Below are 144,179 nucleotides of genomic sequence, written 5' to 3' on the forward strand. Positions count from 1 at the left end.
AATGCCTTACACTACTGCGTTACAGCAAAAAGTAATATGTTACTGTAATGTATTACTTTTGTAATGCGTTACTCCCAACACTGTTTATAAATCATTATGGTAAATAAAGTAATAAATAAATATGCACGCAACTCGTTTAATTGCACGTTATTAAGCATTTTACTCCCATAGAAAATCATTAAAAGAACGTTTAAAGTGATCAAGAAAATCTTTTCGTTTTGGTTGAAGATAATATTTTAACAGTGCAAAAGTGGTCCACATTTCATTGATCCTACACTGAAAAAAATGATGTGTTGGCTTTACTTAATTTTTTCATGTAAACAGGTTCCACCGGTTGCACATAACTTTGTTTTGTTAAACAAACATAATTTGTTCATGTAACTTCAACATCATGGAAGTCATTTTAAGCCATCCAATCAAACTCTGAGCTGAGTGTTAAAGTTAATGAGACAATTAAGTGAATAACTGAGTGATGATTGAGCATTATTGAAGACACCTGATGTTAACAAGCAGAATCACTGAAGGAGAAAACCGGAATTTAAGGTCACCATTATGGAGATGAGTATTTGTTTTAGTTGGGCTCTTGACCCCCACATTATTTACTTTTGATTTTGTCTGAGCTGTAACAGCCAGATCATCAACTAGAAAATGTGATCTGTGGATGTTGGTTGTGTTTTCACATAATCATTATATCACAATGATTTGACCTGAATCATTGAACTCATACAGATGCAAATTTCTGAATTAAGTTTATCTTATGGATTATAGCAGTATATATAGATATAGAGAGAGATCACCTCTGAGCTAGGGCTGGGCAATATATTGCACAATATTGTTATGCGCATCTAATCAGTAAAGTTGGTTCCTTGATTAGTAGTAAATCACCTTCACCTGCTTTCAGATGGATGATATGATGCAGATAGGAGTGTTAAATTAACACTCTAGAGTGTTAAAGTTAATGAGATAATTAAGTGATTAATTTAGTGATGATTGAGCATTATTGAAGACACCTGATGATCACAAGCAGAATCGGTGAAGGACAAAATCACAAATTGTAAGCCACCGTTATGGAGATCAGTGTTTGCTTTAGTTGGGCTCTTGACACTTATATCAAAAATTTTATATTTTTTATTTGCTGTTACATCTGAGTTAAACCTGTCAGATGAGCTAAGATAAAAAAATTGTAAAAAGATGTTGGTTATATAATGACTTTCATCATGTAAAATTTATGTCTGTGATTTATTCTCTTTGTTAATGTATAACTGAGAGTCTGGATAATCATCCAGAATGTTAAATATATAATATAATGCATTTCTCAGAAGTTTTTTTTTTTTTTTTAAATCTTTCTTTAAGGCACACACAGACTTCAAGATTCAGTCAATGCTTCTCAACAACGGTGACGAGCAGAATATTCAAGTAGGAAAAGTAAATTACATAGACAATTCAGGTCATAATTTATTCATACCGCAATGCATGATGGGAGACATTACTGAGTTGTGATTGGTGGCAACATGTCACCATGGTTGAGATAGACAGGCTGATTATTGATCTCTGTGTTTCTGAATAAAGATGACAGTGATTTGATCAGAATATGTTTTATTAAATATGTTAGGTTATAAGAAAAATACAGATATGCAGCAGAACCACAAAACCATAGTTAAAAGTTAAACAAATCATCTGAATAAGTTTAATTTTTCAGATCATTGCATGATTATGTCAAAACATAACCAACACTATCAGATCACAGTTGCCTTTGTTCATTTGACTGTTATAAGTCAATATCAACAGGCAAACAAAATTTAAAGTGAAAGTATAAGTGTCAAGAGCCCAACTAAAGCAAACACTGATCTCCATAACGGTGGCTTACAATTTGTGATTTTGTCCTTCAGCGATTCTGCTTGTGATCATCAGGTGTCTTCAATAATCCTCAATCATCACTAAATTAATCACTTAATTATCTCATTAACTTTAACACTCTTGAGTGTAAATTTAACACTCCTATTTGCATCATATCGTCCATCTGAAAGCAGGTGAAGGTGATTTTCTACTTATCAAGGAACCGGCTTTACTGATTAGATGTGCATAACAATATTGTGCAATATCGCCCAGCCCTAGTTCAGAGGTGACCTTTCTCTCTCTCTCTCTCTCTCTCTCTCTCTCTCTCTCTCTCTCTCTCACACACTTAATTCAGAAACTTGCATCTGTATGAGTTCAACGATTCAGGTCAAATCATTGTGATATAATGATTATGTGAAAACACAACCAACATCCACAGATCACATTTTCTAGTTGATTATCTGGCTGTTACAGCTAAGACAAAATCAAAAGTAAATAATGTGGGGGTCAAGAGCCCAACTAAAACAAATACTCATCTCCATAATGGTGACCTTAAATTCCGGTTTTCTCCTTCAGTGATTCTGCTTGTTAACATCAGGTGTCTTCAATAATGCTCAATCATCACTCAGTTATTCACTTAATTGTCTCATTAACTTTAACACTCAGCTCAGAGTTTGATTGGATGGCTTAAAATGACTTCCATGATGTTGAAGTTACATGAACAAATTATGTTTGTTTAACAAAAAAAAGTTATGTGCAACCGGTGGAACCTGTTTACATGAAAAAATTAAGTAAAACCAACACATCATTTTTTTCAGTGTAATTGTGTCCGTGTTACGAACCCTGTTGTTAAGAATGCTCGTTTTGTAAGGGTTCAATAACATAAAAGGAGACGCAAGGCAAAAAGCAGTTTAAGACATTTATTTATACTAATAAATGACTGCACAATCTCACGTCTCTCATGTTCTCACTCTTCCCACAGAAAACTCACATTTTCTCTACACTAGACATACCAAACACTAACAAAATAAAACAGAATAGTGGCACAATACAAAGAACACAGGCTTGAGTTGAAGCTGATCGGATGTTTAGATGGTCATGACGCGCACGGAGTTTCACCGCTGCGTGTCTCACACTCCTGCACACACCGCTTATATGCTCAGCACGAGCCATCAGAGCAACGAACCACAGGTGCGCAAGGGAGGAGCCTACACTTAAGAAGAGACATTAATTAGATTACAAGACAAACATACACACACAAATACATAGGCAACACCCATAAGGCTGAGGCCGTAACACTTCTCCCCCTAAAGGAAGAATCAGATTTTTTTTTTCCCTCTTCTTTCCCTCCTTAGAAGGGGAAAACAAAACTGATTCTGCATAGAACCAGAGCTTAACTCAATCCACGAGACAACGCATCTGCTACCACGTTATCAGATCCTTTTTTATAACGGATCTCTAAATGATACGGCTGGACCATTAAAGCCCAACGCATCAATCGTTGATTATGGTTGTACATTTTACCCAGAAAAACCAGCGGATTGTGATCCGTATAAACAACGATCGGAGAAGAACTAGACCCCACATAAACATTAAAATGTTGTAAGGCTAACAACATAGCTAAAGTTTCTTTTTCAATCGTTGAATAATTCAACTGATGACTGTTAAACTTAGCTGAAAAGTACGATACGGGGTGGCCTATTTCATCAGCACCCTCCTGCAGCAAGACAGCTCCCACTCCAACCGCACTAGCGTCGACCTCAAGCTGGAATGGACGAGTCACATCTGGAGCAGACAGCACAGGTGCACTACAAAGAAGAGATTTAGCAGAAAGAAATGCCTGCTGGCACTCATTAGTCCAGTCAAAACAAACTTTTGGACTACACAACTTCGTTAACGGAGCAACCACACTCGAGAAATTTTTGCAAAAACACCGGTAGTACCCAACCATCCCCAGGAATCTACGTAGTTCTCTCCTCGTAGTAGGCACTGGGTAACTGAGGACAGCAGTCACTTTTCCGTCCAATGACCGTACCTTACCGTTTCCCACCTGCTTCCCTAAATAAGTGACAGAAGCCTTAGCAAATTCACATTTTTTTAGGTTTAACGTTAAGGAAGCAGCCTTTAACCGACGAAACACGTCATGCAAGGTCAACATGTGTTCAGCCCATGTAGTCGAATAAATAACTACATCGTCTAAATAGATGTTACAGTTAGGAACGTCACCTAAGACTGTGGACATTAAACGTTGAAACGTTGCTGGTGCGTTTCTCAGACCGAATGCCATGCGTTTATACTGCAGAAAAGAATCGGGGGTTACGAAGGCGGAGATCTTAGAAGCGCGCTCGGTTAACGGCACCTGCCAATAACCTTTCAAAAGGTCTAACTTAGTAATATATTTCGCACCCCCAAGACAATCAATGCAATCTTCCATCCGCGGTAACGGAAAAGCATCAGCCACAGTGATGGAATTTACCTTTCTAAAATCAGTGCAGAAACGTAAAGACCCATCAGCCTTCGGTACCAGAACACACGGTGAGCTCCATGGACTATTACTCGGGACAGCGAAACCATTCTGCAATAAATACTTAACCTCACTTTTCATGGCTTCTCTCAGACTCATTGGGCAACGATAAGCGTGTTGCTTGATCGGTAATGCGCTACCGACCTCAATGTCATGCTGAATGACATTAGTACCCGGAGGAACGTCATTGAACAAACACAGGAAACTGTCTATCAACTTCATTACGTCCTCTCGCTGTTCAGGCGATAGATAGGATAGTTGCTCAGGAAGCAAAGATAAAATCTTAGAGTTTTCAAAACATCCTCCTCCTAAAGCTTCCATGGATACATTCAACCCATCGTCCGCAGTATCGGCAGGCAAAGCATAAGCCAACAATGAAACGCGCTCAGTATTTCCTTTAGTCACCGATTCACTAACCAAATTCGCAGGGTTCTCTTTTGGTTCGACACAAAAATATGGTTTCAACATGTTTATGTGACATAAACGAGTTTTTCGCCTCCGTTCTGGCGTGTGTAAGATATAATCAGTTTCATTCCACTTACTTTTTATCACGTAAGGACCAGAGAAACGCGCAGAGAGAGAAGATCCAGGAATAGGAAGCAACACCAAAACTTTCTCGCCTGGCAAAAAATTACGCATAACTGCTTTCCTATCAAAATGTTTTTTCATTTTCGTTTGTGACAGAGAAAGTGCTTCCTTCGCCACAGCACAAGCATTGTGCAAACGTTCGCGAGTACGTGATACAAAATCAAGGACGTTGGTCTTCACAGACGAACTGTTACCGAGAAATTCTTCCTTTAACATTTTCAAAGGACCACGGACATTATGTCCAAACACAAGCTCTGACGGGCTAAACCAAAGCGAGTCCTGCCGCGCCTCACGTACCGCGAATAACACCAAAGGAACTCCATCATCCCACTCATTCCCAGTCTCTGTACAGTACTTTCTCAGTGCAGATTTTAATGTTTGGTGCCACCTCTCTAAAGCACCTTGCGACTCGGGATGATAGGCGCTTGATACTACGTGAGAAACGCCAAGAGCCTTTAACGAGGCACGGAAGATACGAGACACAAAATTCGAACCGTGATCAGTTTGGACAGTTTTCGGCAAACCGAATGTTGTAAAGAATTTAGTTAAGGCTTTAGTTACTGTCTTAGCCGTTATGTTGCGTAACGGAATGGCTTCTGGGAACCGTGTAGCCGCGCACATGATTGTCAACAAATATTGACAACCAGACTTAGCCCGAGGAAGTGGACCCACACAGTCAACTAGAACGCGCTCGAATGGTTCTCCAACGGCAGGAATAGGACACAGAGGAGCAGGTGGTACAATCTGATTAGGTTTTCCACTAACCTGACAAATGTAACACGTCTTACAGTGTGTCACAACATCAGACTTTAATCCTGGCCAGAAAAAATGCTGGAGCACCCGGTTATAGGTCTTAGTTATCCCTAGGTGTCCAGACCAAGGATGGTCATGAGCCAGACTTAAAACATGTGATCGAAATTTTGAAGGTACCACAATTTGATGCACCACATTCCAATCGTCTCGCTGCTCAGAATTTAAAGATCTACTCCATTTACGCATGAGCACATCATCGTTCCAGTAGAACTGGTGATTACGCAGCGACTTTTTGTCATTTTCAACACTCGCACGACATTTTTCTAATGATAAATCATTTCGCTGAGCTTCGATCAGAATTTCACGCGAGATGGGCAAATCAGAGATCAAACTAAGATCAAAGCCATCAGATGCCTTTAAAGTCGTTTTAGTCGAGTCAGGAGAGTCGGGAAGAACATCAGTTTTCAAAATCTGTGAAAAGACAGAATCACAAAGAGTATTACTTTCGTGAATGTCCTGTTTCGCCTGTGCTCGCGTTACAACAGCACTAAACACATTCGGTAAATTTTTACCAAGTGCATCAGCCTGCGAATCATTGCATGGGACATCAACAACTTGTACTACCGGCATTACCTTACCTCCAGCTATGTCATTTCCCATGATAAAATCCACACCTTTCACCGGTAAAGAAGGACGAACTGCAACCTCAAAGCACCCAGATGCCAAATCAGAAGAAACATATACTCGATGGAGAGGAACAGGCACAAAACCCATTTCAATACCCTGCACAATCGCACTGGTATTACATGCCGAATCAGCACAAAAACCCAGAATATCTGATAATATAAAGGACTGAGATCCTCCTGTGTCACGGAGAATTCTTACAGGTTTTCGGCTTTCGACCTTCTCATTTAACGAAACAAATCCATCGAATACGAAAGGCTGAAAACAGCTGTCAGGTGTCACAAGAGAACTGACGGATGATGGGGACACAGTTTTCACTAGTACTGAACCTCGAGGCTGGAAAGATGAAGAATCTTGTCGCTCTTGTTTGCGTTTTAAAGTACGACACTCAGCTATAACATGTCCCGTCTTGTGACAATAACTGCACTCTCGATTAAACTTCGGACTGGTTGGAACCCATTTATTTCGTGAGTCGGAAAGATTTTCATTTTCCTTTAATGAGGAACCCCCACAGTCAGACGGACGCTTTGAAAACACAGTTTTATGCATTAATGCGTACTCGTCAGCTAACACGGCAGCCTGTTGTACAGTGCTGACTTTCTGTTCATTTAAATACAACGCAGTACGTTCGGGAACACAGTTCTTAAATTCTTCAATCAGCAAAAGTTCTCGCAAAGAATTATAGTCAGTTACCCTGCACGCCTTGATCCACCGATCAAATAAAATGCCCTTTTCGCGAGCGAACTCGACATACGTTTGAGACATGCCTTTGTTCGTAGTGCGAAATCGTTGTCGATAGTGCTCAGGAACTAATTCATACGCTCGTAATATTGCAGTTTTCACGGCATCGTACTGTACGCTTTCATCTACCGAGAGAGATGCACACACCTCTTGTGCCTTACCTGAGAGTTTACATTGTAACATTAGTGCCCAAACCTCGTTTGGCCATCTTAAGGCAACAGCAATTCGTTCAAAAGCTTGAAAATATGCCTCAACTTCCCTCTCACGGAAGGGTGGAACAATAGATATATTTTTAGCCACATCAAAATGTGTCGAAAACGGCGCTACAGACTCAGATCCCACATCAGACGGCACAGAATTAACACCCGAAGTGGATGGACCAGCAGATGTCTCAGAATTAACCTCCAACCGAGATGTTTTGACGATAGATTTTTTAGGTACCGCTGAAGCAGCCTGCAACTCCAACTCCCGCAATCGCACCTTCATATCAGCGTCAATTCGGTACATTTCAATCTGATGCTTCAAATCATCTTGTCTCGCCTGAGCTTTATCCTGAGTTTCTAACTGTAACCGTGCTAAACGTAGCTTTAAACGGGAATCTGTACGCAAACCTGATGATTCTGCGGACAGCGACAAAGGTTCAAATTTAGGTAGTGAAAAAGACGGACGTACCTCCGCACCAACCCCGATCACTGGAGTAACTGGAACACCACTCGTTACACGTAAGGGCGGACTTCCTGCAGCTGGTATCGCCAACTCCGCTGCTGCAGTAGGAACAGCCTCAATAGAAGAAAATACCCCTTTATTAATCAGACTAGTCACTAAACAAGCTTTCAACTCTTCCTTACGAAGTGGCTGATGCTTTTCCTTACGAAGTGTTCTAGAGATAGAAATCTCATAATGTTGAGCAATAAGAAACAAATCATTTTTTCGACATGTCTCTAAAGCTTCAACACTAGGTTGATCTAAAAATTGACTGAGCTCAAACGTTGCCATCTTTATAATAAAAAAAAAACGAAAAGAAAAACACGCAAAAGCAATCAGGATAATCCAACACCCTCTGGACCTACCTACCTAACCATTAATCTAAATAATACCCTACCTAGTCTTCAGAGGGTACCGATTAAGAGATCGCTCTCTCCCCCGGAATACCTCCAAAAACAACAAACTAAAATAATAAAGCAAAACAATCAACAGTAAACCGTCGTCAGAACTGGCGCTAAGCACAGCCCTGCTGGCTTACTCTAACTAACCAGAGGATATTGGTCACCTGAATTAAATTAGATCAATCAAATTGCCACTACTCAAACACATATCCCGGACGAGCCCCCAATTATGTTACGAACCCTGTTGTTAAGAATGCTCGTTTTGTAAGGGTTCAATAACATAAAAGGAGACGCAAGGCAAAAAGCAGTTTAAGACATTTATTTAAATACTAATAAATGACTGCACAATCTCACGTCTCTCATGTTCTCACTCTTCCCACAGAAAACTCACATTTTCTCTACACTAGACATACCAAACACTAACAAAAATGAAACAGAACAGTGGCACAATACAAAGAACACAGGCTTGAGTTGAAGCTGATCGGATGTTTAGATGGTCATGACGCGCACGGAGTTTCACCGCTGCGTGTCTCACACTCCTGCACACACCGCTTATATGCTCAGCACGAGCCATCAGAGCAACGAACCACAGGTGCGCAAGGGAGGAGCCTACACTTAAGAAGAGACATTAATTAGATTACAAGACAAACATACACACACAAATACATAGGCAACACCCATAAGGCTGAGGCCGTAACATAAAAAATAAAATATATACACATTTGGTTGGTAATTTCCCTTGCTAATTTAGTTTAATGCAATTATTTTAAAACAACTGTTGCTATCCATTATGCAACGTGCTAGACTTGTATGTCTAACAAAAACAAAATAATTCCTTACTGCCCAATAGGCCGCGGCAAACTACTTCGGCAGTCACAGATGTCCAAAAGTCTTTCAAATTGACCTGACCGTCATATTCAGGTGGTGGAGGAGGAATCTCACTCACTGTAATAAAAATTCTCAATGAAACAAAGAACATGTTTATAGAATATTTTTTATATTATTAATAGCTCTTATGTTGATATGACTTACCAGGCATATTAAATGCCGCCTTTTTGTGAAGATCCATCACAACAACCGCGGGATGGTAGCCGCACTTAACACAGGAGTATGCATAGTCATGGTCTGTTAGTGCTTCGAAATGCATATATGCATGAAGGATTTTTTCTTTACGTGGAAATTTCTGTTGTGTTGTGGTCTCCAAAACCTCAACAGCTCTGCTAATGGCATGATGAGTCTGTTTTGACAAGATTAGTTATTAGCATATAGATAATTTAAAAGAACACCATATAATTGGCCTTATGCACAGCTGCACTACTTCCTGAACTTCAGCCAGCTCCTTGTTTCCTGTCTGCCATTATTGGTCAAATTGATTAATCCAGGTGTGCCTGCTGGCTTAAGTTCAGGAAGTAGTGCAGCTGTGCATAAAGCCAATTAAAACCTTTAATAATAGCAAACCTGGAGTGAATGGCGCAGGACAACACACATGTGTAATGACATCAGCAAATGGTCATCAAAATTGTGAAGACCATCAGTCCACTCTTGATAGCGGTATTTTAGACCACAGTTGCTGCACATGCGGTAGTAGGTAGAAAATCCTGTAAAAAAAAAAAATAATAATAATTAAATAATTTAAAAATATTCATTGAGACAGCTTAACACAGTGATGTTACACTAAATAGGTATTTTACTCATACTTACCCTCAACAATGCCAGTGTACGTTATACACTTTCCTTTGGAAGTAATCAACACTGGCTCACTTAGGACCACATTGCCTGTACATTCTGAGCAAACAGTCTCCTTTGGCACAAGGTGTTTGGGAATGTCTTTGATTGTCATTGAGCCTGTGATGTACTTCTGGGGGAGTTCGGCTGGCAGTGTTTTGTTTTTCATCAAGTAATACACCATTTGTTTGAGACCTTCACCACTGGGGGGATATTCCAATCTGGTACTTTCCTGAAAGGCATGTTCTTGCACTAGGCCCTGAGCAGGTCTGGCAATGGGTGATGATGTAAACAACTGCCTTTGTACCTGGAAGAGATGCCACCTAGCTATGTTTTTGTGCAAACAAGATCTTCTTGGCTTTGCACAGGGACAATGCCACGTGTTGCGAGTGCTGTCATAGGAAGCAATGACTCTACCAAGTCTACTGTAGTACGAGACTTTGTTTTCATACACAGAAATGTATTTTTTTGTAAATGGACCTCCAATAGTCACCTCAACAGACAGTGGAACACCAGCTGCACTTGCTGCTGCCTTGGCGACCATGCATGATGTTTTTGTCGGTTCCCCAAACACATTTGCAGATATCATGTCTAACAGGACATCTTCCTCAAGGACAACAGGTGTCCTGTTAGGCCATGGACAGAACTGCAACGACTTCATATGCATACACTCAAAGTGCTGAAAGCCACTTCGTTTGGCTAATTCTGCATTGGTACTGCATTCGTCGGTTTCACATTTTACAACTGGATGTTGACATGAGGTTTTTTTCTGGACATGGATTACAGAACATGGTCTGTAAAATGACTTTTCAACTGCATATATACCATTAACTGGGTCTATGCACTGTGAAGGTAGGTGACGATTTTCTGTAACATCACAGATCTTTTTAGTGTGTTTTCTTTTAACATGAACATCAAGATTTTTCTTGTTGATGGTCACTCCACAGTGAACGCACTGCACTTTTTTCTGGATACGAACATTTTTGAGAACAGCCAGGGATTTTACAGGCAAGGAGACACCTTCAGCCACAGATGGTTCTTTAAAGGAAACTTCTTCATTTGAAATAATCAGTTCACTTGGAATAATTGGTTCACTGCTGGCAACTGGTTCAATGAATGCAGCTGTCTCAACAGTTTCTGTGGGTGGAACTTGTCTTTTTGAACATACTTGTAGATGTTTTATAATCTGGACTTTCCTTATGACTGTTTTTGAACAGTAGCAACAGTGAAAATGTGCCTGTACTCTGCACTGCAAGTTGCACTTGACAATAAGGAATTCTGAAAAATAAATAAATAAATAAATAAAAAATATATATGAATTTTAATGTAAATAAAGGGATAACACTTAATGTCCTGAGTCATAATGGCATAAGTCGTGGTAATACGGGTATGGTATAACTGATTAAATAAACAATTCATGTATTATTGGGGTTATGACTATTTTACTTATGAGATAGACTGATGTAAGAAGCATGCTAAAAAAGGTCAACAATATGTTATTTAGTTGTTCAAGCATTACAACACTATAAGACTTAAATAAAGCAAATTTAATCTAATAAGCAAACGATAACGTCAGTACAGTAATTTCAACATTAAGAACATGTATAATAATGAAAAACGTTTAAATTATTTCGAATAAAAAATAAAATCAATGCCAACTTGCCTTGATGTTGTACTGCCAACGATAAGTGGTTGGAGACATGATTCTTTACCACGTGAAGTTCTGTGGTGGGTTTGAAAACTTTTGGTCCGCAGAACGGGCAATGATAATTACAGCAACAGCTCTGGCATCTCTGAATGACAACCTGCTCATGTCGCAACACTGTTCTGTGCATCTATGAAGAACGTTAAATGCATTTCAAAGGTTATTTCTTGCGAAGTTAGCGATGCATATCCTGGCTAGTGAGTAACGTTAGCTAGACTGACAACACATGTTAGCTTACCCTAGCTATAAACAGTACCAGCAGTATTATCCTAAACTAACTAACGTTACTTTAACGTTACTTTAGATAGGTAGACCACATCTACACGTGTGTGATAACGTTCAAGTTAACGCTAAAAACGACCTAAACTTACCATTTATGGATGGCAGTTTGGCGGACTAGTTAAACATGTCTCGGCGTTATCAAAAAGTATGAACACTATCAAAAATTTACTTAAATACACACACTAAATTATTAATCTATCGCGATTATAGTAGTAATCAAAATGTAGACTTACACTGATGAGAGCAAACAATGGACCACTTTCATCAAAATGCTGGTACTGGTTGTGGTCAGGCGCGTGGGGGCGAAGAATATATAGTGGGAGGAGTTGGATTTCTGGATCCGACTCCTCCCCGTGGATTTCATGTTCTGCAGTGAGGACCATCTCCAATTATTGGCACCCCTGTTTAAGATGTGGTTGAGGACTTTTAAAAATTCTCCCTTTTTTTTAAACAACATAGAACCCAAATGCAAAAAAAGAGAAAAATCCAACCTTTTATTCAAGTACATTACTTTGGTGGTAAATGTTTTTTTTTAAAAATTTAGAAAAATAAAAACTTCAAATCCTGTGTCCCACAATTATTGGCACCCCTAACAATTCCGCTGAAAAATGTAATTGATTTTTAAAAAATATATATATTTTCTGTAGTTGCTAATGTTGGTCAGGATATCTAGGAACTTTTAATTAGTAATTCATGACTTCCTATTTCCCTGGGGTATAAATATGACATGACACAGAGGCCTAATTCTCTTACCCATTTGTCAACATGGCAAAGACAAGAGAACACACCATTCAAGTAAGGCAGATGTGTGATGACCTTTATAAGTCAGGCAATGGCTACAAGAAAATAGCCACTCACCTTATATTGCCCATATCTAAAGTTAGAGGAATCATTAAGAAGTTTAAAACAACAGGAACAGTGACAAACAAGGCTGAAAGAGGTCCCAAGTTTATCTTGCCACAACGCACAGTGAGGAGGATGCTAAGAAAAGTAAAAAAAAGTCCTAAGCTCACTGTCACAGAATTGCATCAAATAGTGGCATCTTGGGGTCACAAAATCTCCAAAACAACCATCAGACGCTCTCTACATGCCAACAAGATGTTTGGGAGGCATGCTAGGAAAAAGCCTTTTCTCACTAACACTGACAAACGTAAACGTCTGGAGTTTGCCAAGCGGCACTGGGACTTCATCTGGGATCGTGTGCTTTGGTCGGATGAGACTAAGATTGAGCTTTTTGGCAACAAACACTCTAAGTGGATCTGGTGTAAAACAAAAGATGTGTATGCCGAAAAGTACCTCATGCCCACCGTGAAGTATGGTGGAGGATCTGTGATGCTGTGGGCCTGTTTCTCTTCCAAAGGCCCTGGGAACCTTGTTAGGGTGCATGGCATTATGAACGCTTTGAACTACCAGGACATTTTAAATAAAAACCTGATGGCCTCTGCCAGAAAGCTGAAGATGGGTCGTCATTGGGTCTTTCAGCAGGATAATGATCCAAAACGTGTGGCAAAATCTACACAAAAATGGTTCAGTCACAAACTCAAGGTCCTCCCATGGCCATCTCAGTCCCCAGACCTCAATCCAATCGAAAACCTGTGGGGTGAGCTAAAGAGGAGAGTGCACAAGAGAGGGCCCAGGATACTGGATGATCTAGAAAGATTTTGCAAAGAAGAATGGTCAAAGATCCCTCTCTCTGTGTTCTTCAATCTTGTGAAATGTTATAGGAGGAGATTAAGTGCTGTCTTGTTGGCAAAAGGGGGTTGTACAAAGTATTAACATCAGGGGTGCCAATAATTGTGGGACACATGATTTGAAGTTTTTATTTTTTAAAAAAAAAAATTTACCACCAAAGTAATGTACTTAAATAAAAGGTTGGATTTTTCTCTTTTTTTGCATTTGGATTCTATGTTGTTTAAAAAAAAGGGAGAATTTTTAAAAGTCCTCGACCACATCTTAAACAGGGGTGCCAATAATTGTGGAGGGCACTGTATATATGAAGAGTTCAGATGCAAAAGCCTCTAAATGCCATTTGAAATTTTCTTCTTTAATGATGATTTTTATCAAACTTGTATATTTAAGTTCAGTAATTTCACTTAAATAACAATTAATAGGTAATTATCATTGCCATTTAAGTGAAATCACTGAACTTAAATATACAAGCTTGATAAAAATGATCATTTTAGAAGAAAATTTCAAATGGCACTTAGAGGCTTTTGCATCTGAACTCTTCATATATATATCCTTAAAATATTATAACATTGTTATTGTAATAAAACACATTGTATTTATATATTAGGCTTATGCTATGTATTATATTATATAGTTGTTATTTTTAACCTTTAATAATAATACCAGCTGACAGGGCTCTGTATGTTTACAGAATCAGGCCTAGGTGAGATATTATTTTCTTAAGAAAAATTAACATGTATCTACTGTGCCTAATATTTATCCAAAGTAATCGATATTGAATCAACATCAAAATCAAATCACAAGAATTGAATTGAAATCTTGAAATATGTGTCAGCAATAATAAGAAAACAATAACGTTAGACCAGTTACAGTTACAGTTACAGTACCATGTAACAGTTGTCACTAAACTTAATAAAATTCTGTTAAGTTACCAAATGTTTTGACAATCACAATTGTGATGCAAGATTTTATTAGCAGTTTATAAAAACAGAATAAATGCTTTATTCTTGATTTATAAGCATATCTATAATGTGTTTAATAATTGTATTTCATACTTTATTAATTAATTTATAATTTCTAAATTATTACATTATTTAAACCAGATATTTAGGAGTTGTCAGTGGTTCATAAAATCAGTTAGAATGTGTAAGGACATGATTAATAATCTATTTAACGGTACATTTCACATTATTTGGACATATAGGCCTAGTTACAGTTACTCAGTGTGTTAATAAATGCTTTAATAAACTATTTAAATTCTTATTATTTGTGTTAATGAATGCTTTATTAACATACAAGATTTAAAGGCTCAGTTATCTTCTAAACAGTAAAAGGAAACAAACACAACACAAGTGATACAGAACATAGACGTGTATTACTCTGTGTTGTGTTTGTTTCCTTTTCAATCCTAGTCCTTGGGACCCACTGTCTGCACATTTTATATGTCTCCTTTATCTGATACACCCAGTTCAGTTTATATGGCTTTTTCCTAACGAGCTGATGATCTGAGTCAGGTGTGTTAAATAAGGGAGAGTACAAACTGCACAGCTGCAAGACCCCAGGATCAGGATTGAGAACCTAAACTTTAGAAGATAACTGAGCCTTAAGATCTCTTTTATAAAAGCTTTACGAGGCATAAAAATTCCTCACTTTAGATGAGCTCACAAAAATAGTTAACTGACCACTACTAAATGCTTTATAACTACCCAAATTAACCATTTGAATTACAGTAGGAATTCATGTGAATAAAGCATTTATTAACACATATGTCCAAATAATAATATGTATAAATGTACCTTTTTAATAGTTTATTAATCATTTACTTGATTAATAAACTATCTAACTGATTTTATGAACCACTGGCAACTCTTAAATACTTGGTTTGTAAATAATGTACTAATTTAGAAATGATAAATTGATCATTAAAGTCGTCATGAAATCAAATTTTACCATTCATATTTTTATATGCAATATTTCTTTTCTGTAGTATATCTCTTCCGGTCAAAATCTATTACTAGAGAGCATGGCTATTGTGACTGACGCTATCTCCACAACTTGACTGTAAACTCGCATTTAAATCTGCCTTCATTTTGTTTGCAACGCCCAACCTCTAACGATCCAATCAATTCCCAAAGGATAAAATCAAGCCCCGCCCCTACATTTTTTTCTAATCTCAGAAGCCGTTTAACTCGGATATACGTCACAATAAGGAAAAAAGGATAATCTCAACTTCCGTTTCATGGCGACTTTAATAAAGTATGAAAATACAATTATTAAACATAATAGATGCTTATAAATAAAGAAAAAAGAATTTAGCTTATAGCTGCGTTTATAAACTTCTTATTAATGTCTTTTAGTGCTTTATGAATTATGAATTAGCCTACCTATTTAGTAATGCTTAGGCTAACTGATGATTCATATCATGCAGTTATTATAAAGTGTTACCTAAATGTTTTTATTTAAATGTGTTTACACTAACATCGGTTATTTCATAACAAACATACAATGAACTATTGTATTAGTACTACTATTAATCAATTTTGTTAAATGCTCTACAACTGTTTATTGTTTTTTCATTATACTTAATTAATTTTCTGATGCTAACAAAAATAACCTTATTGTCAAGTGTTATGAAACTGTATCATTATTGCCTTTTTTTACTCACAAATCATTTAATAGATTTAATATTTCTGCCCTGTTAGGTCCATGTTACAAAACTGAAATTTCTCTATTTGGGTAAACTAAATAGCTATATGATGTGGATATATTTTTAAAATATCTGAAAAGTTCTGCATAGAAAGTATAACGCTTAGAATCCTGAGCTATTCTAACTAACATATGTACATGTGTTCTAATCTAAGCTGCTAACATTGGGGAAGAAATTTTACCAACTCTCTCACGAGATGATATCCGGGATCTCTTTCCTGGTCCTGAGCACTTCCTGCGGCGCAAAGCCATTTGGCTTATGACTCATAAGGAAGAACAGGTAATTTTACTTAATGTGTTTTGGATATTTAACCTGTTAGTGGAAATTACATTTTCAGTACTTTAGCCACACCATATGTCAGTTGGTGTGGTTAAAGATCAACACTTACACATACAAATGAGATGTTCTGAAAATAAAATTACTTTTTCTGATTTGATTAATGTACAGTATACATTTGTATTTTAGGGGCACACGATTCCTGTTGAAGGCCAAGGTTCATCAGCAGATGATGAAAATAATGAAAGTTCAAACCGAGATGACCCCAGAACTTCAAAGTTTTTGAAGTTACCCAGCCCAGAATACGTTCTCTTCACTGACAGTGAACTACAACATGTGAGACGCGCATACTTTGAGCAGCAGCGTCTTGGAAAAGAGAGTGAAGTCACCTTATCAAAGGAGCTCTTCTGCCGGCTCATCCGAAATACCATGACAAATATGATCTCAATTGCAAGAGCATCTTCAGATGACTGCAAATACCCCACTAAACATGAAGTTCTTGCCATGGCAAAGCGGTTAGTGGAATACTACCCTATGATAAAAGATAAGTCAACTGGATCTAGTCACGAGTGGGTAAGTGACTTTATTTACTTTAATACTTATAGTTAAAGCATGTTGTTTTGCTTACATTGTTTCAAAACTGTTCATTAATGATTTTGTTCTGTTGTACAGGACACTGTTGCCAAAAAGCTCTTGAAGCGACTTTCAAATATCCGAAGTCCTGTGAAGGCCAAACACCCTCCTTCCAAGAGAGCCCGTCTGGACGAAGAACCTTCTGCTGCAGTGGCAAGTGACTATGATGCTGATTCCAGTGCATCAACACTTCATCTATCACCACCTTCAAAATCAAGCACCCCACCGCAAGACAATGACAGCATCGATGAAGCATGTATGTACATCAAAATTTACCATAAAAAATATTGAATTTTTGCAATAAATAATACCATAATCTTTGGTAATATATGTAAGCCTAATTCTGCCTTATTTATTTTTATGTGGCATACATTCTTGAATAGCTTGTTTTCACATGACGTCACGCCACTGCGTTGCCATGGTGCGAAATGCAGATGGAGGCCAGGAAGTGATTTTCTATATTTAGGAAGCACTATAACAAACTGAAAATGCCTATGTTTTGCGTCGTTTATGGTTGCTCAAATCGATCAAACCACGAGGAGTTTTTATCGTGTGCCAAAAGTTGTTGTTCATAAGGGAGGAAAATACAAGAAATTGACAGAAAAACACATGGAAAAATGCCTTGCAAACCTACGTCTGCGGTGGGGAGGAGCCGAATGGGAAAATGTCCGTGTGTGTGTGCAGTGATCACTTCGTCAAATGTGAGTTAATACATTATTTATGTGGCTTATAATTACATTATTCAGGTGTTTAAATACACTTATGTGGCTGTTTGTGTAACGTACCAGTTTCAGAACTTTGTAAAGTCAAAGTATGTCTGTAAGACGAGTTAGTTGCTGATATCTACAGCCTCGATGGCAGGCAAATCTCTCAATTCAGTTGAAAATCGGTCCTCTTCATAACGTAAGGATCACGTCCAACATTTTCGATTTTCGACAACGTCACGATTTTCTGTTTATATATTTCTCTTGTAATAGCGTCTAAAGTAGTACAGTACGGATTTTCCTCCATCTCGTCCATTGCGCTCTTCACTCCTTGCCCTCCGTCTGACTTTCGCGCGTCAACACAATCACGTGACTGCAAACCACCTATTGTGATTTTGTGCATCTCGTTCAATGATATATTCTAATTATGTTGTATGGCTGAATTATAGCCGATGGTCAAGACACCAGCCTCGACAGCCGGAAAACACAGGCACGACATTACAGGACTCTACGAGAAATGTACAAATCAAAGAAGCCAAACAAAGCTGCTGTAACTCATCTATTAGACCTGGAGTTCCAGTCCAGAAGAAATTTCATCGACTCAAATACTTTGAAGGAGCAAGACAGGCCTACACAAATATTACAGGCATACCCATGCTTCAAAGAACTGGACCATGTGAGTACACTGAAGCATAATTTAGACTGATGTAAAACATATCATCTACCTAACTGCAGACATAGAGGTTGATGATTTTTATAACTTTTAATAATTATTTATCTCAGACAATGGATGAACTGCGGAGAATCATTGAGCCAAACAATTGCCAATATATTTCTGAGGTGAAAGGCAGGTGGGAGACCTTCTACTCCAAGGTTCAGTTTTATGGTGTCATGAAGAAAATCATGAAGCCTCCAAGGACATTAAATGGAGGTAAAGCTGTATTTTATTGATTGATTTTTTTATAGATAATACCCACACACCTAATTTCAGTAACACTTTATAATAAATAGAGTGATAAAGTCCTTGCAAATCATTTGCAAACTATTAGCTAGTTAACTGCTCATTGTATTTGTATTTTATTGTTTACATCTATTTGTAAACATTTTAAGGAACACTGAATATGAATGCATTTAATGTCTAAAGGTTGGTTTAAAGCACTTACTTAATTACATTTTCCATTCTCAATCTAAAGAAAACAATTTTCTCCTAATGGGCGGCAGTGGTTCAGGTGGTTGTCTACAAACCGGAAGGTTGGTGGTTCAATCCCTGGTTCCACCTGACCAAGTGTCGAGGTGTCATTAGCAAGACACCTAACCCCAGCTGCTCCCGACGAGCTGGATGAGTCTTGCATGGCTGACATCGTCGATGGGTGAATGTGAGGCAAAATGTAAAGCGCTTTGGTGGCCATGGGTCTGTTGAAAGCGCAGTTCATTTACCTAATAACCAATCAATTTTTTTTACTACGAGCTAATTAAACAGTAATAATTGTGTTAATAACAGTGACAATGAACTCACTATTTGTATTTAGCATATTAAAATATTAAAGGATTAGTTCACCCAAAAATGAAAATTCTGTCAGTATTTACTCACCCTCATGTTGTTCCAAACCTCTATGTGTTTATTTGTTAGAGGTTTGGAACAACATGAGGGTGAGTAAATACTGACAAAATTTTCATTTTTGGGTGAACTAACCCTTTAACAATGTATATACTACAATATATGAACTATTAATTAACTATAAACTAATAGTTTGCTAATGATTTTCAAGTACGTTATTACTGTATACTTATTATAAAGTGTTAAATTTCTTAGTGCATATTAATATAGATCTCTTCTCTTCTGTGTTTTTTTTTTTACTAGTTGAACATGCCATTGCTGTTTTTACTGCCCTGCCATTGCTCTTCCCATCTGGCTCTGCAGTACCCAAGAAAGTGGTCCAAATCAGTGAGGCTCTTTTCCACATTCTTACGGTGAGTTTTCTTCAGTAATAATAATTTATTATATTATATTATATTATATTATATTATATTATATTATATTATATTATATTATATTATATTATTACCATTGGGTCCATTGACAGCTATTTAATTAACACTTTGAAGGGCCAGAAAGGCAGGAAAGACATTGTTAAAATAGTCCAAGTGACTACAGTGGTTCAATCTTAATTTTATGAAGCGAAGAGAATATTTTCTGTGCGCCAAAAATACAAATTAATGACTTTATTCAACAATTTCTTCTCTTCTGTATCAGTCTCTGACGCGCAACCACGAGAGCACCACGACGTATGCGTGTGGAAAGCCGGGTCCTCTGTTATACAGCGAGATACATGCGTATCATCATCTGAAATATCCAAACTTTCAAGATGTGGCATGACAATATCACAATCGGTGCAGCACACACACTCCTGTTCAGTAGGCATTAGAGGCCTGCATTTCAGCCCGAGCCCGACGGGCCCCGACTTATTTACACTCCTCGGGCCGGGCTTCGGGCCAATTTTAACGTCATAGTTCACACGCGGGCCGGGCCTCGGGCCTGTTTTAGGCTTATCTTTTTTATAGCCTATTTTAGATATTACTTAAAATAAAATATGAGAAGATGACTATTGAAAAGCAAACATAGAAAGAAGTTTTATAACCTATCATACTGACATATATGACTGACAGTCTGCTCACGGCACGCACACGCGCACACAGGTTTCCCGGCAACGCGATCCGCGCGACCGGCTCGTTCTCTGTTTAGTGTCCCGCCAGCAGAAGAAGTAGTGAGCGTGACTTTAGCGCAGCTGGAAAAAGTACGACTGGATTAAAACTTTCCACGGTGGATGGTGCTTTTTCTGCACGATGCTCTGTAAGAGACTGTTTAGGAGGTTGTCTTGTTGTTTTTTGATTGGACTTTAGTTTCATGAGTCTATTGGAAACTTTTGGAAATACGAATGGCCATGTTCTGTAGTGAAGACTTGATTTTTGAGGTAAGATAACCTGTATGTTTGTTTTTAATGTAATTTATTTGATTTGTTTAGATTGCATTCTCTGTATTGTATTGTATTGTAAATTGTATTGTACGAGCGCTGTTGCGAGCAGCAGAGCAGTTTGCCTCACCTTTTCAAAAATGACAATAAACGTTTAACAAACGTTTAAACTAACATTAACTGTCTGTGTGAATATGTTTAAGTTGTTTTATATCTATGGATTTTATTGTAGCCAAGTGTTGATTTGAGAGGCTATAAATGGATCAAACATGTTTAACTCGCTGTCGGGTGCTTGGTCATCATAAAAAAATAAATAAAAAGAAACATTTGTCTTAATTAACTTTATAAAGAAATGAAAATAATCTAAACGGTAACTACTTTGCCAATGAGGACAAAACATATCTGTTTAAATGACTGCTGCAACTGGGCAGGCTGTGTAAGGTTTTTTTTTTTTTTTTAAATAACGGGCTTGGGTCGGACTCGGGCTGATCATTCTGATGAGCTGTCGGACACGGGCCGGGCTAGGGCCTGGACGTCTCGGGCCAGGGCCGGGCTAGGGCCTAGATTTGAGGCCCGTGCAGGGCTCTAGTAGGCATCACTTGGCACTGATGATCTACACCACCAGCTCTTCATTGCTCTCTGTCTCTCAGAAGCTTGTGGCTGTGTTTTTGTTGCAGCCTCTTCTATCTCTTTTAGTTCGTTCTCTGTATATTCTGGTTTTAAAAAAATGCAATTCATCCTATGTTTCGTAATCTGCAGACATAGTTTTGAACTGTTTTATGTTTTGTGTGTTTTTTCTTCTGCTTGTAAACATAGCAGTCATTGATTGATTGGCTTTCCGTCATTGATTGGCTTTCCACACGCGTACGTCGTGGTGCTCTCGTGGTTGCGTGTCAGAGACTGATACAGAAGAGAAGAAATTGTTGAATAAAGTCATTATTTTGTATTTTTGGTGCACAGAAAATATTCTCTTCACTTCATAAATTTAAGATTACTTAACCAAACACTGTTATGCAAATGGTCTGCCACAACACATCAAAGTGTTCTGTTTTCAGTTAAAACGGCGTTGTGTAAGTGCAAATGAATCAATAAAAACTAACTTTAGCTGGACAATAACTTTATTCTAGAGCTGCTGTGAATCCAACACAATCAATGTTACTGTAATCTTCTGTTATCACTGTAAAGCTGCTTTAAAACAATCTATTGTTAAAAGCGCTATATAAATGAGGGTGACTTGACTTGACTACATATTTTGCTGTTTTGCTGTGTTTGTAGTCTAAATTCTGTATTTATATATTTGTTTTTCTAGCCCTCAGAGGACCCTGATACCTTCATCCACCGCCGTGTGCTTTCTAGTCCTGTTTTGCTGGTTGGTGAGGAGAACTGCATGGTGGTTGTAGGTACAACCCCAGTTGTAACCTTTGAGAAAGATTTGCTGCACGAGGGGCTTCTCTACCTCCTGGCATATTACTATGCGTTCCACCTAACCTATCCCAGGTGTATTGCCACACTTTTGTCTGTGTTGCAAACAGAAGTTCTGGTAGATGTCCTCCATGAGCAGGATGCAACCCCCTCTTATAAAAAGGCCATTCAAGAATGGAAAATGTTTGCTGAATAAATACTGTTGCAAACCTGTATGGCTGAGGCAGTGATGGAGTGTTTTTTGTTTTTTATTTTTTGGTTTGTTCTTCATTATATTTGCACTTGATTTGTGTTAGTATGAGATTTCCCTGCTTTTTCAGTAGTGTTTCTTGAATCAATTGTATTAATGCAATACATTAATTGAGTAATTGCTGTTTAAAGCTGTTTGAGGTTATATGTATGCAGCTTACAGACTGAGGCATAGCCTTTTTATGCAGAACATTTGCTGTTGATGTGCCATGTTATGACACTGATACTTCATATGTCAGTTGAATAGCCTAGGAATCAGTTCATCCTGCTTTATGTGCTCCATTTGTTAAAGAAGATGTTCTTTAATAAATGTTCAGCAAATCTAAATGTTGTTTGATTATTTATTTAAATGTATACTATATTTCTTTATTGGGTTGTTTCAAATAATTTTCATCTATTTTTAGGTCTCGCATCTTAAAGAAAATCTAAATAAGGTTTCATTTTCTAGTTTTAAATCAATACACTAAAAATGACTTTATATCCTGTGCTTAAAAAAGTGAAAACTGCATAGTTTTAAGCATGTTTGTCTAGTTTTAAGACCAATGGTTTATTAGTGATTAGATTTAAGATAAAATATTCTAGTTTTAATTAAATTTTCACTAAATTTATTTATTATTTAATTCTGATAATAAGTAAAAACTGCAGTTTTAAGCATTTTTTGTCTACTTTTAAGACCAACAATTTTTTTTGTGACTAGATTTAAGATTAAATGTTCTAGTTTTAATGCAATTTTCACTAAATTTATTAATTATTCAGTTTTTATAATAAGTAAAACCTGCATAGTTTTAAGCATTTTTGTCTAATTTTAAGACCAACAGATTTTTTTTTTTGCGACTACATTTAAGATTAATGTTCTAGTTTTAATGCAATTTTCACTAAATTTATTTATTATTCAATTTTTATAATAAGTAAAAACTACATAGTTTTAAGCAGTTTTGCCTAGATTTAAGATTTAATTGCATTTATCAGTGACTAGATATTTATGCTATTTTCAAGAATTCTTATCAAGTCAGTTTTGCTTACCCCATTGGCAGATTTTTTTGCTTGAATTGAGTTAACTTTAACTAGATTCAAGTGAATCTTGATTATTTCAAGAAAGGCATTTTTTGCAGTGCATAAAGCCCATTGGCACTATTTGTTCTGTCATGTTTCCTGTCTGTGTTCCCGTCTTTTTCCATGTTTAGCAGTTCCCGTTATGTCTATTAGTCTTCCTAGGTGTCTCTGATTAGCCACTCCCCTCATTATCTTGTTTAGCTTGTTTGCCTTTGTATTTAAGCCATGCGTCTAGCTCAGTCTTTGTGTGTTCTGGATGTTGTTCTGTTGCATGTTGTCGGTTTTGTTCTGGAGTCTTAGCCTTTGTCATAGTTCAAGTTTATTCTTAGTATTTGTCATTGTTCAAGTTTATTTAATAAAAACTGCTGCATTTGGATCCTGCTTCCTGCACTGCATTATAACAGATACAGTGGTTAGCTTTGCTGACATCTAAGCAGATGTTGCAGGTCCCACCTATTAAGGTACACTTTAGTTTAATTTATGATGCTAAGTAACTTGAACATGGAACATAACTTGAACAGTGGCATGTTGCTTGGGTACCTGGGCCTTGAGTAGTGTGCCCAAGAAGGAGCACTAGCACTCAGTTACTCACACCCCGTGATGCAGGACAACTTCTAAATTTTTAATCAAATACCTTTTCACAGTTTTATATGAAGTTAGCTGTAGTTTAAACCTTGCAGAAAAATTATGCTGGTTGCTGGATGGTCTAAGTTAGAGTGGGCTGAAAGAGAAAATGCTGCGTTCCAGCATGTAACATACGACCAAGTAGCGATTGGTTAAAGCAGAAAACAAATATCCCAATGGATAGGTTCGTGGGGCCTCATTTATAAAACTCTGTGCGTAGGATCCTTAATAAAAGTGTACAGTATGTGTGACCGAAAGGCAAAAATGGCATTCGCAAATTTTTTTTTAGACTTATAAAACCGTTCGCACACCAGAACCTGCGCAAAATTCACTTTATAAATCCCAGTCACCGGAAGATTGTGCGCACATGCTGCTCCCCGAAATAGCCATAAATGAGCTTACAACCCCTAGTTTTACTATGCATATCCTACAAACCAGTTTCAAAACATGCCAGCCAAGATGTATTTTCTGTAGGGAAGACATCATATCAGATAACACAATCTAACTACCGCTCCAATCCTACCTTTCTCTGCTTGTCCGTATTATCCCACGGTATGGGTGCACATCCCGATTGTTGTGGGGGCAATCTTTTGTTCTCACTGTACAACATAAGAGAAATGATAAATAATAATCCAAATGCAAATGTAGCCTTGGAAAATACTTAATACTTGAAAACTTGCTTATCTACAGTATGAACACTATGCATTCAATCCATATGGAAATTAATTAAAACAATAATATCAGGAATACCCGCACAACAATTAAATTAATACTTTGTGTTGATAATGTAAAAGATGACAGAATATCAGATGTCAGATTTCAGACCTCTCTTCCTCTGATTTCGCCTTTTCCCTATATAAACAAATAGACTTGGTTCAGTACAGCACAGATATTTGAAGCTTAAGCATATTCTTTCAAAGATAAAGAACATAAATAAAGCTGAAGAGCTTAAGACCTTGTCCAGTAGGAGGTTGATCAGCCACAGCAACAGTCCCAGCCTCTTGGTCCACAGAAATTGCGGCTACTGAATCTAAAATGAGTGAAGAGATAGCATTGACTATCATCATAATATACATACAATTAGGTCATAACAGAGACCTGAAAAAAAAGAGATTAAAGCGATACTACAGAGTACATCATCCCACCATAGCCTTGTTGTTTGAACTTCCCAAGTGCTGTTGGTAGGAAGAAGAACAAGAGAATTTGGTATAGCATAGACTACATAGCAAACCATCTGAGACCATGAGCTCTATGTTGTACCAAATTCTCTCGTTCTTGTTCCCACTGACAGCAGCATACAGTGAGCTCAAATAAAAGGACTATGGTTGGAAGAACTCAGGACAATGTAAAACCTTGTACTGTAGGAGGAGAGCTTAGCAACAATTCTGGACCATCCTCAGTCCCAGCCCCCTGGTCCAAAGTCATGATCTGAGGATGAGAATGAGTGAAAAGAAGATGTTGTCTCTCTAACGTGTATACACAGATTACATAATACACAGTACAATTAGGGTCTATATTCACAAAGAATCTTAGGGGTGAAAGCATCTCAACATTTTAGGAGAACAAAAAAAATTGGGCTAATCCCTAATGAGGAAATTTTACCATCATTTAGGAATTATTTTGTGCTAAAATGAAATTCTTTGAATTTAGTGAAAGAACATAAATAAAGCTGAAGAGCTTAAGACCTTGTCCAGTAGGAGGTTGATCAGCCACAGCAACAGTCCCAGCCCCCTGGTCCACAGAAATTGTGGCTACTGAATCTAAAATGAGTGAAGAGATAGCATTGTCTATCATCATAATATACAATTAAGTAATAACAGAGACCTGAAAAAAAGAGCTTAAAGCGATATTACAGAGTACATCATCCCACCATAGCCTTCTTGTTTGAGTTTCCCAAGTGCTGGCAATGCGGTTTCACTTTTATGTGTTTGTGTAGTGCTGTCATGCAAGCTGTGTCTGAAGGACTGCAAGTGTCCTGGGACAGGTGAGGGTGTGTGTGGGAAACACACTGCTGAAACTTGGCCCTGATTTGTCCTCATGGATGAGGTGTTGGGACAGAGCCACTTCTCGAAGTTCAATTAAATGTGGTATTTTATGACTTTTTAAATGAGAAAACTAAGTTGTTTACAGTTTATTTAATGAGATGATGGACATTATTTTTGCTCCATTTCTGTGCATTGCTCATTTTTAACAATTAACTTGATGTGCTGGGATATAAAATAAAAATAAATAGGTCTGGACATTGATTATTTAATGATAAGTGCAATTTGCAAAAAACAAAAAAAAAGATACATAGATACATACGGGTTTCACAACTTATGTATCATCTGAAATGAAAAAAAAAATCAATTCATTTTTTTAAAACAGCTTTAATTCATTTCATAAGACACCATATATGATGATACATTTGTATTAAATCATAAAACATAGAACCAAGAAAAATATAATATAATAAAAAACACACTTTAGGGGGAAAAAATGTTGGTGCCTAAATTAAAAGCTTACTCTGTGAAGTTTAATTGTGAACAAACAGATTAGTTAACTACATTAGTTAACATTAACTAAAAATGACAATACTTCTTCAGCATTTGTTAATCTTTGTTAATGTTAATTTCAACATTTACTAATACATTATTAAAATTGTTAACATTAGTTAATGCACTGTGAACTAACATGAACAAAACAATGAACAGCTGGATTTGTATTAACTAACATTAACAAAGATTAACAAAAACAGTAACAAATGTATTGCTCATGGTTAGTTCATGTTAGTAAATACATTAATGTTTAATAAATGAACCTTATTGTAAAGTATTACCCAAAAGGTTTGATTATAATAAATACAAACCTCAGGATGTCAGTCATTTACAATATCCAGCATCTTAGATAATAGTCCAGAAACAGGGAATATAGCAGATGCACTTTTGAAATGTCTATTTAAGAGGTTTTAAACCGGATATAGAGATATATGTTGTATAATATCCCGCTCCAGTGCAGTAGGTGTCAGTGTGACACTGTTCAGCTGTTACAAACCCTCCTGGAAAACACACGAACAACAGCAAAACGAAAGGAACACCTGTCCACATCTAAACCTGTCGCTCACTGGATTTGATTTCATCTATGATTCAGAAAACATGTCTATAGATGTCGATTTAGCACAATACCTACCAAATCTAATAACACTCGCGGACATTTATGTGTTTAATCCACAATCCATCGAGACCAGCAAGAGATTCTGAGAACGACGCGCGCGAACTGACAACAAGCGTTACTGAGTTTAAAATACTGATAAATTCTCTTCTTAGTGGACAAGACTGCAAGTAAGTTTATTAGATTCCCCATTACAGTCATTTTTTTTTATTAATAAGAACTTCATATTAAGCGAGATTTAAATGTGAAGTTACAGAAGGCTGTTCTTCTGCTACTCCGAACAGAAGAAGAATCTGACAGAAATTACAATCTTTTGAAGTAAAAACACAAAAACTTTTATTAAGAAAGGGCTATTGAAAACAAAAATGTTTTTGAAAGTTTTCTCCCATTTCCTCTTCCGTGTTAGGCTGTTTTTTTTTATGTGAAATCGAAAGTATTTTTGAAGCAGACATTTACAGTAGACAGACAGATGAAGCCTAACGTCAATCAACAACAACCTGCTGTTATTAAACTCAATATTTCAGTTCATATAGCAATTATGATTAGTAGTATTACAGTATGTATATTATAATTTAGGTTACTTTTATTTAATCAGTTATTTTAGGATAATTTGAAAGTAATGAAATCAATGATTTTTGTGAACTTGAATATGTTTGTAAAATGATATTATAATAGAAAATATGTCAAATTGAGTTCAGTTTTCCAGCACAGTGTACATTTCTGTTCCAATGAATTCATATTTAGAGTCAGTTAAACTCATTAAACAATCAGAAATGATTAAGACCATTCGGTTATTTTACATGGAAATATATTTGTTTGTAACTCACTTTATTTGATACATTGTTTTTGCTGTTGCTGTTGTTGATGATAACTCTTTATTCTTCAATAAGATGTTGTTGATGTGTGTAAATGTTGTGATTTGCAGGTGATGCTGAAGGATTGAGTGTTTTCTGATCAGTTTTCAGGGTCAGTTTAGCTGCAGTATGTCAGAGGAAAGAGGAAAGGACTCTCTCTCTCAGATGAGTCTCTCAGAGAAACACAGGTGAGACTGCGTCTGTTTTCACACTCTCACTTTAAACTCCACTGGACTTTGTGTTTCTCTGTCAATAACACAACTTTAAGCATTGCTCTGTATTTACAAATGCTTTGAACAACTTCAATTTTAACTTCTTAAATTAAAAGTGACATTATTTAGAAAGCCCGGTTTGCTCTATAGAAAATATCACAGTTAATAATTTGTTAATAACCTTCTGACGCTGAATTAATCCAAATAAATGAATTTAGTATTTAGATCATAAAATTATTGACAGACATTAGAAAACAACTATACACTTACAGGTCCTTCTAAAAAAATTAGCATATTGTTATAAAGTTCATTATTTTCCATAATGTAATGATAAAAATTAAACTCTCATATATTTTAGATTCATTGCACACCAACTGAAATATTTCAGGTGAATGAAAACCCAAAATTCCTGTCTCAAAAAATTAGCATATTTCATCTGACCATTAAAAAGAAGTGTTTTTAATACAAAAAAGTCAACCTTCAAATAATTATGTTCAGTTATGCACTCAATACTTGGTCGGGAATCATTTTGCAGAAATGACTGCTTCAATGCGGTGTGGCATGGAGACAATCAGCCTGTGGCACTGCTGAGGTGTTATGGAGGCCCAGGATGCTTCGATAGCGGATTTCTGTAAAGACTACAAGCACTAGTTCCCACCCTTTCAAACCCGCCCATAGGGGGTTGGGCCTAATGCCCTAACATACCTATCACAGATCAGTGCCAGTGCGTTTGATTTCACCAAAATATGGACGACAATACTGAATACGTAGACTGATGCATTATGGATAGGGTTGGGTACCGAAACGCGGTGCCAATAGGGAACCGGTTCCGACGTAAACGGTAATAACCAGGCCGAATAAGAATGAATTATAGGGTTGCATTATAGGGTTGTATTATTTGTCCACAGTGGTGTGTGTGATTGAACTTGACTGTGTAAGGGGATTTATGAAACTCACTCCAGTAACACAGTTACACAGGCAGACACAAGGAGGCATAAATTCACTATGGAAAATAAATCATGCAACTAAATATGTCCATCCATCCAACCATAGTTATAAATGAACAAATGCACAGATATACTGCATTTAATTACTATTTGCAACATTAAACCTTTTCCAATGTTCTTTGTGTCATCAGTGTAAGATCAGGTTCACATGTGTCCAGCTCTGTGTCTCTGAAGAGTGATTGGTCTAAAGGAGGAGATTTACCAAACTTCAGTGAGAAAACACCATCATCTAATAAAAGGTATTTTGTGTTACTCATTGTGTGTCACGTGTTGACTGTTTAAAAGTTATATCAGTGAATACCAATCATGAAACATTTTTAGATCAAATATTTTATCAGGGTATTCACAGCTAATGCTCATTTCTCTTTCTGTAAAATATCAGTTAGTATTTTATTTTACTAATGTGATTACAGGCTTCGATATGAGACATTAGACTCAGATCTTCAGACTCACAGGAACCACGAGAATTTCAAAGACAATCTTCTTGGGATCTTCCAGGTAGGAAAACACATTTTTTTTATAAATGTTTAATATTTATAACAAACAAATATGTTATTGACCAAAGAAATTTAATTAATCTTTTTTTTTTTTTTTCCTTTTAAACACATTTTGGCACAACTTGGTTAGCATGTTATTCTTTTAACTGGATTTTTTATATATATGGATCATAATTATTGAATAAATTGTTGATACCAAATGTAGATGAACAATTTGGCTTAAATTGGGTATTCTGCCTTTTCTTTTACTTTTGTTTGTAGGATCTTGAGAGGAAAATATTCACATTTCTGAAGAATGAACTGGAGAAGTTAAAGAAAATATTACAACAAGAGAACACACAACACTTTGTGAAGGACTTTAATGAGAACAGATCCAGTATCAAATCAGCAGCTCTCGATCTCACACTACATTACCTGAGAGAGATGAAGCAAGATGAAGCTGCTGATGCTCTAGAAGGCAAGAGACTCGTCATCATCTGTCTGATTGTCTCTTATAAATGTACAGTAGGAGTGAAAATGAAGACTCAAACTATATATTTTCTGTTCATGTGTTTAGATGAGCTGTTCTTCATTCATCAGCTGAAATGTGGCCTAAAGAAGAAGTATCAATGTGTGTTTGAAGGAATGTCGAAGCAAGGTGACTCCACACTCCTGAATAACATCTACACAGATCTCTACATCACTCAGGGTGGCAGTGAACAGGTCAATACTGAACATGAGGTCAGACAGATTGAAGTTGCTTCCAGACGTCATGAAGCACAAGAGATACAGGTTGAATGCACACATTTGTTTGAAGCGCCTGAACAAGACGAGGAGATCCGAACTGTACTGACAAAAGGAGTCGCTGGCATCGGGAAATCAGTCTCTGTGCAAAAGTTTGTTCTGGACTGGGCTGAAGGAAAAGAAAATCAAGATATCAGCTTCATATTTCCTCTTCCATTCAGAGAGATGAACTTAAAGGAGAAAGAAAAACTAAGTTTGATGGACCTTATAACTCAGTTTTTCCCAGAGACAAAAGGACTGAACCTTACAAGAAGGAATCAGTTCAAAGTGCTGTTCATCCTTGATGGACTGGACGAATGTCGCCTTCCTCTGAAGTTTGATTGTAATGAGACGTGGCGTGATGTATCGTCACCAGCCTCTCTGGATGTTCTCCTAACGAACCTCATGAAGGGAAATCTGCTTCCTTCTGCTCTCGTCTGGATCACCAGCAGACCAGCAGCTGCCAGTAAGATTCCTCCTGACTGTATCGACCGGCTGACAGAGATACGAGGATTCAGCGACGCACAAAAGCAAGAGTACTTCAAAAAAAGATTCAAGGATGATATTCAAGCCAACACAATCATAGATCATGTTAAACAATCAAAGAGTCTCTTTATCATGTGCCACATCCCAGTCTTCTGCTGGATTTCAGCCACTGTTCTCCAGAACATTCTGGAGGAGAAGAGAAATAATGATGTGAGAAACACTCAGGCTGATGAGATCTCTAAAACACTGCAGGAATCAAACACTGAAGACACTCCCAAGACTCTGACACAAATGTACACACACTTTCTCCGCTTTCAGATCCAGCAGAGCCGCCGGAAATATGATGGAGAATACACACCAGATGTTTCCTGGGATAAAGACGCCATCCTTTCACTGGGGAAACTGGCATTTCATCATCTGAAAAGAAACAACCTGATCTTCTATGACACAGACCTGGAAGCCTGTGGTCTTGACGTCTATAAGGCATCAGTGTACTCAGGCATGTGTACCCAGATCTTTAAGGAGGAAACAGGGATCGTTCTTGGTACCATGTACTGCTTTGTTCACTTGAGCATTCAAGAGTTTATTGCAGCCCTTTATGCACATCTGTTTCTAGACATCAACAAGACAAGTGTGTTTGATCATGAGTCTACAGAACAGGAAAACAGAAATGAAACCATGATTGATTTTCTCAAGACTGCAGTGGACAAGGCGCTGGAGAGTGACAATGGACACCTGGACCTTTTCCTTCGCTTCGTCCTCGGTCTGTCACTCCAGTCCAATCGACGACTCTTACGAGGTCTGTTGACACAGCGAGACGGCACTGACCAGAGCAACGAGGGGATAGTTCAGTACATCAAGCAGAAATTAGAAGCTAATCTTCCTGCAGAGAGATCCATCAATCTGTTCTACTGTCTGAATGAACTGAACGACCAAACTCTGGTGAACGAGATTCAGACTCACCTTAGCAAAGGAAGTCTCTCATCTGGTGACCTTTCACCTGCCCAGTGGTCTGCTTTAGTCTTTGTGTTGTTGACATCAGAGGAAGAGCTGGAGGAGTTTGAGCTTCAGAAATTCAAGAAATCAGACGAGTGTCTCATTAGATTATCGGCAGTCATTAAAGCCTCCAGAAGAGCTCTGTAAGTCTTTTATATATTTTGTCATGTTTTACTCTCATCTGAAAAATGCATTTATCTCAGTAGTTATTCCCCATCATAAACATGAAGCTAAACCTGCGTGTGTGTGTGTGTGTGTGTGTGTGTGTGTGTGTGGAGACAGTTTATCACAATTTAAGACAAACTATTAAATATCTTGTAAAAATGTTGCATGATTGATTGTATCATATGATACACCAGACTTGTATGACTTATTATATAGAATTATATTATCACATACTCATACTTGAGGTAGAAAAAAATCCGTATTTTATTCATATACCCAAACTGGGGGGAAATAATGTAATTTGGTACAGAATAGATGTTATTTATATTTCCAAAACGTAATATGAAAATTTGAAAGGTTATAGATAAAACGTTGAGATTTTTATAAAACATGCTACTAAAATAAAATACTGACATCCATCTCAACTGACATCCAACCGTAGCCAAACTTTTTAAAAAAAATGTTATGCCTAATATGTATATATATATATATATATATGAATCTTTTTTTGGAATTCTATTAATCTATTTTCAATCGGTAAAGCTTGAATTGCGATACAAATGTGAATCAATTTTTGTGCACACCCCTAATATTAAATATTAACTCTTTCCCCGCCAGCGTTTTAAAAAAAAGTTGCCAGCCACCGCCAGGGTTTTGACGATTTTCGCTTAATTTGAATGCCCCGCTGAATATTTTCTTCCATGAATATATGAAGATGATATATATAAAAATAAAGATCTGAGCCTCTGCTTTTAGGCAAAAAAGACGTTTTTTATTTTATCTTCATCTGTTCTTTTGTTATTGCCTCTTGAACAGAGGTAGGTTTTGTCAAAAACACAACATTTTGGACAAAAAACTGAGAAAAAGGTATTTTTATCAAACAAGTGCATTTAACTCTTTCCCCGCCAAACACGGAATTTTCCGTGTTTAATGAAAAAACGCATCTGCGCCAAACACGGAATTTTCCGGGTATCCGTGTTTTAGGTGGTATACGGTAAGGAAGACCCGCGCGCATGTCCTGAATGATTGCGCAACTCTTTGTTTAGAGAAACAGATTGCAATCGTCTCAAACAGTGGAGTAGTGAGAATGTATCAGACAGACAATGCAGAGGTATATGGCTGAAGTACTGGAGGTTAATGGACTCGGAGTCCGATCACTCTTTATTTGATAATTCTGAATCTGATCGGGACGAAGTAGTCAGTGAGAGAGATGCACATGTTCATGCTAGCCATGGACGTGCCGCAGATAGATCGTATAATATTATGACACTATAATATGTATGTGTGTGTGCAGGCATTTATGTGTGGCTGTCTAAATATGAAGGTGTAATTGTCAAATTATTTCTCTCTTTGTGCACATTTACCACATTGTAATATGTATTTGTGTGTGTGTGTGTGTGTGTGTGTGTGTGTGTGTGTGTGTTTGTTTTTGTGGTTTACGAGGACATTTGACCTGAATACGCACCGGCACTATGGGGACATTTGGGTTTACGAGGACAGAGGCCATGTCCTCATAATTCCGACAGTGTAAACGCCATCTACGATGTCCCAGATGCTCCCTCTCAAAGTTTGGCGCCATGTCTTTATATACCACAAAACCCTGAAATTTTACCATACACAGTGTATCCCTGATTTCGCGAGTGTCGCCCCTGTAGCCAGGTCCCGGTATTACACCCGCGTCATCAAAAATTTGCATGTTTTACACAAGTGTATGCTTCGAGGCCTGTGATTGGACAGATCGGTACCGGTAGGCGGGAAATTGCGAAAACACAATGGCGCCGGTGGGCGGAGCTTCATTCAGCGTCAGCATAGTCTTTATAACAAGCAACTTAATGCAAAATAATTATTATTTAAGTATTTTTGCCTGTAATTTATTAATTGTGGATTAATTGTATGATAAATAAATAAATAAAACCCTGTTTATATTATGATAAGTTAGACGTAACTTAATCAGGTCACGGTCGTCACGGTCACTTCCTGTTTGAACGAGAGACAAACTCTGGACCTGAAAGGACCGAAAGGACATATCTGGACCCGATGAAAGCAACTGTTATGTGTTAGGTAAGTTATAATGTTGTTTAATTGCTTCTCTAATAGCACCTGGGTCTGTTTGGCTTGTTTGTGATGTCCTGTAGGCTCTTTGCTGCTCGTTTTACAGTTAGAAAGCAGCTAGCGCGTGATGCTAACGGAGCTAGCGGACTTTTAAGTTAGTGATTCTGTTTACAGACTGACATGAGGGAATCAGCGATGCTTGTGTCATTTTAAACTCGTTTTAGATTGAACTTTAATTGTAACTGCTACCTTTAATGATCACATAAAATAGTCTAGCCTTCATAATAACGCGTTGTCATGACTACAGTCTGTGTTTTTTACCCAGTACAGTATATTAACAGTTATGCTTACATTAAGAAACATGTGCTCTTATCACTCCTGACTATAATTCAATATACTCTGAATATTAATATAACTGTCAGTCTGATTAAGTCTTATTAATACTGTCACTATTGCCTGTAATTTATCAATTGTGAATGCAATTTATTAAATGAATAGTTATGTTCAATTAACATATTCCTTAAATATCATATAATAAAGTATGAAAATAACTTGAATGCCGTTTACCATAATTTATCGATTTATTTAAAACAAACTTGTTGAATAATATGTCAATAGGTCAGGATTACTCCAGGGCAGATTCAGCCATCATTATAAAGCTGAATTCAGTGTTTCCATGCTTAAGTGACACTGTTTAATAAAGCTGTGTCAGGTACATGATATGTTATTTACAGTTACTTGTTTTATTATTAAAGGTTAAAAATGACCCAATGTAATAGACAGGCACGATATTGCAAAAAACTGATATTGCAATATTTGTTGTTGTTTTTTTCTACAATACATAATGCAACATATAAAAAGCAATTTCTACAAATGACTTAAATAGCTCTATTTGGCAATAATGAATCATTCTAGAATGATTGGCGTGATTTTGTTGGGGTTTGTATCTGTATAGAAAAAAATAAGCATAGATAAAAAAAATGTAACAAGGATGTGAAATAATCAGTGGCTCATATTTTCCAGGTAAGTCTAGCAACATTTAGGTACTGAAATTGAGTAAATAACTGTAAAATAACACTGCATCATCTTTAGGTTATGCATGTATAGCCTGACTTCACATATGCCTAATACTGCAGTGTCACTAGACTCACTACCACAGATAGGTATGAATGATAAAGCAATATATTGTGCAGCCCTACAGATTAATGTTCAGGGCTTTAGTGCATCACATTACATGCGTGTTCATTACAGTATGTCAGGTTGTGTGTAGCTTTACACCTGGTTTATGAGGACACAGTTTTATGAGGACATCATAAGAACATGTTCCTGATGTTTGACTTGACTGGAGAATCTGTGTGTGTTGTGTAAGTTTGACAGAATCCTGGTCTATGAGGACACAGTTTTACCAGGACACAAATATGGAATATTAGGATCGATACTGATATACTGACCCATAATTCACAGCTCATTTTGTCAAAAGGTCAGGATTACTCCAGGGCAGATTCAGCCATCATTATAAAGCTGAATTCAGTGTTTCCATGCTGAAGTGACACTGTTTAATAAAGCTGTGTCAGCTACATGATATGTTATTTACAGTGTTGATTTTACTTGTTTTATTATTAAAGGTTAAAAATGACCCTATGTAATAGATCGGCACGATATTGCAAAAAACTGATATTGCAATATTTGTTTTTTCTACAATATACGTATAATGCAATATAAAAAGCAATTTCTACAAATTACTTAAATAGCTCTATTTGGAGATAATTAATCATTCTAGAATGATTGGCGTGATTTTGTTGGGGTTTGTATCTGTATAGAAAATAATAAATGGAAAGCATAGATAAAAAAATTTAACAAAGATGTGAAATAATCAGTGGCTCATATTTTCCAGGTGAGTCTAACAACATTTAGGTACTGAAATTGAGTAAATAACTGTAAAATAACACTGCATCATCTTTAGGTTATGCATGTATAGCCTGACTTCACATAGGCCTAATACTGCAGTGTCACTAGACTCACTACCACAGATAGGTATGAATGATAAAGCAATATATTGTGCAGCCCTACAGATTAATGTTCAGGGCTTTAGTGCATCACATTACATGCGTGTTCATTACAGTATGTCAGGTTGTGTGTAGCTTTACACCTGGTTTATGAGGACACCGTTTTATGAGGACATCATAAGAACATGTTCCTGATGTTTGACTTGACTGGAGAATCTGTGTGTGTTGTGTAAGTTTGACAGAATCCTGGTCTATGAGGACACAGTTTTACCAGGACACACATATGGAATAGTAGGATTGATACTGATATACTGACCCATAATTCACAGCTCATTTTGGCGAATACCAATATCAAAAACTATTTGTGCTTGTTAGATTAAATGTAATCATTGAAGAAGTTAAAAAATAGTAACCTCTGTTGAAATTGGCTTTCAATAAGTAATAATAAAATTTGTACTTGTTTGTCTTTATATATATATATATATATATATATATATATTATTTGCTCTTCTTTCTTTTTTTCAGATGATAACTGATAAGACCATGTTAATGTAATAATTGAGTTATTCCTTAAAGAATAGAACAGATTTCAGTTCCTCAGAAACAGATTGTTATCAGTCACTGAATTATGATTGTGTGTATAAGAAGTGAGTCATGATCACGTACTGTATTTCTAGCACAGGCGCAATGTCTCGTATTATATCACTCTCATACATAAACATACTTAAACTCAGGGTGCCATCCAAATGTTTCTAGTTACCAGTGTCCTGGTAAAACTACTGTCCTCATAGACCAGACTTCTGTCAAACTTACACAACACACTGAGATTCTCCAGACAAGTCAAACATCAGGAACATCTCATCTCATCTTATGATGTCCTCATAAAAAAATGGTGTAAGACACGTGACATTCTTTAATGAAAACACTTGTAATGTGATGCATAAAATCCATTAAAATTACCTTGGCTAACATTTAAATATTGAAATGTTTTGTAATCTTGTATATTATCTCAAATCAATATTTCATGTGGAAATAAGTATTGATAGGTAGCTGTGTATCGGGACCCTGATTATTAATAACTGGCTGACTACATTGTCCTTATATATTATTTATGATTTTTTTAAACTCTTAGGTGAAGTGTTCTGTATGTAACGCTTTATTTCATATTTTCAGATGAGCCATAAGACTCAGTTGTCCTCAGGCAGTGATGATTATGTGCTCTGACTCTGGGACTGCACGAGGTAAGTGAGAGTTGTGCTGGAAGATCTGTGCTGTGAGATCTAGTGTTCACATATTTACACCAGTGTTTCATGTCTACTTTTATGTTTTGTAGACTCCCAGTGAGGTTGATCGCTCCACTCTCGAAATCAACACTCGAAATCAAGTCGGAGATGAACAGAAGGTATTGTTTTTTGTTTTTTTTATTTTTGGAAATCAAATTAGGGATACACAGATATGAACATTTGGGCCGAGTTCAATAACTGATCATTCTTTATATTTGAAAGCCGAGATCTGATATATTGGCAAATTGTATATACTTTGAAAGGCCTAATTACAAAAACGAAACGATCATCATTAAAAGCCAATCTCCCAAACACTTCAACATGAAACAAACAAATACAGTACAGTAGCCTAGTTTGAACCAGTGAGGAATTAATTAACTTTAAAATTTATTTTACATTCATATTTCCATTCACTTTTTTGAAAAAAAATGTTAGTGTCTTGTTAGTATTAGTTAACATTAACTAACAATGAACAATAGTTCTACAGGATTTATTAATCTTTCTTAAAGAGCCATTAAACCCCAAACCAAATTTTCTGAGATTTTAACAGAGGTATGTGTGTTGAACACCATTGAAGACAATGTTAGCATCTGTTAGATTTAATAGTAGGGTTAAAATGGTTAAATTTAAGGGGTATTTTTCCACTTTTTTCGTCTTCCAGTTTTAAAATCTTCATCGTGGCAGTGCGGTGTTAGTGCGTTGATGACGGAGAAACATCTCCGAGTGTTGTTCTTTGCTCGGGTTTTAACAAAAAGGAAACGTTCAAATCGCTTAAAACCATAGACTGTAAAAGAAATGGCTGAACGACTGCGCAGGCTCAAACTGAGCTTGACGACGGAGATGAGACTTGAGTAACCTAGTAGCGGTGCAAAGAGAAATCTGAATCATTCCCTTCCGAATCTTGCAGAGCCGGAGAGCGCGAGTAAGAGCTGTCCATGAGCTCGCAGCAGGAGCAACTCTACAGCTCTCTATGGGCTTCTCCCTTGACTTTATGCCTCCACGTCCCCCCGAATGCTGAGCTTCTCCTCCACTCTATATGGTAATTGCTCTAGTGTGCGACAGAGTCTCGTGACGCAATCGTTAGCCTATTTTTACAAAAACATCTTCTAAATCGGCCGTAACGTAAGATACAAAGTAATGGGGCCTTTTATACATTGTCATGTTTCTTTAGTAGGGTTTGGTATCGTTTGGGTTTTATCCGATACCAGTACCTACTAGGTATTTTTTAAACGGTTCCGGTGCCTAAATGGTTCTTGAAACGGTACTCAAGAAAAGGAAACCGCACACACTTTGTCAAAAAAATAATATCCCTTTATTTACAGGGCCAAACTGGACACAATATTAACTTACAATATAAACAAGTAACATATGTTAATAATAAATAAACCAAATATAAAATAAAAAATCATATTTACATAATATCAAATAAAACAATATTATATCAAACAATATAATTATACTGGAGATTAATAGAGATTACTACCAGGGTAATATAATATCGACATGGCTACAGGTTCCCATGTTTTGTCTGCTTTAACTAGTCATGTAAGTTATCTGGTCATTTACTAGTTAAGCTCTTATCCAGTTTTATATTTCGTTCCCACTGCATATGAACATATGAAAGAGAACGTCTCTGTGTAAACCATGTTCTCTGAATAGGGAACGAGATGCTCCGTTTGCTGCCAAACTCCTCGCGCTGCTGACAAGCTTCTATAGATATCTGAGGAGCAGAGCATGCGCGCACTAATATAATATGACGACGTGAGCGTCAAGGCGGTGCGAATGGTGATTCTATATGGGCTTAAGTTCAGACAATCGTTCTGACGCGTAATTTTACATGTGAAATGCAGCCAAACCTTGCAGCGTTTTGTCTTCGGCATCTTCAATAATATCCTCGCTATCGGCAGACGTTCCGGGAGTCTCCCGCATATTGATAACGGCTCCTGGATAATCGCAAATTAGTTCAAATCTCCCGGAATCTAGAGCGAGCGAGCAAAAGCGCGTGCGAGACAGATCAGACAGTGCTTCAATAAACCGTATAGTACGCGCACGTTGGAGAGGGAGAGGGAGACAGCGAGAGACTGCGTGTGTGCGCCTCATGCCATAGACTTTGGTTACTACCCAACCCTTTTCTTTAGAAATAAATAATGGACAAATGGAGTCTTTGGACATCTTCGATGTAAAGTTATTCGCTGTCACCAAAATGATTGGGAGTCAATGGAAGCCAACGTTTCTGATAAGTTCCGCGATTTTGACGGATTAGAAATAGGCTTGAATGAGGTCTATGCCAGACTTACTTGCAGAGTAAATCTAAATTTGCCGGAAGTTGTCTGGGTTTGCCAAGTCCACTCCGCACACACAATAAGGGAATGATTTTACTCAAACCATATTGTTGATAAATGATACAAGAACAAAAAAAAGTACTAGTTATGAATAATAACGCATCAGTGTTTTTTAAACATGTAGAACTTTTTAATATTAAACATTTGAATATTACAGTAAACATCTTTAATATTTCTGTTTCAAATAGCGTTGTGTTTGAGCTGTGCTAAAGCTTAAGAGCTGAAGGAACACCCATAAACTGAAGCTTTATTAGATGGTTTTAGCTCAACGGAACACAGCCTATATATGATTGATTAGATATACAAAATCATGCAGACATTAACTTGAGAAAAGTTACATAGTGAAACTCCTGTTGTGGATGAAACAGCAGCTAAACCCAAAGAATTCACAAAGTTTTTAATGCAGTAGTTTGCTCATTATAATGTTATGTATATGACAGTCCCAATCATAGTTATTATTGTTCTGCTTTGCTGTTTGAGCGCATGTGCTAAAGGAGATGATCACCGCTAGGCCTACAGTGAAGCGCTTTACTGCAGCGATCATTTACTCAGCCAAATGATTTCTATATGAGATAAAGTATATATATATATATATATATACATATACATATAACAAAATAAAAGAGATCACAGATTTGTGATTCAAACTGTTCACAACCATCATGGGGAACAGCGCACATCTGAAGCTGAAGGACATAATCCATTATTCATCAGTGTTAATCAACCTAATTTTCCTATCGAATTGACAACGATAACATTAAAAATTTATTTTCCAATACTGATATGGAGCCCTATATATCATACATCTCTGAGTGGTTATGACCATATATCTATAGGGTTTTAACTATATACATGATCACAACTTGCGTATGTCACCCTGTTTTAAAACTGAAGTCCCTATTCATCTCATTAATTTGATCACTATTAATACTAAGTGGTTTGAAATGTACCATCATGCCTGAATTTGTTTTGGCATGATCAGCCTTCTTTTGCTCAAGTATATCATTGATAATGTGAAATTGTTTTAATCTTATGTTTTATGACCGTGATCAGTCAGTGTTGATGGAGTCAAGTATCTGTGCTGCTTCATTTGGAGAATCTCTGAGTCCTTTGTCTTTAGTAGAATGTTATTTTTTTCTTTCTTTACCTTGCTTTCAGATGAGCCCTGAGAAGGACCATATCAGATCATCATTGGAGGGTCAAGAGTCAAGACTGTGTTGACATGGTAATAAAAAGAGCATTGCATCATTTTAGAAATTGCTAGTCTAGTAAGATCTTTATCACATCATATTTTTTTTTTTACACCTGAGGCCTGTACCATGATGCTGATCATCAACTTTCTCTGTCAACTCAGGCTTTGATCCTGAGTTTAAGTGTGACATCAGTAGCCAACAGCCAATCACATGCTGAGAAAGAGAAACTCATTCAAAACTGAAATTCATTTCTCGCAAGAGAAGCAGCACAATTCACTTATTAAATAGAAATATTAAAATATTAAGAATTTAAACAAATTTACACAACAAGAAGAAAATATCTGTCTATGAAAGAGGACAACTAAAAGAAAAAGGCTTGTCACTGTATATCAGTGCAAGTAAAAGTTGTGAAGTTTTATAGCTTCATATTTTTATAGCTATAGCATTTTATAGCTTTATCTATTGATTCTAAAGTATATTTATGTTACCTTTTATATATTTATTTATTCATTTAAAATCTGCATTGTAGTTGATGAACTAAAATTGTACATGTGTGATAGATTAAGGGAATAATAATTTCTAAATCATACAAATTTATTATTCTAAATAAACATTACTAAAAATTACTAAAAGACTTTCATGGTGCCTTAAACCCAGGGTTGGCGCAAAGTAAACTGAAACATAGCTGGCTAGCCACCTAAACCAGCTTCATGGTAAAGGCCCCGGGTCATTTCATTGTCAAAACAATTCCATTTACACCTGGCCACATAAATGTGTTCACAAAACGGATATAAATCCGAATCTTCAAATCCCACGCTATATCAGATTTAAAGGTGTTCACGTCATTGAAAGCAACCACTATGAGCCACATTTTATGTATCGTCAGCTAATTTTAAGATCAATAGAGAGAGAGTAACATCTGCACTGGTAAAATCATCAAGATGACTCTGTTGATCATCTGTGACTTTAGTTTTCAATTGGTATTTTGCGCATCAGAATGCTGAAGAGATACTCAGCTACTCATCTGTAGTGATGCGTGTTGCAGAAGCACTGTCATATCTCACTATAACATGTCATTATAGCCTCTTAACTGTTTATTATTTGGCATTTTTTCGGAGTCAAATTTATACAGTGTTACCATTTATTACCTTTACTCTAGTGACCCACCACAGTTTGATCCAAATGAACCAAAAATATTTGTCTGTGTTTATTTTATATTATATCATATTTCTTTTAAATATTATTTATTTTTGGCAAAGCATCTCTCAAACAAACTAAAATCAAAAGTACAACATGGTTTATAGCGCCCTTATCAAATGGCAAAAGTCGATAATTAAGCAAGTGCTGAAGAGCACACTTTACTCGCTCGATCAGCTCATGATCTGCCTTTTTCCACGCCCCGTTTCTCAGGGAATGAATGCAGTGAACTCCATCTCTGAGTTTAACATGCATTTGGCACGCAACCAGCACCAGTTACATTATTTTCACATTCGCATTATATCCACATTTTTTGTGGTAATAAGATTTTGTAATAAGATGCGTTTATAAACCTGTTTTCACTGAAACTGCAGGTTTCTGCCAGTATAACAGCTTAAGTGACGAAATTAAGAAAGTATTATAACCTCCTATTGTAAAATAATATACGCATTATAAAATATTAATTTTTCATTGACAGTTTTAGAATATTACGGTCTTAGCGATAATTCGAATAATAGGCATCTTAGTGAAGTATTATAGTTTTTATTAATATTATTATTATTAAACGGCGTAATTTTTCATGTTTCGTAAATGACATCTGAATACAGGTTAAACTGAAGATGTTCTTGTTTTAAATGTCTCTTTTTCTCTCAGATGAGATCAGTGTGACGGATTCTGCTGCCAGTGATCCTGATGGAAGCGGTTCTGGAGGAGATGTTGCTGCTGGAGCTGCAGCGTCTCTAGTTATGTTGGTATGTGTCAACTAATGCTGGGTACACACCAAAATAATTTTTACATCTTATAAGATTTTCAAAATGTGATAGACCACAAACATGAGGCCAAAAATCCTAGATTTAACCATTTTGCTCCTATAGTTTTGCTCCACACACGAACAGGTTTTTAACCAGAGTCTCGACTGTGAGCACAAAATCTCGCAAGAGTTCAGAATACAGAATACAGAATAGTTTTTGGAAAGGTTTTACATAACACGTTGTATAAACATTCGTGCTGTTGCCACAAATCTAGCTGATCCTCCATCTCTGCTGTCCACAACAATTTCACTTTGTGCTGCGCCATGACTGCGTTTGTTATGGGTGTCAAAATGAATCGTTTCTACGATGCATTGTGATGCGGACGAGGACGATTTGGTATCGGTTCAGTAATAGACCATAACCGGTTATAATGCACTGACGCTTTTTTCTGACGTCATTTATCACGTATGTGCTTTGTTGCGTACACTGGCAGAGGGAGGCGAGTCCCCCCGAGTGCGAGTCAATAAAACTACTTTAAAAGCCTACATCTGGCCACATTTGGCTTTTATGAACAACCCGGTAAGACCTGGAGAAGACACGCGCTGTGTGCGCTCATGTCACGCACACAGATTATGCAGGATGTAATACCACTAACTTGATAAACCAAGTTAGCCGTGTGCACCCGAGCTGTTATTGCGTGCAGATTCACTGCTTTAGAGTAAGATGAGCTCCAATGTCACCCGAATCCACAGCCAAACACACATCATCCACACGCCCTAATAATGCTCTCTGACTTAAGTATCCGCACCCAATGGTCAAATTAAAATTATACTGTGTTGCGTATATAACTGGCTTAATTGTTTTAAGCCAGTTGTATACACTGAAAACAATTATAAACGCAACACTTTTGTTTTTGCCCCCATTTTTCATGAGCTGAACTCAAAGATCTGAGACTTTTTCTATGTACACAAAAGGCCATTTCTCTCAAATATTGTTCATAAATATGTGTTAGTGAGCACTTCTTCTTTGCCGAGATAATCCATCCACCTCACAGGTGTGTTTTAGGCTGGCCACAATAAAAGGCCGCTCTATAATGTGCAGTTTTATCACACAGCACAATGCCTCAGATGTCGAAGTTTTGAGGGAGCGTGCGATTGGCATGCCGACTGCAGGAATGTCCACCAGAGCTGTTGCCCATGAATTGAATGTTAATTTCTCTACCATTAGCCGTTTCCAAAGGTGTTTCAGAGAATTTTCCAGCACATCCAGCCGGCCTCACAACCGCACACCACGTGTAACCACATCAGCCCAGGACCTCCACATCCAGCCTCTTCTCCTACAAGACTGAGACCAGCCAACCGGACTGCTGCTGCAACAACCAGTGTGCATAGCTGTCAGAAAGTGTCTCAGGGAAGCTCATCCGCATGCTCGTCCTCCTCATCAGGGTCTCGGCTGGACTACAGTTCATCCTTGTAACCGACTTGAGTGGGCTAATTCTCACATTCGATGCCGTCTGGCACTTTAGAGAGCTGTTCTCTCCACGGATGAATCCCGGTTTTCACTGTACAGGACAGATGGCAGACACCGTGTATGCCGTCGTGTGGATGAGCGGTTTGCTGATGTCAACGTTGTGGATCGAGTGGCCCATGGTGGCGGGAGGGTTATGGAATGGGCAGGCGTATGTTATGGACAATGAACACAGGTGCATTTTATTGATGGCATTTTGAATGCACAGAGAGACCGTGACGAGATCCTGAGGCCCATTGTTGTGTCATGTTGCAGCATATATAGTTGCATATATAGTATGCAACAATATCATGTTGCATACTCACCGGATATGTGACCCATTGAGCATGTTTGGGATGCTCTGGATCGGCGTTTAAGACGGTGTGTTCCAGGTTCTGCCAATATCCAGCAAGTGGACCAACACTGGACCAACATTACACACTCCACAATCAACAACCTGATCAACTCTATGCGAAAGAGATGTGTTGCACTGCGTGAGGCAAATGGTGCTCACACCAGAGACTGACTGAGGGTTTTTTGACCCCCCAATACAGTAGAACTGCACATTTTAATGTGGCCAGCCTGAGGCACACCTGTGCAATAATCACATAGTCTAATCAGCATCTTGATACGCCACACCTGTGAGGTGGATGGATTATCTCGGCAAAGGAGAAGTGCTCACTAACACTGATTTAAACGATATGTGAACAATATTTGAGAGAAATGGCCTTTTGTGTACATAGAAAAAGTCTTAAATCTTTGAGTTCAGCTCATGAAAAATGGGGGCAAAAACAAATGTGTTGCGTTTATAATTGTTCAGTGTGTGTGTGTGTATATATATATAATGCTATAGTGTTTCAGTAGGTAATATCAGATTACATGTCTTAACATTTCTTTTGTCATTAATTGTAATAATCAGTCAATAATCAGTTATCAATAATCAGATATTTGCACTATAGTGTGCACCTTTTCTAGAAGAACATTAATGGAGTCAGTGTTGCACCAACATTGTAATTCTGGCCGATACCAATACGTTGATGATGTTCATGTTGGTCTAAAACTTTAAAAGCATCTGTTTAACACAACATTTCATCTGAATATCATTTGAAATGTATTTTTTAGATATCAGATGTAAAACCAGTTTTAAGCTCTAGATACAGGTTTGAGTTACATCTGAGTTTCTGATCAGTATATAACTGATTTCTTCCAGGTGTTCAGAAGATGCCCATCGAGAAAACCACTGACGTGCCTCAAGGTACCCGAGGTTTAAATCAGAATATGACCATCTAGTAAGCTTTATCTATGAGAGCTCATGTACTTACAAAGCATGTTGTATTCTGTACAGAGAATGACAGTGAGGAAGAAATTGAAAACCTTGTGGAAAGGACAAAAAGTGTGCTGGTCAAATGCTGAAGTTACAGCTGCAATTAAACATGTTAAGGCACATATAACCAAAGGAAAACTGGCCACACTGACTGAATGGCAGAAGTGTAAGACCACTGAAGACCCTTTCTGTGGAGTTTCAATCTCTACCTCACTCTCATTCTCAGCGCAGGAGAATACATGCTTTAGTAAGCTCTAAACACACGGGAGCTCATGTACTTACAATGATAGTTATATTGACACTAGACTCTTCTAGAGCTGATGTACAACCCAAGCAAACTTTGTTAAATAATTTTCCTGTAAATCTGCTTTGAAACTTGACTTGACAATTCTGTTTATATTTTCTGGAAATAACAGAGGTAAACCGTCCGTTGTAATTTGGTTTGTTTTGCAGATGTATATATCGCGATATGCATATCGCGACGGCTTGCAATAGCTGGGGTCATGAACAAAAGAAAATCACTCACTGCTGTTTGCTGAATAACTGTATATATGTAAATAATACAGTGAAAACTAAGCAGTGTTTTATTTTCACATTTGATTATTCAGTTTCTGTTGTTAAATAATCCTAATGTAGGATAATCTGAACCCTGTGCTTTAGCATAAGAAGTATTATTTTAATATCAGTGTACAGTAAAACACTGATGTTCACTTTCAGAAGCTGATGTTTTCTTGTCACAAAAAGAATGTGAAACATTTATGTAAGGTTAAATAATAGATAATTTAAGTTTGTTTTACACACTTTAAACATTACTGTATCGAATATCGCATTATTTAATGAGTTAACGCATATCGCTTTTTTTCTTCAATACTGTGCAGCACTAAGCAGCATCTATTGCATGTTGAGTGAGTTAATTTTATACATTTCAAAGCCTGTTTAATGACATCTTTAAAATGTGTCTGCTTCAAAGGGCTGTTTTGTCAATCTTTCCAAAGTTTTGAGTGGTTCTCTATGCCATTTCAATATGTCTTATACAAGTTTTATTGACCATGTTTTTAAGTTTGTGGATGTGACTTTACACTTAAAATGGCATGACATGATGGAATTACATGGTAAAACTGAAAAAAACTCGATGTTTATGATGATATTATTGAAGTCATAATTAAAGCACTTGTAAAACACTTCTGTCCCTGTAATGTTGCAAGTTTTTTTGTGTATTGTATTGGAGATCCAGTACTCTTAAATCACCTTAGTCTTGGTAATACACCATCTCGTCAGGTTTGTGTGTGTGTGTGGGCATGTGCCAGTAAACACACTCGTCCTTATAATGTTGGATTGTGCAGTTGTGTATTGTGTTTAAGATCCAGTACTCTTAAATCACCTTAGTCTTGGTAATACACAATCTCGTCAGGTTTGTGTGTGTGTGTGGGCATGTACCAGTAAAACACATAGGTCCCTGTAATCCACCCAAATGACATATTTTGTGTATTGTAAAATGAGTGTCCTCATAATCAGGTCGGGTCCCATAAATCACAATTATGTCATAGGCGGGGACATTTTAGGAGGGGGCGGGAATGTCCTTGTATACCACCATTTTTATATTTTCTGTTCTGTTGTGTGTATAGAACATTTGAAGTCAGATTTGTGATCTGCAGATCAAAACAAAATTTTTGATAGTTTTATCATCACTGTAGGGCATTGGGAAAGGTGTGTCCCTATATACCACCACCACACCGGTGCGACCTTCTATACCACAAAAACAAGTATGTGTGTGTGTGTGTGTGTGTGTGTGTGTGTGTGTGTGTGTGTGTGTGTGCGTGTGTGTGTGTGTGTGTCTAGGCCTGTTTATTGTAATTCCAATTATTCACAGGTAGAACACAGAGAGGCAGAGGCAGAAGTTTTATTGCAAAAGTTACATTTCCCTTACATCCTGGGAAATTTGATATATTTTACATTTATTTTATGTTTTTAATTTATTTTGGAAAGTTTTATATATGAAGGAAACAACATCTAAATGTATTCCGCTTTTAAATGCACTTGTTTGATAAAAACACCTTTTTCTCAGTTTTTTGTCCAAAATGTTGTGTTTTTGACAAAACCTACCTCTGTTCAAGAGGCAATAAAAAAAGAACAGATGAAGATAAAATAAAAACGTTTTTTTTTGCCTAAAAGCAGAGGCTCAGATCTTTATTTTTATATATATCATCTTCATATATTCATGGAAGAAAATATTCAGCGGGGGCATTCAAATTTTGCGAAAATCGTCAAAAACCCTGGCGGTGGCTGGCAACTTTTTTTAAAAACGCTGGCGGGGAAAGAGTTAAAAGCAGAATACATTCAGATGTTGTTTCCTTCATATATAAAACTTTCCAAAATAAATTAAAAACATAAAATAAATGTAAAATATATCAAATTTCCCAGGATGTAAGGGAAATGTAACTTTTGCAATAAAACTTCTGCCTCTGCCTCTCTGTGTTCTACCTATGAATAATGAATAATTGGAATTACAATAAACAGGCCTAGACACACACACACACACACACACACACAAATACATATTACAATGTGGTAAATGTGCACAAAGAGAGAAATAATTTGACAATTACACCTTCATATTTAGACAGCCACACATAAATGCCTGCACACACACATACATAGTGTCATAATATTATACGATCTATCTGCGGCAAAATTCCGTGTTTGGCGGGGAAAGAGTTAAGAAAGACAGAGGCAACACTGGCAAGAACCTAAACTCTATCAGGTGACATAAATAGAGAAAATATCCTATAGATATAACAGCTTTACACAAATATTTTTTCAAACATGCTTCAATTTGTCTTGGAAATTTGTCATTGTATAAAAACACTATTGTTGAGGAAATTGTAGTTTTTAAAGGTAAATGTCTTTTTAACTCGGCCTCTTTGCTGTATATGCTGTTTATGTAAAAAATAAGTGGAAAATTTCATTAATATTAGTATATAGAAAATGTATTGTATGTGTTCAATCTAATTCTGTGTTGTGACTTTATTGTAGGTTAAATAATTGTAACTTAACAAACAAAAGCTGTTCATCTCTGGCTGCAGTTCTTGGATCAGACACCAATCTGAAAGAGCTGAACGTGAACAATAATAAGCTGCAGGATTCAGGAGTGAAGCTGCTCTGCACTGGACTGAAGAATATAAAGTGTAAATTGGAGATACTGAGGTAAGTTGAGCCACAGGAGTCACATGACTAGAGTGAGGTGCAATGACTGACAGGGCGATGCCGGAGGCAAAAGTGCAAGATAACTTTTGTGAAAAAGATCTTTTATTTATTTGTTACAACGTGGGTATACCATATCAATCCTGTCATTGTGCTATTTTATTGTTGTTGTGTATGTAAGGGTTAATGCCCGACGAGGTGTCCATTGTCAGGTTTTAATGGACGACGGCGAGGCGTAAACCGGCCGACGCGCAGCGGAGGACGGTTGCCTCCGCCGAAGTCCATTAAAACCTGACAATGGACACCTCGAAGGGCATTAACCCGCTTATACCATGGTCACTTGCCAAATAAAACATTTTTAAAACATTAGTTTATATTTTAATTAGGCTAAATCTAGTTTTTACAAATAATAACTTGCCTTGCCTGACTGTTTATTTAGCAACCGGAGATATTTATAGTCCGCTTAGCTCGTATCCCTTCAGGTTCACAAATGCTTTTTTTTTTTCATGAAACACAAAGGTAGGTAGGCATAGTTTTTTTTTTATTACACATAAAACAATTAATCAAACAACAATAAAAAAAGCTCCAGCGATTTGCGCTTAACGTTATGGGCAATAAATTAATCAGATCAAAGAGAGGGTCATTTGCCTCAGGCTCCTTAGGCTTGAAACGCTGTAACGTTCAGCCTTCTCCTGCCTTGGTTGTCTGGACAGCTGCGTAAAACTCCCGCAGGGTCTCTCTCATTCAGGGGTGCGTTTCCCGAAAGCATCGTTATCCAACTATGGTCGCAAGTTACGTCGTTACCAATAGCGTTCAATGGAGCAGAGCAGCAGCGGTGTAATTTTCTCCGTTTTATTTACATTTTTTCTTTCTTAAGCAGCATACCAGTCGTCAAAGTTGCCATATTCTCCATAAATGTTAAAAGAAATAGCAAGTCGCTCATTGTTGTATTAGGCTATAATATCTAACCTTAGATGATAGAGCATGTGACTGCCTGTTGCTATGGTTACTCACAGCCGTTGTAGGCAGCGCATTTATTTATTAATTTCGAATGGTAAACAGGCAGTTTCACCAGAACTACTTTACTAGGTGTCCTCTATCACTTTTTAACGGACACCCTGCAGCCAATCAGAATCGAGTATTCACCCAGACCATGGTATAAAAAGGATTATTATGCTCTTAGGGCTAATTAATACCCGGTGGCAAGCACCAAAGATTGTCAGATCAGAACAGTAAAGGATGCCCGTTTAGGAGGAGCCAGATGCACACACCACTCACAGACCACCAGGGCTGGATTAACCATTAGGGCAACTGGGTTCTTGCCTCAGGGGCCCATGACATCTAAGGGGCCCTGGGCACCAGGAGCGGAGTGGCAATCGGGAGAGTCGGGAATTTCCCCTGTGGGCCGGTTGTGTTTCGAGGCCGCGAGGGCCGATCTGATCAAATTTATTTATTGCAAGTTGGCCATGCGCACTTGGGGCCCAAGCGAGGGGAAGAATTATTTTTTTTACTTTTTAGATAACGGAGCGTATATTTGCACTAAGTGTCTGTCTTTTTAGCAAAAGAAGCTTGTCACGAAATAGCTACGGTGGCGCAGGTCGTAGGGCTTGAAGCTTTTGATGCTCTCGACCCGAGTTCAAAACCGTCTTTTTCTGAACTCTCTCTTCTCCCTTTTCCCAACACATATGAGATGTAAAATGTATACCCTAACATAAAGGTCTCTAGCGCTATATTTTGCCAACAAACTAAAATCGAAACCATGATATGGCTTTGTGCCTTTATAAAACAGCACAACACTTTAAAGGGTTAGTTCACCCAAAAATGAAAATTAAGTCTTTAATTACTCACCCCCATCCTGTACCAACCCTGTAAGACCTTCGTTCATCTTCAGAACACAAATGAAGATATTTTTGATTAAATCTGAGAGCTGGATCCCTCCTCCATAGGCTTCCTAAGGGACTGGCTCTTGACGGCCCAGAAAGTCAATGAAGAAAATATTCCATGTGCCTACAGCGGCTCAATTATAAGTTTATCAAGCGACGAGACTACTTTTTCTGCGAAAAAAACATAAATAACGACTTTATTCGACTATTCCATTACTTCCTTATGGGCACATGTGCGAGAACTGAGATGAGGACGTTCTCCTTCGACTACTTCTTGTTACCGGCTGCTCACGCCCCCACCAGGGGAGAAAAACAATCCAACCGTCTCCATTGATTTGCATTGCGAGAGGCTGCCTCCTTGTCATTTATGACTTATAACAAAAAACAAAACAATGTTTAAAAGCTGTTGTGAGACAAGGAGTACATCAAACAAGACAAATAATGCAGAAATTGTTTTTTTTAAGCTGATGGCTACTACTCTGAGAAGCACGCCCATAATTCATAATTTAACCTGAATCTATTTTATCTGAAATTCTGTACGTTGATTTATTTTATTTTTTTGTATCTGAATTTGTGAGCATTGAAAAATATTCATCGAAATTCAGGTTTTTAAAATGGAAATTTTCATAGGCCTGTTTAAAGGTGCAGTGTGGGATTTTTAGCGACATCTAGTGGTTCGGTTGCGAGTTTGCACCAGGTTTGCACTAAGGGCTTAGCCCACTGCTCACCCCTCGCTTTCGAAGAAGCTACGGTTGCTAAAACGGGACAAACATCTCGTCGGCTGAGACAGCAGAGAATAGCCAGAGTAAGACAAGAGTGTGTAACATTGTCATTGTTTCTGTACCACAATCCATTATATAAACCACATCATGGATACAGTTTACAAAGCCATAGTCAGGTGAGGATCAAGGGTTTTAATATATAATTTAATATAATAATAGTGATCAGCTGATTGTCTCACAAACGTAACCAGCAGCACATTTCTCCCCACATAGCAAACCCATAATACAGCGAGGGAGAAGAACCACATGAAACTATGCAGCTATATATTTTTTCTAACAGGGTAGTAAAAGTTTAGCTAGCTAATATGAGCTGTTACTGTGGCTGAACTGGTTAAAGCATAAAGCCTTGTTTAATCTCGACGCGTCCGCATGAGCCCAAAGGTGCGCGCGGCAAAAATGACATGATTGTAACAGCGTGCACATTTCCGCATCCCATAGACACCATAAACTACACACAATAGGCTTTTTCTCTGATTTTGAAAACTCTTCGCGATCGACTTAGATCTCTTACAAGATCGACGGGTTAGTGATTCCTCTAACATACTGTTTTACGATCAATGTAGGGCTGCAACAACTAATCGATAAAATCAATTATAATCGATTATGAAAATCGTTGTCAACGAATGTCATTATCGATTAGTTGGTCTGATTACGTCACGGGGATTGTTTACATGCTACATGTACTTCTTACATGCGTCTTCATGAGGCACACACGCAGTCTCTCTCCCTCGCCGCTCTACCCTGCCTCGCGCGCGCAACACGGACGGTTTGGAGCACATTATCTTCTGTCTCGCATGCACGCTCTTGATTCCGTGAGTTTGAACTAATTTGCGGGCATCAGGAAACCGCTATCAATATGCAGCATACACGAAAATCATTCACCTTTCGGCAAATTCGCCATTTTAAAACCAAAATAGGTGACCTACGTTAATCGTGTATACTTTATGAAGCCATACTATAGTATAATGTGAGATAGAAATGTATATTTAAGTCATTAAATTCAAGTTAACCTAAGCTTTTCCCTCCACTGCGGCTGTCAGTCATTCTCTATTCGCGTCGCGTTACAACAGTTAACATGATGAAACTCTTTCCAAGATGATTCAATGTTATTATTATAATTGATCCGTAGATAAAGGTCTATGATGGTTACTATTTCTATCTTGCTAGACTTTTATTGTAATTTAATCACTTTCTACTGAGTGTCTGTTAGCTCACAACACTAGAGTAGAGTCGGCGCACTATAATTGTTCTTCACGTGCACAGTAGCCTAACCTCGAAATTTAAAACTGTTAAAAGAAAAGGCTTAATAAACTATTGCAAAAATACTGTATAATACACAGTCTTGGTGCTTTTAACTTTAATGCGGCGGACACTGAAGAGCTGCGCGCCGGCCGCCCTGTGACTTCGTGTTGCTTCAAGCGCATCATTCTGCACTCGCGATGCGCATAAGCACTTTGTGCAGCTCTTTCATGATCATGTCATGATGTGTTGGCTTTACTTAACTTTTTCATGTAAACAGGTTCCACCGGTTCCACATAACTTTGTTTTGTTAAACAAACATAATTTGTTCATGTAACTTCAACATCATGGAAGTCATTTTAAGCCATCCAATCAAACTCTGAGCTGAGTGTTAAAGTTAATGAGATAATTAAGTGAATAACTGAGTGATGATTGAGCATTATTGAAGACACCTGATGAACACAAGCAGAATCACTGAAGGAGAAAATCACAAATTGTAAGTCACCGTTATGGAGATCAGTGTTCGCTTTAGTTGGGCTCTTGACACTTATACTTTTACTTTAAACTTTGTTTGGCTGCTGTGATTGATTTATAACAGTCAAATGAACAAAGAAAACTGTGATCTGATAGTGTTGGTTATGTTTTGACATAATCATGCTGTGAACTGAAAATTCGTAATTCTGATGGTTAGGATTAACTTGTTAGCAACAGTTTAGTGATTATACAACATATCTGTATTTTCTTATAATATAAAATATTTAATAAAACTATTCTGATCAAATCACTTAATCTTTATGTAGAAACAGATATCAATAATCAGCCTCTCTATCTCAATCGTGGTGTCATTAATAGTCCTTCTTGCCACCAATCACAACTCATTAATGTCTCCCATCATGCATTGCGGTTTGAATAAATTATGATCTGAATTGTCTATGTAATTTACTTTTCCTAATTGAATATTCTACTTGTCACCGTTGTTGAGAAGCATTGACTGAATCTTGAGGTCTGTGTGTGCCTTACAGAAGCATTTTTTTGTAAAAAAACAAAAAAAAAAACTTTTGAGAACATTCTGGATATTTATGCAGAATTTCAGTTAAAAACTAACCAACAGAATAAATTACAGACATAAATTTCAAAAGATGAATGTCATTATATGTCCAACATCATTTTATAATTGTTAATCTTTGTTCATCTGGCAGGTATTACTCAGATGCAATAGTAAATTAAAATATAAAGTTAATAATATAAGGGTGAAGAGCCCAACTAAAGCAAACACTCATCTCAATAACGGTGGCTTAAAATTTTAGATTTTTTTCCTTGTGATTCTGCTTTAGATGTCTTAAGCTCATTATTTATTCATGCAGCAATGCATGATGGGAGCCATGAATGAATTTTGATTGGAGGCACCCAGAATGCACCCAGAAATTTTTTTTGTTTATTGATTTGATCATTTGAATTTCATTGAAAAGGCAAAAATTGTATGTTTTACAACAGCAGTGCTGTTATGATCCATAAGGTAAATTTAACAGTGGCTCATGCAGTTTGACTACAAAACGGAAGTTTGGTGGTTTAAGCCCCAGTTCCACCCTTTCTATGTGATCATCTGGCTGTTATAACTCATATACAGCCAAACATAATCTAAAGTTAATAATATAGGGGTCAAGAGCCCAACTAAAGCAGACACTGATCTCCATAACGGTGGCTTACAATTTGTGATTTTCTCCTTCAGTGATTCTGCTTGTTAACATCAGGTGTCTTCAATAATGCTCAATCCTCACTCAGTTATTCACTTAATTGTCTCATTAACTTTAACACTCAGGTCAGAGTTTGATTGGATGGCTTAAAATGACTTCCATGATGTTGAAGTTACATGAACAAATTATGTTTGTTTAACAAAACAAAGTTATGTGGAACCGGTGGAACCTGTTTACATGAAAAAGTTAAAGGTGTAGCGGAGGATTTTCTTTTTCCGGGTGGGTAGTCTATACTATTGGTCCACCTATGTGTCAATCATTCTGGTGATATGTTTACGTAAGAGCACGTCGTACGTGCTCATCCCTAGTAGTTTTCACTTTCAGGTGTATTATGTCAGAGTTAGTGAGGGTCGAAAGAGAAAAAATGTATACGAAGTATAAGAAGAGAGGCCGCAGAATATAGAAACAAGACCAGAGTGATTTTGGGTGAATATCACACGCTGGCGTGCGCTAAAAGCACAGGTTGGGCTTCTCACTGATGCCGCAGACTTCTCACTGATCCCGAAGATTCTACTAGACAGGTAAAGTTTGTCATGCTATTTGGAGAAATCCATTTAAAGTCACTAGTAAAAGTTAATGCAAGCTACTTAGCAATGCTAGCCCTGGCACAAGTCATGCACCGCATAGACACGGTAAACATCTCAATTTGTCTAAAGTAGCCTTTTGACCAAATGGAAATGGTATCACGCTGAAATATTCTAAAACCTTGTGTGTTTATTATTACACAAATGCAACACGCTAACTTCTCCATTACATATGCAACTATGTATAAAAATAACGTATTAATACCTAGGTATTAACAAAGAGACGGACCAACGTAATAGCACTGCTTATATGTTGCCATGTATCGTAATTGCGATTTGCAAAATAGTTTCCTCAGAACGTATTTCGTGTGATACAGGGTTGTACATATCATGTCTTGAGTCCTCGGTCACTCAATCGATCAGTATAATAAGTAAATAAAACACGGAAGGGCGTTGTCTTTTTTATGAATGTTTTTGAGTTAGTTTATAATTTGCAACATAATTGTGCAAGGCATAATAGGCATTCCCTCTCGGGAGCAAGAGTGTTGTGTTTGTTCATGTGCATTTTTAAAAAAAAAAATTTGGTGAGGGCGGGTCTTCTCTAAAATTCGGAAAGATCCTCCGCTATACCTTTAAGGGCCAATCCCAATTCTACCCCTTACCCCTTCACTTTCCCCTTCCCCTCCGTTTTGCGCGTCCACGTGAAGGGGTTGGGCTGTCCCAATTCTCTTTTGGTTGGAGGGGGAGGGCTAGGGTGAAGGGCCAGATAGCCCTTCAAACGAAGATTTTTCGGGAGCACACTTCAAACGAAGGGGTATGAGAAGTGTCACTGCTAACCCAGGCTGGCTGCCCAAGCGACAAAGGAGACCCATACATTTAAGTATTTGTGGCTTTAATAAGTATTATAACGACAAATAATGATTTGCTTTATGTTACATTCAATATTGTGTTCATATTTACGGTCAGTTTCTTCACAGAAACGTTTGTAAAAAAAATCGCTAAAATTACTGTAGTTTGCTAACGATAGTCCCGCAACATATTTTCATCGTCTCCGTTGTTTCCTGCGAACTTCACAAGATGCAAGAAAATAGCTGTAACCCACGCGACTGAGATAACTGCAGCTGTCGACGGGATCTTGGAAGTTGTGATAAACATCGGCGCATATCCTGTGACGTAGGCGCTAGCGACGACTTATAATGACGTTTAACGGAGGCGTAGTGGTGTCCCATTTCTTAGGGGAATATTTTCACCCCTACGCATTGCCACTCTGTTTCAAGGGTCAAGGGGAAAGGGAAGGGGTAAGGGGTAGAATTGGGATTGGCCCTAAGTAAAGCCAACACATCATTTTTTTGAGTGTAATAGCCTTTCTTGTTCTGTCCTATCTATTATATTTTACTTCCTCACTAAAAGCTGTGCTTTACATTTAAAACAGCTGTGCATCTGATTTTTAAGATGTTTTTCATGAATGTATAACAACAATACAAAGAGCAATGTGTAACATTTTACCAGAGTTAGTGCTACACTTATTGTCTCTTATTTGTTCCCCACTAAGGAATGTTTTTTTCACTAAATGTTCAGATTTTATAAAATTATTGTGCACTTGTGATATTTCTAGGCTAAGTTTTGCTGAGTTATCCACTAATCTATTTTACAATAGCATTTTTGTCATAGGTTATGTTCATATATATTTTTTTTATTTGTTGTTTTTCTTTATAATGAAGTTGTCTGTATTAAGTAGATTGTTTAACACACAAAAGAGTGGTTTTTAGGGTTTTAGGGTTTTATTTAGTTATAATAAACAAAAAAAATGAAATATAATTTTTTATCCGATTAATCGAAAAAATAATCGTCCGATTAATCGATTATCAAAATAATCGTTAGTTGCAGCCCTAGATCAATGACATGAGTACTAATCAGCTGTCTTACGAACATAACAGCACATTTATCCCCACATAACAAACCCATAACACAGCGAGGGAGAACTAAGTTACATGAAACAATCCCAACTACATATTTTACACTACTCACTAAGGGAAAAGTCACTACTCACAGAGTTTATGGCTAGTTTCTAGCTTTCTGCTGCTTCTCTTTCAAGGTAGTGGCGAAACACGTTCTGTAGCGCTGTTTGTCCGCGTTCAGCTACGGTAGAAAGATGACGTCATGATATGGCGACCTTCATAGAAGGGGATTCCCGCGGTTATGGAGATATAAATGTCTCTCTCTAAGGTAATAAAAACATTACGGTTTATTAAGTAAGTTCTTTATACACCACTGAACACATAGTTATGGATGTCATATTGCATTTCTGTTACAGTTTTTCTCAATTGTTTACACACAAATTCTGGTACTTGAGACACAATGACCACAACATGTAACTCATTCACCAACCCCCTGAACCAATTCTGATGAACTACAAGCACAATTCCTGCTTTACACTCAAATTGCAGCTCTAAAACACACTTTTTCAAAACACTACACACAAATTCTCTGCATTTGGCACAATTTTCATGCAGAAAATCTCTTGTTTTCACGAGGAACACACTACCATTCAAATATTCACACTGACTCGTCACATGGGCAAACACACGTCACACAGTTTTACAATTATAAAGTTTCCTTTTGCACTAGAATTGAGGGGTTTTGCCGATTGTGTGTGTGTTTTTAGATTTGTGTGTAGAGTTCTGAGAGTATGAGGCATACTTGCAGGAAATGTGTGTAAACAATCGAGAAAAACTAATAGATACTCAACTTTTTGTATTATAAATGGTAAATTGGTAAATTCGAAACAAATAAATTCAGACGCATGGTTTCCAAAGTAAAATAATTTATAAGGGGTGAATTCCGAGCAAATAAATTCAGACAAATGTTTTTCAAAATAAAATTGAATACAAAACTAGTGTTCAAAACTAGTAAAAGTATTCAGTGGCTGTTAAATTTCAAATAGTTATGTCTCTCATTTGCTTCCATACTTTTACAATACTGTATGACAATCGCGGGATAAGAGGCAAAGATAATCGTTAGTGTGTGTGTGTGTGTGTGTGAGAGAGAGAGAGAGAGAGAGAGAGTGTGTTAGTGTGAGAGAGTGTGTTAGTGTGTGTGTGAGAGAGAGAGAGAGATGAGAGTGTGTTAGTGTGTGTGTGAGAGAACGAGAGAGAGGAGAGTGTGTTAGTGTGAGAGAGAGAGAGAGAGAGAGAATGTGTTAGTGTGAGAGAGTGTGTTAGTGTGTGTGTGTGTGTGAGAGAGAGAGATGAGAGTGTGTTAGTGTGTGTGTGAGAGAGAGAGAGAGAGAGAGAGAGAGAGAGACTGTTTTTGACACTTAAAGCAATTTATTCCATCATTAAAGTTTAAAAAAATAAATAAATGTAGTATTCCGTCATAGTGACTATAACAAACAATTCACTCTGTCTCAGTGTATAACAGTTGTTTTACTATCAATGCCAACGGTGAGAGAATTTAGTTTTGCCGTGGACAAATCAAAATTAAGTCTCATAAGACACTTGAGTAAAGGCTCGTGTGTTTTGTGTCTTAATCAATCTTTCCCACACACATATAAATTATAACTCATACTCATCGCTCTGTCCATTTCAGCAAATGACGTTTTGTGAAGGCCTCTCCTGTTGTTTTGTTTCAACATGCGCGTGCACCCCCTGCTGGTAAAGACGTCTAACAGCAGATAGAGAGTATGCTCAGTAATCTACTGCTTTTCCTGCAGTTTCTGGATGTCACCGTTGAATTTACTGTCGAATTTGAACCACTGAATTTGTGGAAGCGAATTTTCAAGGCGAAATAAAATGGACCGAAAATTGCCTGTTGAATATTATAGGTTGTATTTTTAAACAGTTTTGGAAGTGAAATATGAAAGGTGAATATGGATTATTGAATTTTTAATGATGAAAAATGTTTTTAATTGAAATATTCACAGCTTAAATATTCAACCATGTTGAATTTCAGCCCATAAAAATGTAAGCCTTAAAAATACAATGGATTAAAATGCAAGCAGGATTAACACAAAGCTTTTTTTTTTTTTGAATTGGTGCAATTCAACATGCTTTTTGTTTCAAAAACATTAGACATTATTTTACTTCCATACACTTCTACCTCAGATTCAGCCAATCACACGCTAGGAATGCTCCCTTCTACTGCACATTCAGCCAATCACACGCTCCGAAGGCACACTTCCACCTCATATTCAGCCAATCACACGTTCCGAAAGCACACTTCTACCTCAGATTCAGCCAATCACACGCTCCGAAAGCACATTTCTACCTCACATTCAGCCAATCACACGTTCCGAAAGCACACTTCTACCTCAGATTCAGCCAATCACATGCTCCGAAAGCACATTTCTACCTCACATTCAGCCAATCACACGCTCCGAAAGCACACTTCTACCTCAGATATTGTATGTATATACATGCATACAAGAATCAAAAGTTTAAACTAAAACACTCAATATTCATTTATTCACTCAATATAGCAGTATTTATTTATACGCAATATCTCACAGAGTCTAATTTCACAATAAATTTCTGCAAACATTTTCACTTTAGTATTTTGTGATCTGATGAAGATGAAGATCTCTCTTCCTCTGTTTTATTTGCTGATGAAGATGATGTGACTTTACAGAATAAAGAGTCTCTTATTTTCTTCATTCTCTCTCTCTCTCTCTCTCTCTCTCTCTCTCTCTCTCTCTCTCTCTCTCTCTCTCTCTCTCTCTGCTAATGTAGGTTAAGCTGGTGTGATATGACAGATGAAGGTTGTTCTGATGTGACTTCAGCTCTGAAATCAAACCCGTCACACCTGAGAGAGCTGGACCTGAGCAGGAATAAACTAGGAGACTCTGGAGTGAAAAACCTCAGTGATCTACTGATGAACCCACAATTCAAGCTGGAGAAACTACAGTTAGTGTCATTATACTGTACAGCAATTACAGTGTGACTGAAGTTTATTTATTTGAAGACAGCAGGGCTTATGTTTCATTGGTTATAGCAGTGCACTTTCTGGGGGTTTACTTATTGCTCACATTTTTTTTATAGTTCTTTATCTTTTCACAGTTTTTTATCTAGTTAGTAGCAGGGATGTGATTTTTACGGCTTAATCCGGAATTCCGGATTTTACAACCTGAAAATGTGACCTTCGTGAATCCATAGGTGGAGTTTGACATTCGAGCCAGGGGGGGCAAAAAAAAATAATTCATTGTAGCAGCTGACCTACATGGTAGCACATATCAGACTGATCTCATGAAGTAGCGTGTGTATGACACGCCAATTCGTATTTCCATTTTTGGCGTGCTATCAAGACTTATAATCGCCTTTCAGCGTGTTTATGAACGCCGTTGACTTAACGTTATATAAATATATGACTTACCTCAACCCCGTCCCTAAACCTAACCGTCACTGGGGTTAATGGCATTTATGACTGGAGATTTGACTGCGTGGTCAGACACGCGGAATGACGCGGACGTTAATGGCGTAGCCATATATACGCATACACGCGGACACACGCGGATAGCACAAAATGCGTGGAGATAACACGCCACCTGACTCGAAAGTGGCGTATATGTTTACGCAAAAGTCATGATGTCATGTTGCACATATGGTCAAAACAAACATGCTAAAAAACATATTTATTTTTAACCCAAGAAAAAACAGTTAAACAATACAATCATATTTAATTGCCTTTATTTCATTGTAAACAGTTAGAACTTCGCATAAACAACCACTTGACTTTGCGTCACATCTTCGTTATTAGGATCATGAAACGTGTACCACTTTTGCCCTGTTAAAATATTATCTTCAACCAAATCGACAAGATTTTTTAAAGTTTTCTTTATAGGGTTGGGTATCGTTTGAATTTGAACGATTCTGATTCCGATTCCTTGTTTCGATTCCGGTTCCTAACGATTCTCGATTCCGATTCTTTTAAGAGGCAGGGTCAAAAAAGTTTAGCTAACCTTGCTAACCAACGGCGTTTCTGAAGGAAATACTCCTTCTGTCACAAATACTCCTTTTGTCACAAATATTGCATTTTGCCGAGATTTCGTTATTTTTAGAAAAGTGAAGCCACACTTTGGACCGCCGACTTAAGCTACTCATGTTCAACTCGCGCGGTTATGCCAACACTTCCGGTAGACGCTTCTTCGTTGGTGTTCAGCGGTTTCTTCTTCCGCTCGGCGGACTGTAGGTGCGTTCCATTCGACAGAGTCCCTACACAAGTGTTCACTGCTCCCTACTCCCTGAACACGGTATATCAGTTGAATTGGACTTCACTGACTTCCTGTGAAGTGATGTATCAATGTTCCCTTATTCCCTATGCCGTTTGCATTGCCCTTTGAACCGAACATGTTCGTTCCCTTCGAATTGGAATCTCACTTAAGATGGCAAAATACCCTGTGAAGTCCACTTCGCAGTCCACTTACGGTCGAATGGAACGCACCTTGTGAATATCGAAACTAGGAATCGAAATTTTAACTTTTGAACGATTCCGGGAAAAACGAAAAGTTAGTCCCGGTTCCAATCGATACTCGATTCTCGATACCCAACCCTATTTCTTTACTTTTTTCAAAACACATTGTGGCAATGAGAGAGCTGAACCTGAGCAGGAATAAACTAGGAAACACAGGAGTGAAGCACTTATGTGCCGTACTGAAGGATTCACACTGTAAACTGGAGAGATTGAGGTCAGTCACATTCACATACAAGAATCAAAATGCTTAAAATCACTTCAACTGTTTAAACTAAAACACATTAACATTATATTTGTACAAACATTTTCACCTTAGTATTTGTGATCTGGTGAAATAAAGATGAAGATCTCTCTTCCTCTGTCTGTTTTATTTGCTGATGAAGATGATGTGACTTTGATGTGACTTCATTGTCTCTCTCTCTCTCTCTCTCTCTCTCTCTCTCTCTCTCTCTCTCTCTCTGCTAATGTAGATTAATCTGCTGTTATATGACAGATGAAGGTTGTTCTGATGTGACTTCAGCTCTGAAATCAAACCCGTCACACCTGAGAGAGCTGGACCTGAGCGGGAATAAACTAGGAGACTCAGGAGTGAAAAACCTTAGTGATCTACTGATGAACCCACAATTCAAGCTGGAGAAACTACAGTTAGTGTCATTATACTGTACAGCAATTACAGCAGTGGCGGGCCGTGCATTTAGGCCATCTGTCCTACCTGAATTAATAACTTTTAATAGTGTATCAGCGTAAAGACTCTCTATAATTGTTGTTTTTATTTTGCACCGGCAGTTATTGGGTTATGCGGTGAGTTCGGGAGAGGCCGGTAGAGAGAAACGAGCGCGTGAGTTCGGCTGCTGTGTTTGTAAAGTGGTTCTTGCGTTCCGAATCCGATTATAAGTTCAGAAATGGAGCCTCACTTATCTTGTCGTTCAAGGGTTACAATAGTCCCTTTTCAGACGTTACAATAGTATGAATGTTTGAAAAAAATTAATTTTCGATCATAAATTTATACAAAAAATTAAGAAGAAAATCATATTCACCACGGGGAAAAAAGCATATACTCACCAAAACTACAGATTATTTTTTTTACACAAAATCCATCCTTATTTCTTTCCTCAAGAAGACTTCAATTACTGTCGTACAGGTTCTAACTGCGTTTCAGTTCCAATAATGTCGTGTCTGTCTCGTCTTATTTCTAGCATAAGTTTTAATTCGCTTTATGGCTGAGAGTGCCTGTTCGACAGAAGCACACAGTCACCGCAAAACATGACGATGTGTACAGCTGCCCCATGCTCTCACACAGAGTTTTGACCGAAATCAACGAGATCAGCGGGACTTTTGCCTTCAAAATCATTCGTGGCATATCTTACATTAATCTGTTCTGTTTTAACCCGGAGAGATCGAATAGAGTCCCGTTACTCTGCGTTTAGCTCAGGCTGAATAAGGGATTTTTTTCTGCTGGGGGTCGAGGAGGGAAAGAAACATTAATTTGTGGGTTGAAATCTATTACATCTACAGGAATATATTTTAGTTTATGCAGTTCGCTACAGATGCGGATACTACCAGTAATAGTACGCGCATCCAATCAAAGAACGAGAAAATACAGATGTTATTATTCGCCTGCTAGATGGCCCCGCTGCAGTCAAAGTGAAATCTGATTGGCTGATTAAATCTGACGGATTATCTGATTGGTTAAAGAAACAGTTTCATTGCCTTTCATTTTAAGCTACAGGCGCCTGCACTGTCGATACTGAAGGCCTCCAGGCAGATTTATTTACCCGGCAACACATGATGGCTGAAATATGATTGGATACAAGCTCTAACATAAAAACACAATACTGGAAGCAGCGCAACCAAAAAAGCTATGAAATTAAGAGAATGAACTATTGGGAATAATTTAATATTCATGCAAAAAATATATTAAAGTGCAAGTCAGTGATTCTGATAGTGTTCAGAGAAGGCCTTGCTGGCCCTGACGGCCCACCACTGAATTACAGTGTGACTGAAGTTTATTTATTTGAAGACAGCAGGGCTTATGTTTCATTGCTTATAGCAGTGAACTTTCTGGGTTTTGTGTGCTTTTTTTTCTAGTTAGCTTATACAGTGTATTGTAATTGATTTCACTGGTTTAAAATTGAATCAATATTTTTGAGTGTGAACATTTTTCACCAAAAAAATGTAGTGAATCATATAAAACTTTTTAGCCTGTAGATAGTAATTGTTTAATTCCCAATATCTGATACAATGCACTGATTGTGTACACGCAGAAATCTGCCTTTTCAACAGAGAATAAAGAAGAGAGACGTCAAATAAATAGTTAGAAATGAAAGAGAAGAAACAGTGTCTTCCAGCGCACAGAACTAGTGTGACTGGGTTTTAAAACAGACTATTGGAAACTAAATGCTGCTGTAGCTCTTCAATAAGATGATCATCATAGATGTGAACTATTGTTATTTCTCTGTCTTCAGTCTGAGTTATTGCAGTATTACAGAGAAACAGAGTCTCATCCTGACTTCAGCTCTGAAATCAAACCCGTCACACCTGAGAGAGCTGGACCTGAGCCGGAATAATCTAGGAAACACAGGAGTGAAGCACTTATGTGCCGTACTGAAGGATTCACACTGTAAACTGGAGAGATTGAGGTCAGTCACATTCACATACAAGAATAAAAATGCTTAAAATCACTTCAACTGTTTAAACTAAAACACATTAACATTATATTTGTACAAACATTTTCACCTTAGTATTTGTGATCTGGTGAAATAAAGATGAAGATCTCTCTTCCTCTGTCTGTTTTATTTGCTGATGAAGATGATGTGACTTTGATGTGACTTCATTCTCTCTCTCTCTCTCTCTCTCTCTCTCTCTCTCTCTCTCTCTCTCTCTCTCTGCTAATGTAGATTAATCTGCTGTTATATGACAGATGAAGGTTGTTCTGATGTGACTTCAGCTCTGAAATCAAACCCGTCACACCTGAGAGAGCTGGACCTGAGCGGGAATAAACTAGGAGACTCTGGAGTGAAAAACCTCAGTGATCTACTGATGAACCCACAATTCAAGCTGGAGAAACTACAGTTAGTGTCATTATACTGTACAGCAATTACAGCAGTGGCGGGCCGTGCATTTAGGCCATCTGTCCTACCTGAATTAATAACTTTTAATAGTGTATCAGCGTAAAGACTCTCTATAATTGTTGTTTTTATTTTGCACCGGCAGTTATTGGGTTATGCGGTGAGTTCGGGAGAGGCCGGTAGAGAGAAACGAGCGCGTGAGTTCGGCTGCTGCGTTTGTAAAGTGGTTCTTGCGTTCCGAATCCGATTATAAGTTCAGAAACGGAGCCTCACTTATCTTGTTGTTCAAGGGTTACAATAGTCCCTTTTCAGACGTTACAATAGTAAGAATGTTTGAAAAAAATTAATTTTCGATCATAAATTTATACAAAAAATTAAGAAGAAAATCATATTCACCACGGGCAAAAAAGCATATACTCACCAAAACTACAGATTATTTTTTTTACACAAAATCCATTCTTATTTCTTTCCTCAAGAAGACTTCAATTACTGTCGTACAGGTTCTAACTGCGTTTCAGTTCCAATAATGTCGTGTCTGTCTCGTCTTATTTCTAGCATAAATTTTAATTTGCTTTATGGCTGAGAGTGCCTGTTCGACAGAAGCACACAGTCACCGCAAAACATGACGATGTGTACAGCTGCCCCATGCTCTCACACAGAGTTTTGACCGAAATCAACGAGATCAGCGGGACTTTTGCCTTCAAAATCATTCGTGGCATAACTTACATTAATCAGTTCTGTTTTTACCCGGAGAGATCGAATAGAGTCCCGTTACTCTGCGTTTAGCTCAGGCTGAATAAGGGATTTTTTTCTGCTGGGGGTCGAGGAGGGAAAGAAACATTAATTTGTGGGTTGAAATCTATTACATCTACAGGAATATATTTTAGTTTATGCAGTTCGCTACAGATGCGGATACTACCAGTAATAGTACGCGCATCCAATCAAAGAACGAGAAAATACAGATGTTATTATTAGCCTGCTAGATGGCCCCGCTGCAGTCAAAGTGAAATCTGATTGGCTGATTAAATCTGACGGATTATCTGATTGGTTAAAGAAACAGTTTCATTGCCTTTCATTTTAAGCTACAGGCGCCTGCACTGTCGATACTGAAGGCCTCCAGGCAGATTTATTTACCCGGCAACACATGATGGCTGAAATATGATTGGATACAAGCTCTAACATAAAAACACAATACTGGAAGCAGCGCAACCAAGAGAAAAGCTATGAAATTAAGAGAATGAACTATTGGGAATAATTTAATATTCATGCAAAAAATATATTAAAGTGCAAGTCAGTGATTCTGATAGTGTTCAGAGAAGGCCTTGCTGGCCCTGACGGCCCACCACTGAATTACAGTGTGACTGAAGTTTATTTATTTGAAGACAGCAGGGCTTATGTTTCATTGGTTATAGCACTGCACTTTCTGGGTTTTGTGTGCTTTTTTTCTAGTTAGCTTATACAGTGTATTGTAATTGATTTCACTGGTTTAAAATTGAATCAATATTTTTGAGTGTGAACATTTTTCACCAAAAAAATGTAGTAAATCATATAAAACTTTTTAGCCTGTAGATAGTAATTGTTTAATTCCCAGCATCTGATACAATGCACTGATTGTGTACACACAGAAATCTGCCTTTTCAACAGAGAATAAAGAAGAGAGACGTCAAATAAATAGTTAGAAATGAAAGAGAAGAAACAGTGTCTTCCAGCGCACAGAACTAGTGTGACTGGGTTTTAAAACAGACTATTGGAAACTAAATGCTGCTGTAGCTCTTCAATAAGATGATCATCATAGATGTGAACTATTGTTATTTCTCTGTCTTCAGTCTGAATGATTGCAGTATTACAGAGAAACAGAGTCTCATCCTGACTTCAGCTCTGAAATCAAACCCGTCACACCTGAGAGAGCTGGACCTGAGCGGGAATAATCTAGGAAACTCAGGAGTGAAGCACTTATGTGCCGTACTGAAGGATTCACACTCTAAACTGGAGAGATTGAGGTCAGTCACATTCACACACAAGAATCAAAATGCTTAAAATCACTTCAACTGTTTAAACTAGAACACATTAACATTATATTTGTACAAACATTTTCACCTTAGTATTTTGTGATCTGGTGAAATAAAGATGAAGATCTCTCTTCCTTTGTCTGTTTTATTTGCTGATGAAGATGATGTGACTTTACAGAATAAAAAGTCTCTTATTTTCTTCATTCTCTCTCTCTCTCTCTCTCTCTCTCTGCTAATGTAGGTTAAGCTGGTGTGATATGACAGATGAAGGTTGTTCTGATGTGACTTCAGCTCTGAAATCAAACCCGTCACACCTGAGAGAGCTGGACCTGAGCGAGAATAAACTAGGAGACTCTGGAGTGAAAAACCTCAGTGATCTACTGATGAACCCACAATTCAAGCTGGAGAAACTACAGTTAGTGTCATTATACTGTACAGTAATTACAGTGTGACTGAAGTTTATTTATTTGAAGACAGCAGGGCTTAAGGCCTCATTATGCTTCTGCGTCAACTCCACGGCGTAGCTACGTCGTCACTGCTACGGCGTCATGCCCGTTTTATACTTCTGCGTGAGGTTGTGGTGCATCGCGGTGCATTTCGCCGCCAGAACGCTAGGGGGGTTCGCGAATCTCTTTGGTTCCGTGCGCCGTGAGCGAAAGAGAGAGAATGTTGTTGCAGCTGCCAGCTGGAGCTAATCGACGTCGAATAACAAGACGACACAAACTTTATCCCCACAGAATCAACACGGATGTCCAGGGCCCGTTCCACCCATAGACAATAAAATAAAGGTTCCACCCGAGCTGCCATAACGATACCTGTTCGGAATGACTTGAAGGATTTTTTTCAGTCTCCACATGGAACTGTGCGATGGCAGGATATAATGTGTCCCGTGGCAGACTTGGTTAGTACTGTATTATCAATGATGTAACCGTGAACATTGTATTGAAAATAAACAACAAACTGTGTTTCAAAACAAACGTTGATTTATTGATTGATTGAAGTTTATTGCGAGCAAAAAAGAAAGAAAAGAATATAGACATATATTCAATGAAATATATAAAAACTTTATTTTTAGATTAATTCTTTATTTACTTTCTTAGAGTTATTTACTTTCTAAGAGTATTATAAATATCAAAACGAGGGTGCAAATGTTAAAAATAGCGCTAATAGCGGGAGGGGGAAATTGGAAAAGCTACACTCCTGAATTGATGTATAATCTGACCAATCAAAGCCCTTGCTGTCTGCGTCGCCTCGACGCGTAGTTACAAATTTTTGGAGGTGCACGTCGAGCTACGGCGGAGGGGTCGGAGAGGGGTTTGCGTCGACGGATAGGGGTCTGCGGGGGTACGCCGTCGATTCGACGCAGAAGCATAAAACAGGCTTTATGTTTCATTGGTTATAGCAGTGCACTTTCTGGGTTTTGTGTGCTTTTTTTCTAGTTAGCTTATACAGTGTATTGTAATTGATTTCACTGCTTTAAAATTGAATCAATATTTTTGAGTGTGAACATTTTTCACCAAAAAAAATGTTGTAAATCATATAAAACTTTTTAGAGTGTAGATAGTAATTGTTTAATTCCCAATAACTGATACAATGCACTGATTGTGTACACGCAGAAATCTGCCTTTTCAACAGAGAATAAAGAAGAGAGACGTCAAATAAATAGTTAGAAATGAAAGAGAAGAAACAGTGTCTTCCAGCGCACAGAACTAGTGTGACTGGGTTTTAAAACGGACTATTGGAAACTAAATGCTGCTGTAGCTCTTCAATAAGATGATCATCATAGATGTGAACTATTGTTATTTCTCTGTCTTCAGTCTGTGGAGTTGCAGTATTACAGAGAAACAGAGTCTCATCCTGACTTCAGCTCTGAAATCAAACCCGTCACACCTGAGAGAGCTGGACCTGAGCGTGAATAAACTAGGAGACTCTGGAGTGAAAAACCTCAGTGATCTACTGATGAACCCACAATTCAAGCTGGAGAAACTACAGTTAGTGTCATTATACTGTACAGCAATTACAGTGTGACTGAAGTTTATTTATTTGAAGACAGCAGGGCTTATGTTTCATTGGTTATAGCAGTGCACTTTGTGGGTTTATTAAACTAAAACACTTTATTCTCAATATCTGACAGTGAGTCTGAGTTCACATTATATCTGTGTAAAATTCTTCACATTCATGATTTGTTTGTAAGATAATCTCTCTTCCTCTGTTTGTGTCTCTCTAGTCTACAGTTCTGTGGCGTTACAGATGTTTCTTCTTTAACTCAGTCTTTGAAGAACTCAAAAGCTCTGCAGTTTTTAAAAGAGCTTGATCTGAGTGACAATAAGATCGGAGACTCAAAGCAGCGGCTCAGAGACGAACTACGAGACTCAAACTGTGTCCTGAGGTGAGGAAACATCACTGAGATATTAAAGACATCTTCATTTACCTCTGATATGTGAACAATCCTTTCAAATATTCGTAAATGGAAATTATCAATAAGATTTGTTGCAACAAAAGGTTTGTGTGAGAACATAATGTGAAGTTATTGAAATGTTGAACACAAAGGAGGAAAGAGAAGAAAAGATCACTGTCACAGCTTTATACATCAACACCTGCTTTATGAACTGTGTCAGTAGAAGTGAATCATTTGAGTGTGAAACAGACTTAGTCAGATTGTAGGAAACGCTGCACTCCTGCTAAAATCAGTGCAGTTCCAGCTTCAGCTCACAGCGTCCAGCTCACATGAGCAATGTCTCTGTCTCTAGTGTGTTTTTACTGTGACAAGCAACACGTCACACTACTCGACACTTACTTTACTCTCAGTTATTTACTAAGAGCCTACAAACATGTTTAAACTAGAGGACAAACGGCTTTAACTAAAGGTTTGTGTTTAACTCAAAATAACATTAGTATTTGCTCGCTGTGGTTTATTCCATACGCCGTACACTCATTAGTTTCTCCTTTACAGAGACTCAATAGGAGTCGCACCGACACACACAGACACACATATGAACATGATTCAGGCTTTACATCTATTATATTTAAATACACAAATATCTTTATCCAAAAGATGATATAAAGTCGGTAATTAATCTGATTACAGGAATTCACTTGAATTTATTTTTGCTCAAAAAACAATAAATTTGTAATATCCACTTTGTTCCACTGAACACTGATTGTTTTCTCTTCTGTTCCACTTTACAGAGTAGATTAAGATCGACTGGCAAACGTCCGGATTGACCGGATTTCCATCAAGGTTTAAATCTGTGAAACGGAGATGAGAGGAGCAGAAACCATCAGGTGATCCACAGAAGAGTCTCACTGCTGTCTATGAGGAGAAATACATGTGTAAATGTGTTTCATACAGGTGGAAGAGACTCAGATTCACTATTAAATAAAGCAGCGTGTGTGTTAGCATGCGTATTAGAAACATGTGATATTGAATGATTAATGTTGGTTTATTATTCAGCCAAATGATGGTTTAGTTGTAATTAAAGGTGGAACAGAGGAAGAAGCTCAGATGAGTGTCAGCAGAAATCTTCACTATCAGGCCTGCAAATATAATAATGTTTAGACTAAACTCATCCAGAATTATTCAGATATTTCTAATCATGAACGTGATTGTCAACTATAGCACATAAAAGATATAAATATATGTTTCAAAAGATATAAAGTTTACATGTAACCTTTAAACCTTCACATTATCTCTGTAACATTTTATACACAGAATATGTTTATTGTTATTGTTTTATTGTATATGAAGTTAGTTGTGTGTGTGTGTGTGTGTGTGTGTGTGTGTGTGTGTGTGTTGCTGATGCACAGATGTACAGTATATTGTGTTTGTTCTGTGGATGAAGTCTCTTCTCCTCTACAGACCGACTAAACATTTTCCCCAGTTAACAGCATTTGTGTGTGTTTCACTCGCTCCTCAGATAGCAGACGGATGTGGGCCACTTCAGGCGATGATGCGGCACTGCAGGCCTTCTTATGGCCCGACAAAATGTGTGTGAGCCTGAAGTGGCCCACATTAAAATGGAAAATATGGCCCAAATATTTTAAATCACATGTGGGCCTTTTTAGGCAAAGATGCGGCACTCATGGCAATGTGTAATCTGAATGTGGGCCTAAAGTGGCTCATATGATGAATAATGAATATGGCCCAAATATCACAAACCAAATGTGGGCCACCTATGGCAAAAATGTGGCACAATTGACAATGACTAATCTAGGTGTAAACCAAACATAACCCACATATGTTGCAGCAAATGTGACCCAGTTATCTTAAAACAAATCAGGGCCAGTTTTGGAAAAGATGAGGGACAGTAATCACTGTGAATCTGAATGTGAACCCATGGGCGTCAGTGTGGTCTGAAATGTGCTGGGGACAGAAACACATTCATTTTTTGTCTCTTTCACGCAGGTCATGTTTTGAAAGATGATGTCATGTAGCTTACTAATGCAAATAAATAAGTAAAAAATAAATAAAAAAAATATGAAGAAGAAAGCCTTAGGTTTTTAAAAGCATTAGACATATATGACCCACTATTCTGCTTCAAGTAGCCGGCCATGTTTACAATATGACAACGGTCAAAAAAATCAAACCCAAAGTACAATTATTATGGACGTTATCTGATATTAAGCGTTTCTGCTTTACATTTTCAGCAGGGCAGCGGAGACCCATTACATTGCTAAATAATGACTGTAATGAATATAATCAAATCTGCTGTCAGGACATAACTCTTGAGGAGATTATTTGGGGAATAACTCAATTAAAGAACAATAAATCCCCAGGCTGTGATGGTCTGAGCTCTGAGATGTAGAAATGTTTCTCTGAGGTAAATTTCTTCTGGCTGTCTTCAGAGAATATCTTGACAGAGGGATCTTCCTCCTCCTCTGAGGCGACACACACTTCATCCAAAACCTCACACACACTCGCTGTTCATTGACAATCAGCGACCCATTACATTGCTAAATAATGACTGTAAGATTCTAGCATCTATCTTAGCAAAACGCCTCAAATCTAAATTACACACTTTAATTGATGAATGCCGATCTGGTTTCATGAAAGATCGTCACATAACCAATAACTTTCACTTCTGGATCTGATTGAATACAAAGACTTTCTAGATGATGAACAACACCTTATTTATTCTTAGACTTTCAAAAAGCCTTCGACACGGTAAGCCACAAGTTTATTATTGACACCTTAAACTGTTTTAGTTTTGGTAAGAATTGTATTAATGCTGTATAAACTCTGTACATGAGGAAACAGTTGTGTTCGATTGGCTAATGGAAACTCATCTAAGATTTCACACACACAAAGGTCTCCGCCAAGACTGCCCCACCTCGCCTCTTCTATTGGGGATTGAAGCTCAAACTCTCTGTCATTTAATTCACAAGAGTTCATTCAAAGGAATTACATTAAATGAAAGAGAAACACAAATCTGACCGCTGGCTGTTGACACAACCCTGTTTCTAAAAAATGAATCCCAAATAGGAGTTGCACTAAATGTTGTAAACCAATTTTCTGAAAGCTCAGGCTTGAATCTGAATCTTTCAAAATGTGAGCAGTTTTCTGTTAAAAATAAGCATTCGGGTCAAATATGTGGCATAAATATAAAGAATTTAGTAACTTATAATGGAATAAAATCAGTCCTAATCAAAAGTTGATGACAGAGAGTAATATTTCTTTACTACACGACTATATTCATTAAAGTTTGACTCTTGGATCAAGAGATTTATCTACGTATGGCAGGTTCTTCTTTCTAAAGCAGAAGGTCTCTCACGAGCTGCAGATTTATTTACATCAATAGAAATTCATAAGTTACAATGTGCCAATCTAGACAAACTATTATATAACTTTATATGGAGGAAGAAGCCTCATAAAATCAGGAAAAATGTCTTGACTAATAAAATTGAGGAGGCGGATTTATCGGTCATTGACTTCTCACTTTTCAATGAGATATTAAAAATCAACTGGATTAAAATATTTGTGGAAAATCCAAACAGTTTCTGGAACATTGATCCAAACTTCATCTTTGGAAAAACTGCTTTAAACATGATATTCTACTGCTCCTCCAGGTGGTGTACCTATGTGTTTCAGACATCTATCTATTCGATTCCCTTTAGCACCACCAGCTTTTCAAAAAGTTTGGGTTTAAGACGTCGTCTGTGTGGCCTATTGATTAAACGGTAACACTTTATTTGAAGGGGTGTGCATAAGACTGAAATGACACTGTCATAAACATGACACTTTTAATGCAAAGTTGACATTGTTTAAAATGTCTTTGTTATGAAAACTTGACATTAACCAAGACAAAAATGTCTTGATTATGACAACTTGACATTAACCAAGAAATCATAACCTGTCACAAATGTCATAACAGGTCTAATTATCAAACTTAAAGAAGTTATTTAGCTTTGCGTTAACATTACATTTCTGTCATATGTGGTTGGTTTTGACTTTGGCCGTCATGACACCATTATAACTGTGACATGAATATTTTACTTGTCCTCAAGTAAAGTGGAACACATTAGCCGCGTTTCCACTGCCGGGCCAGGGCCGGGCCGTGCTAGTGCGTGCCAGGGCCAGTCGCGTTTCCACTGTCACTTCCGGGGCTTGATCGGGGCTTCCTCAGGGCCAACGGCCAGGATTTCTGGCCCGTCGAATACCTTGGGCCAGAGGGGGCCAGCTCGGGCTAGAGGCGTGTTCAAGGTAAAAGGCGGAGTTTATCGGTGTTATGGAACGTTATGATCTGAAGCAAGATGCACATAGGGGTGTCCATGTTTAACCGATTAACCGTTTAAAATTGCATAACATTTTAATTTGAACTGTATGCCAAATGCTGCGCAACAATATATAGGCTATATAGCTATACATATCGACGAATTTTCAGATATTTGTTTGATTTTTTTGCCCCTTAAACATTTAAAATATTTGACAAATTAATATGAAAAAAATATATATTTTACTGGTTTTCTGAGGCCAAATTAGAACCTGGAAATGATATTTTCCCCGCAGTGCTGAATGAGAAGAGCCGTAACCACAGCCTACAGAAAGGGGATTTATGGGTGATTTATAGGCTATAATAAATGTGTCTGATAATAAAATAACATAAAATAACGAGACATTAATTGTTTATTAATAAACTATTGTTTTCTAAATGATTTTCGGCTAAAAACATATCTCCATCTCCGGATGCACATTTAGAGAGAAATTAAGCTACATAAACATAGAAGATATTGGCTTTCGATTCGAATTTGTTCGTTTTAAATTGGACATTTAAAGCTTTAATCTACAAAGGATATAACCCCTGTAGACTAAAGCTTTAAATGTCCAATTTAAAACGAACAAATTCGAATGCGGTGGCTGTTTCAGGTCTCGCGCTTCAGTTCACGGAGATCATGAAGCGCGCCTTGATTAATTGTTAAAGCACAACGTTTTCTTGTTATAAATAAATTTATTTGCGAATAATGTATTATTATTTTCTGTATGACCAGAAATTAAAGAGTATTTTAAGTTGTTTCCACTGAAAGAAATGCAATGAAACTGTTGGGCGTCTCGCAGCCATCAGTGCGTGCTCCACACACACTGGATATGCGCTGATATTTGTCAAAAATATTGTGTTTATTTGTGCTCTGTTCCTTTTTTGGATAAAGACGTCTTCTACATATGCAGCCTAATAAAATGTTACAATAATGATGATGATGGTTATTATTATTATTATTTGCAGACACGGAGTTTTTGTGAAATGGACGTTTTGCTTATTTTCAATTGGCAATTTCAGTTTGAAGGGTGATGGAAATGGGGCTTTAACTGCTCCGTACTTGCTGCGTTTTATTTCTATAAATTAATTTCGTTTCAAATTGGGTCCAATCAGTTATTAAAGGTGTTAAAAATTTACTCTGTATCTCGAGGTTGCGGCGCGCACACTATGCACCGAGTATTAACCGATGGGCCTCGGTTAACGATTAATGAATAACTTGAAAACGTGCCCGCAGCCCTACTTGTTATATCGCGCAAAAAATCGCTGCTTGAAATGGAGAATCGCCTGTACTGGTCTCGGGACACTATTGCAGCCACTACGGCAGTTGAGTTAATATACATGCTATCTTCCTAATTTAAAAAATAAATTAATTCATAATACCCGCTGAAATGGGTTGGGTTTTATGACGTTTGATCCTGAAAGGCGTGTTAGGGGTGGGGTCTGGGGCAGCGCTGTGGGGCTACTGGCCCGGCAGTGGAAACGCAAGCCCGGTGCTTGAGGCCCGAGGCCACTAGCTCCAATATTATGAAGCTGCAGACTCGGAGCCTGCATCTACAGTCCCCCACCGAGAGTCCCGCATTCTCAGACCCCTCATTTTTCGAACACAGCGCCTCCTGCTGTTCAAAAGATCGAATAACACCCGCACACAGAGTACAGTGCACGCTTATCCAAATGCAATTAAAAACAATAGGATGCAATATTACGGTCTTCAAATAAATTATCCAATAAAAATGTGCGTTCCCTGCTTAATGCAGGTGCCAAAAAAAAATCTTCTGAAAAATAGTCTATGTGAAATTTTATTGCTACAATGTTTGGTTTTTTTTATATATATTTTTTTTATTCAAAATTCAAATTCCACTTTTTCTTTCAGTTCAACCTATAATGGTCTAATTAACATTACCATGCTAACATAACAAAATCTGTTTTTTGATATTTTGAATGCGAAGCAAAATAAATCAGAATAGACAAAACACCAATAATAAACAATTCAGTAGGCTACTTTATTTAATGATCACCTAAACATCATCTTACTGTAAAGAAAAAAAGGAAGAACAAACTGTGTTCGTGACTTTACTTTTCGTCTTTAATTGCATTAAAAAATCTCATTTATAAGTCGCTTTGCATAATCATAAAATGATACGTTGCTGGAATCGGAAGGGGCAACTCCATCGATGTATGGTGTACTGGATACGATAGCACATGTCTTATGATCTTTCAAAAAGAAAGAAAAAAAATTCAAATTCATGTTGCACTGCTCTGACTGTAGAAGTGTCCCTTGAGATGTTTTTGAACTTTGGACAACTTTGTGGGTTTGAGATATATGGGGGCACAAATGGGCAGTAAAAATAACTGCAGCATTTATGACATATAAAAAAGTCCGAGGTTAAAGGCTAACGTTAGCTATCAAAATATTTTCGGGGTAAAGAGGGCGAAAAAACATAACGGCTCAAATCTAGTTACAAACTACCTTTACAAATATTAAATGGACTATTCTTATGTTGTATCGATTAGCTAAATTAGTTTTATTAAAAAATAAATCAAACGAGCTATTACGATTCTCTAAATAAAATTGAAGACAGCCTACTCACGTTTTGGCTTAAGTTCTGTTTATCCGATACAATTTGATAGGAGGCGCTGACTCGAAAAACGAGGGGTCTGAGAATGCGGGACTCTGGGTGCAGGGGGACTGTAGATGCAGGTCTCCGAGTCTGCAGCTTCATACTACTCACTAGCTCGGCCCGGCTCGCTGTTAGCTCTGGCCCAGCCCTAGCCCGGCAGTGGAAACGCGGCTATTGTACTAGTTATAAAGATGTCATTAAGGGTTATTACACTGTCAAATGTTTTAACAACAGTGTCATTAATATTTCCCCTTACCTCAAGTAAAGTGGAACACGTTGGACTAGGTATAAACATGGCAGGTTGACAGGTTATGATTTCTTGGTTAATGTCAAGTTGTCATAACAAAGACATTTCTGTCTTTGTTATTGTCAAGTTGTCATAGACGTGAGTCTTTAAATTGATATTACAGATATAAGAATATATTTCCATTAAACAAAAGCGAACTTTTTTAGATTTTTTTTTTTTTACTATTTCGCTTTAAATTAATAATTTATCAAACAATGTGAAATAAATGCAAAGTAAGTGCAGAGTTTAGTGCAGTTTTCCTCTGGCGCTCTGAATACGGTTCAGCAGTGTAATTCACACAGTTCACCACAGGAGGGCGATTAAACTCCATTTTCAACAGAATATCGCAGACAGGGGCGGCGCTAGGGGTGGGCTAAGGGGGCTGTTTTCAGTAAAGCCCCGAATGTTTTTATTTCCTTGCATTGTACACACCATCATCACTGAGAGAATTTAATTAATTAAATGTATATTCTCGACTCTCGCATCACAGCGTCCGTCAACATACGCATTGTCATTCACAACCGACAAGAACCGCCCACTCAGGCTAGTGCTTCTGACTGACATGTAAACTGGCCAACCATCGATGAGAAGCTCGGCGGTCTTGTACGATGCAGCCAATGAAATTAAATATTTTGGAGCCAGGTGTTTGTTGATGTGCAAGAAGTTAGTAATGAACGAGTAAAATGGATGCTATCAAAGTTCTTCCAAAAAAAAAAAGAAAAAGGAATTAAAACACCCCCAGCCATTACTAACACAAGATACAACAGCTTCAGCAGGTATCTGTAACTTTTAATCGTAGTATTAGATTTCTTTCTTTAGATTGTCAGATACAGAACAATTACTCTCAACAACTTTCTTCGGTTAATTACATAAAATTCATCCGCAGACGAGTGGTCAGGTTTTTCTTTGAAAGTACATCACTGCAGACATTAATACTGATAAACTGTTATTTGTTAGTGTAATGTTTTAATTGAAAATATACTGGAAATGTGTTGTGTCCTGTTAATAACTGTTAGTGAAGACAGAGGGCGCTAGTGAGTAGACAGGGTGAGTTGGTGGAAGTAAAAAAAAGGAGAAGAAGAATAAAGTTGTATACAGTGGATTACATGTCTCTCGGCTCGTGTCTAAATACTTGACAAAATACCACATCTTTGGCGACGAGGATGGCTATTAATGTGCCTTTACCTACACCGTTCATGCCTTGCCCAGGCGAACCTGCTATTCCCTTCCCTACATGGCTGAAAATGTTCGAGAACTATATGTTAGTAATCGATGTCGACGGGGAAAAGTGGCCAGAGGCAAGAAAGCGTGCTGTTCTTCTCCATGCACTTGGCACCGAGGGGCAACGTCTGTTTTACGCACTACCAGATACAGGTACTACATATGCTACTGCAGTGGAGGGACTCAGAAATCACTTTGTTCCTAAAGTAAATGTGATCGCGGAACGTCACAAATTTCGCCAGAGGGCACAGCGACCAGATGAGTCGATAAATCAGTATCTAGCTGCATTGCGAGAACTGGCTGCACTGTGTGAGTTTGGTGATATGGAGGAGCAAATGCTTCGAGATCAACTGATAGAGCGTGTTGCCAATACACACGTACGAGACAGGCTTTTGTTAGAAGCGGATCTGACGCTGGCTAAAGCTACTACGCTGGCTCTGCAGATTGAGGCGGGACTACGTAACGCGAGCGTTCTCTCCGATAGTACCGCGAATGCCGCGACCTCAACGGCGGTTGCTACTGCACCGGTGAGGGCCATACATAAACAGCATAGGAAGGCCCGCCAAAAAGAACAAAAGTCACCTCCTTCATCAATGGCGCCTACCACTAGTCGCCGCTCATGCTACCGTTGTGGATCTACCAGCCACCTAGCAAATAAACCCTTGTGCCCGGCTGTTAAAGTGACGTGCAATTCGTGTGGAAAACTGGGACATTTTTCCAAAATGTGTCGTTCCGGACAAAAGGAGGTGCGTGAAATAGTGATAAACGAACTGACAGTGCTTTATATGACTGATACTGTGAGAGATAAAATTCTCTGTACTGTGCAAGTGAACGCAAATGGTCATTGTCATGACGTTGAGCTAATAGTAGACACAGGTTCATCAGTCTCTATTATTCCAGAGAGCACTCATCAGACTTTTTTTCCTACATGTGAACTTTCTGAGCCTGCAGTGAACCTGTTCACATATGCAAAAGAGAAAATACCCGTTAAAGGGTGTATGACTGCCACAGTTAATCATGATGGGCGTTCTACTAGAGGCTCATTCATAGTGGTAAAGTCGGGCACTGCTCTATTAGGACTAGACCTATTTGTGGCATTGCACATGCGTATTGAGGGCACAAAAGTCGTTACAGCTGACAGCTCGGAGGATCCTGTTGCACAGAGGGCACCTACTGTACCAATCACAATACCACAGATGGCACCTGAGATCCAGGTACAGGAAATCGGCTGTGCAAAGGGATTTGTGCACAAAATTCAACTCAAACCAGAGGCTGTGCCAATACAACAAAAACTCAGGAGACTTCCCTTCTCAGTGAGGCAGGCCGTGAGTGAGGAGCTCAAAGATCTACAGGAAAAGGGTGTCATAGAACGCATCGATGCATCTCCATGGGTCTCCCCAATTGTGGTTACGCGAAAAAAAGACGGAGGAAAACTGCGCATGTGTGTTGACCTCAGAGAACCTAACAAAGCCATTGTAAGTGACTGTTACCCGTTACCACACATGGACGAGCTATTCTCTGAACTTAGAGGGGCCACAGTCTTTTCTACCATTGACCTGGCCTCTGCCTACCACCAAATGTTACTGCACCCAGACAGCCGTGATATAACTGCATTTATCACACATGATGGTCTTTTCCGTTTCTGTCGGGTCCCATTTGGCCTTGCTTCAGCTCCATCAGCTTTACAGAAGATGATGACGACCATACTAGCAGGCATACCAGGAGTACAGGCATACTTAGATGATGTGATTTGCTACGGAACCACTCAACAGCAGCATGATGCCAACCTACAGAGGGTGCTGCATGCCTTGAACGAGGCAGGACTTAAGTTAAACATGCAGAAGTGCAAACTTAACCAGACTTCCTTGCGGTTTCTAGGCCACACCATATCCAAAGAAGGGCTTCATCCAGATCAAGATCAGATCAAAGCTGTGGCCAATGCACCTGCCCCACATGACACACCCTCGCTGCGATCCTTTCTGGGCCTGGCATCATGGTACAGTAAATTTATTCCTGATTTTTCTACCGTTGTTGAACCGCTTCGTCAAACACTCAGGGAGTCAACAGAGCGGCAGTTCAACTGGACGGCTGAGGCAGAGAATAGTTTCACAGACATTAAGAGACTGATTGTTGGTAGCCCTGCCCTAGCACTATACGACCCTGAACTACCTACATATGTAACTACAGATGCCTCTGATTATGGGCTAGGTGGTGTACTTAGCCAAATTCATTTAGATAACACAGAGAGAGTCGTGGCGTTTGCATCCAGAACACTTTCTCCGGCTGAAAGAAAATATTCCACTGTGGAACGTGAAGCACTGGCATGCGTGTGGGCAGTAGAAAGGTGGAGAACATATCTATGGGGACATCACTTTGTGTTACGCACAGACCATCAAGCACTTACTACCCTGCTCACATCCAGGGGTACTGGCCGGGCTGGATTGCGAATTGCAAGGTGGTCTGCAAGATTACTTTGCTTTACATACGAAGTTGCTTACCGCCCTGGAAAACTGAATGTAACTGCCGACTGCCTGTCCAGGCTTCCACTAGCCACAACAGGAGAAGATGAAGTCGAACCGGACATAGTAGCGACCGTTTACATGGAGTCTTTGCATGCCATATCCTTGTCGGAGTTCACCGCCGCATGTGACTCTTGTCCGGAACTGACTCAATTGCGACAGCAAATACAGAAAGGCTGGCCAAAATGCAGAAAGAACGTAAGAAACGAGCTGATTTCATACTTCAATGTACGAGACGAACTGGCTGTAGACAAAACACTTGTCATGAGAGGTACTGACCGGTTGATTGTGCCCACATCACTGCGATCCAAAGTGGTAGACTTGGCACATGAGGGGCACCAGGGAGTGATACGCACTAAACAGAGACTGCGAGAACTGTATTGGTGGCCACAAATGGACAAATATGTACAGAGTAAGATTGTGTCCTGTGTGTCATGCCAATACAATGACAAGACAGTGAAGACTGCACCTGCACCACTTACACCCGTCAAATTGCCAGATGGACCATGGGAAAAGGTGGCCATTGACATAACCGGTCCTTTTGAACGTGCTACATGGGATTGTCGTTATGCTATCACTCTCACAGACTACTACAGCAAATGGCCAGAAGTGGCATTCGCCTCTACAGTCACAACAGAGGTGATTACCCGTTTTTTAGCTACAGTGTTCAGTCGTGAAGGAAATCCGACCTACCTAGTCTCTGACAATGGATGTCAATTCACTTCCCACGAATTTGCAAACTTTCTGAGAGAGAGAGAGATAAAGCACCTGCGCTCCAGCGTCTACTATCCAAGAGCCAATGGAGCGATTGAGAGATTCAATAGGGTATTAAAAGAGTGTCTCCAGACGGCAGAAAGAGCACACAAGCCGTGGAAACAAACAGTGACAGAATTCTTACAGATTTACCGAGCTACACCGCACGCTACTACAGGAGCGACTCCATTTGAGTTGCTGAGAAATAGGAAGATGCGCACTAAACTGAATATCTTTCCTGTCTCACACAAAATTACATCACACAAGCAAGTCAAAGAAACTGTAAAACAAAATCAACAAAACAGTAAGGAGTATACAGACAAAAAGCGAGGAGCAAAAGTGCCCACCTTCAAAGTGAATGATGTTGTGCGAGTCAGGAGACCGGAACACGTTTACAAGGGGTCTTCCAAATACACCGAACCTCTGACGATCGTAAAGAAGGTTGGACCAGGTACTTATCTTCTCAGCGACGGTCGGAAATGGAATGCCTCAAAACTGGCACGTTTCCCAAAGGAGGCTCTAGCTTGCACCAGTGAGAACAATGAGACTACACTGGATGGTCTCACCGTGACAGAGAATGTGCATGTTGGGCAAGAACCAGGCCCTAGACGCACACTCAGAGTCCGTAACCCACCTAGGTGGTTAAAAGACTTTGAGAGATGAATACTGAAGTGTGAACTGTGCAAATTGAAGTATATTTATATCAGATTGTTTTACACATACTGTTCTGTGATATGTGAAAATGTCATACTGTTTTGAGGTCTGAGTTATAATTGCTAATAGCAGAATAACCTTAATTTCTGTTAAATTTAAATTTAGGTTTCGGGTGCAATCCTTAATGTAAGGGTTATTTTACAGCGGTTGCGGGTACCCTGTTTAAGTGACTAATTCCTTTAAGAAAAGGGGAAATGTTGTGTCCTGTTAATAACTGTTAGTGAAGACAGAGGGCGCTAGTGAGTAGACAGGGTGAGTTGGTGGAAGTAAAAAAAAGGAGAAGAAGAATAAAGTTGTATACAGTGGATTACATGTCTCTCGGCTCGTGTCTAAATACTTGACAAAATACCACAAAATGTTAACAAACGGCTGTAATGTTTTCTATTCTATGCAATAAAACTGTGGTTGTTGGTGAGGAAAGTTCTCTGAATCTTTAACCTCTTTGTTTATTCCTCAGTTTAAATACAAAGTTTACATGTGACTGGTTCAACTGTGTCTGAAATAATAAACAGCTTTCCTCAGTAACTTTTATATACATTTATAAATTTTAATTTTTTTTATGAAATTCATGCATTGTAATTCTTTATAAAAAGAATTGGGGACAGTATTGTCTACAATGTAAGCATAACACAATGTAAGTCAGTCAGACTATAAACACGTTTCAGATAAAAAGGATCTTGTAGTTTTTACAGTAATGTCCTGATCTCTTAAATGCATGTATAAGTTCAGCTTGATGTGGGTCACTTGGAAGGTTCAAATGAGAGTCAGAAATAATAATGTTCAGTTCATTTACATCTGGATCGCATGGTATGGGGCGTGGGGAAGTTCACTCATTCTTGCAAATGTTAATAATTTCAGTGTCAGCTGAGGTGAGGAAGACTCTGGTGAGTTCCTTGGTGGAATGAAGAATGTAATGAAGCTATAAGAAATGAAAGGAAAGCATTTAGGAAATTGAAGAGAACACATAATTTCCAAAATTTAGTTAAGTATAAAGTGACTCAAGCAGTAGTAGGAGAATGGTATTGTTCAATACCTTTATTTGTCCCCTCAGTGGGGCAATTGATTTCACAGCATACACTCAAAAAAATAATATGTTGGCTTTAATTAATTTTAATTTGTCAACAGGTTCCACATAACTGGATTACATTAAACAAACATGTTTGTGTTTTGTTTATGTAACTTCAACATAATGGAATTATGTAATTTTAAATTACCCAATTTAAGTAGTCTCATGAACATGAATTTTTAAAGGCTTCCTGACATGAATCAAAGGCATTTTATTATATTAATTATCCATTTATATTTCATTTGATTCAGTGACATTTAATTAAGTTAATTGACTTTAGCTAGCTATTTGTTAGCAGAAGCACATTAGCATCTTGAATGCTAAGATTTACATGGTCCTTTTTTCAAAGCAATAAAAAAATAATGAAATCAGTCGACAGCCAAACAAAATGCTCCACTCTTCTCCACAATGGTAACCCACTGTAATTTAAATGGTTTAATAATTCCAATGTAATTTAACATTAAACACTATTACACACTATCAAGTCTTCCCCTTTTCTAAATTTCTAAAAAAAAAAAAAAAAACATAAAATAACACTTAATTTTAACATTTATTCTCTCTTAATTCAATCATATGCAAAGCATGCTGGGAACTAAAAGCACTGCCCAGTTTCAGTTAAGGCAACACAAATCAATCATGTAACACAAACGGATTAAGTAAACTTAAGTTGTTCGTAGATTTAAGCAAATTGAACACAATAAAATTAAGTTCGGGCAAAATGGCAGTCGGCTCGCACTATACTGCCACCCTCTGGATGTACACTTTTTTTTACTTAACATAAATGGTTTGTGTTTAGACAACACATTATTTTGTACTGTTAAGTTAAGACACAATTACATAGACCTTAATAGAAAAAAACCCATTTAAAATCAAAAATATAATTATTATAAGTAAACTATATATAAATATATTATGTAAAGTGCACAACCTCCCTATAGTTCATTTTTTTGAGTGGAGCACAAACTTACAGACATAAATACACATAGTATAATAAATAAAAAACACATAGTATAATAAAATATAACATAATGCACATTGTTAGGGGTTAACAGTCAGAGGACCCAGAACCAGATATGAAGAATGAAGACCCGGAGTCAGAATTATAAAAAATTAAAGAAAGTTTTACTGAACATAGTTTGCCATTTCATCAGCAGAAGTCAGCTTCAAGACTCACTCAGGAGTTCGTAGGCCGCCCCCCTTACAGTTACCACAATCACAGCAGTTATACCATTTTCAAGGTCTACGTCAAAAAGCTATCTCACAAAAGCTACGTCATTGCTTACACGTTGAATGATTCTCATTGGCTAAGATATAGATAAACACAGTAATTTTCCATACAGATAGACGAAGCATATCTCCATCGATGAGGCACGTCATGACCTTCCAGGTCACAGATTTGGGTTGCTGGCACCAGTATGTCCAGAACAACTCATTCAATCTTCAATAATGGCAGTGGTTCCTTAACCTGCAACCAAGAAGACTAGCACTAAACTTTAGTCTGGAGTAAGACTTTAACAAAGAAATAGTGCCTTAAACTGTTGGATTCAATGACCCCTTTATGTTTTAACACTCAAACATAAACCAAAATCCCTATTTCCCTATTATTTTCACTGTTACCGCATTCACATAGGACACTAGCAAATAAGAGCTCCTATCAAGGCTGAAGAGAGTCTGAGCGGCTTATTATCAGTTAAGTGTACCAAAACATAATGGTAAAACATTCACTCGTTTGGGAGAAAAACAGATAACATTTGCTCCTCAGAAAGCAAATATAATAGAAAGAATACATTTTAATAGAACAATTAAAGTTCAATATAGCAATGCTCAATATAGCTTGACCATATGTACAGAGAAGTATCCTATGTGTTGGACATATGTGTTCATGACGCCTTTAGGATCCATAAATCTTTCTCCTGAGACCAGAGAAAGAGACAAATGGCCTTGTGCACCTAAAAGAAGCTGGTGACTTACATCAGCATGCATTTAAGAATATTATTTCACAAGCAAAAGCACAAAGAATACATTTATATGTCGATAAATGATTAAGTAACAATGAATATACTTAATTATTGATTTTATAAAAGAAATACATAATCATTCAAAATGATATTATGATATATATACTGAAGAGGCAAGGGATTTTGACCACCCCTTCAACATTCTAATCAATTCCAAGATGTGTAATCAACCTTTCCCTCCTTGCATTTAGAAGAGAGACAGCAGACGGAACAAAGGAGTGTTTAAATCTGGTTGTTTCTGAGCAATGAACCTGATGGTAAAAACTGAAACTGTTGATGTAAAGGATGAGAACAGTCAGTCAAGATGGAGTTTGCTTTCTTAAACAGTTGTTTTTTGTAAAGATCCATTAAGGTTTCTTGTGGACACCCAATAATTTTACTGCTAATACTAACAACCTTGTTCAGTAAGTTCCTCTCCTTTACCCTCAAGGATTGAAACCAACAAACAAAGGAGAACGTAATAGTAGACTCAATAAAAGAACGATAAAACAAAGTCATCAAAGTAGAGTCAACCTGGAATTTAGATCATTTTCTAAGACAAAAAAGACGCTGCTGGCTTTTCTTGTAAATTGAGTCAGTATTTTTCTTAAATGTCAATTTATTGTCGAGAAAAGTGCCTAAATATTTATAAGACTGTACCAATTCGACTGTCTGACCATCAATCCCTGTGATGTAAGAAAGACAAAAAGGGAGTATTGGAGATCATTTTGTAATGAAATAGGGCGAAGTACTCCAGTAGAAGAGATATGGAATATGATTGAAGAAAATGAGAGCAATAAGTAAGGAATTTGAATTACCAGTACTCAAAATGGTAGAGGAGGTGGCAGTAACAGATGAAGAGAAGGCAAAAATGTTTCGAGATGAGTTTATTAAAGTTAACTCTTAGAAACCTGTGTGAAGAGAGAAAGAAAGTTAGAGAAGAGATGTTAAAAAGAAATCCGACAGTGAAAGACAGAAGGGAAGTTTTGGACAGTGTATTAGATGTTCAATTTGAAATGGCAGAATTAAAGAGAGCATTAAAAAGAGTGAAAGAATCTGCAGCTGGGCAAGATGGAGTAAGCTTTAGTATGATCAAAAATTTAAGTGAAAAAGCATTGGGAGTAATATTGGAGTTGCTAAACAGGATATGGGCGGAAGGAGTGTTACCTAAGAGCTGGAAAGAGGCAATAGTTATTCCCATAAGGAAGCCAGATAACGATCATAGTATTCCAACAAATTATAGACCAATAGCACTAACTTCCCATGTATGTAAAATAGTGGAAAAAATGATTACAGACAGGTTAATGTATTATTTGGAAAAAGAGAAGTTGTTATCTATAAATCAGAGTGGATTTGGGGGGCGGGGGGGGGGGGGGGGGATTATGGACCCAGTAGTTTGCTTAGAGACAGATATTAGAAAGGCATTGAGTAATAAAGAGATTGTGATAGCTGTGTTTTTTGACATTGAAAAGGCTTACGACATGGTGTGGAGAGAAGGGTTGTTACTGAAACTGGAAAAGAGGGAGAATGTATAATTGGATCAAAGAATTTCTGGAAGATCGATCAATTAAAGTAAGAGTGGGAGAGTGCATATCACCAAAAGGTATGATAGAGAATGGTACTCCTCAGGGGAGTGTCATTAGTCCATTGCTTTTTATAATCATGATAAATGATGTATTTAAGAGGGTGGATAAAAATATTTGCAGATCTTTGTTTGCAGATGATGGAGCTTTATGGTTCAGAGGGGGGAATATAAAGTATGTTGTGAGGAAAATGCAAAATGCATTGAAAGAAGTGGAGGAATGGTCACTAAAGTGGGGATTTAAATCTTCAGTGGAAAAAACTCAGGTTATGTTTTTCACGAATAAAAGGATTGACGATGAAATAAAATTAAAATTGTATAACATCAGTCTAGAACGGGTATCCAAAATAAGATTTCTTGGAATCTGGTTCAACAGTAGACTCACATGGAAAGAGCATATTGAGAAGATAGAGCAAAAGTGTAAAAGAGTGTTGAATATAATGAGATGTGTGTCTGGCAGATAGCCTGGCACTGAAAACCATTTATGTAACGTTAATTAGATCAGTAATTGATTATGGAAGCGTAGTATATGGATCAGCAGCAAAAACTCACTTGGACAAATTAGAGCGAATTCAAGCAAAAGCATTGATTTGTTGTGGAGCGTACCCATCTTCTCCTGTTTCAGCGCTGCAGGTAGAAGTACTGTAGGAGATATGCCTCTCAAGTTAAGAAGACAACAGTTAAATGCAGTATACTGGGCAAATCTTATGGGACAGGATGAATCTCATCCTACTTTAAGGGTACGCAGTGCTGGGAGTATGGGAAAAAGAAGTGTGATAGTTTTGGATGGGTGATTGGTGATTTAGTAAAAGAGTTGGGTATTAAAGAGCTAAAAATTACTCCAAGAGTGGTGATACCAGCTGTCCCTTTGTGGATAATGCCACAGCCAGAAGTTGATTTAAAAATATTAGAAATCAGGCAGAAAGAAGGTCAGAGTGAAAGAGAGGCAATCCAGGTAAGGGACTCCTTATGGTTAAATTATGGACATAAAGTACAGGTATTTACGGATGCATCAAAAAATCCAGACAATGAGCATGTTTTGTTGTTCCAAAACTACAGATATCCAGGAAAATAAGAATATCAAATAGTCTATCAGTTTTCACAGGGGAATTAGTTGCAATAATGATGGCATTGAGATGGATAAATGAGGCAGGATTGAAGGATGTGGTTGTATGTTCAGACTCTAGTTCTGCTCTTATGTGCATTGAAGCACAACAGTCAAATACAAGACAGGATAGAGATAGCACAAGAATTATATATGTTACAGCGGAAAAGAGTGAGAGTAAAATTCATGTGGGCACCGGCTCATGTTGGGGTAAAAGGGAATGAGGCAGCAGATAAAATGGCTAAACAAGCATTGCAAGAGGACATAATAGAAATGGATATAGCATATAGTAGAGATGAAATTAAAGCAATAATTAAATATCAAATAAAACAAAGATGGCAACGAATGTGGGAAACAGGAATTAAGGGAAGAAGTATGTATGCAATTCAACCAAAAGTGGGGAAAAAGAGGTTCTCGGGTGGAAGTAGAAGGGAGGAAAACATAATATCAAGACTTAGAATAGGACATACGGGACTTAAAGGAACACTCCGACTTTTTGGGACTTTAGCCTATTCACCTTACCCCCCAGAGTTAGATAAGTCCATACATACCTTTTTCATCTCCGTGCGTGCTATAAGTCTGTTTGACGCACCCACCGCTAGCCTAGCTTAGCACAAAGACTGGATGTGAATGGTTGCAGCTTTCATACTGATCCAAATGAGTGGCAAAATAACGCAAACGTTTTCCTATTTACATGTTGTGGTTTGTATAGTCACAGAGTGTGCAAATATCAAGGCCATATGAGACACAGACATCTTTTGACCGTATAAATACTATATTTTCTGAAGGGGAAGCACTGCTACTTGGGCAGAGTGATAACAATCACCCGAGACGCACCGTGACGAGGAGCAGAGAGTTCGCTTCGCTCAGCGTTGAAATAAAGAGTCAGCAATTACTAACGTTAGATAGAAAAGCATAGTTTATCATGGGTGTTTGCTTTATTGTATGAGCTGTGACAATAAACAGGGGAGACCAGGTAATACAGTACCATGTTTCATTGATTTCCAACCAAAAACGCACCCAGATTTATAAATATCACATGAATAAATAATTATTATTACAGGAATCAATATATTTTAAATGCAATTTATTAGCTGAACCAAATGTATTCAACAGTAGCCTATATAATATACAGTATTGCATTACTATAGGATAGAATAAGGGGAAAGTAATAGCACAAATTGTTTTTGCACAATGAACTCACAGCCTATCGTACCCTTTTGCACGCTCAAGTTCGTTATTTCCATGGTTATTTCAAATTTAGGCTACTAGGCGCGCCGCGCGCAAGTTCAACGCGGTGAACGCGTTTGTTTTTTTTTTTCCCAAGCGCGTCCGCACCGCATCAAGATAAAAACATATTCATACCCTAATCATATAATAGTCTCACTAACGTTACATTAGATCTGGCTAATGGCACTGTTACAGTAGGTCATCTAAAAACATAACGGAACACTTACCTCAGCCGCAGGTGATCCACTTGTCCTGTCTGTGCTATCGATGGGATGGCCGTATCCTTCAGCACATTATGGTCCGTGTGGCAAATTCCATTTTTTCAAAATAGTCGTCCTCATTGAAATGTACCGAGCAACATAATGTCCCTTGATAATCTTAGGTGTGTTTGGATAAATATCCAGAGTAAGTTAGCCATTTCTTCATCCAGTCAGCGTTTTTAGTTGGAATTCTGTGAAACATGGTATTACCTCCCCTGTTTACAGTTGCAGCTATTTACAATAGAGCGAAAACCCATGACTGTAAACTACGCTTTTACTATTTATAAATTGCTGACTCTATTACCCAAACACCGAGCGAACTCTCCGCTCCTCACCACGGCGTGTCTCCGGTGATGCGGTTATTACGCCGTCAAAGTAGCAGTGCTTCGCCTTCAGAGAATAGTTCCCAGCTTTTATACGGTCAAAAGATGTCTGTGTCTCATTTGACTTTGTTATTTGTACATTATGTGACTATACAAATCACAACATGTAAATAGGAAAACGTTTGCCTTATTTTGTCACTCATTTGGATCAGTATGAAAGCTGCAACCAGTCACATCGAGTCTTTGTGCTAAGCTAGGCTAGCGGTGGGTGCGTCAAACAGACTTATAGCATGCACGGAGATGAAAAACGTATGTATGGACTTATCTAACTCTGGGGGGTAAGGTGAATAGGCTAAAGTCCCAAAAAGTCGGAGTGTTCCTTTAATAAAACACTGAAATTAATATCCAAGCATCCAACAAGACTTTGTGAATGGTGTGGAGAGGAAGAAACAGTAGAGCATGTTATCATGTATTGTGAAAAATATAAAGAGGATATATTTGAAGAGATTCAGAGAAAAGAGGAAACGGACATAACTTTGAGAATAATATTAAAACCAGAACAGGAAAATGATAATAGAGAAGCATTATTTAGATTTTTGAAAAATACAGGATTAATTGACAGGATTTGAAAGGTTTTTTTGAAGCCAGAGGAGCTGAACACGCAGCGCTGGCTATGTTTATATAGTGGGTAATAATGGGAAATGTGGCTTGAAGTCTCTGGATCACGGTAGGTGGCGGTAATGCACGAAATCTAAAATACACGAAAGAAGAAGAAGAAGAAGAAAACTAAAGCAACACCTGTCCACACCCAAACCTGTCGCTCACTGGAATTGATTTCATCTATGATTCAGAAAACATGTCTACAAATGTCGATTTAGCACAATACCAACCAAATATAAGACTGCAAGTAAGTTTATTACATTCTCCATTACAGTAATTTGTAATTATTAGGAACTTCGTATTGTATATTAAGCGAGATTTAAATGTGAAGTTACAGAAGGCTGTTCTTCTGCGACTCTGAACAGAAGAAGAATCTGACTGAAATTACAATCTTTTGCAGTACAAACACAAAATGTTTTATTGAGAAACGTTTATTCAACACGAATATGTTTCTAAAACGTTTTCTCCCATTTCCTCTTCCGTGTTAGGCTGTTGTTTTTGTGATGTGAAATCGAAAGTATTTTTGAAGCAAACATTTACAGTAGACAGACAGATGAAGCCTAACGTCAATCAACAACAATCTGCTGTTATTAAACTGAATAGACAATATATCAAATTGAGTTCAGTTTTCCAGTTCAGTGTACATTTCTGTTCCCCAATTAATTCATATTTAGAGTCAGTTAAACTCATGAGCCTACATAATCAAAAACTCTTTTATTTGATCGATTGTTTTTGCTGTTGCTGTTGTTGATGATAAGTCTTTATTGTTGATGTGTGTAAATGTTGTGATTTGCAGGTGATGCTGAAGGATTGAGTGTTTTCTGATCAGTTTTCAGGGTCAGTTTAGCTGCAGTATGTCAGAGGAAAGAGGAAAGGACTCTCTCTCTCAGATGAGTCTCTCAGAGAAACACAGGTGAGACTGCGTCTGTTTTCACACTCTCACTTTAAACTCCACTGGACTTTGTGTTTCCCTGTCAATAACACAACTTTAAGCATTGCTCTGTATTTGCAAATCTTAAAGTAACTCTGCCAGTGTCCATAAAGCCCTGTTTGCTCTATAGAAAATATCACAGTTAATAATTTGTTAATAACCTTCTAGACGCTGAATTAATCCGAATTAATGACTTTAGTTTTTAGATCATAAAATTATTTATAGACATTAGAAAACAACTATACACTTAATTTAATTCAAGTATGCTAACAAAACTGTCACACAGACATTTCTGCTCTCTATTCTGTCAATAATCAAAAAATTTAAACGTTATTTTAAATTATGGTCAAGTATCTTATAAATCCCCAACATGTTTAATCTCACTCATGTATATTAAAGAAATTGTTAAGCCTAATGCGAGCCAGTAAATAAAATGATGGTTAACTATAAAACTGTTAATGGGCTCTATGCACGGCGGTATTTCCAGTGAAGGTTTAAGGATGCTCAATAACTCCCGCCGATCGTAGAGTCCAATGCAATACCGAGAATTTATATTGAATTTTATACTCCATGGTTATAGTAAAGAAACATTAGTCACATAAATAGATAAAACAGACCCTTGGTTGTGCTTATGCTTCTTTTTAAAATTATATCAAATAAACATATATAAAATTACATCTAAACCTATGAACGTTTCATTTCAAAGACGGGAGGAAAGGAAATTTTGAAGACTCTGCCATAATCCCGTTTTCCTCGGTTTTCCTCCGCTTTAATCTCCCCAACAGACGAGCATCCTTATGTCAAATGCGGAACTTATGCGTGCATATAGCCCATTCTGTGAGTGTGTGTGTTTCTGTGGAGGATAAGATGAAGACACAGATGTGTTTCAGACACAGTTGATCCTCCTTTACTAAAGTGTTTTCTCTCTCTCTGTTCTTTGTGTCATCAGTGTAAGATCAGGCTCACATGTGTCCAGCTCTGTGTCTCTGAAGAGTGATCAGTCTAAAGATGGACTTCCACCAAAGTTCAGCGAGAAAACACCATCATCTAATAAAAGGTATTGTGTGTGTTCAGAGCCGGATTAAATAAAAGGACTACACTAGGCAGACTGCATTTTTTGGGCCCCCCTCTATCTATGTTATTTATGAATTGAAATCTGAAACTTTCAAAAGTTACTAATTAAAGTAGCTTTTACATAGCCTAGTCTTTGGTTACAAATTGGTTGTTTGTATACCAAAATAAGTCATGTGTTGTATATTAAACAGTCTATCAGACTATTTTCTGATGTTCATTATTCATACGTACACGGAGCTATATTAAATGCTATTAAATTATCCTCATCTTATCCATTGGGAGTGTCATTGTTAAGGCAGTAGAACCAGTAAATAACCAATAGGTGTCAGTAAACTCTCAGTAAACCTGTTTTCATTTAATCAACACATTTAAGATTTTCAGCAAAATACAATAGCTTACATTTATAACTGCTGTAATTAATAGCAAACATGAAGGCAAACATGACCCCTTTACATTCATCAAGACCAGTTAGAAACTGTGTAACAATAAATAATAATAAATATAAGGCCGAAGATTTAAAGTATGGAAAACTAAAGGTATTCAGACTATTAAAGACTTGTGTATGGATGAAATACTTCTTACATTCAAGAATTGTGTTATAAACACCAGATTCCCTCAAAACATTTTTTTTCAAATTTTCACAGCCTAAAAGTTTTATGTCTTCCGGGTCTACAGATATTATGTACATTCCCAAACTGTCAGGAAATAATTGGAAAAAGAGGTGAAAAGGTCCATTTGTCAAATTATTATTTATCTAAAGACTCTGCTGTAGACAAATTAAACACATGGAGGAAAGACATTCAAGACAAGAAGAAATAGGGGAATTTGAATGGACTGAAGTAGGCGCAAAAACAAATTATAAACACGCAGATTAAATTATTACAGTATGGTGACAAAGGTTTATATAACACCTGAAAAACTCAATCATATGTCTAGAAATATTCCTGATATATATACAAAATGCCAAAATAATAAAGGAACTGTAACTGTCTATGGGAATGTTCTGATATACACAAGTTCTGGAAGGATGTCATAAACTGTTTGTCAGATTTTTAATTTGAGGGGGGAGTCTAGACTCTTTTTTTATTTTATTATTATTACATTTATCTCCTAAAATGAATGCTCATTCATTGCATTTTTACAATGGGGTAATTTTGTTCTTAAGAATTTACACAACACAAGGAAGCTTGATTTCAATCTTTGAATAAAATTGAAAAAATAGAATATAGATAGCCTACATATAAAGAGAAAAGTTTTTGCTTAGGTCTGACACCAGTTTTCAGAAATAGTCCTACAGAGACTGAATAAAGTAATCAAATGTAAAATAACACTGGGTAGTGTTTTAGTCCTAAAAAACTAAATTAAATACATAGTATATTATTCCTGATTCCTTGAAATGAAAGCCATGTTTTGTTGAATTTGACAACCAGATTAATGACAGACCATGGCTGCTGTCACTGAAGAGCTTGTGCACAGATCCTGTAGCCACTAACATAATGTCACGTGCGATGTATGCTTATTTAAAACAAGATGTTTAGAGGATACACACCAGTCACCAAGACTGAAATATACATAATTGTCGCATGTTTTTGGCTGTTAACGCGATATAATCCACGAAAATAACTGTTGTTACCCGCGAGCGTGTGAGGCGGCTTGTATGTGTGCAGAAAAAAACATCTCTCAGACAGCGCGCAAGTCTACCAAACAGTTCAAGATCGCCTGAATGTTTAAACTGGTAAGACTTCAGACGTGCAAAATGGTAAACTGTAGTTACTCATGATGCAATAATGGCCCATGCAAATGACAATTCTGTCTATCCCGACTCCGAAACGCGATTGCCGCCTGAACGAGATGGGACATTTGTTTGATCAGCCAAACTCACATAAGAATATATATGGTTTAATCTGAACAACTATCATAAAGTTTTATACATATGTTTAGTATTAGTTGAAATGTCTCAGTGTGAATGGTACAAGTGTTTTATTTCCAGATAAGTAAAAGAAAAGGTAATACGGTTTTTAAGAGTTTAGGAATAACTGGCACACAAAGGAATGTGGTCTCGACTTCCCAAAGGTGAATGCAAAACTCGTGAATGCTAATTTCCACTGTTCCTTTTCAAATGGTCAGCCCAGTAATTTCTACCCCCAGTAAATCTGGCCGATGCTTCACATGTGTGCAGAGGGAGAGATGGTCACACACACACACACACACACACACACGTGTCTGACCGCACAACAGCAGACGCTTTACATGTGTGTGGAGTGAGAGATGGTCACACACACACACACACACACACACACACACACACACTCATGTCTGAGCGCAGTAACTTTCCCACTGTAAACTCATGTTCTACATATCAAAGGAGGTCTGGATATATAAAGAAATGCAACGGAGAGCTCAGGGCTCTTTTCTGTACTCAGATTAGCCCGTGTGGTTGAGGGTCTCGTGACTCTCAGCTCACGTAGCATACAATGTTGGGTTCACATCTTTTCCTCTTATTCTAGACCAGTTGATTATTGGATTGATGATCTTTGAACTGATTGTGAAATTGACATCATACATTTAGCTGACATAATAAATTGTCAAAATAAACAGATTTTGACTTTATTTTCATTAGAGTAAAAAGGAATAGTCAAACATTAACATGTATTTAATGATGCACAGATATCATTGAAAAACCTTTTCATTTTATGGAGTCAGATGAAGCGAGTTAATACATAAGTTAAAATGTATTGCATTTAATAAAAAATCCCTTTGCCATGGGAAGAGACGAACACGGATGAAACCTTCACCAATACCGCCATTGGATCGATTTAGCAGGCCTTACAAACCGTAGTTATAAATGAACAAATGCACAGCTATACTACATTTAATTACTATTTGCAACATTAAACATTTTCAAATGTTCTTTGTGTCATCAGTGTAAGATCAGGCTCACATGTGTCCAGCTCTGTGTCTCTGAAGAGTGATCAGTCTAATGATTGTCCACTAAACTTCAGTGAGAAAACACCATCATCTAATAAAAGGTATTTTGTGTTACTCATTTTGACACACGTTGACTCTTTAAAAGTTGTATCAGTGAATACCAATCATGAAATATGTTTAGATCAAATATTTGTCAGAGTATTCACAGCTAATGCTTATTTCTCTTTCTGTAAAATATCAGTTAGTGTTTTATTAATGTGATTACAGGCTTCAATATGAGACATTAGACTCAGACCTTCAGACTCACAGGAAACACGAGAATTTCAAAGACAATCTTCTTGGGATCTTCCAGGTAAGAAAAAACATTTGTATAAATGTTTAATATTATAACAAACAAATATGTTATTGACCAAAGAAATTTAATTAATCTTTTTTTTTTTTTTCTTTTAAACACATTTTGGCACAACTTGGTTAACATGTTATTCTTTTAACTGGATTTTTTAAATACATGGATCATAATTATTGAATAAATTGTTGATACCAAATGTATATGTACAATTTGGCTTAAATTGTGTATTCTGCCTTTTCTTTTACTTTTGTTTGTAGGATCTTGAGAGAAAAATAATCACATTTCTGAAGAATGAACTGGAGAAGTTAAAGAAAATATTACAACATGAGAACACACAACACTTTGTGAAGGACTTTAATGAGAACAGATCCAGTATCAAATCAGCAGCTCTTGATCTCACACTACATTACCTGAGAGAGATGAAGCAAGATGAAGCTGCTGATGCTCTAGAAGGCAAGAGACTCGTCATCATCTGTCTGATTGTCTCTTATAAATGTAGGAGAGAAAATGAAGACTAAAACTATCTATTTTCTGTTCCTGTGTTTAGGTGAGCTGGTCTTCATTCATCAGCTGAAATGTGGCCTAAAGAAGAAGTATCAATGTGTGTTTGAAGGAATGGCGAAGCAAGGTGACTCCACACTCCTGAATAACATCTACACAGATCTCTACATCACTCAGGGTGGCAGTGAACAGGTCAATACTGAACATGAGGTGAGACAGATTGAAGTTGCTTCCAGACGTCATGAAGCACAAGAGATACAGGTTGAATGCACACATTTGTTTGAAGCGCCTGAACAAGACGAGAAGATCCGAACTGTACTGACAAAAGGAGTCGCTGGCATCGGGAAATCAGTCTCTGTGCAAAAGTTTGTTCTGGACTGGGCTGAAGGAAAAGAAAATCAAGATATCAGCTTCATATTTTCTCTTCCATTCAGAGAGATGAACTTAAAGGAGAAAGAAAAACTAAGTTTGATGGACCTTATAACTCAGTTTTTCCCAGAGACAAAAGGACTGAACCTTACAAGAAGGAATCAGTTCAAAGTGCTGTTCATCCTTGATGGACTGGACGAATGTCGCCTTCCTCTGAAGTTTGATTGTAATGAGACGTGGCGTGATGTATCGTCACCAGCCTCTCTGGATGTTCTCCTAACGAACCTCATGAAGGGAAATCTGCTTCCTTCTGCTCTCGTCTGGATCACCAGCAGACCAGCAGCTGCCAGTAAGATTCCTCCTGACTGTATCGACCGGCTGACAGAGATACGAGGATTCAGCGACACACAAAAGCAAGAGTACTTTAAAAAAAGAGTCAAGGATGAAATTCAAGCCAACACAATCATAGATCATGTTAAACAATCAAAGAGTCTCTTTATCATGTGCCACATCCCAGTCTTCTGCTGGATTTCAGCCACTGTTCTCCAGAACATTCTGGAGGAGAAGAGAAATAATGATGTGAGAAACACTCAGGCTGATGAGATCTCTAAAACACTGCAGGAATCAAACACTGAAGACACTCCCAAGACTCTGACACAAATGTACACACACTTTCTCCGCTTTCAGATCCAGCAGAGCCGCCGGAAATATGATGGAGAATACACACCAGATGTTTCCTGGGATAAAGACGCCATCCTTTCACTGGGGAAACTGGCATTTCATCAGCTGGAAAGAAACAACCTGATCTTCTATGACACAGACCTGGAAGCCTGTGGTCTTGACGTCTATAAGGCATCAGTGTACTCAGGCATGTGTACCCAGATCTTTAAGGAGGAAACAGGGATCGTTCTTGGTACCATGTACTGCTTTGTTCACTTGAGCATTCAAGAGTTTATTGCAGCCCTTTGTGCACATCTGTTTCTAGACATCAACAAGACAAGTGTGTTTGATCATGAGTCTACAGAACAGAAAAACAGAAATGAAACCATGATTGAGAGTGACAATGGACACCTGGACCTTTTCCTTCGCTTCCTCCTCGGTCTGTCACTCCAGTCCAATCGACGACTCTTACGAGGTCTGTTGACACAACGAGACGGCACTGACCAGAGCAACAAGGGGATAGTTCGACGACTCTTACGAGGTCGGTTGACAAAGAAAGACGACACTGACCGGAGGAACAAGGAAATAGTTCAGTGCAACAAGGAGATAGTTCAGTACATCAAGCAGAAATTAGAAGCTAATCTTCCTGCAGAGAGATCCATCAATCTGTTCTACTGTCTGAATGAACTGAACGACCAAACTCTGGTGAACGAGATTCAGACCCACCTTAGCAAAGGAAGTCTCTCATCTGGTGACCTTTCACCTGCCCAGTGGTCTGCTTTAGTCTTTGTGTTGTTGACATCAGAGGAAGAGCTGGAGGAGTTTGAGCTTCAGAAATTCAAGAAATCAGACGAGTGTCTCATTAGATTATCGGCAGTCATTAAAGCCTCCAGAAGAGCTCTGTAAGTCTTTTATATATTTTGTCATGTTTTACTCTCATCTGAAAAATGCATGTATCTCAATATTGATTCCCCGTCATAAACATGAAGCTATCTGCGTGTGTGTGTGTGTGTGTGTGTGTGTGTGTGTGTGTGTGTGTGGAGACAGTTTATCACAATTTAAGACAAAATATTAAATATCTTGTAAAAATGTTTGCATGATTGTTTTGTATCATATGATACACCAGACTTGTATGACTTGTTACATAGAATTATATTATCACATACTCATTCTTGAGGTAGAAAAAAAATCCATATTTTATTAATATTCCCAAACTGGTGGGAAATAATGTAATTTGGTACAGAATAGATGTTATTTATATTGCCAAAACGTAATATGAAATTTTGAAAGGTTTAAACATTGAGATTATTATAAAACAGGCTACTAAAATAAAATACATATATCTCCACATCATATACTAGTTGTCCCTCAGTTTCTCCCAGTAATTATATATTTAAATGCTTATTTCTATGAGTACTTCTGTAGTTTAAAGGGTTAGTTCGGTATTTTACACTTAAAGCCCTGTTTTAAGATCGTTTCTGATGAAATAGAACGGTTAAGATTGAAATTTGGACAAATGCTGCTGTCCCGAGAATTTTAGGTTTGTGTGTTAGCACCCTCCACCTACACAATGGTTGTCTATGTGCACTGGAACAATCATTCATAAAACGCATTAAACTTTAGTTTACTAAGATGTGAAACTCACCGAGGGGTCTGGGGTGTTCACTGATATGCTCACACAAAAATCACTGCAAAAGATGCTTTCCAACAGGTTTTATTGTAGTTTTTGCAAAAACAGTATTGCAGTAGACATACAATTTAAAAGAAAAGAAACACAACAAATTAAATGTATTTTGCTATTACATTATATCTTCATACAAAAATAAAAACTTTGGCCAGTTTTCCAATACATTTAATTTAAGTTTAAATTAAAACTGAAATAAAAAGCTTTTATATTTAGCTTTAAAGTGCTGTAGTCAGATCAAACAATCATGCTAAATGAAGTACTTAACCACCAGTCAACCTGGTACTTCATACTCTTGTGGTGCGCGCACAGTCTTCACTCGGACGCACTCTTCAATCTATCGCCGTTGTGGAAACTCTTTATTCTTTCCAATGAAATCACAAAATAAAATGCACACAAAGGTGACCCTGCTTGATATAGACCAGGTGTGCCCAACCCTGCTCCTGCCAATCGACTGTCCTACACAGTAGGCGTTTCTCAATACCAAGTACGCAGACTTCGGACTTGCGTCCTTGGTAGTTCAGACTTGCCAAGTTCGACTCAGGAGAACGAACTCCCGAGGATGCGAGGACGCAAGTCCGGTTCTTCTGCAAATGGAACAGAGCGTACTTGATCGCGTCACTCAGCACGCTCTGGCTACTCTGGTTATCTCTTTATATAGCCTATATTTTAGGCAACAATAAAACGAAATTTGCAACAACTCTGCATCTTTTCGTCAACAATAAAACGAAATATTTTATAAAACACCACTCTGACTCTTTTCATTAACAAAAAAACAACATTAGCCTAATGGCCATGTGGTTCAGGCAACGCGATTCTCTTCACTGCATATATTTATAACAAAATGAACATGATCTTTTTGTTCTCATTTTAAAAATATGAAACAATGATTTTTATTGACATATATCAAACAGAGACAGGGTTATGTCATTTTATTTTATTGCTCATATAAGAAGATAATATAAAAAAAAATGTTTTGTAGCCATAACGTTATGAAACCTCAAACTATGGAACAAACTATAGTTTAATTAGACCAAAGATAGACTTATACACAAGACGAATTATAAGGTTTATCCACTATAGAGAGATCAGAGCCGGCGGCAAACGTCAGAAGCACTAGCCGAGGATAAGCTGTTCCAGTCGGGGTTGATCTCGCTGAGTATCCGCTGAAGGCTTGGATGTCAGAACTCCGAGTCTGAAAACGTCTGATGCATTTTTCAGATAGGCACTATCTTTATAAATAAACTACAGATTTGAGATTTAAACAACCACATTCTCGCCTGAAACACTCTTAAAATTACATTTCATGACTCAATAACAGTAGTATTTTGATATTTCGCGGATTTTCTCCTCTCCTATTGACGCTTTTTGGTTGGTGCGAGGTGCATTCTGGGTTACCAGGCTATCTCAAGTCCACACAAGTCACCTCTCGATGCATCCTCTGTAAACGGGGCGGATCAAGAACACATCCGGGGATTTGAAGTGGACTTGGCTAGATGTGAACTTTGAATTGGAACAGTACTTCGGCAGCGACTGATGACGTTTCACAAGTCCACAAGAACACAAGTACAGACAAGTACGGATATTGAGAAACGGCTAAGGAGCTGGCTGAAGTTCAGGAAGTAGTGCAGCTGGGCATAAAGCGAATTGCAATACAAATGTGAATCAATTTTTGTGCACACCCCTAATATTAAGTGTCCCCAATTAAGAAAGACAGAGGCAACACTGGCAAGAACCTAAACTCTATCAGGTGACATAAATAGAGAAAATATACTATAGATATAACAGCTTTACACAAATATTTTTTCAAATATGTTTCATTTTGTCTTGGAAATTTGTCACTGTATAAAAAACACTATTGTTGAGGAAATTGTAGTTTTTAAAGGTAAATGTTAGTTTAACTCAGCCTCTTTGCTGTATATGCTGTTTATGTATTAAATAAGTGGAAAATTTCATTCATATTAGTATATAGAAAATGTATTGTATGTGTACAATCTAATTCTGTGTTGTGACTTTATTGTAGGTTAAATGATTGTAACTTAACAGACAAAAGCTGTTCATCTCTGGCTGCAGTTCTTGGATCAGACACCAATCTGAAAGAGCTGAACATGAACAATAATAAACTGCGGGATTCAGGAGTGAAGCTGCTCTGCACTGGACTGAAGAATATAAAGTGTAAATTGGAGATACTGAGGTAAGTTGAGCCACAGGAGTCACATGACTAGAGTGAGGTGCAATGACTGACAGGACGAAAAGCGCAAGATAACTTTTGTGAAAAAGATCTTTTATTTATTTGTTACAACGTGGGTATACCATATTAATCCTGTCATTGTGCTATTTTATTGTTGTTGTGTATAAAGGATTATTATGCTCTTAGGGCTAATTAATACCCGGTGGCAACCACCAAAGATTGTCAGATCAGAACAGTAAAGGATGTCCGTTTAGGAGGAGCCAGATGCACACACCACTCACAGACCACCAGGGCTGGATTAACCATTAGGGCAACTGGGCTCTTGCCTCAGGGGCCCATGACATCTAAGGGGCCCTGGGCACCAGGGGCGGAGTGGCAATCGGGAGAGGTGGGAGTTTCCCCTGTGGGCCGGTTGTGTTTCGAGGCCGCGAGGGCCGATCTGATCAAATTTATTTATTGCAAGTTGGCCATGCGCACTTGGGGCTCTTTTTTACTTTTTAGATAACGGAGCGTATATTTGCACTAAGTGTCTGTCTTTTTAGCAAAAGAAGCTTGTCACGAAATAGCTACGGTGGCGCAGGTCGTAGGGCTTGAAGCTTTTGATGCTCTCGACCCGAGTTCGAAACCGTCTTTTTCTGAACTCTCTCTTCTCCCTTTTCCCAACACATATGAGATGTAAAATGTATACCCTAACATAAAGGTCTCTAGCGCTATATTTTGCCAACAAACTAAAATCGAAACCATGATATGGCTTTGTGCCTTTATAAAACAGCACAAGACTTTAAAGGGTTAGTTCACCCAAAAATGAAAATTAAGTCTTTAATTACTCACCCCCATCCTGTACCAACCCTGTAAGACCTTCGTTCATCTTCGGAACACAAATGAAGATATTTTTGATTGAATCTGAGAGCTGGATCACTCCTTCATAGACTGCCTAAGGGACTGGCTCTTGACGGCCCATAAAGTCATTAAAGAAAATGTTTAAATATTCCATGTGCCTACAGCGGCTCAATTATAAGTTTATCAAGCGACGAGACTACTTTTTCTGCGAAAAAAACATAAATAACGACTTTATTCGACTATTCCATTACTTCCTTATGGGCACATGCGCGAGAACTGAGACGAGGACGTTCTCCTTCCACTACTTCTTGTTACCGGCTGCTCACGCCCCCACCAGGGGAGAAAAACAATCCAACCGTGTCCATTGATTTGCATTGCGAGAGGCTGCCTCCTTGTCATTTATGACTTATAACAAAAAACAAAACAATGTTTAAAAGCTGTTGTGAGACAAGGAGTACAGCAAACAAGCCAAATAACCCAGAAATTGTTTTTTTTAAGCTGATGGCTACTACTCTGAGCACGCCCATAATTCATAATTTAACCTGAATGTATTTTATCTGAAATTCTGTACGTTGATTTATTTTATTTTTTTGTATCTGAATTTGTGAGCATTGAAAATTATTCATCGAAATTCAGGTTTTTAAAATGGAATTTTTAATAGGCCTGTTTAAAGGTGCAGTGTGGGATTTTTAGTGACGTCTAGCGGTTCGGTTGCGAGTTTGCACTAAGGGCTTAGCCCACTGCTCACCCCTCCCTTTCGAAGAAGCTACGGTTGCTAAAACGGGACAAACTTCTCGTCGTCTGAGACAGCAGAGAACAGCCAGAGTAAGACAAGAGTGTGTAACATTGTCATTGTTTCTGTACCACAATCCATTATAAACCACATCATGGATACAGTTTACAAAGCCATAGTCAGGTGAGGATCAAGGGTTTTAATATATAATTTAATATAATAATAGTGATCAGCTGATTGTCTCACAAACGTAACCAGCAGCACATTTCTCCCCACATAGCAAACCCATAATACAGCGAGGGAGAACTAAGTTATGAAACAATGCCAACTACATATTTTACACTACTCAAGGGAAAAGTCACTACTCACAGAGTTTATGGCTAGTTTCTAGCTTTCTGCTAATACTACTACTGCTGCTTCTCTTTCAAGGTAGTGGCGAAACGCGTTCTGTAGCACTGTTTGTTCACGTTCGGCTACGGTAGAAAGATGACGTCACGATATGGCGACCTTCATAGAAGGGGATTCCCGCAGTTATGGAAATATAAATGTCTCATTCTAAGATAATAAAAACATTACGGTTTATTAAGTAAGTTCTTTATACACCACTGAAAACATAGTTATGGATGTCATATTGCATTTCTGTTACAGTTTTTCTCAATTGTTTACACACAAATTCTGGTACTTGAGACACAATGACCACAACATGTAACTCATTCACCAACCCACTGAACCAATTCTGATGAACTACAAGCACAATTCCTGCTTTACACTCAAATTGCAGCTCTAAAACACACTTTTTTCAAAACACTACACACACATTCTCTGCATTTGGCACAATTTTCATGCAGAAAATCTCTTCTTTTCATGAGGAACACACTACCATTCAAATATTCACACTGACTCGTCACATGGACAAACACACGTCTCACAGTTTTACAATTAGCAATCAGAGCTTTAGCATAAAATACCAAAACCGAAGAGAGGATGCAGCATAGATTTTTACTGTAACAGCATAAACATTTTCTGTTGTCTATTCATATAATGGTTTGTGTGTGTCATTTGAAAATAAAATAACATTTTGAGCAATATATAACATTGTTTTGAATGTAAAGTTTCATTTTGCACTAGAATTGAGGGGTTTTGCCGATTGTGTGAGTGTTTTTAGATTTGTGTGTAGAGTTCTGAGAGTATGAGGCATACTTGCAGGAAATGTGTGTAAACAATCGAGAAAAACTGTAATAGATACTCAACTTTTTGACATTGCACCTTTAAATTTCAGAGGTAAATTCGAAACAAATAAATTCAGACGCATGGTTTCCAAAGTAAGATAATTTATAAGGGCTGAATTCCGAGCAAATAAATTCAGACAAATGTTTTTCAAAATAAAATTGAATACAAAACTAGTATTCAAAACTAGTAAAAGTATTCAGTGGCTGTTAAATTTCAAATAGTTATGTCTCTCATTTGCTTCCATACTTTTACATTACTGTATAACAATCGTGGGATAAGAGGCAAAGATAATCATTAGTGTGTGTGTGTGTGTGTGTGAGAGAGAGAGTGTGTGTGTTAGTGTGAGAGAGTGTGTTAGTGTGTGTGTGTGTGTGAGAGAGAGACTGTTTTTGACACTTAAAGCAATTTATTCCATCATTAAAGTTTAAAAAAAAAAAAAATTCCGTCATAGTGACTATAACAAACAATTCACTCTGTCTCAGTGTATTACAGTTGTTTTACTATCAATGCCAACGGCAAGAGAATTTAGTTTTGCTGTGGACAAATCAAAAATAAGTCTCATAAGACACTTGAGTAAAGGCTCGTGTGTTTTGTGTCTTAATCAATCTTTCCCACACACATATAAATTATAACTCATACTCATCGCTCTGTCCATTTCAGCAAATGACGTTTTGTGAAGGCCTCTCCTGTTGCTTTGTTTCAACATGCGCGTGCACCCCCTGCTGGTAAAGCCGTCTAACAGCAGATAGAGAGTATGCTCAGTAATCTACTGCTTTTCCTGCAGTTTCTGGATGTCACCGTTGAATTTACTGTCGAATTTGAACCACTGAATTTGTGGAAGCGAATTTTCAAGGCGAAATCAAATGGACCGAAAATTGCCTGTTGAATATTATAGGTTGTATTTTTAAACAGTTTGAAAATTTTGGAAGTGAAATATGAAAGGTGAATATGGATTATTGCATTTTTAATAATGAAAAATGTTTTTAATTGAAATATTCACAGCTTAAATATTCAACCATGTTCAATTTCAGCCCATAAAAATGTAAGCCTTAAAAATACAATGGATTAAAATGCAAGCAGGGTTAACACAATGCTTTTTTTTTTGTGAATTGGTGCAATTCAACATGCTTTTTGTTTCAAAAACATTAGACATTATTTTACTTCCATACACTTCCACCTCACATTCAGCCAATCACACGCTCCGAAGGCACACTTCTACCTCAGATATTGTATATCATGCATACAAGAATCAAACGTTTAAACTAAAACACTCAATATTAATTTATTCACTCAATATATCAGTATATATTTATACTCAATATCTCACAGAGTCTAATTTCACAATAAATTTCTGCAAACATTTTCACTTTAGTATTTTGTGATCTGATGAAGATGATGTGACTTTATAGAATAAAGAGTCTCTTATTTTCTTCATTCTCTCTCTCTCTCTCTCTCTCTCTCTCTCTCTCTCTCTCTCTCTCACTCTCACTTCCGGTGCACGCTGGGAGCGTTTGGGTGTGTGGGGGGGTTTCGTTAGGGGAGAGGGTGACTGGTATTTACTTTTTCCTTATTTTCATCTTAAATTTGGGGTATAACGGTTGATTTTGAAAGTAGGTCAAGTTGAGAAAAGTTTTTTTTTCCGGGACGGTGTTGGGATGGCGTCGTTACCGAATGGGGGAGAGCCACCGCCACCGGTGTCTCTGCGTAATGGAGTCAGGTGTGTTCCTGCGCCAGGTGTGGAGGTGGAGGATGTGCTAGTCGCGGTTGGAGAGCAGATCGGGTTTGAAAACATTTTTTCGGCTTCGAGGATGAACAAGGCTGTTGTGATTTTTGTAAAGGAGGAAGAGATAGTTAATCGTCTCGTTATCAACGGAATTGTGGTAAGTGGCGATTTCATTAATGTTTCACCGCTGGTTACGCCGACGACGCGCATAACAATATCAAACGTGCCCCCGTTCATTAATAATGATGAGATTGAGCGGGGATTAGTTCGTTATGGGAAGTTTGCTAGCGCAATTAAAATGGTTCCACTTCGCTGTAAAAATGCTGCATTAAAGCATGTCATGTCGTTCAGGAGACAGGTGTTCATGTTTCTGAATGAGCCAGAATTAGACATTTCTTTTAGAGTATGGCATGAAGGTAAGGCATACATGATCTATGCAAACTCTGGAAGCATGAAGTGTTTTGAGTGTGGGGATGTGGGCCACAAAAGGATGGCGTGTCCACATAAAGCCCAGGACGGTGAGGAGACTGCAGGGCCTAGTGATGCGGTAGCAAACGAGTCTGAGACTGTAAAACAGTCTAATGCTGGAGAGAAGAGTGATGCTCAAGTTCACAGCGATAAACAAACGGATGTTGTTGGTGATGATGATGTGGTTGATAAAAATGAGTCTAGTGAGAAAGGTGAAAAATCGGGATTTGCTGATCAAAATGAAAAGGCGGAAATTCATGGAACTGTGGATGATGAAGTGGCAGGGACATCTGGATGTATTGAAATGTCTGAGGATAAGGAGTTAAGAGATGATGAGTCAGTCTCTGATATTTCTGAGATAGGTTCACAAGTTTTGGAGGATACTTACTCGTTGCAGGAAATTAATAACTTTTTGGATGCAACATTTGGGAAAGTAGTGGAAGTTACGGATTTTTTTCCAGACACAGATAAATTCATTGGGTCAGTGTTGTCATTGCAGAGAAATGTCAGTTATGAAGCCTTGGATAAAAAAAAGAGATTTCGTCTGAAGAAAATGATAACAAGGTTAAGGAAGGAAAAAAAAAAGTAAAATGAAGAAGTTGCACATGGTGTTTTCTAAACTTTGTATGTCACGTTTTTATCTGTCCTGTCTCTTTTATCTCCTTTTTCTTATGGGGCTTTTGAGGGTTGGCTCCTTGAATATAAATGGAGGTAGAGATAGGACAAAACTGGCAATGGTTTCAGAGTTTCTTAGAATTAACTGTGTTGATGTAGTTTTTTTACAAGAAACCCATACTGATACTGATAATGAAAATGAATGGAGCATGTGGTGGGGAGGGAAGCTCACTTTAAGTCATGGGACAAATAATAGTGCAGGGGTAGCTATTTTATTTTCGAAAAATATCAATGTTAATATTTTAGCTGTGGATGAGGTCATAAAAGGTAGACTGTTGTTAACTAAGGTTGAGGTTGGAGGAATGGTATTTGTGCTAATGAATGTTTATGCACCAAATAATGGATCTGAGAGGATTGATTTTTTTATGAAAATGACAAGGTTAATTAAGACAATTAATAGTAATGTGTGTATTGTTGTGGGAGGAGATTGGAATTGCACCACGGATTTTACAATTGATAGAAATGGTGAAGAGCCACATACTCAATCAAGTAGGATGTTGGTAAATGTATTGCATGAATTCGAATTATTAGATGTGTGGAGAATGATTAATAAAAGATCTAGACAATATACTTGGCTTAAAGTAAATGATAATAGAGTCAGTGGTGCACGATTAGTTTTATTTGGGTAAAGTATGGAATAATCGGGTGACGAATGCTTCTATTTTGCCTAACGGTTTTTCAGACCATCACATGGTTATTTTTGATTTTATTTTAAAAAATATGTCAAAACCGAGTTATTACTGGCATTTTAATGCTAAATTGCTACAGGACATTAATTTTTGTGACTCATTTATTTTTTTCTGGAAAAATTGGAAAATGAAGAAAGATTCGTTTGAGAATCTCAGTCAGTGGTGGGATGTTGGAAAAGTGAACATAAGAATATTTTGTCAGAATTATTCATCCCATGTTGGATCAGTGGTGAAGGCAACTGTGAAAAGATTACAAAGAGACATTGAACTTTTAGAACAAGGAATTTTTAATGATAATGAACTTGTGCATGATGATGCTCTACGAAAGAAAAATAAAGAACTTGGAACTTTTCTACAAGAGCAAGTAAAGAAAGCGCTAATAAGGGCAAGATTTTGCTCTGTTAAAGACATGGATACCCCTAGCACATTTTTTTTCAATCTTGGAAAGGAAAATACAACACAGCAGCAAATGTATCATCTTCGTCGTCATGATGGTTCTATAACAACAGATCCTGTGGAAATAAGGAAGATGTCGGTGGATTTCTATTCACAATTATATGCTTCTGAAAACTGTAACCATGAAAGTGCTGAGGATATAATTAATGATCTACCGAAGATTGAGAGTGAACAGAAAAAGACTCTGGATAATAACATTACTTTTCAAGAGCTTACAGAGGCAATGCAGCAGTTGTCCACGGGTAGATCCCCAGGAATTGATGGATTAACTGCTGAATTTTATCAACGTTTTTGGAGTATTTTAGGAGAAGACTTTTATGAGGTACTGTCTGAATGCTGTCAAAGTAGGAAACTTCCCATAAGTTGTAGTCGGGCAGTTCTTTCACTACTTCCAAAAAAAGGAGATCTGGGACTTCTAAAAAATTGGAGACCAGTGTCATTATTGTGTGTTGACTACAAAATATTCTCAAAATGTTTGGCTAATAGATTAAAGTGTTATCTGGGTCAATTGGTGCAGAAGGATCAGACATACTGTATTCCTGAGAGATCTATAATGGACAATATATCCTTATTGCGTGATGTTATTGAAATAGGTCAGCTGAATAATTATGAGTTTGGTGTTCTTTCTCTAGATCAAGAGAAAGCATTTGATAGAGTTGACCATGCCTATTTATATAATGTTTTACAGCATTTTGGCTTTGGTGATATTTTTATTTCATATATTCAGTTGTGTTATTCCAATGCTTTTGTTCTTGTGAAGGCTGGTGGTGGTTTAAGTGCGCCAATACCTGTTTCTCGGGGAATTAGGCAAGGCTGTCCACTTTCAGGACAGTTATATAGCCTTGTCATTGAACCTCTTTTGTGTAAGTTAAGGAGAAATCTCAATGGGGTCTTAATTCCAAATGGAGACATAAGTTCTAGGGTGTCTGTATCGGCTTATGCTGATGACGTTACTGTTTTCATTACAGGCCAGGATGATGTTGCAGTTTTAACTAAGAGTATCCCAGATAGCAACATTGTTTCGGCCCAGATCCGGCCCACATCTGGCACTTGTGGGATGCGGATCTGGCCCACATGCAGCGTGGAATGACGGCCCTTGGGTGGCCCACTCCTGTTTGCCAGATCTGGGCCACAAGCAGGCCATAGCAATGCCACATGTCAACCAAGAGCAAAGAAATAAACCACAACTGGACTTTATCTGAGCCACAAAATCTGTGTATATTAAACATGGAGTCATCTCAACCTTAATAAGCCTGTTAACAAACAGAATCACTGAAGGAAAGAAGAGAATGGAAAAAGAGACGAGCAGAACAAGAACTACAGACACAGTCTTAGATGAAATCACCTGAAGAGAAAAGAAGACATTAAATCTGAAGATCTCAACTGAGGAGGATTAAACAACTCCACAAACAGCATTACCAGCATCACTTATGACTAACCCTGACTGACTTTATTTCTGTCAGACTTCTACAGAAGATTTTATTGAGAATTAACAGAGGTTTAACTCTGTGTTTCATTTAAAGTCACCTTAACATCAGAATCTCTGAAGGAGAAAATCGTAATTGGTTACCATTATGGAGATCAGTGTTTGCTTCAGTTGGGCTCTTGAGCCTTAAGTCATTTCTTTTAGAATATGTTTGGCTATTGTATTTCTATTATAACAGCCAAATGAACATATGGAAAAGAAGATTTGACGATGTTGATTGTTTTATTACATAATCAATAATTGGCCTGAATCAGTGAGTGTATAATTTCAGAGTTAAGCTTTGTATCTTATGGATATTAATGCAGCACTGTTGTTGTGGAATATGCCTTTTCTATTAAATCAAAATTATCAAATCAATTACCAAAAAAAAAAAAAACTTAAAAATATTTCAGGTAGGCACTTACAGACATCAAGAATTAGCCTATGAATCTCAACAATGGTGACGAAAAAAGCTAATTATTTATTCATGCAGCAATGCATGATGGGAGCCATGAATGAGGCTTGATTGGTGGCATCCAGAATACACTGCAAAATGCTTTATAATTGCCACCATTATTGAGATTCACAGGCTGATTCATGATGTCGTTTAAAATTAAGTTTTAAGAAATTATTTGGACTACATTGTAAAAGTAAGAACATTATGATTTACAAGGACAGTTTTGTAACAATAAACAATAAAGTAAATTTAACTCATAGATTGGCCTCTGCTCAGGTCAAATGATCGTGAGACAATGACAATGTCAAACAGTGAATACCATCATATCACCTTTGTTCATTTGGCTGTTATAACAAAAGTACAATAGCCGAGCAAATTCTAAAATAAATGACTTAAGGCTCAAGAGCCCAACTAAAGCAAACACTGATCTCCATAATGGTAACCAATTACGATTTTCTCCTTCAGAGATTCTGATGTTTTGGTGACTTCAAATGAAACAGAGTTAAACCTCTGTTAATTCTCAATAAAATCTTCTGTAGTCTGACAGAAATAAAGTCAGTCAGGGTTAGTAATAAGTGATGCTGGTAATGCTGTTTGTGGAGTTGTTTAATCCTCCTCTGCTGAGATCTTCAGATTTAATGTCTTCTTTTCTCTTCAGGTGATTTCATCTAAGACTTTCCTTCAGTGATTCTGTTTGTTAACAGGCTTATTAAGGTTGAGATGACTCCATGTTTAATATACACAGATTTTGTGGCTCAAAGTCCAGTTGTGGTTTATTTCTTTGCTCTTGGCTGACATGTGGCATTGCTATGGCCTGCTTGTGGCCCAATTCTGGCAAACAGGAGTGGGCCACCCAAGGGCCGTCATTCCACGCTACATGTGGGCCAGATCCGCATCCCACAAGTGCCAGATGTGGGCCGGATCTGGGCCGAAACAATGTTGCTATCTGGGATTGAGCAATACGAGAAGGCATCCTCAGCTAGGTTAAACTGGGGGAAAAGTGAGGGTTTTATTATTGGTCAGTGGATGGGTAAAAGACTTCCGCAGCTTCCTGGTGGGTTGAAATGGGGTAGGGAAGGGCTGAAGGTCTTGGGTGTATACTTAGGGAATAGTCAGTTCCAGATGAAGAATTGGGAGGGAATGCTGGAGAAAGTGCTCGCCCGATTGTCTAAATGGAAATGGCTATTACCACAGTTATCATATAGAGGGCGAGTTTTGGTTATTAATAACCTAACTGCCTCTACACTGTGGCACAGGTTTATTGTCATGGAGCCACCTGATGAACTGATCTGCCGTGTACAAAGAGCTTTGGTGGACTTCTTCTGGAGTGGACAGCACTGGATCCGGGCAGCTGCGCTGTACTTACCTGTCCAGGAAGGTGGCCAGGGGTTGGTGGATGTGAGGAGTCGTATCAGTGCATTCAGGATACAAGCTGCACAGAGACTCCTCTATCATAAGGACTTGACTTGGGCCCAAACTGCTTGTGCTTTGCTACAGAGAGCAGGAGGACTGGGATTGGATAAACATCTATTCCTAATAAAACTGGAGGAAGTGAGCTTGTCTGAGCTTACACCATTTTATAAGTCTATGTTGAAGGTCTGGAGAACTGTTTTTAAAGTAGAACGGGAGATTGATCCTCAAGGACAATGGGTCACTGAAGAACCCTTGCTGTTTAATCCAATGATCCAGACAAGGATGTTATCTTCTGCGAGTATACGAACGAGCTTACTGAGGAACAACGTTGTAAAACTGGGACATCTCTTGGACAGGAATGGATGGAGATCAGCTGAGACCATCAGAGAGGTGACAGGATTACGTTCATTAAGACTTACAGAAAAACTGATGGAGGAAATTTTCAATGCAATACCAAGCAGCTACAGAGAGATCATTGCAAGGAAGGAAACTGATGAAAAAGAATTTCCGAAGATAAAAATAGCTCCCGCAAGTAAGGAGGATCTGGAAGGTGAGGAGGCTGGTTCAATCTTGTTTTTTGAATTTCCTCAAATAGAACTGTTCGAGTCTACATCAAAGAAGGCCATTTATTACATCACGGTGAAGGTCCTACATCAGGAATCGCTCAGGAGAGTGAAAGCCTCTGGGTGGCCAGGACTGTTGACAAAAGAGTTCCTCGTAAGGGACAGATGGAGAGCACTGTATAAACCTCCAGTGGAGAAGCGAACTGCTGATCTGCAATGGAGGATTATTCACAGGGCAATAGCTACAGACAGACATGTGGCGCACTTGAATCCAGCTGTGGGTGGGGAATGTAGGTTTTGTGGTGAACAGGAAGACTTGGAACATTTGTTTTTAAAATGTGAAAGACTACAGAGTCTTTTTAATCTTCTTAAAGAATGGTTCAGGAAATTTGATCAAGATTTTTCAGATAAAGTGTTTATTGGAGGGTTAAATATATAGTTTTTTGATGAGGGAGAAAGTTTGTTTATTGAATTATATTATTGGGACTGCAAAATTGGCAGTGTGGAAGACCAGGAAGAACAAAGGCTTACAGTTGGCATCTACGGATCCGGAAGTGATGTTTAGGAAATTAGTGGAAGGGAGGCTTAAAGTGGAGTACGCATATTATGATATTGTAAATGATGTTAGGAGTTTTATTGAGATATGGTGTATTAATGATGTTTTATGTACTATTTATGATGATGTGATGGTTCTGAATTTTTGATTATTATTATTTTAATATCTGTGGGTTTTGTACATGTTCTTTTTTTAGAATGAGTATATGAATGTATGATTTCTGAAATGTAGAAATTAAAGCATTTTTGAACCTCTCTCTCTCTCTCTCTCTCTCTCTCTCTCTCTCTCTCTCTCTCTCTCTCTCTCTCTCTCTCTCTCTGCTAATGTAGGTTAAGCTGCTGTGATATGACAGATGAAGGTTGTTCTGATGTGTCTTCAGCTCTGAAATCAAACCCGTCACACCTGAGAGAGCTGGACCTGAGCGGGAATAATCTAGGAGACTCTGGAGTGAAAAACCTCAGTGATCTACTGATGAACCCACAATTCAAGCTGGAGAAACTACAGTTAGTGTCATTATACTGTACAGCAATTACAGTGTGACTGAAGTTTATTTATTTGAAGACAGCAGGGCTTATGTTTCATTGGTTATAACAGTGCACTTTCTGGGTTTCCCTATACACATTTTTGTTTGCTTTTTTTCTAGTTAGTTTATACAGTGTATTGTAATTGATTTCACTGCTTTAAAATGGAATCAATATTTTTGAGTGTGAACATTTTTCACCAAAAAAATGTAGTAAATCATATAAAACTTTTTAGAGTGTAGATAGTAATTGTTTAATTTCCAACATCTGATACAATGCACTGATTGTGTACACACAGAAATCTGCATTTTCAACAGAGAATGAAGAAGAGAGACGTCAAATAAATAGTTAGAAATGAAAGAGAAGAAACAGTGTCTTCCAGCGCACAGAACTAGTGTGACTGGGTTTTAAAACAGACTATTGGAAACTAAATGCTGCTGTAGCTCTTCAATAAGATGATCATCATAGATGTGAACTATTGTTATTTCTCTGTCTTCAGTCTGAATAGATGCAGTATTACAGAGAAACAGAGTCTCATCCTGACTTCAGCTCTGAAATCAAACCCGTCACACCTGAGAGAGCTATACCTGAGCTGGAATAATCTAGGAAACACAGGAGTGAAGCACTTATGTGCCGTACTGAAGGATTCACACTGTAAACTGGAGAGATTGAGGTCAGTCACATTCACATACAAGAATCAAAATGCTTAAAATCACTTCAACTGTATAAACAAGAACACATTAACATTATATTTGAACAAACATTTTCACTTTAGTATTTTGTGATCTGATGAAATGAAGGTGAAGATCTCTCTTCCTCTGTCTGTTTTATTTGCTGATGAAGATGATGTGACTTTACAGAATAAAGAGTCTCTTATTTTCTTCATTTTCTCTCTCTCTCTCTCTCTCTCTCTCTCTCTCTCTCTCTCTCTGCTAATGTAGGTTAAGCTGGTGTTATATGACAGATGAAGGTTGTTCTGATGTGACTTCAGCTCTGAAATCAAACCCGTCACACCTGAGAGAGCTGGACTTGAGTGAGAATAATCTGGGAGACTCTGGAGTGAAAAACCTCAGTGATCTACTGATGAACCCACAATTCAAGCTGGAGAAACTACAGTTAGTGTCATTATACTGTACAGCAATTACAGTGTGACTGAAGTTTATTTATTTGAAGACAGCAGGGCTTATGTTTCATTGGTTATAGCAGTTCACTTTCTGGGTTTATTAAACTAAAACACTTTATTCTCAATATCTGACAGTGAGTCTGAGTTCACATTATATCTGTGTAAAATTCTTCACATTCATGATTTGTTTGTAAGATAATCTCTCTTCCTCTGTTTGTGTCTCTCTAGTCTACGGTACTGTGACATTACAGATGTTTCTTCTTTAACTCAGTCTTTGACGAACTCAAAAGCTCTGCAGTTTTTAAAAGAGCTTGATCTGAGAGAGAATGAGATCGGAGACTCAAAGCAGCGGCTCAGAGACGAGCTACGAGACTCAAACTGTGTCCTGAGGTGAGGAAACATCACTGAGATATTAAAGACATCTTCATTTACCTCTGATATGTGAACAATCCTTTCAAACATTCGTAAAAGGAAATTATCATTAAGATTTATTGCAACAAAGGGTTTGTGTGAGAACATAATGTGAAGTTATTGAAATGTTGAACACAAAGGAGGAAAGAGAAGAAAAGCTCACTGTCACAGCTTTATACATCAACACCTGCTTTATGAACTGTGTCAGTAGAAGTGAATCATTTGAGTGTGAAACAGACTTGGTCAGATTGTAGGAAACGCTGCACTCCTGCTAAAATCAGTGCAGTTCCAGCTTCAGCTCACAGCGTCCAGCTCACATGAGCAATGTCTCTGTCTCTAGTGTGTTTTTACTGTGACAAGCAACACGTCACACTACTCGACACTTACTTTACTCTCAGTTATTTACTAAGAGCCTACAAACATGTTTAAACTAGAGGACAAACGGCTTTAACTAAAGGCTTGTGTTTAACTCAAAATAACATTAGTATTTGCTCGCTGTGGTTTATTCCATACGCCGTTCACTCATTAGTTTCTCCTTTACAGAGACTCAATAGGAGTCGCACCGACACACACAGACACACATATGAACATGATTCAGATTTAAATCTTTTATATTTAAAAACACAAATATCTCTGCAAGATCATAGCCTGGCTAACGCTGAGACTTGGGTCTGGGAACCATATGCTCATTTTCCCGTATTTGAGGTGTGGTTTACGAATGCCCGGCGCCGTTTATTGGGTGCTAAGAATGTCTATATCAAATGCGCCTGTACGTAGCTCATAGCCAATCGTTTCAATTAGAAAAACACAAGTATTAAGTACAGTTTAACATAGATGTTGAAGTTGTTATTTGCATTGGAAATTGTTTGCGCTCGTACTTCACAAGTTTAAAAAAATTTAAATTTTCATTTAATGACTAAAGTGTCAACAACTTTAATCGAGTATGTGTGCACAGCTGAAAGTTATGCTACTAAAGCGGTAGCTGTATATTGATATTGAAAAGCCACACAACTTTGGCACTGTGACAACCACAGTAGGTAGTCTACAGGCATAATGACAATATGATATATCGAAGACGATGCCTACTAGCAGGTTGGTACTATACAACTCTGTGGCTAACATGTCTTGCCACTTTGCGCTCATCCAGGCCTCGGGACTGCCGAACAGAAGTTGGTATCGACAATTCTTCATCGCAGTTTCTTTCTCGGGACACAGCTGAGCGGCAGATATTCCAGGTTGATCGCCTCCTGTACTGGTCCTCCATTAGGGCGATTAATGGCGAGACAACAATAACGCCAAAAGCTGCTCTTTTTTCTAAATAAACTTGCATTCTAAACTGCTTAAAACAATATCTAAGGCTGCATCAAAAGGTAGCTTCGCGTTTGCTGCCATGTTGAATCCATAGATATAAACAAACTGCGTCGGTGTGTCACATGTTGTCATCGTCTTGCGGCTCCCTCCCCGTTCTGTGATTGGTTCCCTAAATGAGGCGAAAATCTGGCCATGGTATCCAGACTGCCTTTCAGCTTGAATAAAATCACTCTGCAGGAAGGCAGTATGGGGAAACCCAGACTAGCAAGATCATGTAAAGTCAAGAATTAACCTGATTACAACAGTGGTACCCAACCTTTTCTTGTCTGAGACCCCCTTTTTCCCAAGAAAATATTTTAGGGCCTTACAAGAGCTTAATATTTGATATTATCATCAAATATTAAGCTCTTGTAAGCTTGCAGCAAGGATGACAAAATATGTGGTTTTCAAACAAACATTATGTTTACCATAACCATATATGTTTATGCACAAATAATACCCTATAATATTGAAAATACAATAACAAAAACATCGGTAGGTCCTTTGTAATTTAAAAATGTAAGCCTAGGAGAAGACTATATATTGGCCCTATTTGAAATGCAAAAACAAACATATTCACAGTGGTGTGTTGGTAAAAATGAAAGAATGTAACCTATTACTAAATGACTGCTCTCTGGGGCCTCAATACTTGTAAGTTATTTGTGAGGCTTTATTTTTTACGCTTTTGGCGCAATAGCGAGTGATAATAAATGTTTATTAACAGAATAATGCATCTTTCGGAAGAACGATGTAGACGGATCTACTTCTCTCTGTGTACGTCTATGACGAGTAACGCAGGTACTGGGCTACTCCGCAGCGGCAGCGACCCGAACCAGTGTAAAATAGTCCCAATGTAAACGCCTATTATAGGTGGACCATAGTGGTTTAGGATAAGACAAACACGGATTGATGGATTCATGATGAACTCGCTCATTATATAAATTTTGAACAGAAGACAGTTATGGACTTTTATTTAATGCTCATTGATCCAAACTTTTCAAAATATGGCGATGGATTACAGGAATTCAATTTAACATTTTTACCCCAAAAACAGTAATTGAAATATAATATTTTGTACTTTGTTCCACTGAACACTGATTGTTTTCTCTTCTGTTCCACTTTACAGAGCAGATGATGATGATCTATTTACCAAGATTAGAAGACTTTTTACATAGTTTAAATCTGTGAAACGGAGATGAGAGGAGCAGAAATCATCAGGTGATCCACAGAAGAGTCTCACTGCTGTCTATGAGGAGAAATACATGTGTAAATGTGTTTCATACAGGTGGAAGAGACTCAGACTTCACTATTAAATAAAGCAGCGTGTGTGTTAGCATGTGTATTAGAAACATGTGATTAATGTTGGTTTATTATTCAGCCAAATGACTCCTGCCACAGTATCTTATGCCACAAATTAAATCATTCTCACTTTCTCATGAAGAGATAAACATGAAAATAGATCTCCTGACCTCAGAACAGTGGGAGGCGGCGAGAAAAGGGAATCATTTTGGGATATCGTGGATATAAACTTCTCAAATATAAAATTAGAGGTGTCTGCTCAGGTTATGGCAAGACATTGGCCCACACAAAGAAAAGTGTAACACACACACTAATCAACAATATTAACAAACTTGCTAAAAAAAGAGCATTTGAGCCAAGAAGATAATAATGCCTTATTAGACTTACAAATCCAACTAGACATTTATATGAGAACAAAGCAAAAGGAGCTTTTATAACGTCACGGAGGAATTGGATGGAACAGGGTGAGAAAAACAGCAGATATTTCTTTAACATGGAAAAAATAAGAAGTGAAATAATTTACTGTCACAGACTAGAAGGACACAGATGGATGAGTGTAAACCAGGTTTATTGAGACAGGGGATATTGTAGACAGCAGGTAAGTATAAATAGATAAAGTTTGGTAGTGGAGCGGGACACAGTCTGATTAAGGATTTCTTATCTTGAGCAGGGCTGGAAACTGGAGAGCCCTGGACGGAGCCGAGCGATGAATAAGTGGGTGAAGTTCAAATGACAGACACCTGTTTGTGATTTCAGTAATTGGCGTGAGGAGATTGCATATAAGCAGGCTGTGCTGACAGCAGTTTGAGAGAGGAACTGGGAGCTCATGCATGCCGGTCTGAGGATTTGCCGTCCTGTGAAAAAGCTGTGTTTCAGTGAAAAGAGTGTTGCTGTTCAGTGATCTGAGGACGCTGTATTCAGCGGGAAGAGTACAGTTTGTTTTTGATTTATTTTGAACTGCCTGAGTTTATTGTGTGAGCGTGCTGACGCGCCGTGGGAAATATTGTTAATAAAGTGCACGAGCCCCAGTATTCTCCAACCCTGTGTCTCCTTCCATCATCCATCCACGAATCCTGAACCTTGTTACAATGTACCATTCACAATTATGCAAACTTTGGGCAGTTTGGTATATCAATCAAAGACCTTTGGTGTGTCACTGTCTACTAGCTTTATCTGGTCCGCTATAAACACATACCAGTTTTCTTCTTCTTAACGGAAAGTCTCCCAGAGGCCAGGTTGGAGGAGAGACTCATTTGCGGCATATTGATAGGAGTCACACACAGACCAATCCCACAGGTACAGGTGCCCTTCCGCCAGCCACATGTTTTCTGCATGAACGCACAGAAAAAAAGACAAGCAGCTGAAACATTTGATAACAATGAATTGTTTCTGCAAAACAATAGCATTTTCCTTCCCCCTGAAAAATAACACGCTGCAGAATTGGAAGTCAAAACACTTTGATTTCATTTACTTTGAACACAAACTAAAGATATCCAAATGAGGCCGCAAAACACACACACCCTGTGGTGTAGGGGTGACTTTGCATTCTACATACTAACATATATGGAAAAAAAATCTTCTTTTTTATTCGATGGTGAAAACAAGCTTCCATACTGGAAAACTATACATTATGAAACAAACTCAATTCTCTTTTGAGACAAATGTAAAACTAAAAGAAATTAAATTATTTCAGCATTTCTGAAATATGAATAAAGCAAGCAAACTGTATATATTTATTAGGGATAGAGTTTCTTGAATTAAAGGAGACCTTTATTTACATAACTGGGCCTTTTACATAGGAGTCTTAGCTTAAGACCGATTCGGGACCGATCTGAGAGCAACTCTGAGTAAGGAAAAGATGAAAACTAGTGAGAAGGCGGGGCTGACCCCGTTGCTATGCGTGACACAATCTTTTGAAGACTGTGATTGGTTGGTTGTCCAAGAAGGTAAAATGAAAAAGTTATTTAAAGTATAGAGTTTACACACACCCTTTTTTTTTTTTACCTTGCTCTTAAATCTCCTATAAAGTACAGTAGGTGGACAACCAGAATGTCGTTTTCCACTTGCCGCGGTAAATCTACCGCGGCTAAAATAAACCAGCCGAATTTCAAAGTCGGTGGCGAAATGACCACCAGGTGGCGCAAAGGGACATTTAGCGAAAGCAAAACGTAATTATGTAAAAGTAGCCTACATTTTAAATAGAATATAGCTTTAACTAGAATATAAACTTTTAGGAGAACATTTTATTAATCAAAAGTTAAAATAGGCCTATCTCGCAGTCAGCGAAAATAAAGTGCTGCCCAATGTCTTATAAGCATTTGCAAGGAGGCATTACTTGTGTTCTGTCGATTTATTGAAGAGCCACATGGAACAACTGCGTTCAGCTTGTTTACATCAGAATCAACTCTCTTACTCTTCGCTGTATTACGCTGACCTTTAGAACTCTCGTAGTCCCCCTAGTGGACTGGTTATATAACACCATAACACAGATAGGTAATTCACAATACCCTGACAACTGCCAACAATTTTTTTTAAATATAATATTTGTTTGTATTATTATTGTTAGTGGCAAGGGTGTGAGGTAAGTGTATTGTTATTTATTATGATATTTATAATAATAATAATTATTTACAATTATCAGAAAAGGGCACAATACATTTTGAGATAAAATCAGCTTGAAATCAGCTACATTGAATACTTGACCACATAATTGGAAATCAGTCAATTCAACAAAGTTAAATGTAAATAACACGAGGCGGTTAATAATCCCTAATGTTTTGTACTGACCGGCTTTGTAGCACATGCTCTTCAGCAGATTTGCATTGAAGACACTCAGATTTTGTGGCCAACTTGCCTTTAGCTATGTGCACTTTAAAATGCCGCATCACAGCAGCAACTTCTGCTTTTGTCCACATTCTCTTCTTCCCACGATGTTCAACGCTTTCAGTCACTAAAAACAAGAAAGATAAAAACAAGAAAACATTGCGATGTGAAATGTTTAACATTTAAAACATTTAAAAAATCAGTTACAAGTTACAAAGAGTTACAATTGGGTTCACAAAATGTTACATAATGCATTCAACTGTAATAATAATACATGCATTTTTATGACATTTTATGAACAAAAATAGACAAGTTAAAAACAGTTCATGTTGATTCTAAACAGAGCCAAGTCTGAAAGTTTAAAGCTGTTTAAGTGACGTGATGCATGGCAAGAAGGATGCGATGCATTAGTATATTCAGAGGGAAGCGTAGCGCTGACTTTATTTACAAGCATACAGCTCATGATACAGCATCTTAGAACAGCTTGTTTAATTTACCGTGAATCCAGCTGAAAACACAGGATCATAAGCTGCCCGCATGTGAAACAACAGTACTGAACATCACTCTCAAACCATCAGTACATATTTATTTGCAGAAAATTAGTTTAGTTAAAGCTGCAGTCAGCAAGTATGGCAGATTGAGTGGACTTAGGCAAAAATTTTAATGTTTAAAAATCCCCCCACCCCCCAGTGATCCGGGAGTCGTAGATTTTTGCAAAACAAATAATACGCTCCAGATGGAGTTAAAAGCTCTGTTTTTTCTCAAACCACTTAATGTTGTTCTGTCGGTTTCTAGTGAAGATTTCAATGAATATTAAATTTAAAAAAGTGTTGCTGACGGCAATTTTAAGCACGAACACGCTAGTAACTAATGTTTAACTTAACATGTAGTAAGGACATATTAGCCATTAGTAATTAATGCCATCACATAGACAGCTAGTAATTAATGATTAACAATGTACAGTTAATGCATTTTGGTCATTATTTCCAAGTTAGCAAACCATATATTATTTTTGTGTTGTAATGTTATGTTTCAGTGATTCATCATCTATTAAGTTAACTAAACAATATGAAGCTAGAAACAGTTTCATATGCCAATAATTATGGCTTAACTACTACTAATACAGTACTAATAAAGACAAATTATTTAGCCATAGTTAATAATCAATATGTGCCATAATTAATGAGGATATAACTTTCAATTTAGAACAGGGGGTCAAATTGTCTTTATTACACTATTTTAGAAATGTATAATTGTAAAACCAGCACTAATTAAACAGTTACCAGCTTCATATTGTTTATAGGGCTGCAACATCAAATCGATAAAATTGATTATTAAAAGAGTTATCAACGAATTTCAGTATCGATTCGATGTGTCGCATGATTACGCCAGTAAATAATTCGCAGAGATGTTTGAGTATAATTTTTTTTTTAAGTTGTGTCCGAGATCGTGTGCGAGAGGGACCTAGTGTGTCCGAGATTTGTTTTCATTTGACAGAAGTCCTTAGAGAGAATATGGGGCGCTTTTAATCAAACTGAAAGTGACAATTTTATTGCCCCCCATAAAAATAAGCCCCGCACCCTTTTTACCCCTCCCATTTATGGACTGTACGTACACCGTGGGAAAATTCCCACGGTCTCCCCTCCTCTTCCCACCCACCAACGCCCCCTCACCACCACTTCTGGACTGGTCACGTGATCGTGGTAAAATTTTCCCACGATACGGAACCCCATCCCATCCGATCCGGTACCGGACTGGACACCTGTTGTACACCTGTTACACCTGTCTTGTTCAATGTAAAAATGTTCAAAATGATGGAAAAACAATACATTTTCAAACTTTAATGATGACAGAAAACAGATAGGCTTATTTTGAACTTTATTCTAGTTCAAACAGATGCTCTATGAAGCAGTAAAGTATTGAATGAAAATGTGTCTGAAATATCCATTTATTTGGCAAATGTTACATTTATTTCACTTTAGCTGTGGTATAACCATGCAAACACCACGTGAGCCGTCAGTACGGGGACCAGAAATTGTCCGACTTCACGTCTCCGTTTGCAGGTCCTCCCCGCCTGCACGCGGCTGTTCTCGCCGATCGGTTGCATCCAGCCGCAGGCGATGTCGAACACACCTTGTGTCTGTTAAGAGTGAGCGCTCGTGAGCGGGCACGTGATTTACACACATAAAAATAAGTACTACTTTTTTTTCTTCGTCATTTTCTTTGCTTTATTGACGGTAGTCCAGTGTTCCCCTTTGTGTTTGGCGGTTTCGCCGGGTTCCGCAAGGAAGTTAGAGAAAATAGAGGAGTCAAAGGTTATATGACGCCATAGACGGGCGACGAAACGGAAATAAAGAAACGTCCCGTGTCTTCGAATTAAACTATAAATTTCTCCGTATTTGAAATTTGGTGGAAACTGTCGGGATAATGTAAGTACACATCTAACAGAAATATATAACATAGTTACAATTATTTGTGCTATTTTTAATGCAGAAAAAATACATATTGTGGCTTTAAATAAACATAACTATATATACAATTACATCTAAACGTATGTAAGTTTCGTTTCAAAGACGGGAGGACAGTAAATATTGAAGACTCTGACATTATCCCGTTTTCCTCGGTTTTCCTCCGCTTTAATCTCCACAACCGGAAATAGACGAGCATCCTTGCGTCAAATGCGGGAACTTATGTAAGGGTTAATGCCCGACGAGGTGTCCATTGTCAGGTTTTAATGGCGACGGCGAGGCGTGAACCGGCCGACGTGCAGTGGAGGACGATTGCCTCTGCCAAAGTCCATTAAAACCTGACAATGGACACCTCGAAGGGCATTAACCCGCTTATACCATGGTCACTTGCCAAATAAAACATTTTTAAAACATTAGCTGCTATTTTATATTTTAATTCGGCTAAATCTATTTTTTACAAATAATAACTTGCCTGGTTTAACTTATTTAGCAACCGGAGATATTTATAGTCCGCTCAGCTTGTAGAACCCTTCAGGTTCAAAAATGCATTTTTTTTTTCATGAAACACAAAGGTAGGCATAGTTTTTTTTTTTATTACACATAAAACAATTAATCAAACAGGCTTCTTAGGCTTGAAACGCTGTACTCTCCTCCTGACTTAGTTGTCTGGACAGCTGCGTAAAACTCCCGCAGGGTCTCATTCAGAGCAGCAGCGGTGTCATTTTTTTTGTGACGTTTCTCCGTTTTATTTACATTTTTTCTTTCTTCAGCAGCATCCCAGTCGTAAAAGTTGTCATATTCTCCATAAATGTTAGTTAAAAGAAATAACGAAGTCGCTCATTGTTGTATTAGTAGGCTATGTGTGTAATATCTAAGTAACGGATACTTTGACTGCCTGTTGCTATGGTTACTCACAGCTGTTGTAGGCAGCGCATTTATTTATTCATTTCGAATGGTAAACAGGCAGTTTCACCAGAACTACTTTACTAGGTGTCCTCTATCACTTTTTAACAGACACCCTGCAGCCAATCAGAATTGAGTATTCACCCAGACCATGGTATAAGCGTGCATATAGCCCATATATGAGTCAGGCTGCGAAAGTTACGTGCACGCCCCAGCGCGCTCACACTAATAAACGCCTCACCAGGTCCGCCGCCGCGCACTACATTCCCTTTAGCACATCTAGTTGATGCATAACGCAAAGTCGCAAACCCAGTCAAACGTGTGACTGCAGAAAGTGCCTCATAATCCGGTGCGCCCTATATATGAAAAATGTTCTAGGTCATTCATTGAAGGTGCGCCTTAAAGTGCGGAAAATAGGGCAAATAACATGGAAGCCAATACGTTTACTTGATTTTGATTTATTTTTTCTTGTAAAACAAATGTGCCTGGCCTTTATAAAAATGATAGTTTCTCTATTTATATATTTATGTCTATACTGACCAAGCACTCTGCCTAATTGGTTTGAGACAGGGCATTTTTATTTACTTTTAGTATGAATCGTCCTATCAGCAGCAAAGTTCAATAAAATATGCATTTTTCATTGAAATTTCTTTCTTGTGTTTACTATCATTTTCCACAGAATTAAAGCAATTCATGCAAATTTTTAGAAAAATGTAATAATTATCTGATTAGTCGACTAATCGTTTCAATAGTCGGTGACTAGTTGACTATTAAAATAGTCGTTAGTTGCAGCCAGGGCTCTGAACCGGTTCAAGGAACGAAAACAAAATAATTTTTAATCGTTCTGAACAGAAACGTTTATTTGAAATTATCATTAACCGGTTAATAACGTTATTTTATCATTCTCTTTAATATTTGAATTTGGCAGTGACCAATCATGAATTGAGTACCTAGGTTACAGCAGTTTTTTCGTTTTCAAGCCCTGCCTACATGTAATGTTTTTTCTCTAACTAAAAAACGTAATGTTGTCTTTATTATAGTGGTCGTCACCAGGGTGCGATTTGCCGGGGGGGGGTGCGTGGGATTTCCCCCTTTCTGGTCAATGTATCCCTGCCTCTGCTTAATTATTTTTATCCCCGGTGGGGATAAATTTATCCCCCCCTCAAAGTGATCAGTGATCCTACACTAGTGGTGAGACGGATCAGAAAACTTATCACGGATCCGTGCTTTGATTAAAGTTAATTTTAGTTTTAAATGCGCTACTTTTGGCTGGCTCTGCCGCTCTGCACGAGTCTGCAGACTTGCTCAATGTCCCGCCCACGGCGCTATCTTATTGGTTACACCTCGTATAATAGCCTATCAACACTTTCGAGACGGTTGCATGTCTGCGCTGGGCTGTGGAGCTGCTTGTAGAAATGAAGGCAGCATAGCCATTCAGAATAATAATAATAATAATAATAATAATAATAGATTTTATTTATAACGCACTTTTCATTCCAAAGAATCCCAAAGTGCTACATAAAAAGTACAATAATAATAGCTACAAGATACTAAAAACAATAAAACAATAAGACAATCAGCATATAAAAGCCTTTCTAAATAAAAAAGTCTTCAGTTCTGCCTTAAAGGCGTCCAGGCTCTGTACTTCTCTCAGATCACTCGGGAGGTGGTTCCAAAGCCGGGGTGCAGCTGAGCAGAAAGCTCGGTCCCCCATGGTACGGAGTCTGGTAGTCGGGGCCTGAAGAAGCAGGTGACCTGATGATCTGAGAGTGCGGGAGGAGGATTTCAGGGTGGTGAGTTCTTGTAAGTATGGTGGTGCATGTCCAGTGATACATTTGTGTGTGTATAGCAGAATTTTGAAATCGATCCGGAATGCAACAGGGAGCCAGTGGAGTGAGTGTAGGATGGGAGTTATGTGGTCATATTTTCTGACTCCCATGAGGACTCTGGCAGCGCTATTTTGGATGTATTGTAGCTTCTGCATGTTTCTGGCAGAGATTCCAGTGAAGAGCCCGTTACAATAATCCAACCTGGTGGAAATAAAAGCATGGACAAGTTTCTCTGCATCCGAAAAGGTTAAAAGAGGACGTAGCTTGGAGATATTGCGAAGATGGTTGAAGGAGGTTTTGCAAATATATTTTATGTGTTCGTTGAAGGTCAGCTGGGGGTCAAACCTAACCCCAAGGTTTGTAACTGTGGAGGAGAAATTGATGGCTTGGTTGTCCAGAATGAGTTGAGATACGGGAGAGGAGTGAATCTGGTGTGGGGTTCCAACAAGTAATGCCTTTGTTTTACCGGAGTTTAGCTGAAGGAAGTTGCTTGCCAGCCATTCCTTTATCTCCAGTAGACAAGTGTTGAGTTGCGACAGAATTGCGGAGGAGCTTGGAGGAGTTTTAATATAAAGTTGCAAATCATCTGCATAACAATGAAAGGATAGACCATGTCTGCTGATGACAGAACCAAGGGGAAGCAGGTATAGGATAAAAAGGATAGGGCCAAGAACCGACCCTTGCGGAACACCACACGTAACAGGGAACAGTCTGGACTCACATTCTCCCAAAATGACTCGTTCAGTCCTGCCAGAGAGGTACGACTTAAACCACTGCAATGCTGTTCCTGATAGTCCAACTATATTATGGAGGCGGTCCTGAAGAATGGCATGATCGACCGTGTCGAATGCCGCTGTGAGGTCGAGTAAGATGAGCAGTGATGGTGATCCTGAGTCAGCTGCCATGAGAAGGTCATTTGTCACCCTTAGCAGAGCTGTTTCGGTGCTGTGGGCCGAACGAAAACCTGATTAAAAAACCTCATATAAGTTATTGTGTTCTAGATGGTTGTGAAGCTGAAAGGCAACTTCCTTCTCAAGAACCTTTGACAGGAAGGTGAGGTTGGAGATTGGTCTGTAGTTTCCCAGGACCTCTGGGTCAAGGGTTGGTTTCTTCAGTATCGGACGAATGACAGCAGCTTTAAGGGCAGGTGGAACAACACCTGTTTTTAGTGAAAGGTTAATAAAGTCAGTGATGATTGGGCTGACAGTGGGAATGAGTGACTTGAGCAGGACAGTCGGGATGGGATCCAAGATGCAGGCGGACGGCTTCATTTTATTGATGATTTCCTCAACATGGCTCTGCTGGACCTCAGTGAAGTACGGAAGTGTCATCAATCCATCAGACAAGGGGTTGGAGGAGGATGGAAACAGTGATGAAGAGCCGGATAATGAAGTGCGGATGTTATTGACTTTGGATCTAAAGAAGTCCATGAAGCTGTTGCATCGCTCCACTGTGGCCTCAGTGGATATAGATGATTTCGGCTTCAGGAGATTGTTTACTGTAGAAAAGAGCTGTTTTGAATTTCCAGTGTTCTTATTGATGAGGTTGGAATAAAATTTTGCAGGTGCACCCTTCAAGGACTTAAGATAAGCCTTTTGATGGTCACAGAATGCAAGATTGTGAACAGTTAGACCAGTCTGTTTACAGCGTCGTTCCAGGATTCGGCCCTTAGTTTTCATTTCCCGTAGTTCCTGAGTGAACCAGGGTGCGGAGCGTTCGAAGTTGACTTCCCGTGTCCTGACAGGGGCATGGCAGTCAAAAATACTGCTCAATGATGTATTGTAGTGATCCACTAGTCCGTCCACTGTCGTAGAGACTGGGCAGTTTATATTAGACTGAAGGTCTACAGTGAAGGAAGTAGGGTTTATTTTCTTCCAGTTCCGGAAAGATATCTGGCGCTTTGGTGTAATGATGGGCAGTGAGAATGTAAGGGCCATAGAGACCAACTTGTGATCAGACACACCCAGATCTTTCACCACCAGGTTGTTTATAGGGGCCGTGTCAGTAATGACAAGATCTAAGGTGTGGCCCTTGGTGTGAGTAGGAACCTTTACATGTTGATGGAGACCAAGACAATCGATCAGACTCATGAACTCTGTTGCAAGATGACAGGAGGGTTTGTCAATATGAATATTAAAATCACCAAGAATAACAATCCTGCTTGACATGGAACAAAATGATGTAAGTAGGTCATGTATTTCAGGGAGAAATGAGGAGTGTGGTTTGGGGGGACGGTATACGAGAAGCACTGTCATGGAGTATGGAGGTTTGCATTTGAAGGCTAAACATTCCATTGAGGTCAGATCGGGGAGTGGCAAGGGAGAGAGTTTCAGTTCATCCCGATAGATTACGGCCAAACCACCCCCACGTCCAGAGCTGCGTGATTTTTCCATATAGACATAACCCTGAGGGCAAGCTTCATTGAGTACTGAGTGATCGCCTGTTTTATGCCAAGTTTCCACTAGGCACATGAAGTCTAGTCCTCTATCCAGGATGTGGTCATGGATAAGCAGCGATTTATTGGTAAGGGATTGTGTGTTGAGTAATTCCATAGTGGCAGGAGACAGAGCTGATGGTGATCGTCTCTGTAAGCTCCGCAGTACACTGTGGTCCACTCCGTGTTTTATATATCTCCCACCGCTAGAGGTTCTCTGGAGCGGTGAACGGTTACATACTCCAAGCGCGGCAGTGTTCTGATGACGCCGTTGTAGCGCGACGCGCAGCTGAAGACCAGATGGAGGGGATCGTAGATGCACCATGCAGGAAATAAACAAAGTCTTTGCGAGCGCTTCTGTGACAGTACCGGGGTGACAGTACCTGCGTTAGGATACTTCATGAGTTATTAAGAATTTTTTTTCCTGCAAATGCAGTGATGAAGTTCATGAATTTTTTTATGAATTTTTTTTTCAAAACATCCCCCCCTCTGTTTTTTTCACAAATCGCACCCTGGTCGTCCCAACCCCAAACTTTGCAAAAGATGAAATCCTTTGTGACTACCATGGCAAGGTAGTCACAGCTGCAGAAGGAAGGGCCAATGTGGAGAGCCAGCACAATGAGCCTGGATACGTTTTCTTTTTTAAATCTGGAGGAAAAGAGCTGCATTGATGCACAGATCTCCCCTTGCTCATACCACCCTCACAAAATAAACCTTTGGAAGACTGATCAACCATTCCCGGAGGAACCCTAACATTAAGCGTTTCCACTGTAAACTCAAGGTACATGGGCAGGACCAGGATATCATCCTGTTCAAGGCTATAAGGGACATTCGTGTGGGGACTCAAATCAAATATGATTATGGAGTCAGGAGACATTCTTTCCAAGGAGAGGGCCTGGCCTTTGAATGGCTGGACGAATAGGCCATTACAAATAGTGCTTTTTTTATTTACCATATTTGTTTTTTTACCACACAGAGTTTTTTTATTAGTTATATAATAATTTATTCTTTACTTGTTTAAGTTTTTTCATCTTTATGATGATTGTAAATAGTTTTGTACAGTTGTATTTTCTTCTAATTCATAATAAAATTTGTAATGAAAAATGCTAAAAAAAAAAATTTACGGAAGCCTTGAACCGCAGCCAAAAAAGAAAAATCTGTAAAAAAAAAAAAAAAAAAATATATATATATATATATATATATATATATATATATATATATATATACTGTATATATATATATATATATATATATATATATAAAATCTGTAAAAAAAAAAAGTCAAACAATTTCGAGATTAAAGTCGAAATATTTGGAGAGACGAGAATACAGTCTAACGTTGATGCTGCGCGTTTGTGCACTTGCCATTGTCTCACATTTCCACACAAACAGGCATTCATAATGGCCAATAGCGAGTTTCACACTGTGTGTGTGTGTGTGTGTGTGTGTGTGTGTGTGTGTTTTATTTCATCAAAGGAAATTCAACAGGTGCCAGTCTACCAGCATTAGGCTACCATTATAGGATGTTGTAAAATATACTGTGCCGGAATAGACTTTAGCCTATAGAAAAACCAACACGGAAAACACTAATCAGACTGGATGGAGAAATCCAGCTTTATGAATGAATGAATGAATGAATGAATGAATGAATAAATGATTTAATGAATGAATGAGGCATTTATATAGCTCTTTCATATGTCTACTAGGCCTACACTCAAAGCGCTTTACAATCATATCAGAGAATCTCTCCTCAACCATTAGTGGTTATTAAATCTTAGTAAATTACAGGATCCGGCCAAATGATTGGATACAGAATGATGCACTTAAAATGTCTCCAGAACGTATTTACGGTGAAGAGTTACGGTTACTGTTGTGTTCTCCACCCAGATAGTGTTGACTAGACGAGCACGAAAACACCTCAGAAACACTTGCACGTGTGTAAAATTTAGTTGAAAGCCCAGATAAAAGTAAAAAGTTATATTTTGTGTTAATCCATGGCAGTTCGACTTGACAAGTGCATTTACTTACACAAACAGATGCGCACTGTTATGAATGCACACACTTCTATGGAAGACTGTATTATCGTAATGTTTTGACTTTATTCTTGAAACGTTTCCACATTAATCTGACAATGCTAGATTTTATTTTTTTTATGTTGCGGTTCAGGGCTTCAGTAAAATTGTGAAAACTTTATTCATTTTAAAAATAACTGTTTAATTTCTAAAGTTTTGCATGGACTGACTCCACCTGCACTTTCTACACAGATTAAACAAAGGTCTGACAAAGGTTGTTGTACCAGAGCTTCATTCAGAGGTGATATAGAAAAACTACCTTTGGACAAACTCTTCTGTCTGTCAGAGGAGGTCATTTTTGGAACAGCATCCCAACAAACATTAGGGAATCTCCCACTTACTGCACATTTTAAAAACACCTTAAACAGCTTCTAGAAAGTTCCCAGTTATGTCCTCATTTTGAATAATTTTAGTGAGACAATGTATCCTGCCTGAATATGTTTCTTGCTTGATATTGTATATTGTCATATTCAACTGTTGCATTATTTTATTTGTCGTTGTCTTCCTTCCTCATGTGGGGACATGGGTGATGTTCGCTCTAAGCTGCGCCCGTGCAAAAAATAATAAAATGCCACGCAGAGGGCCGACACGAAACGTGTGGAAATGCATTTGATTGTAGTTTAACCCTCAGGTGCTCTTCGTTTCGGAGTCACACTTGTTATCTTCCCGGTCAAAAGTGTCCGAACACCTAAAAATGAAACTTTCTCCATCCCAGTAAAACCAATGCAATTTATTTTTGTTCTATAATATTTATTCTTTTTAATTTAGTAATTTGAGACAATTTAATTGAATTTATTAATATTTATGCAATATTTATGGTTTATTTTTGCCATGGAAAAATATATATATTTTTCTATATATATATTATTTTCAAAAAAATATTAACACAGTATTTTAGTTTAATATAGAGTCTAGGCCTTCAGAAAAAAAAAAAATTGAAGAAAATTAGCACCATCTGGTTCCAGTATAGAGAAAAAGCATAGAATCATGGTGTAACCACTAGATGGCATGTACAGCTCTCTATGGAGAGGCATGTGAATTCCCCAGATGTTTACGAACACATTTTTGTTGTTGTTGTTGTTGGTGGATTTGTATATATAGTTGAAACAATCTCAAAAACTATTTCTTATTTAAAAAATTGACAAAAAAACAAAACTTCACAATCTTTTTTTTTTTTTCTTCATTTTTTACAATTTCCTATTAATTTCCTATGGGGATATTTTTGACCAAAAGACCATGAGTGTGACTATTTTTTAAGACCACTTAGCCTGCTCAGATCATGACCTCAATTTTTTTGTGTGTTCACATACATAATGCCATAAAAGTCACCAAGTTTCATAACATTGCGATGAAGCTGTGATTTTTAAAAAATCAAAACGTACTTTTTGTATTTAAAATTTATTGGTGTGTATGTGTATAAAAGTGAGTTTGTGTGTGTGTGTGTGTGTGTGTGTGTGTTAGTGGGTGTGTCTGTTTTGCACTCTAGATCTTGTAGAGTGTCACCCCTTTCTTGCGGTGTACTTTTTTTTTTTTAGAATTGTGGCCGATTTGTAGATTGTACACACAGAAATTCTCTTTTGTGTTTTTGTCAATTTCTCATTCATTTCCTATGGTCGGTCATTTTTGACCGAAGAGCACAAGTGTGACTATTTTTTTTTCGACCACTTAGCCTGCTCGGATCATGACCTCAATTTTTTTGTGTGTTCACATACCCAATGCCATAAAAGTCACCAAGATTCGTAACATTGCGATAAAGCTGTGATTTTTAAAAATTTCAAAACAGAAAATGTTTCTGACCGAAGAGCACCTGAGGGTTAAGTGAGAAATAATTTCAGTGCTCTGGTCAACCTCTGTAGAGTGAAAACTGGTGAATGCAGTTTACAGCTTTCATAGAAAGAGAATGAAGTGAGCGTGTGTGAGTCCTGTGTGCGGACAAAATAGCTCAATACGAGAGGCAACGAGAAAATCACATCGTAATGTTTTAAAGAAGAGTGGTTTGATTAAAGTGGTGGAAATAACTGTTGATGGGCATATTTTATTATATTATAACCCTAAAAAAAGCATCTCACAAAGGTATTGTTTAGGTTACATTAGGCCTATATTTTATTATATTATAAGGCTAAATAAAGAATCTCACAAGGGTATTGTTTAGGGCTCATTGCCATTAAAAAGTTTAAAACCCCTTGCTAAAGAAACTATTAGAAATTCATAAGGAATAAACAATCTGTCACGTTTTGATTCGGTTTGGTTTTGATCTTCTGTTTGCATTCTTAGTCACATGTCCTTGGTTTTCCCGCCACTTTTCTGTTACCTTCATTAGTTCATCTTCGTCACCTGTGTTTTGTTAATCACCTTCATCTGTATCACCTGGTTTGGTTAATTCATGTCTGTATTTAGTTCCTTCAGTTCAGTCACTCTTTGGGAGTAGTTTCTCTGCCTGTTTGTACCTGTCTGAAGTTTCATTTTCCCCAAACCATCTCAGTGTAACAGAGTACTTTTCTTTTTCTTTTTTTATTATTGGAAAGAATTGAACTGTCTTTCATTTTCTTTAATTTATTTATTTTTGAGCAGGGACAATGCAAAATATACATTAACCTTAAAAAGGAGAGATGCATTTTACCAGGTTGTAGCACTTGTGCTGATTTCCACCTGTAGTCTCTGGGCAGGCTGATGTCAACAGATATACATATTAATAATCCATTTATCCCAAAAACAATATATATGGCATTCATTTACAAATACACTCACACATACACATCAATTACAATACATTTTGGGAACATGTTTGTTTTAAAAGAAGCCATTTTTTGGCCTGATGTGGAAAAGTGTTGATTTACACATGTGGTCAGTTCTGTTGGCAACTTGTTCCACTGTTTGATGGCCACACATGAGAAAGCTAAGCTGCCGAAAACTGTTTTACACCGAGAAATCGTGCACTCGCCCCGAACAGTCGACCTAGTGGCTCGAGATGTCATTTCTGAGCTCAGTGAGATCAACTTTTTTTAACAGAGGGGTTGCAGTATTATTTATGATCTTAAACAAGAGACAGATATTTGAATATATGATTGTTTTCAAACCTAATATACTATGTTTTTTCAAGAATATGATAATAATGAAATAACTGAGATTTGTTGTCATAAACGTTAGAGAAGTTTTCTACAAAGATTCCAGGGGCCTTAATGCTGTTTTACATGCTTGTGAAAAACTCGTCATGCCGTATCGAAAGTGTGGAAATATCATCACATTTAGATGTAAATTAGATGCACCTATGGTCAAAGAGTTTCTAATATATCTAAAATGTGCTATATGAATTTAACGTGTTGGTAATCTTTTTAATATGTTTTTTGAAATTTGGATTTGGGTCTAGAATGACTCCTAAACATTTAATTTGGTCTACCTTTTTAATTTCCTGACCCTCAACTGATTTTGTTAAATGAATTTTTTTTTTTTTTTTTTTTTTTTAGCCAAATAGAAAACTTTTCCATTTCCACAGTTAACTTTTGAGCAACATCCTTAACAGTGTTACCATGAATATACACCATTTTGTCATCAGCATGCATTATCATTTTAGCATTAATACACGCACACGGAAAATCATAAATATAAAGTGAAGACAACAAGGGCCCTAATATAGAGCCCTGCGGCACACCCATAGTGCATGCTCGTAAGAGAGATGATACATTATTTATAGATACACTCTGCTGCCTTGCACTGAGAGAAGATTTAATCCAATTAATTGTACTTATACTAATAGAGAAATGTGTTAATTTATCTATCAGTAGTTCATGGATTACTGTGTCGAAGGCCTTACGCAAGTCAAGAAGTCTTTCGCCCCTACAACTCCTCCGCTATCCAGATTTTATTTCCTTTTTTAAGTAGCACCATGCTGTATCCGTTGAGTATCGTTTTCTGAAACCAAACTGGAGAGGATGCAGCATTGTAATCAAGATGTTTCACAAGCTGTGCTTCAACTACTTTTTCAAAGACTTTGGAGATTGTGGGAACGATGCTTATAGGTCGATAGTTAGAGACCTGGGGCCTCATTTATAAAACTTTGTGTAGGATTTGTGTCAGAAGTGGCATACGGATGAAACATAGGGCGTGCGTACGCACAGAAATATTCGGATTTATAAAACCGTGCGCACGCAAATCCTATGCATTTTTCCCTTAATAAATCACAATCAATTCTAAATGTAGTGCAGCTTTTGTGGCTTCATGTCACGCCCATAGTTGCCCATAAATAGTCCATGAAACGCCCACAAGTTAAATCATTCTTTGCATGATTGTGTTTGTGGGGTGCAATATAACATGTATTCGTGGTTTTTCTTTTTTTAAAAGTCTTATTTTTCATAAACTTCACCTTTATTGTCAGCCGCGCGCTCCTCTGTCCCCTGAACGAGCGGTTGACTTCCTGAGTCTATGAAACCACTCCCCCAGAAACAGGCAGTGGGCTCTGATTGGTTAGTTTGGGCCGGTGTGTTGTGATTGGCTAAACTGTCGCTCACATTGTACGGAAGGTTAACGCCCATTACCTTTACAGGCGAAATGTGCCTGCGCTCCGGTCCAGATGCAGATGGTCCTGTATTGGGACTGTGAGCAGAGCCGGCCCGAGGCATAAGCGAACTAAGTGGCCGCTCTGGGTTATTTTTTATTTTTATTTTTAGATTACTTAAACAAGTGACATAAATCAATGAATATGACTAAATGAATCATTCAAGACAACAAAACTCTGATTTAATGATCAATATACCTGCCTACAAGTTACAACTGCTGCTGTGTCTTGCATACACACATACAACGAGCGCCAGAACATTATTACCGGTATTATAGGAACAGACTTTGTTGGATTATGTCATGTAATATCTAACAAAGTCTCTTACGATAATAATAAAGCTTTTGAGGACAGTTACAATGTATTGAGACAGTGGAGAAATAGTAGGCCAAATATTTTTAGTTTTCAACAATAGGCTTGTTGAAGCCTTGCTCTTATGTTTCTCAGTTTTGTTATAATTTTAGCAAATAATTTATTTTATGTTTTGAGACAGTTTTTAAGACTGTTAAACTTTTTTTATTTAAGTATGCATCTATTTCTTTTTATTAAGTATTAATTTTGTTGTAGCCTAATACATAACCGAAGTGTGTTCATTTATAATGTATCATTATTGCGTGACATTTGTGTCAATAATCGTCAAACACAGGTGACTCCGCGTCGTGGGAGGTGCCCCCAAATCAAATTTTGCTTAGGGCCCCCAAAAGGCTCGGGCCGGCTCTGACTGAGAGAGAGCGGGGACGGACGGAGCCGAGCGGTGAATAAGTGGGTCAAGTTCAAATGACAAACACCTGTCTGTGATTTCAGTGATTGGCGTGAGGAGAGCGCATATAAGCGGGCCGTGCGGACAACAGTTTGAGAGAGAGACTGGCCGCTCGTGCACGTATCCTATGGAGTCCTGTTACCGAACGCGGGACAATTGAAAGCTGTATTCAGCGGGAAGAGTTTTCACTGCAACCGTGTTCGGCAAAGCTGTGTTCAGTGGGAAGAGTATTATCACCTATTATTTATTTTTGCCTTTGACATTCTGAGTTAACTTTATTTGAGCGCGACCTCGCGCTGTGAAGAGTTGTGTAAATAAAAGTGCACGAGTCCCAGTATTCGCTGACCCTGTGTCTCCTTTCATCACCCACACATAACAAACCTGTTCTTACATCACAAAGTGATGATTAAATTAATATACATGATAAATACATTTATAAAATGAGTACATATACAAATTCAGGTCCAAAATGTTTGTACGCGTTTGTCGTAGACGCAAAATAGCATAACTAAGTGGATATAAAGCCAGCGCTGGCATTTGACAAAACTAAAACATCACATCTGGAATTATACATGCAAATACATTTAAAATGATGAAGTCTTAGCCTACTTACAGGTTGTGGCCCAACAACTGCTGCCTCTGGTTTTAAAGTTGAAACTGCTTCATGTTTTAGTAACAGTTTCTTGTTGAATCCGGTGTTGAACTCGTGGAGATTCTGGAAGCTGTCTTCCGTAAAATGCGCAGCACAGAGAGCTAGATTACCATCGTCATTTTCAGGAACATAATCAAACATAAATTGTATCCATTATTGAAGTACAGCGTCTGTGGGAAGCCTGAACACAGAAGACCTGACAGCTGCGTGAACAACTCACTCGACGAGCTGGAGCTGCTGAAATATGGCCATGCCCTTTTCTGCTTATTCCGGAGGGAGGGTTGATGCAAATGTGTGGGTTAGTGACGTACCATAACCCAGCTGTAGTCCCAATCCAGTCGTTTTTGTAGGCAATTAAACTTCCTGATTTTTAAAGGACGATATCTCTGCTTACACTGAACTTTCAGCGCTGCAACTTTGCAGATACTGTTCATGCACCAACAGCAACATTACACACTATTTAACATGAAAAAAGTGAAATCGCAGTCAACCCCCCTTTAATATTCATCAATTGCAAAATCATGTTAAACACAGAGAGGAAATAATAAAAATATAACTTCACTCAATGTGAAGTAGAAGTTATCGTTGGCGAGGTGGAAAAGAGGAGAGAAATGTTGTTTGGAGGGCACAGTGTGGACAACCAATATGTCCGTCTAATGGAGCAGATATAGCAATTAGATCGTCAGTCAGATAGATAATTAGAGAGATATATAGCCTAGATAGATCGATAAATAGGTGTATTATTTGTCCACTGGGGAAAGTTGTTTTCATTGTAAAAATGTCTTCATCAGCTCCGGAATCATGGCATTCATGCATATGCCTTTAGTTTGTTTTATTTTTGATTAAATAACGTATGACGTGTCTCAACCATTCAGAAAGCTGCAAGAAATTACATTTGCGCTGAACTATTTCCCATTTAGATTATAAGTGACATCCGTAGCTTGTCAGATGCAGAATTAAATGGATGTAAATAAAATGCCCCATTACAATGCGTATAATGAAGCACAATGGCTGATCTTGAGCTCTTAGAAGATGTGGCGATTAAATGGAAGGATTCGAAGCATCTTCTTAACAACAAAAGGTGTGGAAAAATATATTATTTATTGAAGAATTCCCTCATTGTGCAGTTTATTTCAGTTTGGACAGTCTTGATTTCGCCCAACTCCTTGGCCACCTCTCTAATTGAATTAATGACTAGACTCTTTTTTTGCCTCGACTTTGAAATCCGACCATTTCTTTTTTATTTCGGCCACAGTCCGAGGTTGTGAGGCTACAGCATTTACGGCGTCTGTTACCTTTTGCCACTCAAGTGCTTTTTTGGCATTAGTAATGGCGAGAATATCAGTTTTGTACATTATTTCGTTCTGTTTACCATCTTATGAGAATGAATTGTATAAGCCAATATTATTGAAGAACATGTTTCTTTCTTTTTTGGAAATATGTGTTAATTTGCATTTCTGTTGCAGATCGATCAAACGGGTGTTCGTGTAGGCTGTTAATTGTAAGACTTGCTTTGTGAAGTCTTCGTGTTATTTATGAGAGGCAGTATTGCAATTTATTTTACACAACCGTCTACAGTTTCACACACTTTCACGTGTTTTTCCAACTGCCGACGGTGTCACCATTTCTCATTTCACCCGTTTTTGTGCGTACGCCTGGGTCAGAGCTGGCGTGAAGGACCGCACATTTTACCGTCAAGTTTGCTTTGTATAAATACCAACTATTGCGTAGAGAGCGGCGTACGCCTTCTTTTGTGTGTACGCAACGTTTATAAACGAGGCCCCTGGAGCTTATCTCCTGACTTGTGTATAGGCTTTACTATGGCTGTTTTCAAAGCTGTAGGGAAAGTACTTTCATTTATAGACTGATTTATAACTTTAGTGAGCATAAATTCATGTACAATACAAAGTATTTACAATACACTTACAATAAGTACTTTACTCTACTTACAATACAGTCTGTCTGGGTTGTCAGTTCACAACGAGGCTCCATTTAAATTTGTCACACATGGTCTGTGAGAGGCAAGCAGACGTCCGGCAAAATCACAGTCTGAAAAAATAGAGTCTGTCCGGGTTGTCAGAGATCCAACCACTCCAGCTCCAGGACGTAGATCAAGGTCAATTACTTCATTGGTCACACTGAGGCTCCATTTACATGAAACTACAATGTTTAGACGCTATTGAGGCTCCTTTTACATGAACATCAAGTCCATACGCAAGCTCCCAATTTTGTCCAAACATCTATAGTTCATTCGCGAGCTCACAGTTGACAAACAAATCATTGATAGTTCATAGTCTTGTGTCATAAAATGTGACACAAATTGTAAAGAATCAAATGTTCAGCCACTCCAGCTCCTCTATCTCCCCACGAAAAGTCCTCTTCTTGATGCCGTGGTCGAAGCAGATCTTATCATCTTTCTTAATGTCCGTGGTGGCCTGAAAGAGCAGGACGTGCCTGTCTCCCCCCTGAAGCTTCACTATGCAGTGGCATGGCTGCACGTTGTGCTTCTTCTTTGAATGTGTAATCCATCTCCCGATGGTTTCCAGAGACGGGTGGCACTCACAGGGGAAAGTCTCCGCATCGATGCAGATTTCGTCAGGGCCATGTTTGAAGAAAAACAGGTTTCCCAGCTGGTCCTGCGTCTCTGCCATCTCCCTGCCCTCAGCACCTGTGATCACCTTTCCGTGGAAATCACACAGGATGGAGCCCTTCCCGAAGGCCTTGGTTGCAACAACGCCTGTGGTCAAAAAGAGGGAGTCATTAATGTGCTGTTCAGTTATTATATTCATTTTATTTATGGATTTTACTGTGCTCATAAGACAGTTGTACATACCTTTCTGCTCCCCAAAGTCCTTCACAGCCAGACCCGACCATTTCTGCCTGGTCACCCCCTTGATGATGCCCGGGTCACTCTCCGCCTGTGCTCTGCTGAGCGGCCTCCACTTCGCCATGATGTCCTCTGGACGAGGATGATTGGCCGTCCAGCCCTCTGCATCTATGACTTTGGCCACCATCGCTGCAGTTGGGCTACGTCTTGAGAATTTTGCTGTCAAAGAGAGCACATTTGAATTAAAATTCAGGTTCACACACTAGTTCAAAATGTTTCTGTTGGAGCAAATCTAATCATTGGATCATAAGGAAGTATATACACGTACCCAAAAGATGTTGCTCCCGAAGGCTGTACTGCAGAGCCCTCCACTTATCATAAAAGACTCTGTCGGCGGGGAACCCAGCTTTTTCTCTCTGGGTCTTGTTGGGTGGTTGGCCAGTGATTCCCACAGGGAAGGCCTGCAGGAAAGCATTTAAGTCCGGGGCTGGGACCTCTTCTTCCACCCGCCTTCTCTTCACTGCCTGGGTGCCCTCTTCACCAGAGTCGTCAGAAGAGGAGCTGCAATATTGAAAAGGTCTGGAGGTTACACACTAACGAACTGATGGATGAGCGTTGAGAGACATTATAATTATAACAGATTTATAACATAATTATAGTACAGATAATTACATACCGTGTCAGGGAGCTGAGCAGGTTTGAAGTGGCCACGATAGCATCTAGGGTCTTCATCCTATAGTGCTGGTTTGCCACTGCATTGGAATTGGCCATGTAGTGGGCCACAGACGCCTTCTGCTGCTCTGTAAAGTTGGCAGCCACATCTGTCTGCACGGTCCGACGTATCTGCTGGCTCGTGATGTTGGGGTCTTAACACTTACTGTTACTCCCTCCACCGCTCCTGGTCTCTGGAAGTGACCGAGGATCAGGATTGCTTCGCAATAGTAGCGGAACATGGTCTTTTCCTCTGACGGCTGGACCATCAAACCCTCTGTGTGCAAAAGAGAGAGAAACTCAGACAAATTCACACCAGAGTTCATTCTCTCGAGGTAGCACAAATTAAACCTTTTTCTGAGTTGATCTTGATCTGGTCAGACAGTTCTTTCTCCAGCTTGTCGTTTACATCCGTCCAATGTGCAAATTCTTTCCGGAATCTCTTAAAGAATTGTGGCGTCTTCACTTTATCTAGTACCAGAGAGCTGGAGATCAAGAATGCCAGTTAAGTCCCTTTGAGAAGGAGCATGACGTGATATAAACCTAAACAAATCGCCAAACATGATGCAATGAAGCAGGAAGGACACCTCCTGTACCTGTCCGAGCTGCTGGCCTCCGTGTCCATCTCTAGAAACTGAACTCTGGGTTTGTGGAAGTGGCTGATGAACGGAGACTCGTCATCGGTGTATGAAGGCGGACCGCAGCTGCTCTCACTGTTGGAGGTGGAGAAGTTCATGGCCGCTACAGAGACAGAGAGAAGGTTAACACTCCTGTAAGGATACCACAATCATTAACGCATGCCTCACTCAACTGTAGGGTTGGACATGGACATGACTGTTCAAAAGTTACTGGAAACATTTTGTTGCAGTTATTGCTGATGTAATCAGCGTTGACGGCTTGTTTTTTGTAATGTAATTATGTTTTGTCATTTCTTTTGAGGACCTTGTAAAATCTTCTTACCTTAGGGCTTAACAAATATTCTGCAGCCATTGATTGTACATCCAATGCCTTTGAAAGCATGAATGTGCTATATAAAGTTTTAAGACTTGTATGGATTCTCTTCACTTGCATGACAATCAGAGTTTTGTATATTATACACACTGGAATATGTATAGAGAAGAAAGACTCACACAGCACACTGGTAAATCATCCTTTTGTCCAGATGGCCTACATTAGGACATTTCTGATGTGAGTTTGTTTTCTGAACTGCTAAGAAGCTGATAGCAGTGTTAGAATCAGAGTTAGAATCAGGTTAAAACAGAAGCAGGTTTAACTCTGGGCTGGATGAAAGATGATGATAACTAGGCAAATAAAATCAAAAACCAAATAAAATGAACAACAATAAATATATCTGTATCAGTAATCTTGATTTAAAAAAAGTTACCAAAGACACCATACAGTCAGTCATTTAAATACTGCCACCTGCTGGTAGAAAGGGGAAACAGTGGTCCATTACAGTGGGAAACCACATTCAATATAATTATATAATATAATAATTATATAATATAGCGCTAACAATAATAACTCTGCACACACAATAAGTTCTTAATACCAACTGTATTGAGCCAAACAATGCGCTCATTAAACGTGACTGGTGATGTCTGGATCATAGACTAAAAAAATATGGACGTAGTGTCCGTGACGTCACCCTTTCTGAAGAGCGTTTTTGAAGACTAAAGTGGGCGGGGCCGGCCGTCGCCATCTCGTCGTCACCTCTCGTCACTACCGGATAAATTAAAATGGGCAAAGAGGCGGGACGCGGGTGGAGCTGAGGTGCTAATGCTATGCTACTGCCGCTGAATTGACAGCTGATTGAAAAAGTAAAGCCAATGGTTAAAGTTCATGTTTTGCCCTTCGAAATATTATAATAGTTAAGACGCAACTAAAAGTGAGACTATTTACTTTACTTTATCAACTTTATTAATCTCACACAAGGGGCAATTAGTTGCATGTATACAAATACATTAACACAGATCACACACATTTCTCACAACATACAAGCAGTCAACTATGTGCATCGTTCGTGATGCATTATTATTCTGCTAGTTAAAAATGTATTAATTACTTACAATATTGCTCGAAGCTTGTGCATGCGACAGTGATTCAAGGCAAGCACACATGTCAGTCGGCATCTCACGTCAAGTTCGTAAGGAGCTTTAATTCAGTCCATTTTACAATCCGATTTTGGCCGCCTCTCAGTTTCTCAGATGGTCAAACCAAAGATATTACCTCAGAACTTCAAGTACATGAACTAGAAACTCGCGCTCATTCAAAGCGCTGAAATCGTCAGACATCCATTAGTGCATGTGAGGGAAACAGCTGGAAACACGGCGCTGGTTGTTCTCTCCATACTCGACACGACGGAATCCAACGGCGTGCACGGGCGAAGGTATAATACATGTATTAAATTGAATGAAATAATCCCGGAAAAGCACAAACACAGCTGAGGGTGACGCTAACAGACAGCAGACAAACGACTAGCAGTGAAAGCGGCCGCAAGAATCCACCTGTCACTCAAGTGGCCACGCCCTTAATTATGCAGAACTTTAAGGCTTAAAGCAGAACTCGGCAACTGAAAGACTTCTTTGCTGATTTTGACTTTTTTTGTCGCATCTTTTACCCGCGAGCTCCCCCTACAGCTGTGGTCCCTATATTTCCCAACACTGTCGTAAAAAGTTCACTAGCGGCACCCTTCTCCCCCGTTCTACCTCACGTGCATTTGTTATAAACGGAGCCGGCCAACTGCGGAGCGTTGTGGAGCTACAGTATGTCTACCGAGGTGGGTAATACATCAAACACATTATCATAGAACATTGACATGTACATTTTTTTTTCTGTTATCAACTATAAAACGTAACACGGTTTGTGTGGATAAAGCTAGCGAACGTCAAAGCTTATTATTATCATAACTATAGCCTGATTTACCTTCATTGGAACTGAGATTTCAAATTTTAGTTTATAACGTTAATCGTGCAGAGAATCCTCAAGTTGCATTCTTTTGTAAAAGTACAATACATAATTTATAGTTTACAATAACTGTGTTTTACCAGTTATTATTGAACAATTGTAGGCCTATCATAAAGGATTTAATCGACCTAAGTATAAATAATTTACGCACAATTTTCCTTGACTACAACATCAGATGTTAGCTTAATAATTTTGAGTTTTACGGTTGACTACACTATTTTTCCGTTTATGATAATATTACAGGAGTCAACTTCGAACTCGGCCTCGTCCGAATTCACCCCTCAGGCTATAGGAACCAGAAGTGCTAAAGCTAAAACTCCAAGGCAAAGGGCACCGAGGAGGGGGGGCACAAGACCCAAGGACCTAGAACCTGATGTCCAGAGGAGGCTGAGGGAACTGCAAGAGAAACGTACACATGAGTCCAAGGTTTGTTTGTGATCAGGCAACATTAATCTTAGTGTTAATTTTTTGAAGAAAATATATGCATCTAACTAATAATAATAATGTGTTGTAGGAGAAAATTAATTTGCTGAACCCTGGCCAGAAGCATGCTCTCCTAGAGAAAGTACTCACAAGACTACCTGGGTTGATGTTTGACATCTTATCTCTAATGGAGGTACCACAACCACCGTACGCTGACCCAGAAGGACTTCACTGGTGCGTGTGTGGCCATTGTCGTGATATGACAACAGACATTGAGAAGGTCTGCTGTCGCCAAACCCACGAACATTGCATCAGTAACATGGCATACATGGCTTACTATGTATTAGACGAGGGGGTGTTGCGACTGGCCCGTGGAGCTTGGAATGACATTTTTGCAATAAATGATCACCAGGAGCCAGGGGAGGAGCAGCGACAGTATCGACATTCAGCCTACCGCCAGTTTGTGCTGTGGCAGCATGGCCGCCTTGGAATAGGGAACAGGGTGGTCATCCCAAGCTGTTGCGTGTGGAAAATTAGAGACTGCTTTCCTGACCCAAGGGGTCAGTACACGGGATTTAGGGTGACACGTCATGTCTGAATGTTTCATAATTTTTCCTTATTTATTACAAATACTTATTTAAAACTTATAATAATATTTGGACATTTGAATAGAGACAGTTTTTTCATTGAATGTATTTATTTGAAATAAAATATATATTATTTAAACAAGTATCCATCATTTTTTTTACAATTTGTAGGAAACAACAATTTACAGTTTCTAAGAGGGAATAGTGTCAATCCTCCTGTGGTTTTGTGGGCGCAGTGTCCCCTCGTGACACATGTTTTTGAACAAGCTCTGACGTGGGTGGTGGTGGCTCTGCAGAGGAAAGCAAACCAAGTCTCCTGGGATCATCTGCCCTTATGGTGGTTTTGCGTGGAAGGCCGGTCCTACTCTTTAGCCTCCTACCAAGAATGGCCTTCTGGAGGTCAGGGATGTACTTGTAATCCTTTTTCTCCTTGACTGTATACACAGACCAGTTTTTTGATTTTTTATTGTACGCTCTTTTGTACCTGGAGAGCAAGGGCAGTGTGTAATTTGATCAGTCACAAAAGTTATGTAACATAGAAAGGTGAAAAAATTTAACTTAAAAAAAAAAAAAAAAAAACTTTATTCAAAATGCAAATACTTGCATTTTGTGTCCATCCTTGTTACGTGCTGGCATGCGTTGATTGTGCAGATTATAATCTATTGCAGCCAGCAGTGTCCGGGTCTTGTAGATGAATGGGGTGTATGACATGCGTTTAGATGCGTAGAGCAGAATGTGATTTTGAAAACTCTCCAAATCCGACGTCGTCCTGAAAAGTGTGTTGGGGGAAGAATAATTGAATTTAGATTATCTCAGCTCTCACCACGTGTCTATCTAATGCAACCCCTTTCTTACGTCAAAACAGAAATAAGGACCTCATCCCAGTATGGCAAATATCAAATCTGATAAGTAAACAAATCACTATTGATTGAGTGCAAAATTAAAAATATTCTAAGTGATAAGGTGAGAGCAGATGATTACCTGAAGTTTATGAACTTCTTCGCCTGGTTAAGCCATCTCTTATCGAACACAATTGCAGCCAGGGCCCAGTGAGCTGCTGAACCTGTAAACGCATCATATGAGTAAACTGAGTGCAGTCATGTAGGATTTTTATTTTTTCAGTTCTTTTTCTTATTTGGTCACCTTGCTCCATCCAAGGCTTGTCTTGGCTGCCTTCCTCCAGCGGCTCATGTTGACAGCAACCGGTTGCCCATAAATGTTCATTGCACACATGATGCATTACACCAACCCACATCAACTGCAAGAAGAATTAATCTATATAAAAACCAATCTGCCACATTTTATTTTTTAAACAAATAAAACACTTTACTTTTAAACATACCTTAAATTCCTCCTCTGTGGAGGCCTGTTTGCTGCAGTACCAAAAATGGTTGACAATGTCCCGTGTCCAGATGTGAATATGATTTTGCCCTTTCACTGCTCC

General features: G+C 38.1%; 7 protein-coding genes and 3 long non-coding RNA genes across 15 annotated transcripts in view; 6 read left to right on the forward strand and 4 right to left on the reverse strand.

The window, feature by feature from the left end:
- Positions 1–2,742: 2,742 nt before the first annotated feature.
- LOC148997666 (uncharacterized) lies at positions 2,743–8,183 on the reverse strand. Its single transcript, XR_016146362.1, has 2 exons — positions 4,313–8,183; positions 2,743–3,894 (listed from the first exon to the last, which is right to left on the reverse strand). It is a non-coding gene; the product is annotated as an uncharacterized LOC148997666 (long non-coding RNA).
- A 447-nt stretch (positions 8,184–8,630) lies between these two features.
- On the reverse strand, positions 8,631–11,265 carry LOC148997667 (uncharacterized). Its single transcript, XM_089120342.1, has 6 exons — positions 9,934–11,265; positions 9,691–9,830; positions 9,265–9,469; positions 9,073–9,177; positions 8,768–8,841; positions 8,631–8,651 (listed from the first exon to the last, which is right to left on the reverse strand). Exons 1-6 carry the CDS (start codon positions 10,622–10,624, stop codon positions 8,631–8,633), a joined length of 1,236 nt encoding a protein of 411 aa, XP_088976468.1. The 5' UTR covers positions 10,625–11,265.
- A 6,404-nt stretch (positions 11,266–17,669) lies between these two features.
- LOC148997668 (uncharacterized) lies at positions 17,670–22,678 on the forward strand. Of its 3 annotated transcripts, none has more exons than XM_089119044.1 (5): positions 17,670–17,950; positions 18,403–18,629; positions 18,737–18,884; positions 19,815–19,924; positions 22,235–22,675. In XM_089119044.1, exons 1-5 carry the CDS (start codon positions 17,914–17,916, stop codon positions 22,541–22,543), a joined length of 831 nt encoding a protein of 276 aa, XP_088975170.1. In that variant the 5' UTR covers positions 17,670–17,913; the 3' UTR covers positions 22,544–22,675. The 3 variants fall into 3 exon arrangements, with proteins under 3 accessions (XP_088975170.1, XP_088975172.1, XP_088975171.1); XM_089119046.1 differs by lacking the exon at positions 22,235–22,675 and adding an exon at positions 20,208–20,368 and having other exon boundaries at positions 17,672–17,950; XM_089119045.1 differs by lacking the exon at positions 17,670–17,950 and adding an exon at positions 17,966–18,152 and having other exon boundaries at positions 22,235–22,678.
- A 2,117-nt stretch (positions 22,679–24,795) lies between these two features.
- Positions 24,796–25,305, reverse strand: LOC148997669 (uncharacterized). Its single transcript, XR_016168967.1, has 3 exons — positions 25,229–25,305; positions 25,099–25,125; positions 24,796–24,872 (listed from the first exon to the last, which is right to left on the reverse strand). It is a non-coding gene; the product is annotated as an uncharacterized LOC148997669 (long non-coding RNA).
- A 2,010-nt stretch (positions 25,306–27,315) lies between these two features.
- LOC120469642 (protein NLRC3-like) lies at positions 27,316–60,295 on the forward strand. Of its 3 annotated transcripts, XR_016146367.1 has the most exons (8): positions 27,316–27,593; positions 28,382–28,465; positions 29,628–29,735; positions 29,910–29,994; positions 30,255–30,450; positions 30,550–32,380; positions 49,141–49,261; positions 60,168–60,295. XR_016146367.1 is itself a non-coding variant. In XM_089119069.1 (7 exons), the coding sequence occupies exons 1-7, from the start codon at positions 27,469–27,471 to the stop codon at positions 49,263–49,265; spliced, it is 2,604 nt and encodes an 867-aa protein (XP_088975195.1). In that variant the 5' UTR covers positions 27,316–27,468. The 3 variants fall into 3 exon arrangements, 2 of the variants coding, with proteins under 2 accessions (XP_088975195.1, XP_088975196.1); XM_089119069.1 differs by lacking the exon at positions 60,168–60,295 and having other exon boundaries at positions 49,091–49,265; XM_089119070.1 differs by lacking the exons at positions 49,141–49,261; positions 60,168–60,295 and having other exon boundaries at positions 30,550–32,384.
- LOC148997670 (uncharacterized) lies at positions 33,807–46,504 on the forward strand. Its single transcript, XR_016146368.1, has 6 exons — positions 33,807–34,463; positions 37,634–37,701; positions 37,794–37,862; positions 41,244–41,310; positions 43,130–43,227; positions 45,944–46,504. It is a non-coding gene; the product is annotated as an uncharacterized LOC148997670 (long non-coding RNA).
- A 57-nt stretch (positions 60,296–60,352) lies between the features above and the next one.
- LOC120474306 (uncharacterized) lies at positions 60,353–70,867 on the forward strand. The gene is made up of 9 exons (XM_089119077.1): positions 60,353–62,119; positions 62,376–62,549; positions 64,371–64,544; positions 64,803–64,976; positions 66,800–66,973; positions 67,224–67,397; positions 68,800–68,973; positions 69,210–69,371; positions 70,172–70,867. The coding sequence occupies exons 1-9, from the start codon at positions 62,019–62,021 to the stop codon at positions 70,179–70,181; spliced, it is 1,317 nt and encodes a 438-aa protein (XP_088975203.1). The 5' UTR covers positions 60,353–62,018; the 3' UTR covers positions 70,182–70,867.
- A 19,311-nt stretch (positions 70,868–90,178) lies between these two features.
- Positions 90,179–116,777, forward strand: LOC120484835 (NACHT, LRR and PYD domains-containing protein 3). Of its 2 annotated transcripts, none has more exons than XM_089119067.1 (13): positions 90,179–90,315; positions 90,865–90,981; positions 91,949–92,056; positions 94,998–95,102; positions 95,269–95,353; positions 95,608–95,803; positions 95,898–97,782; positions 100,588–100,758; positions 112,353–112,526; positions 113,044–113,217; positions 113,486–113,659; positions 113,896–114,057; positions 116,555–116,777. In XM_089119067.1, exons 2-13 carry the CDS (start codon positions 90,923–90,925, stop codon positions 116,601–116,603), a joined length of 3,342 nt encoding a protein of 1,113 aa, XP_088975193.1. In that variant the 5' UTR covers positions 90,179–90,315; positions 90,865–90,922; the 3' UTR covers positions 116,604–116,777. The 2 variants fall into 2 exon arrangements, with proteins under 2 accessions (XP_088975193.1, XP_088975194.1); XM_089119068.1 differs by having other exon boundaries at positions 90,898–90,981.
- Positions 116,778–141,352: 24,575 nt separating this feature from the next.
- LOC120479196 (P2X purinoceptor 7-like) lies at positions 141,353–142,878 on the forward strand. Its single transcript, XM_039671486.2, has 3 exons — positions 141,353–141,537; positions 141,969–142,151; positions 142,240–142,878. Exons 1-3 carry the CDS (start codon positions 141,526–141,528, stop codon positions 142,744–142,746), a joined length of 702 nt encoding a protein of 233 aa, XP_039527420.1. The 5' UTR covers positions 141,353–141,525; the 3' UTR covers positions 142,747–142,878.
- The window catches only part of LOC120479195 (uncharacterized), a 4,480-nt gene continuing 3,114 nt past the window's right edge, over positions 142,814–144,179 (reverse strand). Inside the window, exons 11-15 of the mRNA XM_039671482.2 lie at positions 144,078–144,179; positions 143,879–143,993; positions 143,717–143,798; positions 143,340–143,504; positions 142,814–143,219 (exon numbers count right to left, since the gene is read on the reverse strand). The exon at positions 144,078–144,179 is cut by the window's right edge and continues 3 nt beyond it. Of these exons, the coding sequence (XP_039527416.2) occupies positions 142,943–143,219; positions 143,340–143,504; positions 143,717–143,798; positions 143,879–143,993; positions 144,078–144,179 (741 nt within the window). The 3' untranslated portion in view covers positions 142,814–142,942. The remainder of the gene's footprint in view (positions 143,220–143,339; positions 143,505–143,716; positions 143,799–143,878; positions 143,994–144,077) is intronic.

Source organism: Pimephales promelas, chromosome 2 (genome assembly GCF_988280905.1).
Source record: "Pimephales promelas chromosome 2, fPimPro1.hap1.1, whole genome shotgun sequence".
NCBI classification, from domain to species: Eukaryota; Metazoa; Chordata; class Actinopteri; order Cypriniformes; family Leuciscidae; genus Pimephales; species Pimephales promelas.

Bases quoted from the DNA above. Each gene is read 5' to 3' on its own strand.
- LOC148997667 (XM_089120342.1), bottom strand. From the start codon at position 10,624: ATGCATATGAAGTCGTTGCAGTTCTGTCCATGGCCTAACAGGACACCT. The intron at 9,831-9,933 runs GTAAGTATGAGT...TTTTTTTTACAG, and splicing joins GTACACTGGCATTGTTGAGG to GATTTTCTACCTACTACCGC. The intron at 8,842-9,072 runs GTAAGGAATTAT...TCTTAAGTGTAG, and splicing joins TTGCCGCGGCCTATTGGGCA to GCTCCTCCCTTGCGCACCTG.
- LOC120484835 (XM_089119067.1), top strand. From the start codon at position 90,923: ATGTCAGAGGAAAGAGGAAAGGACTCTCTCTCTCAGATGAGTCTCTCA. The intron at 90,982-91,948 runs GTGAGACTGCGT...TTGTGTCATCAG, and splicing joins AGTCTCTCAGAGAAACACAG to TGTAAGATCAGGCTCACATG. The intron at 113,660-113,895 runs GTTAGTGTCATT...GTGTCTCTCTAG, and splicing joins TTCAAGCTGGAGAAACTACA to TCTACGGTACTGTGACATTA.
- LOC120469642 (XM_089119069.1), top strand. From the start codon at position 27,469: ATGTGTTTAATCCACAATCCATCGAGACCAGCAAGAGATTCTGAGAAC. The intron at 29,995-30,254 runs GTAGGAAAACAC...TTTTGTTTGTAG, and splicing joins ATCTTCTTGGGATCTTCCAG to GATCTTGAGAGGAAAATATT. The intron at 32,381-49,090 runs GTAAGTCTTTTA...ACTTTATTGTAG, and splicing joins AAAGCCTCCAGAAGAGCTCT to GTTAAATAATTGTAACTTAA.
- LOC120479196 (XM_039671486.2), top strand. The intron at 142,152-142,239 runs GTTTGTTTGTGA...AATGTGTTGTAG, and splicing joins AACGTACACATGAGTCCAAG to GAGAAAATTAATTTGCTGAA.
- LOC148997668 (XM_089119044.1), top strand. From the start codon at position 17,914: ATGTCCGTGTGTGTGTGCAGTGATCACTTCGTCAAAT. The intron at 17,951-18,402 runs GTGAGTTAATAC...GCTGAATTATAG, and splicing joins CAGTGATCACTTCGTCAAAT to CCGATGGTCAAGACACCAGC. The intron at 18,630-18,736 runs GTGAGTACACTG...TATTTATCTCAG, and splicing joins GCTTCAAAGAACTGGACCAT to ACAATGGATGAACTGCGGAG.
- LOC120474306 (XM_089119077.1), top strand. From the start codon at position 62,019: ATGAGAGAGCTGAACCTGAGCAGGAATAAACTAGGAAACACAGGAGTG. The intron at 62,550-64,370 runs GTTAGTGTCATT...CTCTGTCTTCAG, and splicing joins TTCAAGCTGGAGAAACTACA to TCTGAGTTATTGCAGTATTA. The intron at 67,398-68,799 runs GTTAGTGTCATT...CTCTGTCTTCAG, and splicing joins TTCAAGCTGGAGAAACTACA to TCTGTGGAGTTGCAGTATTA.